The sequence below is a fragment of the Falco peregrinus genome, chromosome 19 (assembly GCF_023634155.1).
Source record: "Falco peregrinus isolate bFalPer1 chromosome 19, bFalPer1.pri, whole genome shotgun sequence".
NCBI lineage: Eukaryota > Metazoa > Chordata > Aves > Falconiformes > Falconidae > Falco > Falco peregrinus.
The window spans coordinates 584,203-708,958 of record NC_073740.1 but is presented as its reverse complement, the minus strand read 5'-3'; the positions used below and the strand labels follow the sequence as shown (position 1 = coordinate 708,958).

Below are 124,756 nucleotides of genomic sequence, written 5' to 3'. Positions count from 1 at the left end.
TCCTGCTTTCCTCACCCTGGAAGTCAACCAGTGACTTGAGACCTCTCCCAGGGTGTATTTCCACATGGGAAAGCATGGACAATTAGCCTAAGGGTGGGATGCTCCCCTGGCTCTTGGCTAATCAATCCCCTGCAAGGTGCTGTTCACCCTCTTCTGAAGCCCAACTGGGAAAGAGGGGTAACTGCGTGAAGTGATTTGCTGCATCCCGTAAGCTGTGGTTCACGGTAGAGAATTGCCCATGCCAAGGGAGATGCTCTTCAGGAGGGGTGAGCTGAGAAGCCCATCTTCACTAATGAACCTGTGTACAACTACGGTAAAGAGAGATGGATCCTGACTGAAACGCCAGGGGCCGGGTAGTAAATTACCTTCCATTGACAGAGAAGCACTTTCATTTGGACCAAAGTGCACTTTGCATGCATTTTGCATGCTCTTCAAATGCACTTTAAATTAATGCACTTTAAACTCAAACCCTTAGTTAATTCAGATTTGCCTACCTGAGTGTTTCCTTGCAGACACAATCCTGCTGCAGGACCCAATCCAATGCCCTTTGAAGCTGGGAAAAGGGCTTTCAGGTTGGCTTCATCTCATGCCCCATGATCAAAACCAAAGTCAGGTCTGATCTCCTTCTTCTATCCCTGGAGAGAGATGGGCACCCACACATTCATCCTCCAAAGGTGCGGGTAGGATGGGAGAGATGACCTGCAAGTAGTGGTCCACTTTTCTCCATTGACTGTGGAAGGAGCTGAGATAACCTATCCAGGTCAACATTTTCCTATTTAAATAAGCCGAAACCACAACTAGTGCTGGAAGATACTCTTCAGCCCTCTCTAGGCCTTTCCTTCACTTCAAGGAGCAAAGCTGAGCTGGCCCAACCTGCGTGAGGCTGTGCAGAAGACAAGGACATGGTGATGAAGAGGCTCCAGAAACCCCCTGACGGCACAGAGATTTGCTGAGCTAATTTTTATTTAAATTTTTCACCTGATCTGCTCACTGTGTAGCCATGTGCCAAGGCCATGGGATGCAAATGCATCCTAGGAGCATCCACCATCCAAAAAGTTGCTCTGGACCAGCCCCATCTGTGGGGTGGCAAGCTGCTCTGCTCTCTGTTGTCTCCAAATTGTCTCCCAAAGGGAAATAATTTATTTAGCTCCTGTCCTGCTACCTTTCCCCTGCATTGATCCATTGCCAATTGGCTGTTCTGCAAGAGAAATGAAGCCGACAGCCATGGGATTAGCTGTTAACACATCAGCAGAGTCTGAAAAGACAAAGTCAAGAGGATATGCTCTTCCTCTGTGACAGAGGGACTTTGCCAAGGTGTTTCTGGAGAGAGATGAAGATGTTTAGGGTCTGGTGCCTCCACAGCCTCAGGTGGGAGGTGGGATGTGTGGTGTGGGAGGTTTTGCAGGTTCCTCTCATTGCCTCCTGAGAGCACAAAGAGCTGTGGCAGTGCAAAGGTTGGGTCCTTGCTGTCCTGCTTTCATTTTGGATCAGGTGTGTGTGTGATTTTATGAGATCAATCAGTTGTGTAGACACACTTTTCATCTGCATAATGTTAGTCATTGAATAGATGTGCCTAAATGAGGTGCTTCATGCCCAAACTCCTCTATATGGTCAAAGCAGAGACCAGGACCCTCACGTCTTAAGGAAGGGCTAAATTCAGGTGCTCATTGCAAACCCACGAGGAATCTCCTCAAATATGCACAAAATAAATGTCTTGCCTCCTTCCATTGACCAGACAGGAACTGCAGACCCAGCTAAACCCAACGCCGGTAAGTTGAAAAAGTGGGACTAATCCTGTCCTTCAAGAAGGTCGTTGGACCCCAGTCTCAGCATCCCCGGGAAGGAGGAGAGAGCTCATGATCTTGGACCAGGGCCATCAGGGAGGTGCATGGGAGGGGGCTGGTATGCTGCAAATCCTTGCCATGCAGTGTTGGCAGAGCTGGCGAGCCCAGCAGCACTGAGACATATCTGTAAGGTGACATCCATCAACATTAATCCAAATCAACTACTAAAGTGGATTAGCTAGAGCACATGAAGCCCCGTTCTGGACACTTATTCAGAATTACCGTTGGTTTAATTCGGTTTAGCTTAATTCGCAAAGCTAAACCGAATTAAGGCTGGCTGCATTTTGAAAGAGAAGGTCCATGCACAGGTTTAATATAATTTAGCTGGCCCGCTTTAAATTCACACCCTTAGTTGATCTATATGCCCCCGGGGAAGCAGCTTGGCAGGTAACCTCAAGGTAAAAATTACAGCATCTTGTCTTCGTTAGAGCTTTGCTGTGCTTGCTCTCAGCGAATCGTCCTTCCCCTGTCAGAGCCATATGCTGGGCTGCCAGCCTGCCACCTGCCTGAGTTGTGGCCACTCTGAGAGGTCCTGCACGACACATTCAGCAGTGTGATGTGAGACCAAATAATATGTGAGGACAGGGACATGAGCGATGCAGTTACGCTCCTGGTTGGGGCAACCCAGAAAATTACTCTCAGAGCGTTTACATGTCTCTGATGGTAATAGAGATCATCACACACCCTGTGCATGGAGGGGAGAAGGTCCTGGTGATGGTAAATGGAATACTGAGGGACTTTCAGTCTGTCAGGCATAACAGGATGCAAATCCCTTGGGGTAGAATTTTCCAACCCTGATAATGGGGAGATGTTTGGAGAGGTTGGGGTTGCATGTGGGGTGGATGGGACAGCTGGCCGTGGTCACCATCACTTGGCAGGGGCAAGCAGAGGATGGGTCTCCAGGTATCTACACTCTGTCTGCAGGCAGTGACTATCGCTCAGGCCCCTCCCAGAGGTCAGACCTTGATTTCATCAGGCTTCTTCACCAGCCACAACATTTCTCTACCTCCATTTACAGCCCGATCCCCCAGACACCTTGCTAGGGTCACCAAACTTTGAATCAGGCTGGAGGGAGACGACATTCCCAGTCTGGGTGTCTCCAGCAACCACCGAGATGTGGCTGTCAGAGGGGGATTTGGATCACTCCAAGCACAGGAGACCATGAGCAGGATGGGACCCTCCAATCCTCTGAGGACATGTCTACAGTAGAGATTGCCCTGGAATTTGACTGAAAATGGCTCTGTCAGGCTGGACACTGGGAGGGGAAATGCCTCCACCAAGGCTTTGAGGAGGTTTCTTGTCTTCTCCTTATTAATCACAGCAAGAAAGCAGGTCCCTTCCCCTCCCATAAATCTTGCAGTGGCGTCAGCCCTGTTTGTCCGACCCTTGGCTCATGTCGTGTCCCAGCTCTGCTCCCACAACGGACAAAATGGAGAGGAAAACTGCCTGGCGGCACAGAGCTCCCGTGGGTGTTAAGCACATGCTTAAAGTTAAGCAAATGTTTCCGTGCTCGGCTGAGTCCAGACATTAAAATCCTGAGGTTTGCTTTAAATTCCTGAGATGAATTTCCTGCTGTCTCAGGAGAGTCTTTGCCTCTTCGATTTTAGAGGTAGGTTTTCTGTAGGTGAGAGGAGGAGAAACTTTATCTTTTCAGGGAAAACTGAGGCTTCTGTCCTGTGCCTAGGCATGACCTGGTGCCTTTATCACAAGGCTCCTGACCGCTTGTCATGAAGCCCCAAAGTCCTGAACCTGAGAGGAGTTATGAACATTGTGTTAACCTGATCTAACCCAGCATCTCTGTTAACTTTGAAGAAGCATCTTCAGGTGTGGTTGATGGAAACCCAGCGATCACCAGTCTATCTTCTCTCCTTTCTCTTGCCAGTGACAGAGAAGCAAAGCCCTTGCTGGACACAGAGGTCTGCTAAACATCTCTGATCAACTCTTTCCTATGGGGTAATTGGCTTTGCTTTCCAGCCACCCACCACCACTCCATCTCACCCACCCAGGAAAGAGGAAGGTCTGGGGTTTGGAAGAGGCATGGAGCTGGCACAGCTCTCTAAATAAGGCCAGAATTTCCCTGGTGTCTTCACATCTGAATGTCTTGTTTCCATTAGCTGATGGGCAGCTACTGAAGTGTCTCAGCAGAGGGATTTTAACATGAACCGCTCTCCAGGTAACCATTACTATATCTTAAAAACATTTTATTACAAAGGCAAATGTATGTTTTAGCAATGCTCAGATGGCTACTTAATGTCATGTTTATCCCAGGCCAGGCGCTTCTCAGAATGAATGAGACACTAAGATCCAGATTCCCCTTTTGTTTAATGGACTTTAAGTTGTTTAAGTCATCAGCTTCACTTAAACATGTCACTTAAATGGGACAATCTATTTTTCTCCATTAAAAGTTCATTCATCACAAGTGGGGGATGAGTCTTTCCATGAAATCCTGATGGAGAACAAAAACATCCATGCTAGGTCACAGCCATAGTCTGACTGTTTCCATGCAGTGATGGACCATTTCTTGGCAGAACGGACCCAAAAATCAGCCAAGAGGCAATGGTGCAACCTCCTTCCTCCCATGCAATGTGGCTGGGATGGATGCTCTTGGCTCTGGTGATATGATGCATACCCTGAGCCTTTTTCTTTCTCTCACACCCCTTTTTTTGAGCTGGAGACCCCCAAACCATTCCCCTGACAAGACACTCAGCCCCTGTGGTCCCCGCATGGTGAGATGGAGAATGACTGATGGGGACAAGCTGGTGGCAAAGACCACCGTTGGGCGTCCAATTCAGCATGGACCATGGAGAAAAAACACACTGATCTTGAAGAAGAGCTGGGCAGTGAGACGATGGGGTCAGTGTGGCAGAGCCCAAAACAGTGTCAGCTCCTGCTGCTGGGTTTTGCGTGGACTTAGGATACTGAGGTAGGACCAGAGAAAAGGTCTCCATCAACGTGTGCAACCAGCCCCTGTGATGGACTCTCCATCACAGCAACTGTTAAATCCCAACATTTTCCTCTTAACTATAAGAAAGGAGAATTCCTGCAGCATAAATACAGACCAGCCTCACAATCACCCCTTTTATTCCCTGTGCACCCACAAATTTACAGCTTCCCCACCCTGTAACTCACAAAGCCCCACCAAACCTACATGCCGAAAGCCTTCACCTCTGTGACTTTGTATTCTCCTTGCAATATTCATGTTCATAGGGTAGAAATGTAAATACATCTAGGCTGTCCCGCTGTGATTCATGCTTTGGTATCAAATCACATGTGCTTCCCCGTATGCAATAAATCTCTTTACGGTAACTCCACCTGAATTGTTCTTTGTGTGTTTCTTGGATCAGGATGAAGAACGGTGGCTCGGGGGGAGCTGTCGACTCCCCTATTGCCCACCGGTGAAATATTTCCCAGTGTGTGCACAGGCTGATGTCTTAGGTGGAGTGGATGGGATTGCCCTTGGGCTGGTCCAGCATCTCCAGTGCAGAGCTCAAAGAGAAAAAAGTGTGGTTTAGTGATTTGATGTGTTATAAACCATGGACTTTGTTGTCCCACCCTGGGGATGACAACCTGAGGGCCCAGGATCTAGGCTGGGAGCAGAAATGTGGTCAGGGCAGTGTTTGAGCCAGGCTGAAGTGGGGTCAGGTGTTTCCTTCACTTTGCTATTAGCCCAAACATCATCCTGATTCCTCCTGGCTGCCCAGAAGATGAGGTCCATCTACTCACAGACCCCAAAGTCCGCAGAGGGAGCTTGGCACATTCAGAACCTGATTCCTTCTACTGGAGAATGATGTCTGAGCCCGATGCTGAGCCTGATGCCCTTGGGAGCTGAACTCAGCTAGGATCTGTCTCACCTTGCTGTGACCATGTAGGAGCCAGGACTTGATCTCAACTGGTCCCACTTGGTGGCCATGGGAGAGTGATGGGAGCATCCCCTAGGCAGGTAGGTGCATCCTCGGGTGGGCATGGGGCAAAAGCAGGGTGTTTTCTCCCTGGCAGCAGCAACATCTTCCCAGGAGTGTCCAAGTCTCCCCAGCCAAAAAGAGTTGACCAAATTCCACCTAAAACCACCCCATTCTCCTCCAGAAAGGGCCAGTTATGGACTGGGGTAGCTCCATCCCAGCAAGGGCTTGAACCGACCCACTTCATGTCCCCCCAGAATGGGGCAGAGGCAGCAACGTGGGGCCAGTGACTGCCCCTTGGACGAGCATTTGCTTCTGGAGGAGGTTTGGAGCTCCCCACGCTCATCTTGGGGCTCCCATGAGGCTTGTCCACTCCCTGACACGGGACATGTTGCATACCAAAGCTCCCTTTAATTAAGACAACATGGAAAGCGAAGCCTCAGAAAACTGGGCTGAGCTCGCAGATCAGGACGGATTCCAGGAAAAAGGAGTTTAACATTTTTTTCCCCCTTGAATCCTGAGAAAACAAACAAACAAACAAACAAAACCCCAGAGAGTAACCCTCACATACTTCCAGGGAGAGCAAGAAAGATTGGAGACAATTACAGAGCCCGGTACAAAGCCCTCAACATCTTTCATAATATCGGCAAAATTAAAACGCAGGGAGTTGAGCATCGAAAATTCACCAGCTAATAACAGAAGTAAAAAGTTGTTAATCAGGCACGTGACCCTATAAAATAAAGGGAATAATTGAAAAGATATCTAATTTATCTATTGAATGCCTCCAACGCTCTCTTTATCACTTAGATGGACAGAATATAATTGGTACGGTGAAAGCCATCAATCTTAGGAAGTGGGCTTTCTGTACAAGATACAACTATTACTGTCATATTATGACACCATAATATCAAGATCAATGACATTTTAAATGCACTCCAGTTATGGGCAATTGGTGACAATAAAAACAGTGACAAATTGATGAAACAAGCGCCAAATGATCTGGTGTCTAAAATAAACCATAAATAATCTTCTTAAAAAAAAGAGAGAGATCCGATGAATTTGCAGTGTTTGGGGGACTTCTTCAACCAATCAATTTATCTGGGGACTGAATGGTCTGATTTTCATGAAGGGGAAACTTTCTGGGTTGATTTAGGGGTCATTCTCTTGCAGCTTAATAACGTTATTGTTAGCATAATTGTTGCTAGTGTAAAAAGAAAGGTTCTTGTTCGGCCATGGAAGTTACTGCCAGCTGAAGAGTCAACACAATTGCACTGTAAATACCGAGGCAGTTTTTTGCATATTATGGCACCGGGATGATGTTATTCCCTTGTGGTGTCCATGGCCCTTAAATAAAGGTAATAACAACAGCAACAGTCATGTGTGGATCTTTACGGAGCCTTCTGCCGGCGAACCTGGCTGTGCTCCTCAGATGGCGGGGGAAGTTGTGGGTAGGATTGTGCTGGTCTCCTGGGAAAACCACAGTGAAATCCTGTTTCCCCCTCTTCTGGGGGTCCCACCAGCTCCCAGACCTGTCCCCAACCGTTGTCACCTCCCCTGGGTGGGCAGGAATAAAAACCCCTGAGGATGAGGATGGGAAGGGAGGATAGATCCTATAGGAAAGCACCTGATAGGAATGGATCTTATAGAAATGGATCCTATATGAAGAAATCCCATAAGAAGAGGTCCCGTAAGAATAGTTCCCAAGGAAGTGCAACCTGGATCCTATAGGAACAGATCCTATTGCCATGGGTCCTATAGGAATAGATTCCACAGGAATAGATCCCATGGGAATGTGTTCCTGTAGGAACAGATTCTATGTAGAGAAATGAAGGCATTGGGTTGATTGACATTGATAATGTGCAGCTGTGGCCTTGCCTCAGAGGCAGTGGGTTGGTTGACATGGACGATGTGCAGGTGTAGCTGGTTCCTGCTAAGTGGTTACATAGCCCTGAGGAGGGTGGGAGAGGTGGCTGGGTGGAGGAGCAGGAGAAGGAAAAACCTGGGCCTAGCAGAGACAAGGAGCAGTCTGGCCCTGGCCCTGGCCCGTTGGAGAAAAAGAGCTTGGACAGTAGAATCTGACCCCCCCCTCCAGTAAAGTCTTGTTGCATCTTGCTAGTTTTGTTTGTGCTGTGACAATTGGTGCCCCATGTGAGAAAAACTGAATTGGACTCAAACTGCAACAATTCTATAGGAATTCATCCTAGAGAAATGGATCCTGTAGGAATAGATCCTATAGGAATGGATCTTGGATGTTTTGACATCCTCTGGGCACTGCCTCCCTGGGGCCAGGAGGCAGCTGAAAGCTGTTTGTTCTCAGAGGCAGATGCCACTTCCTCATTTCCCAAAATTCTCTGAATGAACAATATTTTATACCCTTCAAGGCTGTTTGAGCAGCACTTAGTGAATTTGGCTCCAAGGAGCTCCCTCTGACATGCTTTCCCTGTCTCCTCTTGCTCCATCTTTTTGATGAATATGAAACCTGGCCAAAAGCTGAGGAGCGTGAAACTCTGATGGATCCTTCACGGACACTGGAATCATTTTCCTGGAGGCATTAATGGATTTTCCTTGGCTGGAGGGAAGACTTTGGCAGAGAGCGGCAGAGCTGGCCTTTGGGAGAGAACAGGGTTGTGGAAGATGCTCTTCCCATAACTTCCCAGCTCCAGCCCCATACAGGTGGGTGGAGAAACCCTTGTAGCATCACTCTGATCCAGAGACAGGGACATGTGTGCACATGGACACCAGGACAAGTTGTCACCTCCATTTTTTCAGAAGTCCTATCCCCAGTTTAGGCACTTCAAACACCTAAAATCCAGCCTTTGGGTGGTGCTAAGCCCTTAAAGCCACTATTTTGGTAGCAGGTCAGAATCGTGACTCTCTGGGGATTAAAAATTGAGGTTTTTACTCAGATTTGAGTGCAGTGTTGGCTGGATCAGGTCCAGGGTGTGGGTGTCTGAGGGGGAGATGCTGCAGGAGTGCTTTGGGGACACGGAGGGGTGCCCCCTGCTGATTTGGGCACCTTGAGAAGAAAGCTGGTGCCTGCAGGGACGGTTCATCTACACCCCATGTATGCCTCCCCAGGGGGACAGCCCAGCCCCTGGAGCTGCTGATCTTCCCCTGGAGCCCTCAACCAGACCCTCAGACAGGAGCTAATTAATTATTTCTGTTGGTGAACTTTTTCCCCAGGGCTGGAGCAAGCGTGGGACCAGCAGCAGGAACCCCCAGCTCTCAGGAAGTTTTCCTGGGCTGAGAGCTTGAAGAAACCCCATGCAGCATGGGGGGCAGGGAGGCACCCCCTGAACGAGGGGTGCTGCCCAGCGTCAGCCCCTGTACAATCATGGGGCTGGGCGTCTGGTGGCTGGGCTGGACTTTGGGGGATGTCAAGATGCTGAACGCATCCAGGAGGTCCAAGGACTTGTCCATGGCTTGGCACCTTGACTTGGTCTCTGAGCTGGGCCAGGCCCCAGGGCTCTTCGGGATGATTCAACCCCATCCAGGCAATTTTGGGATATAAAATGGAACAACCCATCTGACTGAAAGGGAGGCTGCTCCCCATCGGTGACCCTGCTGGAACAGTGTCCGGCTGCGGCATCCCCCTCCTCGGGGAGAGCCAAGCCTGTGAGCCCCAGCCAGGAGAGACAAGCAAAGGAAAAACAAGGGAAAGGAAAGGGGCCAACCCGACATTCCCAGCCCATCATCGTCATGTTGGGTCCTGCCATATCAGAGAGTTGGCTGCCGGCCTGGAGCAGCCCCAGCGCTGGTGGGAGGAGGGTCCTGGCGTCCCATGTAGGAAGGAGCGCCCGGTCAGGGACCCAGCTGTGGGGCTGGGGTGAGGGACAGCGGGGGGCACGGAGGAGAGGGTGCTGGGAGGTGGGGTCATAGGGCCTGGAGGGAGAGAAGGTAGGGGGAGAGGAGGGCAGGGAAGGGAGAGGAAGAGAAGGGAAAAAGAAAGGGAAAGGAAAGGAAAAAGAGAAGGCAATGGCTTCAAACAGCACCTAGAAAAAAACCCCATGGCTCATTCAGTTAAATACATGGACCAGATGGGGACATCACAGGAAGGGAATTCAGCAGTTCAGCTCCACACCAGCCTGCCTTGGACAGCAATGTCCCCAGACACACTTGGTCCGTGCTGGTGTCACACAGGGTGCCCAGCACCATCCAAGATGCTGCTGGCACCCGCCTGGCTCTCCCAGCTGCTCCCCATCAGCACCTCACATCTGCCAGCCTTCTGCAGATGTTTGAAGCCCCAGGGCATCTCTAACAGTGCCAGGGTCTTCTGACCACTAGCAAAGTCAACAGCTTGGTTGAGTCCCTATAGGTTCTACGAGAAGCCTGGCACCTATGTAAGCATCTACATACAGGTATACAGGCATGAATGTGGAGACCTCCAGGAAGACTTGGCCAACAGATAAGTGTGGCAGAAGCACGGCAAGACTCAGCAGTCACTTGGCCAGGCAAGAAAGGGATGGGATGGCATGCTATGTCCTGGAGGAAACAACTCTTTTTTTTTTTTTTTTTCTTTTTTTTTTTTTTTTTCTCTCACTGCACCCAAAGAAAGGCGATTTTTTTTCCAGCTGGCTGAAAACAAGCATCGTGCAGCTCCCAGGCAATGCTCAGCCACCCCGCTGAGCCCCAGAATAAGCTTCTCCTGAAGGTCAGCTTAGGCATAATGGTTGGGTTCTACCAAGGGCAACCATTCCCCGCAGCTGTCAAGCAGCTCTTGACCTTGACATTTTGAGCCAGCTTCAAAAAATGAAGATGTGGAGCAAACCCAGAAAAAAACCCAAGTCACTGATTTGTGAACAAAACCCCAAAGAAGAGACCCAATGGGAAGTGGACACAGACAACAGCCTCCCATGGTTGGAAGCAGAAACCACTCCTTGCCCCATCCCAGATGTTTGCTCTTTCTCCAGAAACCTGCACCAGAACCATTTTGGGCTTTCAACACATCATTTCCCAATGGCTCTGCACGTTGCTGCCAGCCACATGTGGTCCTCAGCCCCTTTCTTTGGAGAATTGTCCAAAAAATGTCTGTGTGGCTGCCAGTGACTCAGCAGCAAGCCTTGGGTTAGGAGGGGACGGAAAATCCTTCCTTGGGACCTTCCCTCTGAGTGGGGAGAGGGTGGGAAGTGATGTGGGCCTGGGCTGGTCCCCAGCCCATGCTGCTGTTACTGGAATTGCTGGGTTTCAACTCAAAAATAGGAGTCTCTAGCTGGGGCAGGGGGGAAGCTCTCATGCAGGAGTTGCACCATGCACAAGGAGGTAATGGAAATTCATGGGTTTCAGGAGAAAACACAAGATTCATGCATTGGGATGATGTAAAAGGGCCCCAGGATTGTACAGGGGAGCGTCCTGGGCTGTCAGAGCAGTGGAAGTGTCTCTGGAGACTTGTAAGGACCTTTCCCTCCCACCCAGCACCTCTCCCATCACCCTGCCAGCAAGCCCTGAAGGGTGGCTGCTGCCCCACAGGATGTCGGGGTCAGGGTGTGAGCTCCTCCGTTTTGGGAAGAATTCAGCTTAGTTCAGCTCAAAGCAGAGAGGCTCCAGGGCACGTGTGGACTTCACCCAGGTGGGACTCGCTCCTGAAAAAGGTGTCTCATTGGCTCAGTTCCGCTTCCCAAGGGAAACTGAGGCAGGGAGCTGACTTCTGGGGGGGGGAAGGAGGCATCTCCCCTGCTCTGCTACCCATCCCTGCCTGCCAGCATCTTCCCAGTGAGGACAAGCAGGAAGAAGGGTCTGGCTCACCTGGAGCTGAATCCCACCTGGCTCTGGATAGGTCTACCCCTCGCTGGCATCTGCACTGACCAGCCATAATGTCTGACTCCAGGTGAAGACAAACACCCACTTAATTAAACTCCCGGAGAGGATGGAGGCGCAGCTGGCTCCAGCTCTGCTCCCTGGAGGCATTGCTCATGCCCACGATGATAGTAAGCGGCTTTAATATTGAAATATGTGCCATTTAGGAAACTGAAGCCATCCCCGTGCAAAAAATAAAACAACTTTTAGCTTGATAAAAGATACAGAGAGTAAATACATTAATAGGAGGTAATTGAAAACTCATGGGTAATCTTTAAGCAATCATGAACTTCATCTGTTGGGATGCTTGGGTGTATATACTGCTCCGTCCGACTTGCTATGGCTTTTACAAATCACAGCCCGGGTGTTTTATGGTGCTGGGTCTCAGAGTGTAACAGCGATGTCATATTTAGATTTCTAATTATATTTTGAGATGCTTCAGTGGCTTTTCCTGCACATGGAGCTGAACAAAGCGGGGAATTGCAGAGAGGAGCAAACCAGTCATGAGCCATAAAAGAGAGAGAGGACAAGGTATCATCTAATGGAAAAGATCAAGATGTTCCCTCTCCTCTTCCCAGGCTGGCTGATATTAATATGCCGGGAGTCAGTTTGCTCTGTAAATGGACATATGAGAAGACTGCAGTATATTTTTTTTTCTGCTGCTGCTTTGCAATTTGCTTTCTCTCCGCCGGGCAGACACCAGCCCTGAGCAATGGTCCGTGCAGCAGAACTTGCATTCAGCACCCTCCGCCCCTCCTGCCTTGCTTGGCAAAATACTGTTCCCGAATGCCTGTCCTTGGCATGTGCCCTCATGGGTGCTGGCGCAAGCCCCTGGCCAGGCTCCTGCCGTGAACTGCCCCTTGTGATGAAGGGGGGCCCGTGAGTCCTCACAGGTGGGAATGGGGTGCTTTGGGACAGTGGGATTGAGGATGGGGCAGCCCAAGAGCTGGAGGAAACCCTAAAACTCTCCGCCTGTGGGAACCCCTTGGGGCTCCTCACTGGAGGATGCTGCTCGTGGGTTGATGAGATGTTCTTCCTCCAGCACCCCATGGAGGAATGTGAATGGTGACTTCTCCCTCCCTCCCTCCTCCGCCCCTGCCTCCCTCCATCTCTCCATCACTGTCTCCTGCTGCCCAGACAAAATTCATGACGCTAAGGGACGTGTAAATCTCATCCATCCCCAAAGCCGGGAGGCCCCCCAGCCTGGCCAGGCTGGAGCTGTTGCGGAGGAGACCTGGGCAGCCAGGTCTGCCCCGGGCAGTGATTTCCAGCTGCCGCCGACGCCTGGCCCTGGCTCTCTGTGTCTCCCTGCCCTGGCTGGCAAAGGCTCGGCAATCCTGCGGGGAGCGGGACATAAATCTAGAGGTCAGAGCTAATACCCATTAACAAGCAACGCTGCTTGTAGGTGATTGCAAGGGATTCTTTATAAGGCTTTTGCAGATGAATGGACTGCCTGCAGCCATAAATACACTGATCCACGGCCTCCTGCCTCCGGCACCGGTGCTCTGACTATGCTCGACTAGTTTCCTTAAGGTTTCCTACCCAGCTGGAAGGATAATTACTGGTCAGAACCCCCTTTAATGCGGGATGCTCTGCAAATCCCTTGGTTGGGGGCAAAGTCCCCCAGAGTGACCCTATGAACCTGCAGGTACCAAATGTATCTCCACGGTGATGCTGCTGCATCGCAGGTACTGTTTTCTCAGCATCCCTTTAGGAGTGGGGGCGTGGGACAGGCTGGATCATCCAGGGCGATGCTGGATGTGGGAAAGCCTATGCGAAATATTTCAGCTTGGGCATTCCCTTTGGAAAATAGTATTAAACAAAAGGGACAGTGGAAACTGGGGAGGAGGGGGCACAGAGGGCCCTTCGCACACTTATCCTGGCAGTTCTTGCTTGCAGTGATCGGGCAGAAGTGCTGTATCCTTCATCCCAAATCTGAGACTCTTTCCCCAGGGAGATTTTTCATCTAGCACAAGCAACCCTGGCTGGAAATTTCACCCCCAATAAACGCATTCATAAATTTCAAGGCCGGGATGGGTGTTTTCAGGAGTTGCCATCTGTGCTGCTGAGCCCTGCTTCAGTTTGAGGATGTAACGGGGGGATATGGGAAAGCAGAGGAGGGAAACGTCACCCTGATGCTGATGGGTTTAACTTCCTCCAAGGAAATAAATGGGATAGGAGAGGAGCATCCCAACAGGAAAGTCCTCACCTCGTTTTTTTCCAGTAGACCATGAAAGCCCATATGTGGGTCTGAACACCGTGGACTTGCCCTTCTTGCTGAGGGGCTGCAGGCATCACCAGCTCCCAGAAGACCCAGCTCCATGGGTGCAGAGTGGCCACTGCCACCTGGTTCTCCCTTCTGATTTTTATTTATTTTGGGGGAGTTTGTTCATTTTTAAGCCCAGCATGAGCCTGTACCCACAATCCTTCTGCCCTAGCCAGCACCGTGGCAGGGTGTGCATGGAATTCTTCCACTTGGGTGTATTCCTAAACCTTGGAGGTAAGAAGGGAGGGATGCAAAACCAACCAAAGCTCACCCCAAACCCTCTCCAATGCCGTGAGATCTGGCTCCCCACAGAAGGGGTTGGGAGGCAGAAGGGGATGTGAGGAGCCACTGGATTCAGACAATTCCCAGTCCTGCCGGCTGCCCTTTCCGATGCCAAACAAATAAATAAGGTGAGGAGAGAAAGGCAGAGCTGACTAAGAGCCCCAGAGGGAGCAGAGCCCATGCAGTGCGGCCCCGGGAGCACAAAGGCGATCTCGCTCTGTGCAAGATGCGTCACAGCCATGTAGCCCTGGGTAAATACCAGGAATTTATGGCTCCTTCTCCCTGCCATCACCCTGCAACTGCCTCTTTGCATCCCCCTGAACTCTGGCAGGGGTTTAACCACATCTTTCCTGGGCGCTGCCAGGAGCAGGTTTGAATCGCTGCCGGCACGTGGCTCTTCCGCACGCCTCCAGTAAAGCAACAAAAATAAAGAAACGCAATAAAGAAGTGTAGGAAGTCAGGAAGGACCCTGGGTTTAACTGAGGGTTGGCAGCTAATGAAATGCGTTAAGCGAGGTGGTCAAAATCCTTAAGAAAGGGTAAATTTTGGCAGTGCAGTGTTAAGCTCCAGGGTAGTTTATTCCCAGAGCCCTGTGCTCGCCCCAACGCCTCCAGCCCCAAATTCTCCTTCCAGTGGCACCGTTTTATCATTTCTGTCACCAAAATTAAAGGTTGGAAGAAAAATTAGTGACACTTTCCCTTTCAAAGCTACCCAAGCTGGGTCTGGCAGAGTGGTGGCCCAACGCAACAGCAAAGTCAAGGTGAGAGGAGCTCCAAGGCCACCCAATGGCAGTGTCATGGTCCCACCTCCCTGTGGCCCAACCCAACCATTGAGTTGGGTCTCAACAGCAAAGTCAAGGCCAGAGGTGCCCCAAGGCCACTCAATGGCAGTGACTGTGTCCCACCTTGCCATGAGGTACTTGCTCATCACTCTCAAGGGTCTGCGCCTCAGGCCTCAAGGTCTTAAGAGCCTTTTATTTGGTGCCCAAATACAATGTTCAGCCCTGAAGGACAGTGAAGCAAAGCGAGCAAAAAGCCCCTGGTGCAAAGGGCCGTGGTCTTCCAGGTGGGCTTTGCTGGTGGTGATGTCCCTGGTCAATCCTCACCTTTCCTCCAGCTGCAGAGAGGAGAAAAACCAAAATGTGGGTGATCACAATATAACCATGGCTGGAACCTCACTAAAGCCCAATTTTGCTGGGAAAAGCAAGGATGCTCTGATTCGAGGGAAGCCAGCAGAGCAGAGCCCGCTAATATGGCAAAGGTTGTTACAATGAGGCCAGCAACTCGTTACACTCATTAGCAACTGGGAAGAGCGAGAGGAGCAGGGACTGATGCTGCAGCAGGGAAAAATTAAGCGAAACATTAGGCGTGACTTCGGCTCTGGAAGGGCTTTTGGGAGGGAGGAACAGGCGGCTGGAAGCTGTTCAGGGGGCGTGGGAGGGGAAGATGCTCCTGTCAGGGGACCCATTCGTCGAGGATGGTTTAGGGGTAATGGAACCACATTGGGGAGGTGGCTGGCTCTGGAGGGGGGGCTGTATTTTCCCCAACCACCCTCTAAACCATTCTCTCAGGGAGGGGGGGAAATACACTGGGGTGAGTCGGTGCAATTTTTGCATCCTAAAATTAATTAAGGGTGAAAATGTCTATTTGCAACAGATATTTTTTTTGTGAGTTGGGGAGTATCTTCATTTATTTTACACCCTCAGCCCCCCAGATGCTCTTGCTTTCCTCTCCAGCAGGTCCCAGGCCTGGAAAGCAAAAAGCCCAAGAGGTTTGCGTGGGGAAGGTGATATTTGCTGGGGGCTGCAGTGCCTGTCGAGCTGTCAGTGCCGAACAAGGATGCGAAATACTTCCAACACCTTCACCGGCGCAAAGCGAAGCTACAAATAAACCACTCAAACAGACGGCCCTTGTTCTAATCACCCCATAAAATGTATTTAAGCGGCCAGCCGGAGACTTTCCAGGGGTTTATTTATCTATTTATTATTGCAGCTGACCGAAGCATCCTTCTCCTAAAGAGCCCAGTGCCAAGCGCCATGAGTTATGCAAAGGCAGGAGGGGAGCAATCGGGGAAGCGATGCCGTAACTCATGCCAGGAGCCCGACCATAGGGATTTTGGGGGGAAGAGGGCACCCCAGACCTCTCTGCAGAAGGTGTGTGCCCTCCTGCAACGCCATGGGCCATTTGTAGGGAGGGGAACTGGCTCTGGTGAGGGTGCATCCTCCACTGTGGGGCAGAGGCTGGGAGTTCAGAGAGGTGTTGGAGCCTTGAATGGGGTATTTTGGTTTTTTTTTATTGGAAAAGATGTTTTTAGGTGTCCATTGCTGAGTTATATTTGAGCTGGTCCTCCCTAAACCCCTACTTTGTGGAGGGAGTGTGTGGCAGCTCCCCATCCCATCGCCTCCCTAGTTCTGGCATCTCCCACCCAGGTCCTCGGCTGGGATGCAGTGGAGGGATGCCCCAATGAGGCAGTGGGGTGATCCAAGGTACTGGGATGCTCCGACAAGGCAGAGGGATGCTCTGACCTGTCCTCCAGCAGACAAACCCCTGCCCTTGCTCCACGCCCAGCCCTTTCTGCCTCCGATCTCAGCCCCTGCAGCCTCCACCACCATCCCCTCCTCACTCCCCCCTCCCCCCCCCCAGCTCCTGCCAAAGAGGGACCACCTAGAGAGAGGCAAAGCCCCATCCCCTTCCCACCCTCGCAGCCAGACCTCGCAGGAGCAAAGGGGAATGAATGCATCAGCAGAGCCCACTGCAGGGCATTGCTGGGGGTTAGAGCTGCCTCAGACTGCAGGCGTGGGGATAAAACTGCAATTTAGGGGATGCAACTGCAGTTTGGGGATGCATTTGCAATCTGGGGATGCATTTGGAATGTGGGGGATGCAATTTGGAGGATGCATTTGCAATCTGGGGGATGTGACTGCACTTTGGGGGGTTGTAATTTGGGGGATGCAGCTGCAGTCTGAGGGGTGTAAGTGCACTTTGGAGATGCAGTTGCATTTTGGGAGTGCAGTGGGAAGCTTGGCAGCCCTCTACCCCATCACCCTTGGATGTCCCCAGAGGTGGGAGCAGCTGCTGTCACCCACAGAGCCCCCCTGGCACCCACTTGTCCCTGCATGCAGCACTCACCTTGCTCCCCTCACCGAGGCCAGTGCCTTGTTCCCGCTGGAGGCTGTGCACTGGGCTGAACTGGGTGACTGGCAGCGTCACCTCTTGGGGAAACTGACTATTTTGGGCTTTTTGGGGTCCTTTTCCCTTCACGGCCTGGCCTGTGGACTCATCGCCCCCTCCCCACCCAGCTGATACAGGAGCTGATCTGGATGAAAATGAGCTGAAAGAAACACGACATCCTGCTCCCCCCAGTCCCTGAGCCCCCCAAAAGATTGTGGGATCAGCACCACATCTTCCCTCCTTTTTTCATCGGAAAGGGGATGCTGAGGCTCAGGTGAAACCACTATCCCCCACCCCCCCACCCCATTAAAAATATTAATTCCCATGAAAAAGAAAAAAAAGGACCCTTTTCCCAATTTTCCCTCTCTTTTTCCCCACTGGCTCAGTCCCATCCACTCCCAGAGTGAGCTGCCACGCGGATGCAGGCACCAGAGCCCTGTAAATATTAATCAAATTGCTGTTTTTTTGCTCTGTTTAGCTCCGCGGGATGCAAACAGATGGGAGACGAGAGGGCTTTTTACCCAGCCGAGGAGCGGGGTAACTCAAACCTAATGAATTCCTGCAGTGGAGCGGTTTTCCATAAAATCAATAATGGGATACAAGGGTGTAAATATTTTATTAGGGACTGGAGCAGACAGTGAGGCTCTATCCAGGGGGGAATCACATGGGGTGGGAGCAGAGGCCTTGATGCTCAGTGGAGCGGGGGTGTTTTCCTGGGAAAGCTGGAAAAAAAGGGGAAAAAGGAGGGGGGAAATAGAAGGGGAGAAGCAGGATCCTGCACCCAGTGTTGCTCTGGCATTGGGAATTCCCACGAGTGTTTCGGAGGTCCCATGGCCAGGACCCCCACACCCCCTGGCATTACAAGTACGTCTGGAGCAAAGGCGCTATCTGCTCATTTAATATTAACAAATTGAAATGAATTATTTTAATGCCAATTAACTTGTAGCTGTCCCTTATTAATAGTAATTTAGATTAATATTTCTTGGAAGCAGGAATGCAGGGCTTGGGGCTACGTGATTCGAATACCAGAGTGTGGTGGAGCCCTTGTTATTTTTTAGCTGAATTCGCACTTTTTCAACCCAAAATGGGGGCAGAGGCTCTTTTCTTAGCAGAGGGGTGTGGCAAAAGGGGGTCCTGCTTGGGACACTTGCGGAGTGTCCCAGCTTGGCCCAAGCATCCCTTGCAGGACCCTCATTGTGTTGATGGGAAAAGCTGCCCCCCCCAATACCATCAACTGTGAGCCCCCCACCCTGCACCCCACCCTGGCATCTCGGGTGGGGATGGAGGAAGTACCCCCAAAATACCGACTTTCTCAGGCTGTTTTCTAGAGACAATGGGGGAGTGGGCAAAGTTTGCTGCTGCCCCTTTCCGGGGAGGTGGGGAGGAAGAGGGAAAGAGGAGGGGAATGGAGGTAAGAAAAGAGAGGACGGACAGAAAATAAAAGGAAGGAAGAGAGAAAGAGGAATAAAAAGGGAAAAAAACAGGAAAAAAAGGGGAAGGAAAAGGAGAGACAAGGGAAGAAATGGTGTGTGTGTGTGTTTGTGTGGGAAGGAAGTGAAGAAAAAGAAATGAGAAGAAAAGTGAGGAAAAAAAAGAGGAAATAGAATGGGGGAAAATGGGAAATAAAAATAACAAGAAGGGAAAGAAAGGAAGAATGCAGAAAGAAAAAAGAAGGGAAAAGGGAAAGAAAAGAAGAGAAAGGAAGAACAAGGAAGAGGAAGAAAGGGAATGGAAAGGGGCTGGGAAAGCTGGACCCCGCTTACCTGCCGCTCCAGGCGCAGCTCCCCGACGGGGCCGACGGAGCCGGGGGCCAGGGAGGGCTCGGGGGGTCCCGGGGGAGCTCCGGAGGGTCCCGTGCCGGGGATGCTGGGGTTCTTGTCCCGGCGTCCCGTCCCGGGGGGCGTCCCAGCGGCGCCGCAGCCCCGCCGCCCGCCTCGCCCGCCCGCAGCCCCGGTCCCGTCCCGTCGAGGCGGCCCCGGCCCGCACCGCCCCCGGCCCCGCCCCCAGCCCTTCCCCGAGGGCAGATTTGGCTTTTTTTCTGCCTTTTTTTTCCCCGCCCCGCCACCCCCCCTCCCCCGCGGTCCGAGGCTTCTCCTGGAACCACCCCCGCGACCCACGAGCAGGTCCCTCCGTGGGACCCCCCCGGACCTGCCTCCCAGGGGCACTCCCGGGACACCCCTGGGACTCCCACCACAGCAGCCCCAGCCTCCCCGGACTGAGTCTCCCGGGAAGGACCGAGCCGAGCCCCCGCGGGACCAGACTGAGCCCCCTCCAGCCCAGGCAGCACCTCTGACCCCTGTCAGTGCCTATAGATACGTATAGAGGGACACGCAGCAGTGTCCTCTATAGACACCTATAGGGCCCTACTGCTCCTACACACATGGAGCAGGATCCATGAAGTGCCTACAGAAGCACATACAGCCCTCTCCCCATAGATGTATACGGTCCTGCTGTTATAATGATACATGTAGGGCAGAGTCTATGAGGCACATATAGGCATATATACAGTCCTATTCCTATAATGATGTGTGTAGAGCTGGATACATGGGGTGCACATATGTCTCTATATGCCTATATATATGTATTCATACACTTCTATAGCTAGTGATACACAGAGCTGGGTGAGGGCCTTGCGTATAGACCTATATACCATCCCACTGCTCTGTGAGGCACAGAGATCAGTATATTGGGTGCTTATAGACAGATCTATATAGTCTTACCATCCACAATCCTACTGATGCACATAGGGACATCCCTGCAGATGTGCCCCCTATGTACATGTAGGTGCTAGAAGCCTTACATCACTGAGGATTTGGAGAAAACCCATCATTTTTAACCCCAAAGAGGAGTTTTCTTTATAGGGCTGGAAATGAGGCAAGAAAAATGGGTAACCCCCTGACCCCAGGAGCTGGCACTTGATGCTGGGGGATGCAGGAGGAGATGGGTTAGGGTTGGATATGATAATGTTAGAAATATAGGAATAGGAATAATAATAATGAGAATAAATTAATAATAACAATAATTTATTACTAAAAGAATAAATAATACTCTTTACAGGAGTTAAACATCTGAGTGCAAATTTTGAGGCCATTTTGGGGCTTTCTTCCTAGGGCTGGAAATGAGGTGAGAAACAGAAAATCCTATGACTCCAGGAGCTGGCGCTCAATGCTGTCTGGACAGCATCGCACCAGTGTGGGTACCAGACCATGCAGTAGCGGTTTGGTACCCACACCGACGTGATGCCACCCATCCCCTCCTGCGGGTTGGTAATTAAAAAAAATCTAAAATTATTATTATAAAATTCAAGGTATTTTATATAAAATCCATCCTGTGCCTTTCACCCCCTGCCCTTTTCACCCCCGGCTGGCCCGGGGCCAGGCGTGACCCGGTCATTGACTAACCCCGAGTCAATAAGTCTGCCGGCATTAGCATAAAGCATGAATCTGGTGGCAGGGTGATTAATGAGAGCATGGAGGTAAAGATCTGCCAACTGGCTCAGTCCTGGAATGACGATTTATCATTGGGGCTGGGAAATCATAGGAATCCAGATGACTTAATTATTCAGATATAGGGAAAAAATATATTCAGATATAGAAAAGTGTTCAGGTGGGGAAAAGTGCTCAGCTAGAAAAAAAAAATCAGTTATTAAAAATTTCAAAGAAAAAATATTCAAATACAAAAGAATTCAGATATAAAAATATTCAGATATAAAAACATTAAAAGGAAAATAGTAAGATAGAAATCTATTCAGACAGAAAAATCTTCAGATGTAAAAATGTGAAGAGAAAACCATGAAGATATAAAAAAATTAAGATGCAAAAATATTAAGATATAAAACCCTCAGATATTAAAAAAATTCAGATAAAAAAATTCAGATAAAAAAATATTCAGATATAAAAATATTTAGATATAAAATACCCAGACACAAAAAATTCAGATCTGAAAATGTTCAGATATTTAAAAATGCAGATATTAAAAATGCAGGTAAAAATAAATTATAAAATAATCAGATATAAAAATTATTTTGATATCAAAATATTCATATATAAAAATTCAGATATTAAAAAAATCAGATGTAAAAATTATGCAGATATTTTAAAATATGGTGATGGGGGAAAAAGGAAGCTAACATTCAGGGTAAGGGGGCTGGGGGTCGGCGGCTGCCAGGGGTGTTCCTGATGCTGCTCTGCCCCTTCCCGGGGGATTTGGCCCGGTGTGCGGAGACAGTTGAGGCTGAGGCCGAAGATGAGGCTGAAGATGAGCATGGTTGGAGCCTTCGTGCCCAGGCTCCTCCCGCCACTTCGTTTCTCTTTGTCTGGGCCTCGCTCCCTCTATCCCTCTTTGTTTCTCCATCACTGGCTCTTTGTCTCCTGCCAGCTGCTTCTTTCCTCCTCCTCCTCTCCTCCTCCCTGTGGGACAGGGTATGGAGGTCAGGATTGGGCCCTGGGGCTGGGAACCAGAGTGATGCCCCCCTCCATCTCCCCAACCCCAAATGGGGGCAACCCTCCCCCCACTAGACACACACAAACCTCAAATAAAAATGGACCTGATCTCCCCCAGCTGATTTTGGGGTTGGTTTTCCCTTTTTTTGGCACTTTCTAACCTTGGAGCACCAAAGCAGCATCTCACCCCAGGGGTCCCACATCGGGTGCTGGGCTGGGGGGGGAAACCCAGTGGGTACCACCCAGCTGCCCATCACTCCCAGTTCTCCCAGTGCGCCCAGTGACCCAGGGTCAGATCCTGCTCTGGGGGGGTCATGATGGGGGTGCAGATTGGAGCTGAATCCGACCCCATTTACAGAGCCGCGTGTGGCCAAGCCCAGCAGTGGGGGTGTCCCAGCCTGACTTCTTTTCGGAAAAAATAAAAGATGACACAGAAATGGGGCAAAAAAGGGGGAATTTCACACCAAAACTCCCTCCCTGGGTCTCCTTTCCAGCCACGGGGAGATTTACGGGCATGATCACTCCTATAAATCACCGCCGCCTTTTTTCCTCTGGCCCAGGCAGAAATGCAAACACCTGCACCTGATTATTTCTCCTTTAAACAGAAAAACAGGTGCTGACAGCCCCCGTCCCCCCAAAAAAATATAAATCCTGGTGGAAACCCTGGTGGCAGGATCCATGCCTCTCCCAATGGCCTTAAAGGACGATTGAACAGTGACTCCATTGGTGGGGTGTAAATCCAGGGGTGATGGATACAGGATTTGCTCCCATGTCACTTCTGCATCCCTGCAAGGGGGATTTGGGGAGAAAAGTGGGGTTTTAGGGTGTTCTTGGCTGCAGACAGGCAGAATAATGTCTTTTTTCTGGGCTATTTTGGGTGGTGGGTGTGAATCCCTGATCCTAGTGAGCTCAGGTTTGGGGGTTTTGTTTTTCCCCAAAGGCCCCTGTGGTCAGGCCCCAGTGATGGGGGTGCACAGCTGGGGCACGCCAGCATTGGGCCACCAAACCCTATCCCTGTCCCACAGCGACTGTGGCCATTGCACGGGCAACCAGAGCATCCACCTCCGGCCCCACGTTCCCTTCTCCTGTGCCAAAATCCCTTCCCAAACCCCAGATTCCCTTCTCTAACCCCAAAATTCCTTTCCCCAGCCCCACATTCCCTCCTCCGGTCCCAAACTCCCACCAACAGGTGCCACATCCCCTTCACATGGAGGACCCCTCTCAGCTCCCATGTCCACCCTCCCCCTTCCCAGAGACACCCACCGCCCAAAGGGGCCTCATCTTGCCCAGCCCCACCAGAGCATCACCCCTCCAGGGGAGAATCAGCCTTTTGGGGTGACACTGCCTGTCCCCCAGCCCCTTTCCCCCCATGCTGGGGATGGGATGGGGTGGGATTCACCCCCCAAACACCCCGGCCATATCCAGACCCGTGGGAGAAGTGGCACCAGCTGCTCCCCTGGGACCAGCTGTGACCTCACCAGCCCCAAACTGGGAGGGTTTTTCGCCTAAAAGGGTTTTTTCCCTCTAAAAGGGCTGAGTTTGCTCTAAAATGGCTTTTTCCCCCGCTCCTAAAGGGCATTTTCCTCTTAAAAAGGTTTTTCTCTCTTCTAAAATGGCTTTTTTCCCCTCCAAGAGTTCTTTTTTTCACTCTGTAGGGTCTTTCTCCTCTTTAAAATGCCTTTTCCTCCTTTAAAACAGCTATTTTCCCTTCTGAAAGGGCTTTTTCCTCTCTAAAAGGGCTTTAACCCCTCCAAAAGGGCTTTCCCCCCCGCAAAAGGGCTGGGTTTCCCTCTAAAAGGGCTTTTCCCCCCTTTCCTTCCTCCTTCCCCCCTTCTGCCTTGCTCCTGCTCCCCAACAGTCGCTCACTTGCTCCTTCTCCCCCGTGTCACGAGCAGGGTACCAAACCCCATCTCATGCAAAGCAGTCAGCCAGGGGAAAAAAAAAAGAGATGTTTTTTATTGGAAAAGATGACATTTTTATTGTCTCTTGTATTGTGCTATTTTCTTTTTTTTATTACCCAGTTCCAGCTTTATTTTAGCCGGTAACAGAAGTGAAATTATTTTTCCAAGAGGTTTTTTTTGTTTTTTTTTTTTTATCCCCCCCCTCCCCTTTTTCATATCCACATTTCCTTTTTAAACACTCTATTAGAAAAATATTGCCTGGCAGCTGGGATGCAGCCACCGGGAGAGGCGTGAATACAGCACAGGGAAGGCAGGGGGAGGGGGGGGGGAGCAATAAAAAATAAAAGAAGCCAATAAAGATTAATTATCTAATTAACAGATACATAAAATATAGGGAAGAATAAATACGCCTCTTGCCAAAATTTGGGGAGGGGTTTCCGAGTGGTAGGGAAGGGCAGGAAGGGGATTCTACCTGCGGGTGGGGATCGTGGCCTGATCCTGCGGGTCCCCAGCCCTCTGCTGGGCATGGACCCCGGGCTGTGACAGCCCGGCCCCGCACATCCCAATCCCGCACATCCCGGCTCCGCACAGGCTCCGCACATCCCAGTCCCGCACACCCCGGCTCCGCACGGCTCCGCACATCCCAGTCCCGCACATCCCAGCTCCGCACATCCCGACTCCGCAGCAAAGCCCCACCTCCGGGGACCCCCTTGGTGCGGGTGCGGATCGCTGTGCGGATCGCCGTGCGGGCCGGGGCCGCGCCCGCAGCTCTCTGCCTCTCTCTAGCGGCTTCTCCCCGCAGAGTTCGCCCGGGCCCGCGGCTCCGCACAACCGGCTGCGGCGGCCGCCGGCAGCCCAGTGCTCCTCCCAGTGCCTCCCAGTGCCCTGGCGCCGGAAGGAAGGAAGGAAGAGGGGAAGGACGGAAGGAAGCAAGGACGGAGGGATGAAGGAGGGATGGAGGGATGGAGAGATAAGGGAGGGAGGTAGGCGGGAGGGATGATGGGGAGGAAGGAGGGAGGGAGGGCAGGCAGGGGCGCAGGCGAGGGGCTGGCGGGACAGGGGATGATGGAGGAAAGGAAAAGGGAAGAGGGGGGGAAGGAGGCTTCATTCCCGGGATCCACCAGCGATCCCAATCCAGGAGCGGGTGGCAGCACAGGAGGAGGGCAAGGCCGAGCCAAGGGGAAGATGGAATTGAAGCCGTGGGGCCATTAACCCGCTGCCCCTGGCCCAACTCCAGCTGCAGTAATTACATTCGCCCTGATTAAAAATTTCCCCTTCGTTTTCAATTAGCTTTGCCATTCCTCTTTGCCCCCCCCCCCCCCCCCCCCCCAAACGCCGGTGCTGCACTGTGCAGCCCCTCTTCTGCAGGGGGAAACTGAGGCAGGAGCTGGGGGCATTACCAGGGTCATTGGGGGGGGCTCACCGGGAATCACCGCACACACCAGGGTGTCCCTGGGGGGGCGCATGGCACTGGCAGGGTAGAAGGGGTGGTCCTCAGGGTGGCCGTGGGACGCGCAGAGCACTGCTGTGTCTCCGCTGCACCCCAGCCCCCCCAGTGCCCGTACCTGAGCTACCAGCCCTGGGCTAGCACCAGAGCAGCCACATCCTGCCGGGATTCAGGATGCCAAGGCATCGCCCTGATGCCAAGGTTGCACTGCACAAGGGGGAACAGAGCCACCCCTCTGAGCTGAGGGGAGCCACCACCTCAGGCCCCATAGACAAGCCCCCTCGCCTAGCCTCCGGGCCCCCACCTCCCTATAAACATCAATGGAGAGAAGAGCTGCCTCCAAAGGATGGAGCTCTTCCAGTGGTCGCTGCAACTGCTGAGGGAAAGGAGGAAGAGGAGGAGGAAGGCTGAGTTGGAGATGCTTGTTTATTCCCAGTGATGGATCCGAAGCCTTTCACTTCCCTTAATTCCTCTCTTCTTTTTTTTTGTCTTTTATTTAAAGTAATTAAATAAAACCCACAACCTGCCATGTGCTGCCTCTGGCACTGCCAAATCCATGCCCCTCTGTCCAAAGGGATCCCAGGAATGAGGGGGAAAAAGGGAATTAACTGGCTGTTTCCCACTGGGAATGTCCAGTAGGTATTAAAAAAAGTTTTTTTTTTTTTACCCAGGTAAGCATGCTGTGCTGGCAGAGCCCACGGTGGGACCCGCACCGTCCTTCCAGCCATATGTCCATCTGTCCATCCCTCCATCTGGCCGACTGCTTCCCAGTCTCGCTCGGTGTTTGCCTTTCCATCTCTCCACCTCTGGGATTATCCCTGTGCCCCACGGAGCACATTTTATCTCCCTGCCTGTCTCACGGAGGTGGATTTGTCTGTCTGTCCTTCCATCCTACCTTACGGGTCCCAGCTGATGGCCAAGGAGGATGAACCCGCTCTGGAGCGGCCCCAGATGCGCTGAGCCAGCCCCTCTTGTCGCCAGTGAACTCCAACCTCCATAATTAAAATTAAAAACTCCTTTAGCCCCTTTTCTCCCCAAATCCGAGATGGAAAGACCAGGATGTGCCCCTTCCCAATCCGAGAAAGGTGAAGCTCATCTCTTGCGGGAACACAGGCTGCTGCTACCACACGCAGATGGATTGACGCAGGACCCTGGCCCCTGCTCTGGGGCGGCCGCCACTGAGACACCCTGTCCCAGTCCCCGACCCCACCACTGTCCCCATCCCCATTCCCATCTCCACCACAGCTGCCCCCGCCACGTGGTACAATCCACCCACACATCCGTCCATCTGCCTGTGTGTCCCTCTGCCCACCCGTCCCTGCATCCCTGTGCCCACCTGCCGGTGTTGCTTTGCAGCTCCGGGTATCCGTAAGTGCCAAAACTTGCCCCTCTGCTACACCCGTGCTTTGTACCAGGGGAGAACCCAGCAGGAGCTGCAAACACCCTCTTTGCAATCCCATCCCTCTCTCCATTCCCATCTCTCCTTCCCTGCATCCCTCCATCCCATCCCTTATTCCTCCATCCCATCCCTCTCTCCATTCCCATCCCTCCTCTCCCTTATCCCTCCACTCTTGCATCACATCCCTCCATGCCTGCCTCATCCCTCTCCCCCTCATTTCTCCATCCCTTCCTCATACCATCCCATCCCTCCTTCCCACTTTTATCGCTCCCTCTCTCCTTCCCTGCTCCATCCCATCCCTCCATCCCATCCTTCCTTCCCTCATCCCCCCATTCCTGCATCCCATCTCTCCATCCCTACCTCATCCCTCCTTGCCTGCATCCCCATCCCTCTTTCCCTGCCTCCTCCTCTCTCCCATCCCTTTATCCCTCCATCCTTCTCCTCATCCCGCCATCTCCGGGGCTGACACCCGACCTCCCCACATGCCCATGGAGCGGCTCCTGGGCTGGACCGGGATGCTGGGTGCCAGTCAAGAGGCCCTTCCCCGCTCCCCTCCGCCTGGAAAGCCCCCCATTCCCAACTCCCAAACAGCTCTGATACCCGAGCGCTCACTTGGCATCGGAGCGCAGAAACCGAATGTGACAATTGCCTTGAAATACGGCAGCACCCAGCCCTCCGGAATGGCGGGACTGCATTCCCTGTAAAAAATTATTTATTAGGAACTTTTAGTTCTTAAGTGGCAGCGTGATTTAATGTAGCAGCTGCTCCCAGCCCCGGGAATGCCGGCTCTGGCTGCATGGCTCAGGTCGCAGGGAAAAGCTGCTGGGGCGGCAGGGGGATGTCAAACTGTCACTGGGGGCTTAAATCAGGGATGGGGGTGTCCCTGGGATGGGTGTTCCTGTGGATCTGGGAGGAGAAATGGAGGGAAATGAGGGGGAAATAGCGGGGAAATAGGGGGGTAAAATGGAGGGAAATGGTGGAAGGGAATAGGGGGGAATGAGGCCCATCCTGGGCAGGGGGCAGGGGAGGCAGGGGCGGGCACAGGCTGCGCTGGGGCAGGAGCTGCCATGCTGTGGGGTTGGGGGGGCTGGGCAACTCATTAGGGCAGCAGGTGCTGGTTGTGGGGGTTCAGACCTAACCCGTATGGGGGACCATAGGAGGGGGTCCCCCAGTCCCCCTCTATCCCCCCCCAAAGCCCCTGTGTCATCGTGTCCCCATCAAGGTGCTGGGTCCCTGGACAGCCTCTTACCGTAAAGATGCTGATTCATTAACAGCCACATAAATTATGCATTGTCATTAGGCAGGCTGAGCTGAGTACAGGCCTCTTGCTGGGGTGGGGGGCGGGAAGAGGGGGACCAGAAATTCAGCCCCCCCATTCCCGCTGAAAGCTGGGGGACAGGGATGTCCCTTGGGTATGCCAGAGCCTCCCCAGACCCTTGGAGGGAAGAGGGGGCCTGGGCTGGGGGGGGGGGGGGGGCACTGGGGTGTGTGGGATGGGCTGGGGGTGTCTCCCTGCAGACCTCTGGATGCAGCCCTCTCCCTGCCAAGCTCTCCCCAGGCACCTGGCTCCGCTGCTGGCCCTGGGGGGGACATCGGAACTATGGGGGGCTTTGGGTAAGACCAGACACCCCACCCCACCCCCAAAACGCCCCATGAGGGTTAAATCAGTCTTTGAGGTTATTGCCCCAACCTTGCACCCCCAAACCAGGGTGCACCCCCCTCAACCCTTAAACTCCAGTTAAATCCCCCCACCTGCACCCCCAAATCCATGGGTGCCTTGGGGCCAGCATCAAGGCCCACCCAGGGGACCTCCCAGCCCCAGGGGACGGCGCCTAAAGGACACAGAGGCCACAGCCCTGCAGGATGTAGTGTTTATTGCCAGCAGGGGAAACTGAGGCACGGGGACAGCCACAGATCGCCCGGGGGACCCCGCCGTGCCCCATCACCAGCTGCCAGGGTATGTGCCCGTGCCTCAGTTTCCCCTGCCAAAAGCGAGCAGGGCCACTGACCCCTTGGGTTAAATAGCTTAAAAAAACCCCCAAAACGGGCGATTTTAAGGGAAATAAAAGGGCAAGGAGCCCCAAAATCCAGTGGGGACCAAGCCCAGGGCTCACAGGCACCTCAACGGGGAAGCCGAGGCACAGGGAGTGATCACAGCAGCAACCACCATGGGATGTGGCAACTAACCCTGCCCCCAGAGCCCATTTAGTGTTCAACTGGCTAACTGGGAGAACTGGAGGCTGCTGGCTGGGCCCCCTGGCAGAAATAGCCCTGGGGTGGGGTCTGCCATGCAGCAAGGGGAAACTGAGGCACGGGGGAGTGGCTCACTGCCCCATCTCTGCACGATGGAACCCCACTTTGCTCTCAGTGTGGGAAACTGAGGCACAGACCCACCCTCTCCCTCAAAATGAGACCCTGGGCTTGATCTTGTGGGGGAAACAGGCACAGATCTTCCCCCCCCTCCCCACCCCCCCTGAAGTGTCCCAACACAGCTCCCAGCTGGGGAAACTGAGGCACAGACCCACTAACCCCCTCCCTTGTTCCCAGCAGCGAAAACTGAGGCACAGATCCATCCTTTCCCTCCAAGCTTCCCTCATCTCCTCCTCACCCCCTCCTCCAACAGCTCCAGCACTCCCAGTTCTCCCAGTCGTGCCTTGGCCAGCTCCTCCCAGCCCCGGTTAGCGCGGGGATTTCGGGGCGAGGGATGGGGTAACCCCTCGACGCGGACAGCCAGGCCGGAGGCCGCGAGGGCACGCCGTGCCCGCCGCTCAGCGTAGCGCCCGATGCCCACCACCAGCCCCACACCCAGCAGCCCCACAGCTCGCGCCAGCATCCGGTCACACAGCACCATCAACCGGTCACGCTGGGCTGGGGGCAGCTCAGTGGGGGGCAGGTTCCGGCCACTGGAGGCGAGGAAGAGGAGGGGGCAGTGGTTGTGGACGAAGCAGTGACGGAAAAAAAGATGGGGGTCTGGGCAGAGGGTCCGCACCAGCCCCCAAAAGCGGGCGCCGCTCACCTCCGCCCGTTGACAGGCCAGGCCCAGCACCGGGCGCTTGGGGTGCTCTGAGGGCGGCTTCTTCACCCCGCCAGCGACCTGCAGCCACTCCCGCACGTGCCAGGCTTCTCCGAATGGGACCTGCAAGATGGGAAGGGAGCTCAGGGGGGGCTTGCAATCACCCATCCTGGGCAGGGTTTCCCCTCCCTGGGAGATGAAGAACGGTTTTGGGTGGCACACCCTGAGGAATGGTCGCCCCAGAACAGCCCTGCAGTTGACTCTGCTGCCTCCATGGCTTAGTTTCCCTTACCAGATGCCCCACTGGGATGGGGACTGGGAACCCTGGGCACTCCTGTGCCTCAGTTTCTCCCACCTGAGGCCCCATGGGAAAGGACTGGGACCCCTGTGCTTTGGTTTCCCTCCCCACCAGGGTCCCTCCAGTGCCACACCCCGGTCTGGGCCATGCCGAAGGGGCCCGGGTTCATGCCAAGGAACAGGACGCGCTTGGGGGTGCAGCAGTAGCGGCGCACAAAGTCGCAGTGGGGCTCCCAGGCATAGTCGAGGGGGTGGTAGACGTGGCTGACAGGCTCCCCAAAGGGTGGCAGCGCCTGCAGCAGCACACTCTGCTCCCGCTCCAGCCGCAGGAACCGCCCTGCCAGGCCGCCTTCATCCTCCCCAGCCTTGGCCACTGCTGCTGGCTCCGTCACCGTCCCTGCTGCCTCAGCCTCTCTCTCCTCCATGCTGCCATCACCTCGTGCCTGTGGAGGGGAGACGAGTGACAGGGTAGCCCCAGGGAGAACAGGGTGGCCCCCCAGCGCCACCCCAGGGCTGGGGTGGAGGGGGCAGCCTGTGCCTCCCGGGCTCTGCAACGGGGAAGGAAGAGCCCCAGCACCACTCTGCTCCGTTGCCTGCACCCCCAGGGCCTCCTGCTACCCCGAAGTGCAGCCCTGCACCCCCCAACTGCCCTCTCAGGGCCCCCCAACTGCCCTCTTGCCCCAGCCCTGTGCCCCCCAGGCCCTCAACTGCCCCCCAGAACAGCCCTGTGCCCCCAGAGCCCCCCTGTGCCCCCAGAGCCACCCAACTACCCCACTAGGCCCCCCTACTCAAGCCCTGCACCCCCAAGGCCCGCAACTGCCCCCCAAAGCAGCCCTGCACCCCCAGATCCCCCCTAGGGCCTCCTAACTGCCCCCTACTGCTGCCCTGTACCCCCAGGGTTCCCCAGCTGCCCCCACCGGGCACCTCTACTGCTGCCCTGTGCCCCCAGGGCACCCTAACTGCCCCCAACCACGTCCTCACCCCCCCGCGCCCCTGGCTGCCCCACAGGCCCCCCAGCCACCCCGGCCCTGCTCCCCCGCGGGCCCCTCTGGCCCGGCCCAGCACCCCCTCGCCATCGCTTCCCAACTCCCGCGGGCCCCCACATCCCCTAACGACGTCACACGGCGCCACAAGACGCCACGACGCCCCCGACGGCTCACCTGTGCACCGAGCCCCGCCGGCCCCGCGGCCGCCCGCCCCACCCCTTCACCCCTGACCCGCCCCGCGCCTGCCGGGAGCTGGAAACCAGGGGGCCCCGCCCCTTCCGCCCCCTTCCCGACGTGCCCCACGCGGGGGCCGGGGCCGGGCCCTTTGTCTGCGCGGGGCCGCGCGACATCACGGGGCGGCGCGCGGAGTTTCCCATGGTACTTCGCGGGGGGTGGTGGTGTCCCCCCCGTCCCGCCCCGCCCCCCATTCGCCGTGGGTGGCCCCGGGGCGCGAGCACGCGGGGAGAGGGGGCGGTACACGGGTGAGTCGTGATCCCCGAACACCAAGGCGGGGCCCGTGGGCACACCGAGCCCCGCCCGCGGGCCCCGCCCCTTCCGGTGGGCGGTGACACGCGGGCTCCGGCGGCACAAGGGCGAACCCTGGCGGCGGCGGGCGGCACCGCGGCGGGGCGGAGTCCGCGGGCGGGGGGCTGGGCTGCGGCCCCCCAGCTCCTCTCGCGGGGCACCCCCGTGTCCCTCCACCCACCTCACGGCTCCCCCCGGTCACCCGCCCATGGGGTGTGCCCCCCCTCTCGGTGTGTGTGCCCCCTCTCCCGGTGCCCCCCGCCTCCCGGTGTGTGTGCTCTCCCTCCCGGTGCACCTCTCCCCCTGGTGTGTGTGCCCTCCCTCCCGGTGACCCCCCTCCCCGGGCTGCAGCGCCGCGACGCGCCCACCAGGTGGCGCCAGAGACGCGGCCGCGGGTACGCAGGCGTCCGGGCGCGGGGGGGCGGCAGAGCAGGGTCTCTCGTGAAATAGAGCGGTGTCTGCGTCTCGGGTTGGGGTGAACTGGGCCGTACTGGGTGCGCGCTGGGGAGGAGATAGGCTGTGAATGGGCCATGCTGGGGCTACTTGTGGCCCCCATTATCCCCCCCAACCCCAGACAAAGCGGAAGCTCCTGAAAAGTGACCGTTTATTGGAAGCAGACACAGGGGAGCTGCAGGACAAGCTGGGGACACCCCGGGGGGGGGCCGCAGAATGGGTCGGGGACACCCCAGGGGGGCCACAGGGCAGTCCAGGAGCACCCGGGAGGGGGGAGCGCGGTCCAGGGACACGCAGGGGGACCACAGGACGGGACGGGGACACCTGCGGGCGCCCCAACTAAAAACACCCACCTTAGAAAAAACAGCAAAAAACTCGGGCTGAGCCCCCCAAAGCCACTCCACACCCTTGTTGGGTGCGGGGGGGGGGGGGGGGGGGCATGCAGGGGGACATATCCCTCCCCCCCCCAACATCCCCAAAGAAGAGGGGTGTGGGGGGTGAGCATCGCACCCCTTAGGGCATGACTGCCCCCAACCCTGTCCCCAGGGGGGCTGTAGGGGGGTGTGAGGTGATCCCTGGGGACAGGGGACACACACACGAGATGATGGGGGGGGCTATGTACAGGTAGGGGGGGGCGCCTTAGCTCCTGGGGGTCTCGCGCTCTTTGCTGTCCGTGTCCTCGGGGTAGGCGTGCCAGGTCAGCCGCTCCTCATAGAAAGCGATGACAATTTGGGGACACTTGAGGTTCGCCTCCTTCGCCAGCACCAGGTCAGCCTCGTCCGTGTCCTTCCTGGGGGGGAAGGCACATGAACAGGGGGGTCAGGGGGGCCTGGAGGGGACACAGAAGGTGTGACACACACACCCCCCCTCCACGGGGACAGGCTGGGTGGCCTCACCACTTCATCAGAAACATGAGGTCCCCGCAGGAGTCGGTGGCACCAATGATCTTCTCGGGCTCCAGCCCCCGCTCGAAGCCCCGGGCAATGTCATTGCTCTGCAGATTTGGGGGGAAAAAAGGATTTTGGGGGGATAAGGTGGTGTGGGTACACTTGTGGGGGTACAGCCCCAGTCTGTAGTGGCTGGAGGTCACAGGGTTGGGGCCACCCTACCCAGGCTGGTGCCAGTGGGGGGTGGTGGCCCTTTTTGGTGGCACTGGGTGCCTGTCCCCATGGCTGGGTGTCCGTCCCAACCATGGTGGCACTGGGCACCCACCCCCACTGCAGTGGCACTGGGGGTCTGTCCCCATGGCTGGGGTCCTGTTCTCATCCCCATGTGCCCATTCCCGTTATGGGGGTGTTAGGTGCCCGTCTCCATCCCTGAGTGGCCGTCTCCATCCCTGGGTGGCCATCCCCATCATAGGGATGCTGGTTGCCTGTCCCCATCCCTGGGTGCCCGTCCCCACCCCTCGGTGCCCGTCCCTGTGGCGGGACCCTCCCTCACCTCCCTCTTCTTCTTGGCCTTGACGTCCTCCCCGCTGGCAGGCAGCCCTCCTTTCCTCTTGGCGCCCTCCGCCTTCTCCCGTGGCTTGTTCCCGTCACCCTCCTTCATCTTCTTATACTTCCTCATAAACTCCGAGATCAGCTCTGGGCAATCCAGGTTCTTCTCCGGCTCCCAAGTGTTGTGTTCCCTGTCACCCGATGACCACCACCACCACCATCATCATCATCATCATCATCATCCCCATCCCCGTCCCTGGCAATACTCACTCGGAGAAGCCCTTCCACTTGAGCAGGTACTCGGCCTGGCCCTTCACCACACGCCGGTCCAGCACCTTCTCCACCACATACTCTTCCTCATCTCCCGAGGATGAGCTGTCGGCTGGCCGCTTGCTCCTCTTGCCCATAGCGCAGTGCCCACAGGTCCTGGGGGACACACAGGGGTGTTAAGGGGACCCCGCCACCCGCTGTCCCCCAACACCCTTAAAAACAAGAGATGGCGGTGAAGGAACCAGCACCTCCCAACGCAATTTCGGCTACAACCCCTAAAAGCAGCAGGGATGTAGTCACAGGGCAATGAGATTTGGGTTAAAATCCCAAAAAACTGGTGATTTAGGCATGGGGAAATTAAATTTGGTTTAACACCCCTAGAACTAGCAGGGATTTAGGCACCGTGAAATGAAATTTGGGTTAAAACCCCTAAAAAGTGGGTATTTAAGCATGGCAAAATGAAATTTGGGTTAAAATCCCTAAAAGCAGTGGCCATTTAGGCACAAGGAAATGAAATTTGGGTTAAAAGCCCTAAAACCAGCAGAGATTTAGGCACAGAGAAACATAATTTGGATTAAAACCCTAAAACCAGTGGGGATTTGTGCACTGGGAGATGAATTTGGGTTTAAACCCTTAAAAATTGGCTATTGAGGCACAGGGAACTGAAATTTGGAATAAAGCCCCTACAAAATGTGGGGATTTGGGCACAGGGAGACATGTTGTTGGAGAAGCCCCCGTTCCCACCAATGTACAACACAGCGATGTAAACCTCAGCCCTATTTCAGGGGTCCACAGCCAGTTCCGAGGGGGTGCGGGGGGGGCACGCAACCCTACACTCCCCCTGCCGTTTTGGGGTGAGTTTGCTGTGGAACAACAAAGCCCCAGTGCCAGAAGCTCCCCAAAACCGCTTTTAGGGCAGGCAGCCAAAATACGGGTTTTTGAAACCCTGGGATTAGTGGTTTGGTTTTGTTTTTTTTTTTTTCAATTCAGCTCTAAAAAGCCCCAGCAGACCCAGAACCCCACTGTGTCCTGCCCCGGACCTCTCCCTGCTCCCCCCGACGTCTGCTGCCGAGACCGGTCACATGCACCGGCGAGGGTTTGGGCGTAAAAGGGGGATTTTAGGGGTAAAAGGGATGGATTTGGGAGTACGAGGAGCAGTTCTGGGTGTGAAATGGGCGGGGCAGGAGCCCCAGGCCACCGCATCCCTAAAATCGCGTGCGGGACGAGGAACAAAAGAAAAGCGCCGTTTTGAGGCGAAAAGTGCTGGTTTAGGGCAAAAAGCTCGGACTCGAGGCGGAAAAGAGCCGGCTGGAAGAAGGGAAGAGCCGGCACGGCCCCCCCTCCCCCAAGCACTGCGCGGACCCGGCCCGGTGCCGGTGTTCGGCGCTGCGTAAGGGCCCGGGCCGCGGGGGCGTGGCGAGCAGCGCGCCACCTCTCCCCATTGGCCGGCGACGCCGCCAAGTCCGCTCGCCAATTGGCCGAGAGCGCCGCCGCTCCCCATCGCCCCGCCCCGCCTCCCCCTCCCCCGCTGTTGGCCTGGCCGGCCGTCACTCCCGGCGCTGGCCCGCCCCTCCGCCGTCACCATTGGCCAAGCGTGATGCCGCCATTGGCCGGTGCGCCTGTCCATCCTGCCGGCGGGGCCCGCCCCCACCGTGCCCCCCATTCATCCGCCGACCGCCGCCGCTACCTGGGGCGGGGAGCGGCTCTGGCGCGGGCCCGTCCGCCGCGGTCTAGCCGCCCCTCCGAGCCGCCGCCGCTCCACGCTCCGCCCGCCAAAACCGCCCGCAGCGCGCAGGCGCCGATGGCCCCACTTTGCGCATGCCGTCCGCCCGCCTCCCTCCCGGCACCCCGCCGCCCCCCCTTCTCCCCGCTCCCCTTCCCCCCGCGTTGCGCATGCACCGAACCGGGTCCACCTCGGGCGCCGGCGGGCGACCGGCCCTTCCTCGCCGCCGCCGGGACTCGCCGCCGCGGCCTGCTGCTGCCGCCCGCCGCGCCGCGCCCGCCCGCCGCCTGGCCCGCCGCCGGGCAGCGCTGAGGGACGGCCACGCCCGCCAATCGGAACGGCAGCGCCGCGGTGCTAGCCAATAATAGGCAGGCACAAGGCGGGACCCCTAGAGAGGGAACCAATCGGAGGAGCGCCGAGGAGTCTCCGGGACGGAGCGGGAAAAGCTGCACGGGGCGGAGCCGTGGCGGCCTCACCCAATCCGTGAGGCGCGGGGGCGGGACCTTTCCCATTTTGGCCAACCGGCGGCGGCAACGCGGGCGGAGCGGCCAAGCGCTGCCAATGAGGCCGCACCGCTCGGGGCCCGCCGCCCAATGGGAGGCGTCGCGGGGGCGCGTCGCGGGCGGTGCCGCCCAATGGGAGCAGCCGGGGGGCGGGCGGACGACGGGGGGCGGCGGAGTGAGGCAGCGGCGCTCGCGTCGCTCGGCCCCTTTCTGTGTCGGCGCCTCGCAGAGGGAGCATCGCGCGCTGAGCCGCCCGCCGCCCAGCCCGCCCAGCCCCGCGCCGCCGCCATGGCCAAGTCCGAGGTAAGCGCCGCTCCGCCACCTCGCCGGGCCCCGCCGTCGGCCCCCAGCGCCCGCCGCGGCCTTCCCGCCCCCGCCGCCCCGCTCGCCGCCGCCCGGCCCGAGCGCACTGCGCCTGCGCGGGCCTCCCGCCCGCTGCCCTCTGCGCAGGCGCGCTGGGTTCCAGCGACACCGGGGTGGCCCCCGCGGCGCATGCGCAGCCCGGCGCGCCCGCTTCCCCCCCCCCCCTTTCCCCTCCCGCCAAGCCTCCCCGCGCGCGCCGGGCCACGTGCACGCCTTTGTGCTCGGGTGGGCGATGGCGGCCGCGTTGCTTTCGCGCATGCGCAGGGCGGCCCCGGCGGGGGGGTGTGGGGTGGGGGGTGCGCGCACACACCGCCACCGCGAGACCCCATGGGTGGATGGGGGCTCGTGGGCCTCAGGGGGCTTGCGGCGCCAGGTCGGCCCCACAGATGGGGGGCTGGGGGAGGGGAGACAAAAATGGGGCTAAGGGGCTGTCCAGGACTCAAAGGACCCCCGAGCCTCCTGAGGTGGAGCTGAGGAGGACTCGGGAGCCCGAGTGGCTCCACAGACGCGGCTGGGGTGGAGGGGGGGCAAAAACGTGGGCTGCGGGGTGCTCCTGGGTCTTTTAAATCCTGCAGAGCCCCACAGGTGGAGCTGGGAGACAAAGCAGCTCCACAGATGGGGGCTGGGAGGAGCGAAAATGGGGGCTGGAGGGGCTGGGGACCTCAGGAGCCGAGGTGGCACCACAGATGGGGCTCAGGGGGTGGGGGGAAAAATGGGGGCTCAGGATCTTCTTAGGTCCTCAGTGACACTACAGATGGGGGATGGGGGCTCAGGGGTCCTACATGGCCCCACAGTTGGGGCCTGGGAGATTTAGGGCCTCCTTGAGTCCTGGGCAGCCCCATAGATGAGGGCTGGCATGGGGTCTGGGCAGCCCACAGGGTGGCACTGAGGGTCTCAAGCCCTTGAAGGAAATAGCAGCCCCACAAATTGGGGCTGGGGGCTCACAGGGCCTGGTCAGCCCCATAAATGTAGGCTGGGGTCCCTAGGGTCTCCCTGGGGCTGGTGCAGTCCCACAGGTTAGTACTGGAGGTCTCAGGAGGGCTGGGTAAGCTCCATAGGTGGGGGCTGGGGGTATAGGGGTCTTTCTAGGGTGGGAGGGGGGCAGGGGGTAGTTGAGGGGAGGGGGCAGGGATGGGACAGCCCCCTGGGGCTCTAGGAATGCGAGGAGGCCCCACAGAGGGGGTTTTGGGCTCAGGACAGATGTGATGGAGTGCAGTGGGTCCAGTGAGGTGGGGCTGGGGGTGATGGGGTCTCCGTAGAGCTGCAGGGGTGCAAGGCAGTCCCAGGGGGGTGGAATTTTGGAGTGTCGGCATCTCCCTGGAGCTGGGAGGAATGCAAATGGATCCCGTGTAGGAGGTTTGGGGGTGGCAGATTGTCTCTAGCTGGGGGGCATTTTGGGGTGTCAAGCCCCCCTCACTGCCTCTGTCACCCCCTTCCTGCAGTCTCCAAAGGAGCCTGAGCAGCTCCGCAAGCTCTTCATCGGCGGCCTCAGCTTTGAAACCACAGACGAGAGCCTCCGCAGCCACTTTGAGCAATGGGGCACCCTGACCGACTGCGTGGTAAGGCCCCCACCTCTCTGCCCCAGCATTTCTGTTGAGGGGGTGACAGGCACCAGCTGTTGGTGACCTGCACTGGTGGGGTTTGAGGTGTATCTGCGTACCAAGGAGAGTGGCTGCAGGGATCAAGACGTGGAGGAGCTGAGGGAGAAAAGAGCAGCACCCCCCACAGAGAGGGAGCTGCTGCCGCCTGTGGGGGCTCCGTGCTGCAGCCTGACGTGTCTCTGTCCTCCCAGGTGATGAGGGACCCAAACACCAAACGTTCACGAGGCTTTGGCTTCGTCACATACTCCTCCGTGGAAGAAGTGGACGCTGCCATGAATGCCCGGCCACACAAAGTGGACGGCAGAGTTGTTGAACCAAAGAGGGCCGTATCCAGAGAGGTAGGGGGAGCCCTGAGGGGCAGCGGGCTCAGACCTCACCGGATGGGGCTGGCAGAGTCCAGGACCCGTTTGGGGGGCGGATGGGGGGCTCCTGTGACCCCCAAGCCCATGCTGCCGTATTCCTGCAGGATTCCCAGCGGCCCGGGGCCCACCTCACAGTCAAGAGATCTTTGTGGGCGGCATCAAGGAGGACACGGAGGAGCATCACTTGAGAGACTATTTTGGCCAATATGGCAAAATTGAAGTCATAGAGATCATGACGGATCGCGGGCAGCGGCAAGAAGAGGGGCTTCGCCTTCGTCACCTTTGATGACCATGACTCCGTCGACAAGATAGTCAGTAAGTCCAGTGTATGCAGAAAAGAGGGGGGCATCTGGCTTTGTGCCCTCATCCCCTGAATCTCGCCCCACTCCCTCCCTGCAGTTCAGAAATACCACACTGTGAACGGGCACAACTGCGAGGTGAGGAAAGCCCTCTCGAAGCAGGAGATGGCCAGCGCCTCAGCCAGCCAGAGAGGTGAGCAGGCGGCTCAGCCCCCAGCTCCCACCTGCCCCAAGCTGCCGCTAGACCTCGCTGCCTGTGCTGTTCCTAAAGGCTGTCCCCCCCCTCCGCCCCCTCTCCTAGGCCGCAGCGGTTCTGGGAATTTCGGCGGCGGCCGCGGAGGTGGATTCGGCGGTAACGACAACTTCAGTCGCGGTGGCAACTTCGGCGGCCGTGGTAAGTGGTTCAGCGGGACCCGTCCGGCTGCCAGCCCCAAGGGACGCCGCCGGCTCGAGACGCAGCTCAAAACCTAGCCCAAACGCCGCCGCCGCTCCGGCTGCCACCGCTCCGGCTCCCGGCCCCCCTCGGCCCAGCCAGAGCACCGCTCCTCCTCCCTCCACGCCGGGATTTCGGCACCCCGAACTTTTCTCTCCGGCAGCTCTAAACCGCCCGGCCCCGCGTGGACGGATTGAACCACAACGGTTTGTTCTTTTCAGGTGGGTTTGGTGGCAGCCGCGGTGGCGGTTATGGCGGCGGCGGAGACGGCTACGGCGGCGGAGACGGCTATAATGGATTTGGCAATGACGGTAAGGCCAGAGCGGGATTTCTCCGACGGGCAGCGGCCAACGCGCCCAGCCGCTCGCCGAGGACGCCAGCCGGCCCCGTGGCCCGGCCCAGACAGCGGACGCAGCCCACCGCCCTGCCGAACCCGGAGCCTGGCCCCCACGCGCCCGCCGGGGCGGCCCTTGGAGCTCAGCGCCCTCCTTCCTCTCCCCCAGGTTACGGCGGCAGCGGCCCCGGCTATTCCGGCGGCAACCGGGGCTACGGCGGTAGCAGCACCTATGATGGCTATAATAACGGCGGGGGGGGCTTTGGCGGCGGCAGCGGAGGACGGCGTCCTGCCCGGGGACCCGCGCTTGCCGTGCGGAATGGCCTTTCTGAAGCAGGCACAGGTGAGATCCCTGGCCCCCTGAAATCCCCTCTTGGCCGTGGGGTGCCTCTGGGCTCCCAGTTAACCCCCGCTCCTCAGCCTCTGGGCTCCCAGTGCCTTTGGGCTCCCTGCTAAACCCCACTCTTGACAGTGGGGTGCATACAGACTCCCAATTAAACCCCCCCTGCACCCTTGGGTGCCTCTGGGCTCCCAGTTAGCCCCTCCCCGGCCTCCAGGCTCCTTGTTAAATCCTTTCTCTGGCTGTGGGGTGCCCCCTGCCTCCCCATTAAATACCCCACAACTTGGGGACCCCCAGGTTCCCTCTTGAATCACCCCAAGGCTCCTGGGTGCTTCTGGGCTCCCTGCTAAACCCCTATAACCATGGGTTACCTCTAGGCTGTCCACTAAAACCCCCAAGCTCCTAAATGCTTCCAGGCTGCCTTTTAAACCCCCTCTTGCTTCTGGGCTCCCCATTAAAGCGCCCCCCAGCCATGGGATGCCTCTGGGCTCCCCATTAACCCCTTCAGACACTCACCGCCTGCACCCCCCCCTGCTGCTGCCACCTTCCCTGCACTGACCCTGCCTCTCTCTCTCCCCCCCACCAGGCAGCAATTTCGGCGGTGGGGGGAACTACAACGATTTTGGCAGTTACAACAACCAGTCATCCAATTTTGGCCCCATGAAGGGGGGCAACTTCGGGGGCAGGAGCTCGGGGCCATATGGTGGCGGTAAGTCCCCGAGGGGGGTTGTGTGCAGCCCCCGAAGGTGCTTAGTGCCCTGCTGGAATGTTCTCTAACCCTCCCCTCTCGCAGGCGGCTACGGCAGCTCGAGCGGCGGCGGCAGCTATGGTGGCGGCAGGAGGTTTTAACACCCAGGTAAGGGCGTCCACCATGAAGCAGGCAAGCTGTTCTGGCAGCAGCTGATGAAGTTTAGCAGAGAAATTTCAAAAAAAAAAAAAAAGGGCAAGACCTTTTGAGAGAGGGGGGACCTTTTGAGAGAGGGAGGAGATTTTAGAGAAACCATGAGAGGGAGGGATAAAATTTTAGAGAAATCTTGAGAGGGAGGAAATCTTAGAGAAATTTTTGAGAGGGAGAGAATTTAGAGACGTTTTGAGAGGGAGAGAATTTAGAGATGTTTTGAGAGAGGGAGAGAATTGAAGCGAGGGAGCAAATTTGACAGAACAAGTTTTGGGAGAGGGAGAGAACAAATCTGGGGAGGAGAAATTTTGGGAGAGGAGAAATTTAAAAAGAAAAAGTGTCCAGGAGGGAATCAAGAGAAATTTGTAGAAGAGAAACTTTAGAGAAATTTTTAAGAAAGATTAAGATAAAAAAAAAAAAGCTGCCCAACACCCTCGAAGTGGCAGCTGGAGCGGGGCTGTTTAGATTAACTTTATTCCATATTATTCAACAGGAAACAAAGCTTAGCGGGAGAGGCGAGCCAGAGAAGGGACAGGGAAGCTGCAGGTTACACCAGTTGTGAACTCGCCCACTCACAGCTGTGGCGGGGGGTGGCTGCTCCATGAAGACGTGTGTTAGACAGAAGTCTCCTTTGCGAAACAGGACTGTGTTTGTGACTAATTGTACAACAGGTTATTTTAGTTTTCTGTGCCGTGGAAGCATTCCGACGAGGCCTCCCGGGAGCCTCGGTTTTATTTGCGCGCCCGTGCTGTCGATCGCTAACTGTAACACAACATGACGCTAAATAAATGTGTCTTTTTTTTTTTTAATTATTTTTTTTATATACATATATTTACATTTCTCACCTCTTCGCCACTCTGGTGTCAGCTGCTGTGGGGCACAGCCTGTCCCTGCCCACTCCACGCCCAGCACAGTCTAGCTCAGGCTCTTCCCTCCCACCACCACCTCCCCACACACGTACCCCCAGCCCCATTTTGCCCTTCATGGGCCCCGTAACCCCCCATTTCAGGCTCGGCTGCCCCCTCCTTGTCCCTGGGGTGTCCCCTTGGCGTTGGCTCCCCCAAGCTCTCCCCCCTCGCAGCACCGCAGAGCGCAGGGCAGGGACGCTGTAGGTAAGAGCAGCTTCTGTGTGTGTGTGTGTCCCCATGTCCCTGTCCCCTCCCAGGCCCCCTGCCAGGTCACTAATGCCTGCCTTCACTTTTGTAGGAGCTGCCGGCAAAGGGAGAGGAGCCTGCGGGCCACTGGCAGAGGTGAGCAGGATACACACACGCAACGGGGGGTGTGAGGGGACACATATGACAGTTCTGGGGTCAGGGCTGCCCCCCCTCATGGCTTTCCCCTTCCTTGCAGCACCTGTGGAAGCCTGTTACCACCTGGGAGGTGTCACTGCCACAGGTCAGGGACCTTGTAAATAAAAAAAGGGTATTTTTGTAAGTGTGTCCTGTCTGTGGGGTGGGATAGGGTTGGAGGACAGTATGGAACTGGGACAGGACAGGGATGGGGATAGAGGGGACAGGGATGGGGATAGAGGGGACAGCGATGGGGAAGAGATGGAGACAGAGGCGACAGGTGGGAAGGGGATGGAGGTGGAGCGGACGAGTGGGGAAGAGATGGAGGGGACAGGATGGTGTCAGGGGACAGTGATAGGGAAGGGATGACGAAGGCGACAGGATAGGGATAGGGAATAGTAATAGGGACAAGCATGGGGAAGTAAGTGATGGAGACTGAGGGGACAAAGGTGGAGGGGATGGAGTGTTTGGGGAGAGGGTGGCACTGGGGAGGTGACTGCTGGGGGACCTTGGGTCTGGGGGAATATGGTCTTGGGGACACCAGGACTGGGGCACCACAGGGAAGGTGAGAGCCACATGTCACCCTGCAGTGACAGGAGGTGGCATGGGGCTGATGGGTACATGGCACCCCAGGGCAGAATGGAGTAATGGGGATGCCTCATTTGGGTCAAGGGAGGTGATGCGGGGGACACCTCCTTGCCTTGGGCGGATGGACAAGGAGGGGAGGTGGCAGTAAGGTGTCACCCCAGGGCGCTGGGGCAGGAGGTAATAAGTGACACAGGCAACACAGTGGCTGGCCCCTCCTCAAACGGTTTATTGCCTCTACAGGGGTGTCACCTGCAGCTGGGGAGGCCGAGTGCCCTGGGAGGCAATAGGGATGCCCCCTGGGACTGGGGGGGTGGGGTGGGGGTGGGGTGTAGGACCCTGGGTGCATCCTTGGGCTCGGTGGGGCTGTGGGAGAACCGAAGGGTCCCCCTGGGCTCGTGGAGGCGGGGGGGGAGGGTGTGTGCAGGATGGCACCCAAGCCCCCCTCGCTCCCTGTTGGATACAGGACCCCGCCTCACTCCCCCAGCCCGGGGCTCTCCAGGCTGAGCTCCCCGTCGGGCGCCAGGCGCAGCCCAAAGCACTCGGGGGGCAGCGGGTTGCCGGCGCCATCCCTCAGCGCCCCCAGCACCTGGGCTGAGACGTGGGCCAGGTCGCGGCGCAGGGCCCCCAGCGCCCGCTCCGCCTGCCCCCGCACCCGCAGTAGCCGCTCCCGCTCCTGGCCCAGGCTGCCCAGCTCAGCCTGCAGCTGTGCGATGGCCTCCAGCTTCCGCCGGCGGCACTTCTGCGCCGCCACCTTGTTCTTGCCGCGGCGGCGGATGTCCCGCGCCAGCGCCAGCTCCGGCCCCGACAGCCGTGCCCGCCCCAGCAGCGCGTTGAAGTCCTCCACGGGCAGGTTGACAATGGCCTCGGGGCCGATGGGCAGTGCCAGGGCTGAGGCCCGCCGGGCATCCCGGCGAGCGGCTGGGTGGGCAGGCGGCTCGGCCGGGAACGATGTCGGTAGGGGTGGGGTGGGGAAAGGCGGGGGGGAATGGGGGGTGCGAAGGGGGGGCGGGGGGGAGGGCGTGGGGAGGTGGGGGGGTGGGAGGGGGGTGTAAGGGGACGGGGGTGGGACCGAGCAGAAGGGGGAGGGGTCGATGGGGGTGTCTGCCACCATGTCCAGGCCCTGTGGGGGGAGAGGGAGGGCGTGATGGGGGGCGGTGGGTGGAGGGATGGGGGGTGGGGCGTACAATGGGGGGTCTCCCAGGAGGAGGTGGGTGCCATGGAGGGAGGGTCTCCCAGGGAAGTGGGTGCAGTAGGGGGGCTTGCAGCAGGGGTCTCCCAGGGGAAGGTGGGTGCCATGGGGGGGGGTACAATGGGGGTCTCCTGAGGAAGGGGGCTGCAGTGGGATGGGGTCTGGGGGAGCTGGGTGCTATGGGGGGGGGGGTCTCCCAGGGGAAGGTGGGTACCATGGGGGGTTTCTCCGTGGGCGCGGTGGGAGCGGCCTTCGGGCTGGACAGGGGTCCCGGGGAGGGGGCGGGGGCGGCGCGCGCACCTGGAGCTCGCTGAGGGAGAGGATCTCCTGCCACGTGAGCTCCACCTCGGCCGGGCCGGGCGGGGGCGGGGCCAGGGACAGGCCCCGCCCACCCGCTTCCCCCGAGCGCCGCCAGCGCCTACGGGACACGGGCCCTTGCTGGCGCTGATTGGCTGCGGGCGGGCGCTGGCCCCGCCCCGTCCCCACCCCCCACCCCCCACCCCCCCATCCCCGGGATCCTGGAGCCCCATCACCCCCCCTTCGAGTCCCGGTAGCCGCCGCGACCATCCCCAGACACCCCCATCCCCCGAGACGCCCTCAGGCTCCCCATGGACCCCCAGACACCTCCAGCCCCCTGTGACCACCCCCCTCCCTGTGACCACCAAGGCACACACCACCCCCCCCGCCCAGAACGCCAGGTCCCTTCCCCTGCCCCAGCTCCCCACCCCCCGCCCCCCCCCCCCCCCCGGCTCACCTCGGGGTCCCCCATGCCGGAGCCGCAGCAGTCGCCGCTGCCTCCTGCCACCCCCAGATAACGGGTTATCACCAGGGAGGGGGGGGGGACCCACTGCCCCATCATCCCTGCCGCAGGGCACCCGGGTCCCTTCCGGCTCCCAGTTCTGCTTTCGGGGTGCAGCGGTGGACAGGGTGGGGCGTGGGGAGTCCCCCCACATTGGGGGGGAATGTCCCCAACCCATGGGCCCCCCCTCCCGGGCACCACCCACCTTGCGCCACCCCCGTTGCCCAACGCTGGGACGTTGCACAAGGACCAACGGATGTGTGTGTCCCCCCTGTGGGCAGCTGGCTGTCGCCCACCCCATGTCACCCCCCCATCACCCTTAACACAGCGCCCAGGGCTCCCCGCAATGACATTGCAGGGCCCTGGAGGCAGGGGTTGGGTGAGGGTGCCCCCCTCACCCCCTACCCCCCCTCCTTGCCGCAGCCGTTGGGGCTGTTTCCGGCTGGGGCTGGGTGCCAGCACCCCACAGGAGCTTGGCACCCTGCCCACATCTGCCTGCACCCTGCCTGCATCTGCCTGTCTCCTGCCTGCCCTGCTCCCTGCCTGCCCCGCACCATGCCTGTGCCCTGCCTACCCTGCTCTCTGCCTCCATCTGCCTGCGCCCTGCCTGCACCCTGCCTGCCCTGCACCCTGCTTGCACCTGCACACACACCTGGGCACATGTGAGCACCAGCACCCCGACCCCTGAGCACACTCCTGCCCAAGCGCAGGTGAGCTCCCTCCCAGGACACACGCACCGATCCTGTGGTCCTCAGGCACATGGCACTGGCACACCAACACACGGGCATCTGTGTGCTCTGGTGCCCTGGCTCCCTCTGTGGGCATGTGTGTGCTGATACCCCAATCCCTGGGCACACGTGCACAAGCACCAACACACAGCACCTACATGCAGTGGCACATGCCTGCTCTCTCCTTGAACACATATGCAGCAGTTCCTGGCATGCACTAATACCGCTCAGTGCACGTGTGTGCACCAACACCCCAGGCCCTGGGAACATATGTGTGCTGATAGCCAAGCACACACAGGCACCAGCACCCCCGACCCCTGGGCACGCACGGCTACCAACACAAGCATGAACACACTGACACATGGCCCATCCCATGCAACACACATGCACCGATACCCCAGTTCCTGCGCACACACATGCATCAGCACATGCACAAACATACCAACATGTGGGCACAAGCTTTCTCTGGTGCCCTGGCACGTGTGTGCACCCCCCCCAAACACACTTGTGCACTGATACCATGACCCTTGGGCACATGTGTGCACCAACACCCCTGGGCTCATGTGTAACACACACACCCCCCAACACACAGGCACACATGTACTCCCTCCCTGTACAACATGTGTGCACCAATACCCCAATCCCTGGGCACATGCCAACACGTGCCTCATCCCTGCCTCCCACCCCATTGCACGCGCATGTGCCCCCGTGGCAGGACCCACCTGGTGCCCTGTGCTCAGGGCAGGGCCGTGGGACACGGAAATGCGACGTGGGGACGCAGGGACACAGGCCAGGCCGTGGCAGTGCCAGCCCCCAGCGCAGCCGCACGTGGGTGCCCGCCCTAGGGACACTGGGGACAAAGAGGGGGGGGGGACAGGAACCCGGGAGGGAAGTAGAGGGGGGGGGAGAAGGACAGGGGACTTGGGGGCAGGATGAGAGGCACGGGGTTGGAGACTTGGGGACACAAAAGGAGGGACATGTATGGCTTGACAAGTACAAGGGGACACAGGGACAGGGATGGGGACACAACTGGGTCCAGGGGAGCAGGGAGTGGGGGCAGTGACAGGAACCCGCCTGCGGTGTCCCGGGGTGGGGCACGGGGTGTGTGTGGCGGGGGGACACAGGGGGACACACTGGAGACACGGAGGGGCTGTGGGGGATAAAGGGGAGGCCACACTGGGGACGAGGTGGGGAGGCAGGGCACACACCCCCCCCGGCATCGCTATCGACGGGATCCAGTGCATCCGGGTGGCCCCCGTGCCCTCCCCCCCACAGCCCCTGCCCCTCGCCTGGCCTCCCTGCGATCCCATGGCCCCCAGCCCCTCTGTCCCCTGTGCCCCTCGCGCGTGTTCCCAGTGTCCTACTCACATCCCCCATGTCCCCCCTCGGTCCTTCTGTGTCCCCCCCGTGTCGTCCCCCCCGTCCACTCATGTCCCCCCCGTGTCCCTTCCCGACCCCAGAGAGGCCAAAGGTCACAAGTCATCCCGCCCATTAGGGGCTCGTGACCCTATTAGGGGTGTGGCCATGGACTGAAAGGGAACTGCTTCCGGCCACGTGTCTGGCAAACCGACCAATCACGGGATGAGCCCGGCAAAGGGGTGACGTCAGCGCTTCCCTTGTCACCATGGGAACTGCCCCGCCCCCTCGGCTTCCGGGAGTGCGGCGTGGCAGTGACGGACGGTATGTGTCTCTAATCAGCGACCGCCTCGGGAAGGGCGGGAAAGACCAGTCCGCCCTCCGCCCGCAGCCGCTCAACGATTGGTCTGATCCGGCCCAGGCTCGTCCAGTCAGGCCGGAGAGGCGGTGCCCGGCAGCGTGATTGGCAGCCAAGCAGCCAATGAACGGCGGCCCCTCTTCCGGCTCCACGTCGGCAGCGGCGAGCGCAAAATGGAGGCGCTGATCCTGGTACGGGGCGCCGGGGCCGGGGCCGGGGCCGGGGCCGGGGCCGGGGCCGGGGCCGGGGCCGGGGGCGGGGGCGGGGGGCGGGGGGCCAGAGCCGCGGCCAGGGGGCGGGGCGGGGCGGGGCCGTGGCCGGGGGCGGGCAATGATGGGTAAGGGGGGGGGCCGGGGAGCACCGGGTAAGTGTGGGTGCCAGTGGGGGGGGGGCAGTGGGTGAATCGGAGGGGCCAGTGCGGTACGTGGGGGGGTGAAGGGGGGGGGACACAGGGGTAAATGGGGGGGGGTGAATGGGGGGGGCAGTCAGAGGGTCAGTGCGGGGCGCCATGCAGTAACTGGGGACTAAGTGGGGGGCTCCTCCCCGCCCGTGGGCGTGGCAGTGCACACACACCCCCCCGCCCCCGTGGTGGCCTTGTCCTGCCTCGGGGGTGACAACTCGCAGGGTGGCACCGGGGTAACGAACCCCACGGGGACCTGCTGGGGCTGGCCGTGGCCACTGGGGGTGGCTGTCAGTGGTCATCGGTGGTGGCTGGTGGCGACCATTGGTGGTGGCTTTGGTGGCCATCGGTGGTGGCCGGTTGTGGCCTAGCAGCGCCCGGGGCGAGGTTCTGTCCTACACTCCGGCTGTGGCTACAGGCAGTCAGTGCATCACAGAACTTGGTCCCGGGAGCTTGGGGAGCACCCGGATCGACAGGGACACAGGGACAGGGATGGGGACAGAGGTGGGGGCAGGGACTCCCCAGCCTGGCCTTGCAGCAGCCACCGCCCAGGACCCCCTGACCGGGACAGGGGTGCTGGGCACACTTTTTCCCAATGTCCTTAGTGCCATCGAGGCAGTGTTTGGACAAGGGGGGGGGTGTTGTGGTGCCACAGGGTGTTCCCCCTGCTGGGCTGTGGGTGTCCATGTCCCTGGGAACGGGGTGGCAGCGAGATGATGGAGGCTGTGTCCCCGCAGGAGCCGTCCCTCTACACCGTCAAAGCCGTCATCATCCTGGACAATGATGGTGACCGGCTCTTCGCCAAGGTGAGGGGCCCGAGGGGGGTGATGGTGACATGTGGACTGTGGGGATGGGGGCAGTGTGGGGATGCCACCCCAGGGAGACATGGGGACGGGGGGCACCAGTGTGGGGACACTTGGTGGCACTGGGAGGGCTGGGATGCAATACAGGGCAGGGACATGGAGGCTGTTGGGGTGTCACATGGCATGGACGGGGGGGACGTTTGGTGGCACAGGGCAGGGACAGGGGCATGGGGACAGGGTTGGTGGCCTACAGCAGGTTGTGGGGGCTCCTTGGGGCTGGGGTGGGTGGCCCAGGTCCCCATGCACTGCTGTCCTTGCAGTACTACGATGACACATACCCCAGTGCCAAGGAGCAGAAAGCCTTTGAAAAGAACATCTTCAACAAGACCCACCGCACCGACAGTGCGTGTTTTCGGGATGGAGATGTGTGTCCCCTGCGTCCCCCTGCGGGGGGCTGCCAGCCCCATGTGGACAGCAGGGCTGTGCAGCGGGGCCTGCAGGGGGTGACGCCAGGCTGTGCCCACAGGTGAGATCGCGCTGCTCGAGGGGCTCACTGTGGTCTACAAGAGCAGCATCGACCTCTACTTCTACGTCATCGGCAGCTCCCATGAGAAACGAGGTGGATGGGGGCACCCAGGGATGCTGGGGGGGGGCACCCAGGGATGCTGGGGGGGGGGCACCCAGGGGTGGCAGAGGACACACACCCAGAGGTGGTGGGTCAGGGACACTGGGGTGGCAGGGGGGTGTGTGTGACATGGAGGAGTAACAGGATGGGAGGGTGGGGGCTGTACCAGGTACCAGGGCAGGGGACACAGAGGACACACCCAGAAAGGTCCTGGGGCAGGGAGGGGGACACAGAAGGTGGCATCAGGTGTGAGGGGCCACCTCAAGGTGCCCGTCAGGCAGTGCCACCATGTGACCCCACTGTCCCCCAGCTGATGCCTCACGGCTGTCCTCAACTGCCTCTTCGACTCACTCAGCCAGATGCTGCGGTACGATGGGTACGGGGTGGGGGGGCACCCGGGGGGTTCCTGAGGGGCACCCATGGTCCTAGGGGCTGGTATACGGTGTCCTGGGGGGGGACCCATATTTCTGGGGGGGACCCATATTTCTGGAGAGGCACCCATGGCCCCAGGGAGCTCTAGTGGGCTCCGGTATGGGTCGGGGGGACGCAGCAGGGACATCCTGGGGAGGCCCAGCAGGCACTTCAGGGGGTCCTGGGTGCCTGGGGGGGGGTGGGGGGTGGCTCTGGGTGCTGAGCAGGCAGAGCCCCCCCCAGGAAGAACGTGGAGAAGCGAGCACTGCTGGAGAACATGGAGGGGCTCTTCCTGGCCGTGGACGAGATCGTGGATGGCGGGTGAGTGTCTGTGTGCTCCCTGCTAGGGTCTGTTGTCCCCTCCAGGGACCCTGGGGAAGGGGTGCTGGGTGCTAACAGGTCTCTGTTTCCCCCACCAGCGTTGTCCTGGAGAGTGACCCCCAGCAAGTGGTACATCGCGTGGCTGTGCGGGTACGGGGGGCACACGGAGGCTGGGGGGGGTGCACAGTGAGGAACGGGGAGATGATGAGGGGGCAGTAGGTGCCCCACTCCTGCCCTGGTCACCCACCTCTATGTGTTGCAGGGTGAGGACGTGCCCCTCACGGAGCAGACGGTGTCACAGGTAGGACCTGACCCCTCCAGGGCTGGCAGTGCCCCCCCTCCCACCTCTAAGCCCCCCAACCAGGGCAGCTGCCTAGTCCTCAAGAGCCACCTGGATGCCCCTGGCCCCTCCCCAACATCCCAGTGACTCCCCCCTTCCCAGGACAGCTCCCCCACATCCCCTCTCCCTACCCTGGTACCTATGGGTGCTGCTGGGCCCCGCCAGCACCCATGGGTGCCCCACACTCGATGCTGCCACCCTCCTCCACAGGTGCTGCAGTCAGCAAAGGAGCAGATCAAGTGGTCGCTGCTGCGCTAGCGTGGCCCCCCGTGGTCCCCCAACATGCCATTTCCCCCCAGTAACTCCTGTCTGCCGCCTCGTCTCTCCCTGCGCCACCCCAGTCTGTGTTGGGGGTGGGGGCTCCAGGTCCTGGTGGAATGGGGGGGTCTGGTGTCCCCCCTCAGTGAGGGGGTGTCTCTTGCCTGCCTGAGGAGGGGTAGGGGCACGGGCACACACATGTCCTTGGAGGGCACAGCAGGGCTGTGAGGATACACAAAGAGGAGACCTGGGGCGGGGGGAGGCACATGTGTGGGGGAGGGGAGGCATGCGTGTGGGGGACTCCCTCAACCCCACTGGACACCCCCCAGACACGAGACTGAGAGCTCAAACCTTGTAATTTACTGGGGCAAAGCCAGGGCAGGGGGGCAACATGGGGACAGGGAGATACAGGGGAGGGTAACAGGGCCCTGTGCCCCGCCCTCAATACCCACCCCACCCCCCCACCCCCCGGCTTGCTATTGCTTTGCTTAAATCACAGTATTGACTTGGGGGGGGCACTAATAAAATGGGGGGCCAGTACCAAGTGGGTGAGAGGGGCAATAAGGGTGTGTGGGTGTGTGTACAGTGAGTGGGGGGCAGTGCAAGGTTTGGGGGGGTGGGGGTGGGCACAGTGCCAGTTGTGGCGATAAAGATGGAGGGGCAGTGCCGAGTCAGGGGCAGGGGGGCTGTAGTGATTACAAGGAGGGGCACAGTGATAGCAGCGCGCACAGTGATGGGCGGTAAGGCTGGGGATGGGGGCACAGTGGATAGTGGGGGGGGCACTAAGGATGGCAGGGTCACAGTGATGGGGGTGCTGAGCTGGGGGGGAGCACTAAGGACGGGGGGGGGGGGGGTCACAGTGATGGGGCAGTGCCAGGGGGCCTGGGGCAGTACTAGGGTTGGGGGGGGGGGGGGAGAGCACAGTGCTTGAGGGGCAGTACCTGGGGGTGGGGTGGGTGCTATTTACAGGGTGGGGGGTGCCCCAGCCTCCCCGCATTATTGCAATGGGCTGGGCCCGGAGGGGGGCCCCGGGGTGGGGGGTGATGGGTGCCCCCCCCCGGGGCGTGTGCGGGGCTCACTGCCCTCAGTGCAAGAGGTCATGGCTTAGGGTTGGGGGGGGGGGCACCCTTGGGGTGGGGGGGGCACCCCGGGGCTGTGGGGCTCCCTGCCCTGCGAGCCATCACTGATTGCTTAGCAGATCCCTGAGGTGCCAGGAGGGGGCACTGGGGACCCCCCCTGGACCCCCCACCCCACCCCGGGGCGCTGGGGGGTCCCCCGTCCCCATGGGAGTTGTGCAGTGGGGGCCGGGGTGTGTGTGGGGGGGGGCTCATAATTTTCCTGCCAAATATCCCAATTCCAGTTAAAAAATCATCGCTGAGCCCAAAGAGCAGCTGGGGTGGTGGTGGGGCAAATCCGGGGGCTGTTGCCAGGGGACAGTTGATGGGCGCAGCCTGTTGCTGGGGTCAGTTGGTAGGTACCATCACCGGGGGCGTTGCTGGGGGGTGTTGCCAGGGCGGTTGCTGGGTACCATCACCAGGCAGGGTAGCCAGGGGTGGTTGCTGGGGCGGTGGCTGGGTACCATCGCCAGGGGGTGGTTGTCAGGAGTGGTTGCTGGGCTCAGTTGCCGGGTGCAGCTGCCAAGGCCCGTTGCCGGGCACGGTTGCCAGGTCCCTTTGTCAGGTGCGGATGCCAGGCATAGTTGCTATGCAACCGTTGCCAAGTACCATTGCTAGATAACTGTTGCCACGTACCGTTGCCGTGTGTGGTTGCTGGGTCCCGTTGCCGGGTAACCATTGTCAGGTCATCATTGCTATGTCCCGTTGCCAGGTACCACTGATGAGCACGGTTGCTAGGTAACCATTGCTGGGTGCAGTTGCAGCTCATTGCCAAATGACCGTTGCTGGGCACTGGGCCCAGTCCCATTGCCGGGCAACTGCTGCTGGGTCCCGTTGCTGGGTAAACATCTCTTGGTTGCCAGGCAACCACTGCTCAGAGAGTTGCTAGGAGCCATTGCTAGGTGCCCGTTGCCAGGCAGGATGCCAGTCCCGTTGCCAGGTAACCATTGTCAGGCGGGTTGCTAACTAACCATTGCTTGGGGGGTTTGCTGGGCGGTTGCCAGGCAGGTTGCTGGGTAGGTTGCCAGGTAACTGTTGCCAGGCAGGTTGCTGGGTGGGTAGATCCTGTTGCCAGGGGGTGTTGCCACGCAGAATTCCAGGTTCTGTTGCTGAGTAACCATTGGTGGCTGGTTCCTAGGATACTGTTGCCGGTAGTCATTCTGGGATGGTTGCTGTGTGCTGTTGCCAAGCAACCACCACTGCCCAGTTGTCTGACAACGGTCACCGTGTTGTGCTGTGGGGTTGCCAGGTGACCGTTGCCAGGTGGATGCTGGTTGCAGTTGCTGGGTGATGGTTGCCAGGTAACAGCCGCTGGGCCCCGGGGGATGATTGGGCACCAGTTGCTGGGTACTGGTTGCCAGGGGGTTATGGTTAGATACCGGTTGCCAGGGGGTGATGGTTGGGTACCGGTTTCTGGGTGGTTGCCATGGGGTGGCGGTTGGGTACCGGTTGCTGGTGTCAGTACGGGGAGAAGAGGAGGGGGGCGTGGGCGGGGCGCAGGGGCCCGGGGGCGGGGCGCAGCAGGGCGGGTGCCAGGGGAGGCCCGGGCAGGAGGGGGGGCCCCGGGGGGGCGCAGTGCCAGCGGTGGGGCAGCCATGGCAGCGGCGGCAGCTGCCAGGGCCAGGGGGGGTGGCAGCAGCCCCCCCCCAGCCAGTGCCTTCGGCAGCTCCTTATGGAAGGGCAGCGGTGCCTGCAGGGGTGAGGGGGGTGTGTGTCAGAGATGGGGGGCACCCCCTGGCACCCTATAGTGCCTCCTCTGCCCCACAACGTTCCCTACAGCTACCCCCAGTGCCCCCACCCCCCTATAGTCACCTAGAGATAGCTCTAAGCACCCTATACCCAAGCACACCCTTGCCCCCTAGGTGACCCCCAGGACACCCTATAGATACCCCGGCCCACCCACCACCCCACAGCACCCCCAGGACACCCTACAGATACCCCGGCCCACCCACCACCCCCACTACCACCCCCAGGACACCCTACAGATACCTCCACACACACCCCTGCCCCACAGGACGCCCCCAGGACACACTATAGATAACCTGAGGCCCCCCACTCCCCCATGGGGACCCCAGGAGACCCTGTGGACACCCTATGGCCACTGTGCCCCCCAGCCTCCCACTCACCAGCTCCGTGGGGGTCCGGGGCTTCTTGTGGCGACTCAGCAGCGGGTTGGGTTTTCCAGCCACGCCATCCCGGTGCCGCCGGCTCGAGATGTGCTGGGTGCAGAGGGGGCTCAGCAGGGGGCCAGGAGTCTCCTCCAAGGGGGGCAGTTAGGGGAGCCAAGTGGGGCTAGGGGGTGCCAAAAGCATTTGGAGGGGGGTGTGTCTGGGGTCCGACAATGGTTTGGGGGGTCCCATGAGCGTCTGTGGGGGTTCTAGGGGTCTCATGGGGGTTTGGAAGGTCCTGGAGAGATCTCAGAAGGGTTTGGGAGGTGGGGTGGTCCTAGGGGGCTCAGCTGGGTTGGAGGGGGCTTGGGGGGAGGTCCCAGGGGGCTCAGAAGGGTTTTAGATGTCCCATGAGGTTCTTGGGGGGGGTCCCAATGGGATGGGGGAGGTTTGGGAAGGTCCTCACAGGGGCCTGAGGAGGGGGTATGGGGGGCCCAGGGGGAGGGGTTCGGGTGTCCCAGGGTACCTGCTTGAGCTGGAGCTCAGAGTTGAGGCGGACGTTGCAGATCTGGCAGTGGAAGGAGCGCTCGGGGGCCTCAGCTGGGGGGGTCCCCCGCAGCCCCCCCCCAGGCGCGGGAAGGCGCGGATGGGCCCCAGGCCGCTGCGTGCCTCCACCAGCGTCTTGTGCTTTGTCCCTGTGCATGGCAGGGGGGGGGTGTCACCCTGTGCCCCGGACCCCCCTTGGGACGCCCTGGACCCCAGGAACCCGCTGGGACCTCCCCAGGAACCCCTGCACCCCAGAACCACACCACCTCCCCCCCAGACCCCCCCTGCACCCAGAGACTCTCCTGGACGCCCCCACAGGAGCCTCTGCACCCAAATACCCCCACTGGCACCTTCCAGGACCATGTGTCCGCCAGAGCCCCCTGTGCCCCCCACTTTGCTCTGGACACCCAGGACCCACCTGCACCCCCAGCATCCCCCAGTGCCACCTGACAATCATCCCTGTGCCCCCACCCCACATCCCACAGACCCCCCCTGTGCCCCCTGTGTCCCCCAGACCCCCTGTGCTCCCCCAACCCCCGCGTCCCCCCCACCTTTGTTGTGGGCCTCCAGCTGCGAAAGGGAGTTGACGGCCACCTTGCACAGGGCGCAGTACAGCAGCCGCTTCGCCTTTGCCTTCTCCTCCTCCTCCTCAGACCCCCCCCGCCCCCCCCCCGCGCCCCCCTGTTGCTTCTGCAGCTGCAGCCGGGGGGGGAACAGGAGGCGAGGGTGGCCTGGGGGCACCGGGGGCTGCAGGTGCTGGGGGCTGGTCACCTGCTGGCACGGAGAGAATTAACAGGGTACCCTGGGGACCCCCAGGTGGGAGGGCAAGGGGCGGAGGTACCCACCTGTGCTGTCAGGCATCTCCCCAGCTGCGGTGGGCATGGGGCTGGGGGTCCCTGTGGTGTCCCCCCCACGGCGGGCACGGGTGGCCTCCAGCCCCTTCAGGCGTCGCGCGTGCCGGTTGCCCTGGTAGTGTGCTGCCGCCTGGCTCTGGGGACACCAGGGGCGCCGGGGGTCACTGCAGAGACCCCCACTCTGGGGACCTCCAACCTGGGCACCCTCCGCCCTGGGGTCCCCCAAGTCTGGGCACATGGCACCCACATGTCCCCCAACTCTGGGAACCCCTGCCCTAGGGACTCGGGACATTGCACCCAAGGGTCCCCCAGCTCTAGAGACCCTCACTCTGGGGACATAGGACACCCTGGAGACACAGCACCCCAGGACCACCAACCTGCGGACCCCCCACCCTGGGGACACAGGACACGGGAGGGGTCTGGTTGTGGGTGCCCAAGGGGGTCCCAGGCACCTGGGATGGGGGGTCCTGGGTGCCTGGGAGGGTTCCCAGGTTCTGGGGGGGGGGGGCGTCCCAGGTGCTGAAGGGGCTCCCGGGGGGGATTGAGGGGGTTCCCGGTATCTGGGGAGGGGCCCTGAGGAGTTTGCGGGGGGTCCCAGGGGTCTCACCTCAGAGTTGAAACGGATCTGGCAGACGCTGCAGGCGATGACGGGGCGCCGGGGTTTGCCCAGCGCCGCCCCCAGCACTGCCTTCGGCACCGGCTCCATCTGCCACACGGGGGGGTCACGTCCTGCGGGGGGGCACACCCGCACCCCCAACCCCCCCAAAGCCCCAGTACCCCGCACCCCCCAAAGCTCCTAGAGCCTCCCCAAAGCCCTCCCACACCCGCAAACCTCCCCGGCAGCCACACTCCCAAATTCCCCAAAAGCCCTCAGCCCCCCCAAGTGCCCAGCAGCCCCCAGCCACCCCTGGGGCACATGGGGCGATGGGGGGCTCAGGGGGTGCTGGGGTCACCGTGGGGCAGAGGGCTGGTGTGGGGGGGGGCTGTGGGCCGGGAGGGTGGCTGTAAGACATGGGGGGTGCTGCCGGGGGGTGCTGTGGGGGGCTGCGGGTGCCAGCTGGGGGGCTGTAAGGCATGGGGGCGGGCTGTGGGTGCTGGGACAGGGTGGTGGGGCATGGTGGGTGCTGGGGGGGGCGTGAGGCATAGAGGGTGCTGTGGGGGGCTGCGGGTGCTGGGCAGGGCTGTAAGGCACGGTGGGTGCCGTCGGGGGAGGCTGTGGGGCGCGGGGGGGGCTGTGTCTGCCGGGTCGGGCAGCCCCCCCCCGCCCTGTTCCGTAGCGACTCAGGAATCTCTCCCTGCCCAACCCCGGGGGACCGGCCTCGCCCGCCCGCCCGGCCCCGCCATGCTCCCCCCGGTGCCCCCCCCGCCAGCCCGGGGGGTCCCGGCGCTGCTCCCCCCCCCCGCTCCCCCTTACCCCCGGCGCGGCGGCGGGCCCGGTGCGACGGGGGGGGGGGGGGGGGGGGGATGGGGGGGGATGGGGGGTGGTACGGCGGCCGGGAGGGGGCGGGCCCGCGCGGTGACCCCTCCCGGCCGCCGTAGGACCCCCGGCCCCGCCGGACTCTCCCGCGGGCAGCGGCGGCAGCAGCCGCAGGGCGGCAGCGGCGTCGGGCAGCAGGAGGCGGCCGGGGGGGGCCCCCAGCGGCCCCGGGGCCCGCAGCATCGCCCGGCCGGCCTGGGGGGGGGGCACAGGGTGAGGGGTGGCCGCTCCCGCCCCCCGCGGCTCCTGGCGCCCCCGCCCGGCCCGGCCAATGGCGCCGCGCAGAAGTGGGGCAGCGGCGGGGGGGGCAGCTGGAGGCGCGTGGTACACGCGTGTCGCCGGTCACGCGTGTCGCCGGTCACGCATGGCACCCGCAGCTTCCTCCTCCTCGCCACCCGCCGCCCCCCCCACCCCCCCCGCAGCGTTCCCGCGGTCACTCACGTGTCCCGGCGCGTCCTCCCGCCACGCGTGTCCCCCCGGCCCGCCGCGCACGCGCACAGGCGCGCGGGCGCGCGCACATGTCGGGACACGCGTGGGCGGGCCGCGCGTGGGCGGTCGGTTGCCATGGGGACGGGCCCCCACCCTGCCCCACCCCTGCCCCGCGGGGAGCCCCGGCGGCGGGGAACAGCCCCGTGCCCCCCCCCGCAGCCCCCCGTGCCTCTCCCCGCCCCCCCAGCTCACATTCCCGCTTCCCCGCCTGACCTCAGCCTGCGGGGCCGGGACACGCGTGGGGCTACGGTGGGCACGTGCCCCCCCCCGACTCGGACCCCCCCGCACATGCGCCTTGCGACGACACCAACACCCGCCCCCCCCCGCCGCCGCGCGCCGGCCAGCTGCTGCGTCACCGGGGGGAGGGGGGGCGTGTCTAGGGGGGGCTGGGGGCGTCTGGCGGGGCTGGGGGTGCAGGCGGGGTTTTGGGGTGCTTGCTGGGTGTTGGGGGGGGGGCTGGGGTGTGCAGGGAGAGGGCACAGGCCTGGGGGGGGCTCGTGGCGCCGGGGCCCCCCCGCCGTGCCGCGGGGGGATGAATTATTGATGCCGACGCGTCCCGGCTGCTAATGAGGGCAGTAATGGTGTCACCCGACACGCAGCACACGCGTGGGCGCTCAGCCGTGCCCTGCCTGGCACAGCGTGTGCTCCCCCATGTCCAGCCTGGCACACGCATGTGCTCCCCCATGTCTGACCTGGCACACGTGTGTGCTCCCCCCATTGCTGATCTGACACACACACACGGCCCCCCCCATGACATGCATGTGCTCCCCCACCCTGACACACGCATGTGCCCCCCCCCATGCCACAGCTCTGGGTTGGACACATTTATTGGGGGGGCCTGAGGTTACCCCCCCTCCAAATTAAATACAAACTGAAGCCACACACACACACCCCGGCGCCTGCCTGTGCCCCCTGGCCCCCCAGCGCTAGTGCAACCCCCATCCCTCCCCCCCGCCCCCCCCCCCCCCCCCCCCCCCCCCCCCCCCCCCCCCCCGCCAGGGGACGGGGACGCCCCGGGGACATGGGGGGGTGGCTTTGCATGTGTCGTCCCCCCCCCCTGCCTCCGGGTGCAGGGTCAGTGCAAAGTGAGGTGCCCATGGTGGGGGGCACGGGCAGTGCAGCACGTGCTGGGTGCCACCGTGGCCAGGCACCACTGCCGGAGGGTGACACTGCCACATGGTGTGTGTCCCCCACTCCTGTGCCAGGCACAGTGATGATGCTGGCACCAGTGCCCGGCGCGGTGACGGTGCCTGGCCATGTGTTGTCCATCCCACCGGTGGTCCTGGCTGCGGTGCTGGTGCCCAGGGTGGCAATGCCAGTAACAGCAGTGATGTCACTGGCATGGCACCGGTGCCCGGGGGTGGCAATGCCAGTCACAGCAGTGATGCCACTGGCACGGCGGCGGTGCACACCATGGCGGTGGTGTGCCGGTGTCCGGTGTGGTGGCTGTGCCCAGCATGCAGGTTGTGCCAGCTGATGGCAGCTGCGCCCAGCGTGGTGGCTGTGCCTGGGCTGCTGCCGCTCAGCACAGTGGTGTCCAGCGTGTCGGTGACCGTCTTGGCATGACCCCACGTGCCGGTGGTGGCAGCACCCAGCCGGCTGGTGACGCCTGTGCTGGTGGTACCCAGTCCAGTGGTGACGCCTGTCCTGGTGGGACCCAATCCAGCAGTGCTGGGACTGTTGCCAGCCGGCACGATGGTGGCCAGCGTGTTGGTGGTGCCCAGTACGGGGGTACCCGGTGCGTCGGTGCCCAGCCCAGCAGTGCTTGTCCTGGCGCAGTGCCCGGCGGTGCGTGGCCCACAGTGCGGTGGGGTGACACCGGTGGTGCGGGGCCCCGTCAGGCCTCCGAGGCCGCCTGGGGCTTCAGCTGCGCCTTCTCCATGCCGTGCCATAGGGCCCCGAGCGCTTGAAGAAACCCAGCTGGGGGGGGTGTCAGGGTGGACCCCTGCCCCCCATGTCCCCTGGGACCTCTATGGACCGGCGCCCCCCCCCCCCCCCTCCCCATGTCCCTGTGCCACCCCCAAGTCCCTTGTGCACCCACCATGTCCCTTGTGCCCCCCCCCCCCCATGTTGCTGCACCCCTCCATGTCCCTGGACCCACCCCCCCACGTCCCCCCCCCCCCAATGTCCCTTGTGCCCTCTCGTGAAGACCATGTCCCTTGTGTCCCCCATGGCCCTGGCACCCCCATGGCCCCTGTGCCCCCCCCGTGCCCCCCCCTAGACCCACCTTGTAGAGGCCGTAGCAGAGCAGGGCGAGCAGCAGCAGTCCCAGCAGCACTGCCAGCACCACCACCCACACTGGCACCCCATGGCCGCCCTCGGCGCGTGCCCACTGCAGCCCTGTCAACACCTGCCACCAACAGCGCCACCCATGAGGTCACCTGTGGGGTCACCCCACTCCCACTGCAGCCCCATCACCACCTGCCACCCCCAGCATCACCCACAGGGTCACACTCACCCACCACCCACTGCAGCCCTGTCACTACCTGCCACCCACAGTGTCATCCATGGTGTCACCCCATGGCCACACCAGTCCTGTCCTCACCTGCCACCCCCAGCATCATGCACAGTGCCACCCATGGGGTCACCCACCACCCACAGTATCACCCCACACCCATGGTAGCTCCATCCCCCACCCCACCCCCCAGGTGCCCCCTGCGTGTCCGTCCCCCCCATCCCCCCCCCCATCACCTGTAGGCGCTGGCTGGGGTAGTGCTGGGGCCAGATGCGGTACGGCAGCCGCAGCACCCGGTACTCAGCCTCACAATGTAGCGCCTGCACCCGCGTCTCCCGCTGCAGCACCCGTTGATCAGCACTCTTGGGCACTCACGGGCACCCACATGGCACTCGTGGGCACCTGAGGGCCCCCATGTGGCACCCACGGGCACCCACGGGGCACCCACTGACATCCAAAGGCACCCACGGGCACCCGAGGGCACTCACAGGCTCCTGCGTCCAGCACCATATGGGCACTGTGGTGCCAGGGCAGCCGCTAACCCTCCCCCCCACTGGTGACAAGGGCACCCACCCTGGGGGGCTGCGGCGCAAGGTGGGTCCCAGGATGGGTTCAGGATGCGGGAGGCACCAGGGGCTGGTGTGGGTGCTGGGAGGCAGATGCATATGTTGGGGTCCTGGAGGGTCCCAGGGGGGTCCCCAGGGGTTCCAGGGAGGCCTGGGGGGGGTGTCCCAGGAGGTCTCATGTCAGGGGATCCAGGGGGGGGGCTGGGGGGGTCCCAGGGGGCCTCATGTCAGGGAGTCCCAGGGAGGGCCCCAGGAGGTCTCGGGAGGGTCCCGGGGTCTCACCTGCCGCAGGGAGGGGGCCCAGAGACGGAAGGCCAGGCGCAGGCTCACCCGCTGCTGCTTCTCCAGCCCCCCCCATGGGGCAGCTCAGGCGGAAGCACTCGGCCTCGGGGCACCCCTGTGACCCCCACGTGTCACCCACAGCATGGACACCCATGTCACCCACAGCCAGGTCACGCCCCCCACATCATCCACAGCAGGGACAGCTGCCCCCCCAGGTGTCACCTGCCTTGGGGACACCCGGCCCCCCAGACATCCTCTGCCTTGGGGACACCCAGCACAGCAGTGCCACACTGTGGGGACAGCACACCTCGGGGGGCACATGCCAGGCTGGGGGTGCCACAGGGCTGGGACACACACACATGGACGGGGACATGCAGGCAGAGGGGACGTGGGCACAGGGACATGCGGGCACTCACCAGGGTGTAGGGGGGTGCAGGGGGGCTGCTGCCCCGCGTGTCCCTGGTGACCACGTCCCCTGTGTCCCGGCGCTGCAGGCCCGTGTGCCTCAGGGCTCTGCTCCTGCTCCTGTGGGAGGGCACAGCTCTGGGGACAGCCCTGTCCTGCGGCCACCCCTGCGGGCACCCAGGGCCAGGCCCTGCCACCCTCAACCTCCCCCTGCCACTGGTGTCCCAGTGCAACCCCATGTCCCCAGTGTCACCCCATGTCCCCAGCACCCTCCAGTGCCTTCCAGTCTTCTATCTCCCAGTGCCACTCAGTGTCACCCAATGTCTCCAGCACCCTCTAGTGCCCCCCAGTTCTCCATCTCCCGGTGTCACCCAATGTCCCAGTGCCACCCAATGCCCCCACCACGTCCCAATGCCCCCAGTGCCCCCCAGTTCTCCATCTCCAGTGTCACCAGTGTCACTTAACATCCCCACCACCTCCCAGTGCCCTCCATTCCTCCATCTCCCAGTGCCACCCAGTGTCCCCAGTACTCTCCAGTCCTCCATCTCCCAGTGCCACCCCATGTCCCCAGCACCCTAGTCCCCCTCCCTGCGGGCGCACCGCCAGGCGCAGGTTGTCCAGAGGGTGACTGGTGGAGCAGTTGCGGGGTCCCGAGTGGCCAGTGACATAGAGGAGGGGGTGGCCCCGGTAGCTCAGGGACAGCTCAGCTCCAGGGTGCCGTGGCTGATGGCGCTGGGACCCTCGTTCACTACCTGATGGCACCGAGGGGGGGGGAACACATGGCAGCGTGGGGTAACACCCACAGCATGGGGACGTGGCGCCCACAGGGGCACCCATGGGCACGGGGACATGGACACACGTGGGGTCAGGGACACAGGGGACCCCTGGGGTTGGGGACACAGGGACCCCCGGGGTCGGGGACACAGGGACCCCCCGGGGGTCAGGACAGGGACCTTCAGGGTTGGAGACCCAGGGAACCCCCCACCTCATAGATGTGCTCCACGGGCGGCCCCCAGGTCCTGCAGCTGCCGGGGTGGCTGCTCAGGTGTCCAGCCCCCCTCAGGGACAATGACAACATCAGGCCGTGACACCCTGGGGACACAGAGAGGCATGGGGGGGTTGGACAGGGCTCAGCACCCCGTGCTCCCCTCGGACCCCCCAGCGTGGGTGGCACTCACCCAAAGGCAGAGAGGCGGGTGGCTGCCCGCACCTCCAGTGGCACTGTCACCACCTCGCTCTGCGAGTTGTTGGCGTTCTTGCTGCCGGCACACAGGGAGGGGTCACGGCATGCCCCCCCCCGGCTGCTGGCACTGGGGGCACACCCCTCCCCAGAAACCCCCGCAAGCCTGAGCCCTGGTGTGACCCTCTCCCCAAGTCTGAATGGGACCCCCACACACCTTTGGGACTCCCCTCAAAGGTCCCAGATGGGATGTGGCAGGTTGGACCTCCACACACCCCAGGGTGCCCAAGGTGGCCCCCCCCACTCCAGAGTGCCCCCCCCGGTAGGATCTCCCCTGACCCCCCCCAACCAGGATGCCCCACTGCGATCCCTTAGCTAGGACTGCCCCCTCCCAGGACCCTCACCCCAGGATGCGCCAGGGGGGACCCCCCACCCCAGGATGCCCCAGAAAGGACCCCCCCACCCCAGGGTGCCCCAGCTGGGTCCCCTCACCTGCGGATCTGCAGCTCAAAGCGGATGCTTTTGCTGCTGTCACTGAGGTGGGGGACAGTGAAGCGCAGCCCCCCCCAGATCTGCGGGCAGAAGGGAAGGGGTCACGCTGGGCCTCCCAACACCCCCACATGCCCCCACCCCCCGTGCCCCCCACTCACGCTGGCACCCGCCTTCATGGGGTTGCCCAGGTCGCAGATGAGGGGGCTCGAGTTGTTGCCCACCCCAAGCTCACAGCTCAGTGCAGAGAAGTTCTGAGGGGGGAGGGATGTGTCAGAAGCCATGGCACTGGGGGGGCCCACGGGGCACCCACAGATGCCCACCCCTGTGCACCCACCCCACACCTGCGGACACCCCCATGCACCCACTCCATGTCTGAGGGCGCCCCCATGTACCTGGGGACACCCCCATGCACCCACCCCATGTGTGGGGGCACTCACAGGCACCTGCCCTCTATCCAAGGGACACCCCCAGGTACCCACCTCATACCCAGGGGCACCCACCCCATACCCAGGGGGCACCCCCTGACCCCCCATGCACCCACCCCACACTCTGGAGCACCCCTGCACACGCACCCCATGTGGGCGCAGCACCCCGGTGTACTGGGCATGGGGAGGGGGGCGCACGTGCAGCTCGGCCTCGTAAGCCCCCCCCTCGCCCTGGTTGCGGGCATTGAAGGTCAAGTTCAGGCTGTTGCGGTCTCCCAGGTAGACGGCGTGGCGGTCCCTGTGGGGGACCCTGTGTCACAGCCACCCTGTGCCATGGCCCCATGGGGTCCCTTGGGACCCCCCAGCCCCCCTCTTACGCAGATGCCTCCAGCTGCAGGTCAGGCACGCAGATGTTGTCCTCCCCACAGTCCAGCTGGATGTGAGCCTGCATGGGGGACACAGGGACAAAGGGGGACATGAGTGTGATGGAGGCCATAGGGGACATGGGGACAAAAAGGCACACAGGGACAGTGGGGGGCACGAGGGTGATGGGAGACATGGGGGACACAGGGACGATGGGGACACAGTGACAGAGGGATGCGGGGGACAGTGGGTGACACAGGGACAGCAGGTGACATGGGCAGCGGGTGATGTGGGACAACAGCTGATGCAGGAGACAATGGCTGGCAAAGGCGTGACACTGGGTGCCACAGGGTAAAACTGGGTGCCATGGATGGCAGAAGGTGCCATGCGGTGACAGTAGGTACCACGAGGTAGGACAGGGTGTGGGGGTTCGCACAGGGTGCCACGGGGTGACGCTAGGTGCCAGGGGGTGCTGGGGGGTGCCAGGGGGTGCTGGGTGTACCTTGGTCTCCAGTCGGGTGTGGGTATGAGCAGCCAGGACTGGATGCAGCCCATGGGTATCAGGGGGCGCGTGGGGGTCCAGAGCGAAGCTCAACCCCACAGCGATGGGTGACAGCTTATCCCGAAACTCTGACTCGTTCTGCCAGGGGGGGTGACACAGGGATGAGCAAGGTGGGGGGGGGGGGTCCCACTAGGTGCCCCCCTTCCACTCCTGGCATACCCGCAGGAAGACAGCCATGGTGTGGCAGCGGGTGCCGGCGCCATTGGGGACAGGCAGGGTGAGGGTGCGGGTGGGCTGCCCCCCTGGGAGGAACAGCGCCCGCCGCCCCCCACCAGCCTTCGCCCCATCCATGCTCAGCTCCACCGTGAACCCTGGGTTGGAGGAGGGACACCCATGTCAGGGCCACTGGCATCCAGGGCCCCCGGTGGCCAAGGGTCCCTGACATGTGTCCCCCCCCATGTCCCCTGTCCCCCCCCCCCACTTACCGATGGGGCCGGGCAGGTGACGTCCCGAGGCGTTGAGGCAGAAGCTGACATTGATGCTGGGGGGGTGGGAAGGGGGGACACCCATGGGACCCCCCTGCCTGCCCCATGGGTGCCCTAGCATACATGTGTGTGTCCCATCTCCCTGTGCCCCCCTCAGTGCCCCCCATCCCTCACTGTCCCCAAGAGCTCTGGATGGACCCCACTCTGCACCCCCCACGGTGTCCCCTGTACCCCCTTGCTGCTCCCAGACTGCTTGCGACCCCACCCAAGTACCCTCTACCTCCTTATCCCTGGGATATCCCCAAGGCCACCATACCTCTACTTGTCCCCATGTCCCCAGGAACCCCCTCGGTGCAACCTCCCCAGGGAGAAACCCCCCTCAGTGCCCTCAGCCACTGGGTTGCCCCAGTAAGTCCCTCCTCACCAAGGTTCCCGATGTCCCCAAGCCCCCCACATGACCCCTCAGTGCCTGTCCCCGTGCCCAGTGCCCCCCAGTGTCACGCACCAGGGGACGTGAAGGCCGGTGCCCTCCAGGACACAGCTGCGCTCCTCCGGGTTGAACATGGTGGGGAAGACGCTGAGCATGGCGCTGGCGTGGACGATGGGACGGCCCCTGGGGACAGGGCATCAGGGACAGCCCAGGGACACCCGGGGACACCCCCCCAGGCTGGTGGCACCCACCTGTACACCACGGCTGTATCCACCCCAAAGGCACCCACGAGGAGGTCTGCGGGGAGAGGGGGACAATGGTGTCACCAGAGATGGGGTGACACAGCCAGAAGGGGTGGCAGTGGTGGTGGGACACCCGTGGGGGGAGGATCTGGGGATGGGTGTCCCCTTCATGGGGTGGCATGGCCATGGATGAGGGTCCCCAACCACGGGACACCCACCATGGGGACATCTGGGGCTGAGTGTCCCCTCCATGTGGTGGCACGACCAGGCTGGGGGTGTGTGTCCCCCCCCAGCTGCTGGGCACCGATGGAGTGGCAGAGACAGAGCTGGGTGTCCCCAACTGCTGGACACCCACAGGGCAGGACAGATGGGTCGGGGTGTCCCCCACCGCGGGATGGCATGGACAGGCTGGGCACCCCCAGCCGCTGAGCACCCTGGGGTGGGACCCGGGGGGGGTGCCCACGCGGGGGTGCCGGCGGGTGCCTAACTTACCTGGGTAGCCGTTGCCGTCGAGGTCCGTGGCCCCACGCAGGGCGGCTCCGAAGAAGTCGGGGTGCCGGCCAGGCGCCCAGTGCCCCCGCAGCACCTGGGCTGGCTGGGGGTGCAGCCCAGCCCCCCGCCCGCTGTAGATGTACACCAGCCCCTGCCGGCCCTCGGTGCCCAGTGGGGCCCCCACCGCCACGTCTGCACCATGCCGCTCAGAGGGGGCACGGGGGGCCACGCTCCCTCTGGGCACCCCTGTGGCCCCCTAGAGCCCCGGCAACCCCCCCGTGCCACCCTACGGTGCAGGGACCCCCCATGCCCCGTATGGCCCCTGTGCCACCCTATAACTTGGGCACCCCATGCACCTTGTGTGCCCCCCCTCTGCGCTGGGCACCCCATGCACTCCCTGTGCCCCCTCCCCAGGCACCCCCACCCTGGGCACCCCATACACTCCCCGTGTCGCCCTATACCCTGACTCCCCCATGCCCCCCACCCCCGGGGCACCCCCTTCCCCACCCCCAGGCACCCCTTTACCCCCTGTGCCACCTCCCACCCTGACCTCCCCCGCCCCCAACCCGTGCCCCGCCCCCCCCCAGGTACCCACCGTTGAAGCCGTCCAGGTCAAGGTCCCCCAGGGGGGCGATGGCACTGCCGAAGCGCCCGAACTCCTGGGGCCCGGTGAGGGCCATGGCGGGGGTGGGCAGGGCCCCCCCGGGCAGCTGCAGGTACAGGTACACCCTGCCCACCTCCTGCACGCGCCCCTCCCCTGTCCGCGCCATGAAGAGGGGAGCCCCCACCAGCAGGTCGGCCAGCCTGCGGGCAGCGGCTGTCAGCCCCCAGCCTGCGGACCACGGCATGGGTGGGGGGGCACCCATGGGTGCCCGGCGGGAGCACCCATGTGGGTGGGGGCTGGGGGCATGCACTCACCCGTCGTTGTTCACGTCCGTGGCTGCCACTGCGTAGCCGAAATATGCTGCCATCTGATGGGTGGGGAGCGGGGTAATGGGGGGTGCTGGGGGGACCCCCCGCACTCTCCATTTTCCCCTGCACCCAGCACCCCACGGGGGCATCCAGCAAGCTGCCTGGACGCCCCCTGGGCCCCCCCGGACACCCCCAGCCCCACCTGCTCCCCTGAGAAGTTGTAGAGGGACTTCATGTTGGTGCCGTTGAGGATGGTGACCTGGGGACACAGGGGACAGGACACACTGTGGCAGTGGCCAGGGAGCCTCATCAGCTGGGGCCCCCTGTGCCCCTCCATGTCCCCTGTCCCCCCAATGGCCCCTGTGTACCTGTGTCCCTTGTCCCCTCCATGTCCCTTACGACCCCCATCCCCCCCATCCCCTGTCCCCCCCACATCCCCCGCCCCTGCAGCCTTACGTAGCCATAGGTGAGGTTGCCCTTAGGGACACCAGCCACAAAATCTGCAAGGGACAAAGTGATCCTGTCAGGGGGGTGTCCGGGTGGGGGGGCTGTGGCACTCCCATGTCACTCTCCCACTGGCACCCCAGTGGCACCCACCTTGTGTTGTGTCCCCGCTGAACTCGCCAACTGCCACGGAGTAGCCTGTGGGGTGGAGAGGTGTCAACTGTGTTGTCACCTGTGCCACTGATGCCACCCTGTGCCCAGTCCCTGTCCCCTTGTGCCCCCCGTGTCCCCATGTCCCTTGTGTCCCTGTGTCTCCCTGTGCCCCTGTCCTGTATCCCTAAGCCCCTGTGTCCCCATATCCCCACGTCCATCCCTCTCTCCCCTGTCCCCATACCCTGTGTTCCTGTCCCCTATGTCCTCACACCTCATGTCCCTGTCCCACCATGACTCCCACACCCCCATGCCCCAAGTGTCCCTGTGCCACTGTGTCCTCATGCCTGTTTCCTCTGTCCCTTCTGTCCCCATGCCCCTGTGTCCCCATGCCCCTGTGTCCCCACATTTCCCATGTCCCCATGCCCCTGTCCCTGCCCCCCACAATCTCCCCTGTCCCCATGCCCCTGTCCCTGTCCCCCTCCCATCTCCCACGTCCCCACGCCCGTGTCCCCCACACTCCCTGTCCCCAGGCAGACCCATGTAGCTGTCATCGTGTGTGGGGGCTGCCTGGCGCGTCTGGAGCTGCCCAGCCACCTCCTGGATGAAGTACTCTGGGTAGCTGGAGGCTGTGATCTGCTCCTGCGTCGCCGACATCACCTGCCCTGGGGGCACGGGCGGCCCCTCAGCACCCAGGGGTACTGCCCACCGTGCCGGGCTGGCAGGCAGGGTGGGCAGAGGCAGACAGGGGGGTACTTAGGGGCAGGCAGGGGGGGGTGTAGGGACAACCAGAGGGTTCAAGGACAGGCAAGGACAGGCAGGGAGGTGCAGGGACAGGCAGGGGTCTCTCAGGGGAAGGCAGGGTGAGGCAGGGTCTGGGGTCTCACCTTGCCAGAAGTAGCTGCCAGGCCCCCCCAAGAGCACCCGTCCTGTCTGCAGGGAGACCCGGGGGTGGGAGCCTTCAGCCTGGGGCACCCGTCAGCACCCCCTATATGCTTCCAGACCCCTATATACACCCCCCACCCCCACATACCCTATGTGACCCCCATAATGCCCCAATGTACCCCTGCCTCTTCATGCCCCCCATCCCTCACCCCCCCATCCCCATGATAGCCTCTATCCCTTACCCCCCCACCGCCATGATACCCCCCATGTCACCCAATATCCCCTGTGCCCCACCGGTGCCCCCCATGTCCCCACCTGGGTGAACTCCGCGCTGAAGCCCCCCTGGCAGTAGCCCTGCCCCGCTGCAGAGTTCAGGTCTGTGGGGAGAGGGGGGCAATGGTTGGGGGACCTGGGGGGGGGGGGGGGGCGGGGCTGAGGTCCCATGGGTGCTATTTGGGGGGCTATGGGGATGTCACTCATTGGGGTGCCAGGCTGGGGGTGCCCAGGGTCCCATGGGTGCCAGCCTGGGGGCCATGGGGATGACCCCGCAGAGGCGCCAGGTAGGGAGGATGCTGGGGGGCGTCCCTGGGTGCCAGGTAAGATCCAGGGGGGTCATCCTGGCAGTATCAGGCACAGGAGGTGATGTCCAGGGACCCAGGGGCACCAGGCAGGGGGGTCTGGAGATGTCATCCATGGGTCCTGGGCAACCAAGATGCCCAGTGGTGCCACCTATGGATGCCGGGCTAGGGGGTGCTGGGGGGTCTGGGGGCAGGGGGCGGGGTCCCACCTGAGCGGCAGGGTGCATACTCCACAAACTTAGAGAAGTTGCCGATGGAGAGGAAGCAGGTGCCCACTGGCTCCCGTCCCCCCCCTTCCTCCTTGGGGGGGCTCCAGCTGTACAGTGGGGCACAGGCCTGGGGCAAGGGGGAAAGAGGGGTCTGTGAGTGGTGGGGGGCACAGGGGGTCCGCACACAGACAGAACCCTGCCCCCTGCTTCCCCCCCAACCCCCTGTGCCCCCCATACCAGGATGGAGGCGTTGTGTGCCCGCACAGTGGCCCCAAACCACTGCAAGGACTTGAACTCGACGGGGGTCGGGGGTCTCTGTGCTGTTGCCCCCGAAGTCATGGGTGCGGGCTCCTGTGAGGAGGGGGGAAGCAGGGGGTCAGGCCAGCACTCACTGCCCCAGCACCCATGAGACCCCTGCCCCAGCACCCACTGCTCCCCCCCAGGTTTATCATTAACCAGGCAGGACAGGAGCCCAGAGGCAGTGCCAAGGCCACGGGGCCAAGAGGGGTGGCATTGAGGATGATGACGTGGGGCTGGGGGGGCTGTTCGAAGGGCCCACGGGGGGCTACTGCGTCCTATGGGTGCTGGGGGCCATGCCCCTGTCGCCATGCAGTGCATGTCCCCAGGCCTGGCTGTGCCCTGTCCCCATGCCCAGGGGGTCCCGTCCCCACCTATGTCCCCATGCCCCTATCCCCACCCTGTCCCCATACCGGAGGGGTCCTGACCCCACCCGTGTGCCCACCCCTGTCCCCATGCCCAGGGGGCGTGCCCCCACCCGTGTCCCTGTCCCCATCGGTGTCCCCCTCCCCTTACCGATGTGGTCAAAGTCGATGGGGGTGCAGTCATCACCGGGGGGCCAGGGGCAGTGGTAGACTGCCCCCCCCTGGGTGACATTGGGCTGGCTCGTGTTGGCTTTGGGGGCACCCACCAGGATGCTGACGCTGGGGGGGGTGTGCGTGAGTGGGATGCTCGGCGGGGTGGCTGTCCCCATGGGGACACGGTGGCTGTCACCCGTGGGGCACTGGGGGGGCTCGCAGAGGAGGGAGGGGGCCCAGGAACCCTGGTGGGGCGTGTCCTGGGGGGAGGGAAACCCCTGCCCCCCCCGGGGTCCCACGGGACCCTGACTCAGCCTGGGTGACCCCTTCCGGCTCTGTGGGAGAGGAAGCGCTGAAAGCACCCACGGCCGGAGGGGGGGGGCGGGGAGGGGGGGTCCGGGGAGGGGGCCCACCCGCCATGGGGCACCCAGGCCCCGCAGCTGGGGGACACCAGTTTGCCCTGCCCCCCCCCCCCCGGGTGTGGGTCACGCGTGGGGGGCAGGGCCATTCTCGGACGACCGGGTCCCCCCGAGCCCCCACCGCCCCCGGGGGCAGCTCCTGACTCCGGTTACAGGAAACGCTCCGGCCGGGGCAACGGGGCCCCGGGACCCCCGGCAGGGGCCGGCGGGGGGGAACGGGGACGGAGCCGGGGCTCAGCCCCCGCCCAGCGCCCTGAGCCCCGCCGGACACCCCCGGGGCTGGACCGGTCCCGGTCCCCGTTACCCCGGCCCAGCCCCCGGTCCCACCCCGTTTTCGGTACCCGCCCCGATGTCCCGTTCCCGCTACCCCGTCCCGGTCCCGCCCCGATGTCCCATTCCCGTTACCCCGTCCTGGTCCCCGGTCCCGTTTCCCACTGCCGGTTCCCGCTCCCCGGTGTCCCGTTACCGGTCCACCGCCCACTCCCGGTTCCCATTACCCGCTCCCGGTCTCACTGCTGCCCACTTGCCGCCCCCGCCCTGCTCCCGGGGCCGCTCCCCGTCCCGCTGGGCCGCTCCCGCTCCCCGTCCCCGCCCGGTGCCCGGTGCCCGGTGCCCGTCCCCGTCCCGGCTGACGGGGCCGCTTCGGGTGCCCGGACCCGTCCCGGTGCCGCTCCCAGTCCCGTCCCGTCGCGGGGCCCGGGGCCGCCGCCGATACCTGCGGGGCCGGGGCAGGTAAAAGTCCAAGGCGAAGCCGAAGAGGGACCCGGGGGCCCCGCGGAAGGCGACGGGCCGCGCCGCCTCCAGGTTGAAGGCAGCGGCGGGCGGCGGCAGCAGCAGCGGCAGCAGCAGCGGTAGCAGCGCCCGGGGCCGGGACCGGGGGCGGCGCGGGGGGGCCGGGGCCGGGGCCATGGCGGAGCGGGGCTGGCCGAGCTCGGCGCTGCCTCCCGCTCCCGAGTCCCCTCGGAAAATGCCCGGGGGGGCCCGGCCCGCCCCGCCCCGCCGTGACTCACCGGGGAGGAGCCAGAGCCCCGTCGGACACCGGCACCGACACCACACCGGGGGCACGGGGCGCCGGGAGAGGCCGGGGAGGAGCGGGACATCAGGGACAGGAATAATCCTGGGGCACCGGGACGCTCCGAAGGGGCCGGAACGTCGGGGATGAAGACACCCGAGGGGCACCGGGACAACCCGGGGGCACCGGGGCACCTGAAGGGCACCGGGACACCCTGGGATACCGGGACATCAGGAATGGGGACACCCTGGGGCATTAGGACACCCAAGGGACACCGGGACATCAGGGACAGGGAATAACAGGATACCCTGAGGGCACAAGGACACCGGGGACAGGGACATCGGGACACTGGATACTGGGGACCAGAGCACTTGAGGGGCACCAGGACGGACACTGGGAACAGGGACACCAGAGACTGGGATCCCCAGGGGGGGCAGGACACCAGGAACATGGACACTGGGGGGATACTGGAGAGACCGGGACACCAGAAATTGGGACACCTGAGGGGATGGGGACACTGGTAATAGGGACACTGGGGACCACAACACACTTAGGGGTACTGGGACACTGGAGAGGACTGAGACACCAGGAACTGGGATACTGGGGCCTCACCAGGGGGAATGGGACACTGTGGGGACAGCGAGAGACCAGGGGAGATGGGTGCCGAGGTGGCAACAGGACACTGGGGACGGGGACACTGGGGAGGGATGAGGGGACACAGGACACTGAGGACAGGACACCAGTGAAGGGACTGGGACAGGGGACAAGACCCCAGGTGACATGACGGGCAGTACACTGGGACAATGGGGGGGATGAGAGGACCTGGGGGTGATGGGGGTAGGGACAGGACAGCAGGGCATGCTGGGACACTGGGACACAGGACACTGGGAGTACTGGGACACTGAGAGGACAAAGGGACACAGGACACCATGGGGCACCCGGGTGGGACAGGCACAAGGGGACACGGGGATACACGTGGGGACACAGGGCACTGCGGAACACAGGACACCAGTGGGACACTGGATGACACGGGGGGGACACACAACAGGACACTGGGGATGTGACCTGGAGACAGGAGAGGGACAGGGCTGGGCGGTCGCAGGGCTGGGGACCGCAGCGGGGAGGAAGGGGACGGGGACGGGGGCGGGGGGGGCCGGATCCGGCTGCTGCTTCCTGGAAGGAACCAGCGGAAACAGCCGGAGCTGGAGCCATTCCCACGCGGCTGCACAGAGGGGCCGGGACCCCCCACGAGGGGACACGGGGGGGGGGGGGTCATGGGGTGGCCACCAGCACCCCGGGCCCCTGCCCCACAGTGGGGTCTGCGTGCAACGGGGGGTGGTGCCCCCCCGGCAGCACCTTTGCTGTCTCCACACGACTGCACTCACAGGGTCCTGTTCCCCACAAGTGTGCAAATGGTGCACACCAGCCTCTCGCTCCCCATGAGTGTGCAAACCGTGCACGCCCACCACCTCTGAGTGTGCAAGTGGTGCACCCCCGGCCTCTCCACCCACACATGCAGATGCTACAAGCTCACTGGCCCCTTCACATGTGCGCACAGCTGCCCACCCCTCCACATGCTCGTGCAAAGGGTGGGATGGGGGGGACGGGACCCGCCCCCCGCCCCAAGTGGCCCCCATGCGAGGCGGGTGCCCGGGTGTGTGAGGGGCCGGGGGGCGTGCGCAGGGGGCTGGGGGCCTCGCACGCCTGCCACGGGGCCAGCTGCATTCCTGCACCGCTGATGCAATGGCGCCCGCCACAGCTGGGCTGGGGGCTCGGGGGGCTCAGGGTCCTCCCTCTGTGACCCCACCCCTGTCTAGAAGCCTGGGTCCCCTGCCCAGCAGCCTGCCATGGGTGCTCCACCACCACTGCCCCGCCCCGGGTGGGTGGGTAGATGCATGGGAGGTTGCACATGCGCGGGGGTGCAGGGGGTGCGTGTGCCCCCCGTGGGCACAGTGCCCGTGGGGACAATGGGGACATTTCCGTGGCCGTGTGGGGGGAAGTGACGGGTGGACGGCGAACAATGCGCCGGCGCCGGGGCCCTTCCTGCCCTCACATGCCTGGCCCTGCACTGGCACCACCCTTGTGCACACATGTGTGTCCCAGCTCCGTCCCCTTGTGCATGCATGTGTCCTGACACTGTCCCCTTGTGCACACGTGTCCTGACATTGCCCTCTGTGTATATGCTTATGTCTTGACACTGTCCCCTTATGCATGCACATCCTGACACCGTCCCCTTGTACACGTGTGTCCTGACAACACCTCCTCATGTACATACGCGTGTCCTGTCCCTGTCCCCTTGTTCACACTTTCCCCATGTCCCCCTGTGGGTGCCTGTGGTCACAGACTGCCCCACTTGTGCCTCAGTTTCCCCCATGTTCTGTGCCCCCCCCAGGCCTGGAAGAGTCTGACCCAGGGCCACTCAGCCCCTTAGGTGGTGTGTGTCCCCACAGATTCCACCCCCAGGACACCCCATGGGCACCACCCCTACTGTCCCCATCCCCAGGACACCCTGTGGATGCTGTCCCCATGGTCCCCCAGCCCCTCTGGGGACACCCCATCGGGTGCCAGCCCCATAGTCCCACCCCCAGGACAACCCACACCCCCCCCTGCCAACACCCCATGGCTGCCACCCCCACGGCTCCACCTCGGGTGGGGGGTCAGGGCTCGGATGCTCCCGGCTAAGTATGGCCAGTGCTGGGGAGCGTCCCTGAGTCACTGCGGGGGCTGTGGGGGGGGCATTGGGCCTGACTCACTGCCGCCACCAGCCCCTATATAGCCTGGGCCGACAGCAGGGCCACGTCACCCACCCCCACCCCCCCCGGCACCCTCCCCCCCAGGCTGGGGCAGCGGGGGGGGGGGAAGAGCCTGGGGGCAGCCATAGGGTGGCACCCCCAGGGGCTGGGGGGCTGTAGGGCAACACCGTGGCACCCTGATGAGTTTGGGGGGCACAGGACAATGATGCCCCATGGGAAGGGGCACAGGTGGGATCTGCTGGGTGTCCTGCCTCAGTTTCCCCCGGTGGGGGGTGCGAGGGCTGGCACAGCGCCCCGGGGCTGGCGGGGAGCCCGGGGACGGGCGCGAACACGGCCCTGCGTGCCGGCTGCTTCCCAAAAAGGCACTGGTGGCTGCAGGCATTGGGGAGCTGGGCACTCAGCCAGCCCTGGGGGGCCCCGGCGCTGGGGGGGCAATGGACGACACAGGCAGGGTAGAGGTGGCACTGTGGTGGCTGACACACACGTGTGCTCGTGGCACTGCTGGCCCTGGCGCTGCCCTTTCTTGGGTGAAACGCCCCCATAACACGGCTGTGATAACCTGGAATCGGGTGCGGGGCACTGAGGCCAGTTTCAGTGCTTGAGCAGCAAGGCGGGGGCCAGACGCTGCCCAGCCCTTCTCACCCGGCCCTGCGATTTCTCAGCATTTGTTGTTTTTCCACCTAATTTCCTGCCTTAATGAGTCCCGCTCGGGCTGCGGAGCCTGGCTGCTGGCGGAGCTGAGGCCAAGCCCTGGAGGTGCCCGTGCCCGGGCAGAATCTGTCACCAAGTGGGTACAAGCTGAACCTCAATGGGAAGGAGGAGTACTGAGGAGCTGTGGAGATAAAAAAGCAAAAAAAGTGTTAAAAACACCCCGAAAGAGCTTCACGGGGAGGGCTTCCTGCTAGGGCTTCCCCCCTCCCTGCTGGGGCCAGGGTGCTACTGGGGGTCGTGGCGGGGGGGTGGATGCTGAGGGGACAGGGCTTCTCCAAGCCCCCCGGCTGCACCTCCCACACCGGTGACTTCAAAGCCCCTGGTGAGCCTTGCCTGTGGCTGCCAGACGCTTGCCAGTTCCTGCCCAGTTCCTTTTCCTGCCACTTTCAGATGCAGTTTGACGATAAACAGTTTTTTTGGTGTTTTTGGGGTTTTTTTGTGTGTGTGTGTCGTCCTCCTCAGCAGAAACCAGCCAGAGCATGATGCTGGGCGCTGAATCACAGCAGGGGAATGACACGGGTTAAGACAAGGGGAATTTTGTCCTGGGAATCGTGATGGGAACCCTGGCTGCTCAGGCAGAGCTGGTACTCATGACCCTGCATCTCCACGTGGCACTGGTCACCCCTGCCCGGACAGGGGGTCTCGGCAGGCATCCCCTGCTGCAGCAGCTGTGCAAGGGTGGGTGCACATGGGATGTTTCATCGCTGCATGGGAACAGAAGAGGGAGAAGTGGTTAAAGTACATGGGGCAAGGCCAAAAAGGCATAAAATCTCCCCAAATGCGTAGCGCAGAGAGGCCATGTGATGTGGTGGGACCCTCCTGGAAAGGGGGAGCAGGAGCTGCCATCAACAAGTGTGGCTGTGTCATGGCATGGCTTGCTTGCTCCATGGTGGCAGCTGGACACCGCAGGGGACAATGAAGGTGACGCGTATCTTGCGCTGCCACCAAAAAAAGCCTGACTCTCCCTTCCCACCTCCTCATCGAGGGGAAAACCCGGCAGCTCCCACTGAGGAGCAGCATGAGGGGGGCTGTGCTCTCTGGTATCTGCAACTGCTCTTGACAAGAGAAAAATAACAGCAAAATAGGTGGAAAAGAGGAGGAAAACGCCTGTTGTTTCCCATCCGGCTCATGGATGAAAATAAGCCAGCCCTCCAACCTACCCGGCTGGATCCACCCTCTGAGCAAAAACTCCCGGCAAGTGTTGCAAGGCCGTTATTGGCACGGTTCGAAGCACACATGAAACTGCTCTGGAAACCACAGGGGAGAGATGTCAGGCAAAGCTGAAGCAGTCAGACGCTTTTAAACAAGCGAGGCAACAAAACTGGAGAAATTCCTCCTTAACCCTTACGAAGAAGGGAGGGATTGGGATGGCTTTCTACCTGCGGGCAGCATGTGCAAATGTTTCCACTGTCTGGCCAGGGGAAGCAGGCACTGCCACAGAAGCACCGGTTCTGTGTGGGGATGGGATTTGTGGCTGAGAAGGACGCGTGGGGAAAGAGTTTTGCTGAGATAAATCCAGGCAGGCGCACGCCCCAAATCTCTGCGCCGAGCTGTGTGGAGATAACTGCCCCCCATAACCAAATAAATGGGTTTAAAACATGTCTGGGGGTGGTGCTGGGGGAAAGGCAGCCTCGGATGAAGGTTAGTGCTTGGCAGGTTAAAGCCTGAGGAAGGAGTAGCCGCCGCTAGATTCATGTTCAACCTCTGGATCGGAGATGGAGGGAGGAAAAGCGTCTCCCACATGGGCTGAGCCCAGGATGTACGGCTCCTGCCAGATGTACGTTAACGGGAGTTATTAGTTGCATAAAAACCGCTCTGCAGCTGCATTTCTGGCATTGGTGAGGGAGGAATTAATTACAACACCAGATCACTCCTCCTCTGCCTGGCCAGGAGGGACCGGTACGACCCCGCCTGCATGCTCCCCCGCCGCCCCCCCCCCCTCCAGACTGGGAAAGATATGTATCTGACCTCCCCGTGAACTGCTGGAAAGAAGGAAAAACCCCCAAGTTTTCCCCCCAAACTCAGCCCTGCGGGGTCCCCACGGCCTGCCTTGGATGATGGGGTGTTGCAGGCAGCTGGGGAGAGAGCAGTGGTGGGCAGGGAGCCTGACTGGGGAAGGCGGCATGACACACATGTTCCCATTTCCACATGTACTGTTCCAAATCCGTTGGCTTCTCCAAGCTCTTCTCACCTCCTGGCGCAGCAGGGGCTCTGTGGGGTCACCCATGCCCAGAGACATCCCACTGGAAGGAGAAGGGGAGAAGGAACTGGGGTGTGCGTGAAGGACTGGGGGATCCTGGCACTATGCTGGGGTTGAGCATGGCCTGGGTGTGACGGGTGTGCGTTACCACCAGGCTGGCAGGGGGACAACGACGACAACAGTGACATTTTTTTGGAGGAATGCCAAGGGTGGGGGGGTTAATGATGCTTCCCCAGCTGCTCCCCCCCCCCCCCCCCCCTCCTGGGCGGGGAACCCACAGCCTGATGCCCTGGGGACACAGCCTGCGCATGAGGTACCCACATTACGCAAGAAGCACTAAAATAGCTCCCCTCCAGCCCAAAAATCTGGACAGCACCCGCCTGGAAACGCCCCTTTTGGTGGGAGAGAGACGGGGGGACACCTGGTGCTCTGCAGGAGCTGGGGGCAGCAGCCCCCCAGGCACCAGGACCAGGGGGGATTGGGTTCACCTTCAACTGGCTTGGTCATGCCAGATGGTCCCAGTCATCATCTTTGGTGCTGTCCCCTCCAGAGCCTGAGTTTAGGAGTGGCTGGGGACAGGATGAGGGGGACAGTGGGACACAGGGGTGACAGGGACACACTGTGGGGGAGGACAGAGCACAAGCAGGGCAGGTGGGCTTACAGGGGCACGGTGGAGGGATAAAGGGACACACTGGGGCGTTACAAGGGTGTAGGTGAGCTGAGGGGGGTTGGGGACTGACTGGGGAGGTATGGGGGCACACTTGGGGGGGTGACAGGGACATGGGCTGGCCTGGGTGAGGTACAGGGACACACTGTGGGAGTTATGGGAAAACAATGGGGAAGGCAACAGGGACATGATCTGGCCCAGGTAGTTAGAGGGACACACTGAGGAGGTTATGGGGACACAGACAGGCCTGGGGGCTGATAGCCTGCTGTGCACTGGAGCTGTTGCCCCTCCTCCCCTGCCATGGTGCTAGAGCTCCCTTGGAGCAGGGGCAACATGCTCTGCACCCCACTCGTCTGTGCCACAAGGGACAGGGCCAGCATGGAGCACGCTGGGAGCACAGCCAAGGGAGCATGTGGGAAGTGGGGTGGGCTAGAAACTCACGTTGGGTGTCCCCTGGGTCCCCATCCTCGGGGTGCCCCTGTGCCCAGGTCACATGGTCCCCTGGGTCCCCATCCCATGGGTACCCCCAGCATCTGCCTGTGTGGGTGGCCCGGTCCCCACCCCAACGTTCCTTCTGTCCCCCTCAGGTGACGGGGCACCATGCACACTTGCAAGCAGCTTATTTGCAACACGCATTTAAAACCTGTGGGTAGAATCACCCTCGCAACCTCAGCTGAGGGGGCACTGCCCCCCTGGCACCGTGGTCCCCCTGGTTCTGGGGGACAGATGGGCACTACCCTGGTCCTGCTGCTACCGTTGGTGGTCACTCCTGTGCCTGCCACTTTGCACCTGCCGCAGGGACTCCTGCAGCTCCTCTGTCTCGGTTCTGGCTTGTGGGTGCTGCCGGGGCCGAGCTGGGGGGCAAGAGAGGAACAGGGGTGTCAGGGTGGGCAGCACCCTCGGGGGGGCACACCCAAATACGGGCACCCAGGGAGGGGATGTCCCCAGCCGTGCGGGCTCCTACCTGTCACACGGGAGGCACAGGTCATTCGTCCTGACATTGAGGATGAATGGTGAGGGGTCCTCCAGGTCCTCCAGCTCTGCAAAAGGTGATGAGATGGGGAAATGCCAGCCTTAAGGTGACATGGCAAGGGTGGGGAGCACTGCTTGGCATCACGGGGACACTCACCAGCCTCCCAGTCCTCCTGGGACAGGGGGTCCTGCCAGGCTGCGAGGACCTCTGGTTGCTTCATCCTGTAGCTGAGGTGTGTTTCCATCCCTGAGGGGACAGAGAAGACAGTTGTTGGGGAGGGCAGAGCTGAGCGTAGCCACCGGGGTGGTGAGGGGGGAGCCATGCTGTACCGTGAGGGAGGTCGGGCTGGCGTTGGTCGGGGCAGGAGGCGATGTGTCTCTGCAGCTTGCCATGGGGCACCCTGTGGCTGGCGTTGAAGGGGCAGGTGGCCAGCTTGCGGGCCACCTGCGGGTTGTTCTGGGGGGCAAAGAGAGGCGAGAGGCACCGGGTTGGCGGGGGGCTTTTGCCTCAGAGCTGGCTGAGCCCCGGGCCCCGGCAGGGCCCCGGGAGGCCCCAACCCGGCCCCCGCTCACCCGCTGGCACTTGACGAGGTGGTAGGGCAGGCGGGAAACCCGGACTTGGTGGCTCCTGTCGTAGGGACACTGAACGAGTGCCTGGGGCTCCATGGCGGGCCCGACCCCAGCCCAGCGCGGCCGCTCAGCACCACGCGCTCCCAACGGGCCTCGCGCGCCGCCGCGTCGCCACGGCAACGGGGCCCGGCTTCCGGCGCGGCCTGCGCGGCGCTATCGCCATGGCAACAGGGCCGGCCGGCCGCCGCGGGGCGCCCGCAGCGCGCCTGGGTGGGCCCGGCGGTGCTATAGGGGCCCTGAGCAGTGCTATAGGGGCCCTGAGCAGTGCTACAGGGGCCCGGCGGTGCTATAGGGGCCCGGCAGTGCTACAGGGGCCCGGCAGTGCTACAGGGGACCTGAGCAGTGCTACAGGGGCCCGGCAGTGCTATAGGGGCCCGGCAGTGCTATAGGGGCCCTGAGCAGTGCTATAGGGGCCCGGCGGTGCTATAGGGGCCCTGAGCAGTGCTATAGGGGCCCTGAGCAGTGCTATAGGGGCCCTGAGCAGTGCTATAGGGGCCCGGCAGTGCTATAGGGGCCCTGAGCAGTGCTATAGGGGCCCTGAGCAGTGCTATAGGGGCCCGGCGGTGCTATAGGGGCCCTGAGCAGTGCTATAGGGACCCTGAGCAGTGCTATAGGGGCCCTGAGCAGTGCTACAGGGGCCCGGCAGTGCTACAGGGGCCCGGCGGTGCTATAGGGGCCCGGCGGTGCTATAGGGGCCCGGCAGTGCTACAGGGGCCCGGCGGTGCTATAGGGGCCCGGCGGTGCTATAGGGGCCCTGAGCAGTGCTATAGGGGCCCGGCGGTGCTATAGGGGCCCTGAGCAGTGCTATAGGGGCCCTGAGCAGTGCTATAGGGGCCCGGCAGTGCTATAGGGGCCCTGAACAGTGCTATAGGGGCCTGGCGGAGCTATATGGGTCCGGCAGTGCTATAGGGGCCCTGAGCAGTGCTATAGGGGTCCTGAGCAGTGCTATAGGAGCCCAGCAGTGCTATAGGGGCCTGGCGGAGCTATATGGGTCCGGCAGTGCTATAGGAGCCCTGAGCAATGCTATAGGAGCCCTGAGCAGTGCTATAGGGACCCTGAGCAGTGCTATAGGGGCCTGGCAGTGCTACAGGGGCCCTGAGCAGTGCTATAGGAGCCCGGAAGTGCTATAGGGGCCTGGCGGAGCTATATGGGTCCGGCAGTGCTATAGGGACCCTGAGCAATGCTATAGGAGCCCTGAGCAGTGCTATAGGGGCCCTGAGCAGTGCTATAGGGGCCCGGCAGTGCTATAGGGGCCCTGAGCAGTGCTATAGGGGCCCTGAGCAGTGCTATAGGGGCCCGGCGGTGCTATAGGGGCCCTGAGCAGTGCTATAGGGACCCTGAGCAGTGCTATAGGGGCCCTGAGCAGTGCTACAGGGGCCCGGCAGTGCTACAGGGGCCCGGCGGTGCTATAGGGGCCCGGCGGTGCTATAGGGGCCCTGAGCAGTGCTATAGGGGCCCGGCGGTGCTATAGGGGCCCTGAGCAGTGCTATAGGGGCCCTGAGCAGTGCTATAGGGGCCCGGCAGTGCTATAGGGGCCCTGAACAGTGCTATAGGGGCCTGGCGGAGCTATATGGGTCCGGCAGTGCTATAGGGGCCCTGAGCAGTGCTATAGGGGTCCTGAGCAGTGCTATAGGAGCCCAGCAGTGCTATAGGGGCCTGGCGGAGCTATATGGGTCCGGCAGTGCTATAGGAGCCCTGAGCAATGCTATAGGAGCCCTGAGCAGTGCTATAGGGACCCTGAGCAGTGCTATAGGGGCCTGGCAGTGCTACAGGGGCCCTGAGCAGTGCTATAGGAGCCCGGAAGTGCTATAGGGGCCTGGCGGAGCTATATGGGTCCGGCAGTGCTATAGGGACCCTGAGCAATGCTATAGGAGCCCTGAGCAGTGCTATAGGGGCCCTGAGCAGTGCTATAGGGGCCCGGCAGTGCTATAGGGGCCCTGAGCAGTGCTATAGGGGCCCTGAACAGTGCTATAGGAGCGCGGCAGTGCTATAGGGGCCTGGCGGAGCTATATGGGTCCGGCAGTGCTATAGGGACCCTGAGCAATGCTATAGGAGCCCTGAGCAGTGCTATAGGGGCCCTGAGCAGTGCTACAGGGGCCCGGCAGTGCTACAGGGGCCCTGAGCAGTGCTATAGGGGCCCTGAACAGTGCTATAGGGGCCCTGAGCCGTGCTATAGGGGCCCTGAGCAGTGCTATAGGGGCCCGGCAGTGCTATAGGGGCCCTGAGCAGTGCTATAGGGGCCCGGCAGTGCTACAGGGGCCCTGAGCAGTGCTACAGGGGCCCGGCAGTGCTATAGGGGCCCTGAGCAGTGCTATAGGGGCCCGGCAGTGCTACAGGGGCCCTGAGCAGTGCTATAGGGGCCCTGCAGTGCTATAGGGGCCCTGAGCAGTGCTATAGGGGCCCGGCAGTGCTATAGGGGCCCTAAGCAGTGCTATAGGGGCCCTGAACAGTGCTATAGGGGCCCGGCAGTGCTATAGGGGCCTGGCGGAGCTATATGGGTCCGGCAGTGCTATAGGGACCCTGAGCAATGCTATAGGAGCCCTGAGCAGTGCTATAGGGGCCCTGAGCAGTGCTATAGGGGTCCGGCGGTGCTATAGGGCCCTGAGCAGTGCTATAGGGACCCTGAGCAGTGCTATAGGAGCCCGGCAGTGCTATAGGGGCCTGGCGGAGCTATATGGGTCCGGCAGTGCTATAGGGACCCTGAGCAGTGCTATAGGGACCCTGAGCAGTGCTATAGGAGCCCGGCAGTGCTATAGGGGCCTGGCAGAGCTATATGGGTCCGGTGGTGCTATAGGGGCCCTGAGCAGTGCTACAGGGGCCTGGCGGTGCTATAGGGGCCCGGCAGTGCTATAGGGGCCTGGCGGAGCTATATGGGTCCGGCAGTGCTATAGGGACCCTGAGCAATGCTATAGGAGCCCTGAGCAGTGCTATAGGGGCCCTGAGCAGTGCTATAGGGGTCCGGCGGTGCTATAGGGGCCCTGAGCAGTGCTATAGGGACCCTGAGCAGTGCTATAGGAGCCCGGCAGTGCTATAGGGGCCTGGCAGAGCTATATGGGTCCGGTGGTGCTATAGGGGCCATGAGCAGTGCTACAGGGGCCTGGCGGTGCTATAGGGGCCCAGGCAATGTTATATGGGCCATGGGTAGCATTATGTGAGCCTGGGTAGTGCTATAGGGGCTCTGAGGAGTGTTATATCGGCCTGGGTGGTCTTATATGGACCCTGCCTGCTGTAATAGAGCCTTGCATGGTATTGTATGGGCTTGGCTGTTGTTACACGGTCATGGTTGGTGTTGTAGAGCCCTGGGTGCTGTTCTAGGGTTGTGTACATGGCTGTGGCTGGTGTCATGTAGTTGGTGGCTGGTGCTATATGGTCCTGGTTGGCATAGCACGGCTGGGGGCTGGGACTGGTGCTATATGGCTGTAGCCAGCGCTGACCGACTGTCAGTGGTGTCACCTGCCACAGCCAGTGTCATACGGCTGTGGATGGTGTCTCCGGTCTGCGGCCAGCGTGGCACAGCCATGGCTGCACCTACATGGCGGTGGTGTCACACAGCCATGGCGTCAGGCACTGGTGGTGTCATGGGGTGGTGTCGGTGTCACGTGGAGGTGGCCCCTTCCTGGGGCCCAGCCCAGGAAGCCCAGGAAGGGGAAGTTGGGTGTTGGGCCTGGGAGGCCGATCGGGGGGCGGTGGGGGACATCGAGTGGCCCCCCAGCACATTGCTGCCATGTCGCTGCCCTCCATCTACCAGAACAAGTTTGCTGAGAAGCTGACGATCCTCAATGACCGGGGACAGGGTGTCCTTGTCCGCATCTACAACATCAAGAAGGTGGTTGCAGGGTGGGGCCTGGGTGCCTGGGTCCCCTGGAGGGGCGGGTTGGGGCACACAATGCCGGGGTGTCCCCCTGCGGCACTGGGGGGGTGGTGGGGTTGATGGGTCTTATGTGGGGGGTGTGTCTGAGCCCAGGAGGGGTTTTTTTGGGTGGTCTGACACGGGGGTGGTCCCCACAGACCTGCTCCGACCCCAAGACACGGCCGCCTTTCTTCAGTGACAAGGCCATGGAGTCCTCCATCAAGTTCATCAGCAAGAAGTTTCCTCACCTGGATGTGCGGAGCAGCACAGTGAGGGACCAGGATGTCCCCTCTGTCCCTAACCCCCTGTCCCTTTCCCCTGCCCCCCAGACCTACGTGGGTATCCCTGCTGCCCCGCACCCCATGTCACTCCATCCCTACTGTCCTTACCATCCCCACCCTGTGTCGTCCCACCATCCAGTGTCCACCCTGTCCCCCATGTGTCAGCCCAGTCTGTGTCACCCCACCTTGTGTCACCACCACCTGGCTTCCCCTCGGTCCCCCTTTCAGGGTAATCCTGCCATCCCTGCCCCATGACGCCCCACTCCAGGTGTCCCCCCTGTGTCACTTCACCCTGGGTGTCCCCCCTGTCCCTTTGCAGCAACACCTAGGGCCAGTGCACAAGGACAAGGGGGACATTACCCGGGCGTTGGGACCCTTTTACCACTCCTTCCTGGATGTCCTGGAGTTCAGGGTGAGATGGGGTGTGTGGTGGGGGGCAGAGGGGGGTTTTGAGTGGCAGCGCCAGAATTTCAGGCCTGGGGGGCACAGCAGTGACACAGCCCCTTGTCCCCTCCTTGTCAGGACCACGTCTATGAGCTACTGAACACAATCGATGCCAACCAGTGCTTCTTTGATATCGTGAGTGGGGCACTGGGGGTCCTGGGTGGGTACTTTGGGTGTGCCACAGCTGTGCCCCTGTGCTCATGGCTGTTCCCTCCCCAGCATGTCAACTATGATTTCACCAAGAGCTACCTGGACCTGGTTGTCACCTATGTGTCCCTTGTCCTGCTGCTGGCCCGCACTGAGGACCGCCGGCTGCTCATCGGCCTGTACCACTGTGCCCACGAGATGAGCCATGGCTCAAGGTGGGTTGGATGTCCTCACCAGGGCTGTCCTCACAGACCATTCCCACTGAGACTGTCCCTGAGGACTATTCCTGACCCCTGGGCCGCCATCCTCACAGTGACCCCAGCTTCACCCGCCTGGGACAGATGGTGCTGGAGTACGACCACCCCCTCAAGAAGCTGATGGAGGAATTTGGGCCACACACTAAGGTGGGATGGGGCTCCCCCCAGCCAGCAGGGCCACTTCTTCCCCAGTCCATCCCACAACCCCCCTGTGATGTCCCCCTGTTCCTCAGGCTGTCACCAGTGCCCTCCTGTCCCTCCATTTCCTCTTTGCCCGGAGGAACCAGGGTGCTGAGCAGTGGCGCAGCGACCAGCTCCTCAGTCTGCTCAGCACCACCGGCACCATGCTTAGCCCTGCCAGCTCTGACACCGTGAGTGCCACCATGTGAGGGGAACCAAGGGCAGGTCCTGGGGGAGGCTGTGGGAGGCCTGAGGATGGTAACATGGTCATGCCTGTGTCCCCAGATGGCCTGTGAGTACCTGTCCCTGGAGGTGATGGAGCGCTGGATCCTCAGTGAGTCCCTGCAGTGTACGCAGGTCCCCAGCCCCATGTGGGCAGCCTGGCTCCTGGTTTCGGGCTGTCACCCTGCCCACTGTGGGGCCAGCAGTGCAGGCAGCCCCTGCCCACCTGATACCTGTGCCCGCAGTGGGGTTCCTGGTGTGCCCAGGGGCGCTGAGCTCGTCCCCACAGTGCCTGGAGCTGTGGCGGCTGGCGCTGCAGGGCTCACTTTACATCACCCTCCTCCGTGATGAAGCTCTCCAGATCCACAAGGTCACCGAGGAGTTGCTCAGCAGCCTCAAAGGGTAATGACCATGCCAGCACTGGGGCCGTGCACGGTGCCAGGGGGGTGTTACAATGGGTGCCAGGGGCTAGAGGGGCTCTGTCAGTAGCTCTGCTGGGTGCCAGGAGAGTTTGTAGGGTGCCAGGGAGTTGTGTTGGGGGCTGGGGGCTGTGCCAGGGTCTCTGTGGGATGCCTGGGGCTCTCCTAGGTGCAGTGCTTGGTGCTTCCTGGCTGTGACTCTCTTGCAGGTATGGGAAGCGGGTGGCTGATCTCAAGGAGTGCAAGGAACATGCTGTGGTTCACAGGTTGGAGACTCAATGCGGGGACAGTGGGTCTGGGGGTGCTGGGGAGGGTCCCAGGGGTTCTGGGGAGTTGGGAGATCCCAGGATGCCCCAAAGGATTGCAGGATCCTGGAGGTCCCATGAATCCCAGAGAGTGCGGGGTGTCTCAGGAGCTCCTGAGGGTGTCAGCACCTTGGGTGGCAGGGCTGGAGTACCTCATTGGGTCCATACTAGCTCTGTGACATAGCCCCTACCTTTGCGACATGGTGCCTGTGATGTCCCCACTGGGTGAGAGGGGTGGCTGGGGGGTCAGTTGGGTGGCCATGGCCCTGACCCTCATCCTGACGCCTCCTGCAGTGGCTCCCTGCACCGGGGCCGGCGGGTGTACCTGCGTGGGGCCGTGCGGGAGCTAGAGGCACTGCTGGAGGACCAGCCTGGGCTGCTGGGACCCAAGGTGAGCATGGGGGCCGGGGTGCCAGGGCGTGGGTGCTGGGGGTGCAGGAGGCTGGATGCTGGGCTCTGCATGCTCCTGGGGGTGTGCAGTGGGTGTGGGTGGGGTCTGCATGGGGGTACAGCTGGTGCCAGCCTGGTGCCGTGCAGTGACAGTGCCCAGAGCCATTGGTGCCAATCCTGTGGTAGTGCCTGGTGGCAGCACCCTGTGCCGGCTGCCCTCTAACCTCCGCTCTGCCCAGGCCCTCTTTGTCTTCATGGCACTCTCCTTCTGCCGGGACGAGGTGAGGTGGCTGGTGCGGCACGCTGAGCATGTCACCAAGACCAAGACACCTGAGGACTTCGCTGACAGGTTGGTGTAGTGTGTGGGCACTAGCACTGCACAAGGGGATCCATGCCCATGGGGGGCACTCCAGAAATTGGCAGGCTGGCCTCATGGTGGGGATTGCTCTGGGGCAACTCTGGGATGCCATGGACAGAGCTGGCATGGGGGGGATTTGGGGGTGCAGCCAGCCCTGACTCTGACTGGTGGCTATGGGTGGCAGCCACGTCGCAGAGCTGCTTTTTCTCATGGAGCAGCTGCGGAGCCTGGTGCGGCGGCGGGTTGGGGTGCTGCAGCGCTACCACGTCCAGTACCTAGCCCGCTTCGATGCCTTGGTGCTCAGCGAAGTCATCCAGGTACCGCAGGGCACTGGCAGGGGCTGATCTGTGTCCCCTGTTTAGACTGTCCCTGTCCCCTGTGCCCTATCCTGGCTGTCCCTTATCCTGACCCCATCCCTGGCCCCACAGAACCTTTCCGTGTGCCCCGAGGAGGAGTCCATCATTCTGTCGTCCTTCGTCAGCTCTCTCTCGGCTCTCTCTGTCAAGGAAGGTACAGACTATGTCCCCCCTGGCATGTCTGTGGCACTGCCTGGGGACTGATGTCCCCCCTGCCTGGGGAGCCTTGCAGCCATCCTGGACCATACTGGGCACCCAGGCATGGCCCTGTGGGGCAATGGAGATGGCAGCTCCTGGGGGTCCTGTGGGGTGAGCACTGCCACCCCAGACTAGCTCCCTGACAACTGGCACCCCCAGACTGGCACCCCCAGGACGAGTAGTTCCAGATTATCAGCCCCAGACTGATATTCCCCACAACCATGTCTCCCCATGTTTCTATTTCACTGCAGTTGATGACAAGGAGCAGTTTGATTTCACACCGCTCCGCCTGGACTGGTTCCGCCTGCAGGTGCTGACCCTGTCCCTGTTCTTGTCTCTGTCCCCATCCCAGTCTCCATCCTTGTTCCCATCCCTATGCCAGTCTCCTTCCCTCTTACTGTCCCCATCCCTGTTCTTGTCCTTGTCCTCTTCCCTGCCCTGCCGTACCCCTGAGCCCACTGTCCCCCTAGGCCTACACCAGCGTGGCGAAGGCCTCGCTGCCACTGGGCTCCAACCCTGATGTGGGTCGCATCATGAACCTCATTGTTTTCCACACCAAACTGCTTGACTCCCTGGAGGAGCTACTGGCTGAGTCCTCTGACCTCTCCGACCTGTGGTGAGCACAGCCAACTGCTCTGCCTCAGTTTCCCCACAGTCACAGGGGGTCACCCTGGCTGGGGGTCTTCAAGCCATGTCCTGCACCCCACCACACGTGGAAAGGTGCCTGTGTGTGCTGGGTCATGGGTGTGGGAAGGGACAGAGATGGCCATGGGGGATGTGTAACCCATGGGAGAGGCTGGGCGAGATTAAGTGATGTACACATGGATATGGGGACAGGGACAATGCACACATGGCACAGGATCAGTGTGTCCTGAAAGACAAATCCCCTCTCCTGCCCACTCTGCCCTATTCTTCTGCCCCTATGCCCTCACTCCTGCAGTTTCTACCCTCGCCCTGTGGAGAAGATGTTTGTGGCGACGATGGAGGAGTCCTCGATGCTGCGCTACAGCATTGCCTTCCCTCTGCTCTGCAGCCACTTCTCCCACTGTGTCCATCCCATGTGCCCAGAGGAGGTGGGTCCTGCTGCCTGGGGGGGCATGGGTGACCCAGGGGCACTGTGGCTGGCTGCTGCCCTGCCACCTGTGGAGGGGCTGGGGCAGGCACATGTGGGTGGGGGACAATGACAGTGCCATGGCCTTGGGACAGCTGGTGGCATGCCACAGATGTGGTCGTGGCCTGCATGCCATGTGCTGTGACAGTGCCGTGGCTTTCCCCCCTCAGTATCCCCACCTGAAGGCCATAGCACTGGGGCTGTGCAACAAGTTCCTGGAGGAGATGGCCTGGCAGGCCAGCACCTGCATCATGGATGTCTGTGCTGAGCAGCACAAGCTCAGTGAGCAGGTGAGGTGTCTCCAGGGCCTCTGAGGTCTCTGTGGCCTTTGGGGTCTCTGTGGCCTCTAGGGTCTCTGTGGCCTCTTTGTTCTCTTGGACCTCTGTGACCTCCTTGGCCTCCATGTTCTCCAAAGCCTTGAGACAGCAGAGGCCACGGTGGGGAAGACCTGCCAGGGTCAATTCAACCTTGGGGATGGTCTCTTCTGGTCCTGGAGGCCCCATTTGGGCTGTCGTCAGTGCCATGGCCGGTGGTAACCCACTGCTTGTGTTTGGCAGCTGCTGCCCAAGCACTGTGCCTCTACCGTCAGCAAAGCCCGCAACAAGAAGACTCTGAAGCAGTCAGCCAAGAAGGGGGAGCCTGAGCGGGACAAGCCAGGGGCTGAAAGCCAGAGGAAGGACCGGACCCTGACCACCAAGTGAGAGCCACCTGGGGCTAGCAGTGGTGGGCAGGGGGCTGGTGGGGAGCAGTGGTCACCAGATGTTGGGTGTGGGCAATGGTGTGATGTGGGGGCACAGTGTGATCATGGGGTTGTCCCCATGGGGCTCTGGTGTGGCTGACGGTGCCCATCACACCCACACCAGCATGGACAAGCTGCACCTGATACTGGCCGAGCTGTCCCTGAGCCTCAACCACGTGCCCAACTTCACCATCTTTGAGCACATGGTGACGCCAGCCGAGTACCTCAGCAGCCACCTGGAGACACGCTTCACCAAGTAGGGATCATGCTAGGGATGTGGGACACAGCAAGGGTGGGCTGTGGGTGCTGCTGGGTATGGGACACTTGGCAGCGGCTCTCCAGACAGCCCCTTTCTGTCCCTGCAGGGCCATCGTGGCCATGGCAGGCTACAGCCAGGCCACGCAGGAGGTGGTGCGGCCCTCGGAGGTGCTGGCGGGGCTGAGCGCCTACATGACCTTCATCCAGTCACTGGGGCAGTTTGTGGGCTTGGACACAGGGCGCATCATCCGCAGTGTCCTCCTGCAGCAGACACAGCCCCGTGATGCAGCCGGTGAGCAGACGCTCACCACCATCTACACCAACTGGTAGGTGCCACACTGGGACCAGCACCCTCCCTCTCTTGTGGGAGGTGGCCCTGCAGTGCCATGGGTGGCAGTGCCGTGGGTGGTGGTGCCAGGTGGTGGCAGCAGGTCGGTGTCTGCAGGTACCTGGAGGCCCTGCTGCGGCAGGCCAGCACAGGGGCAATCGTCCTGGCCCCCGCCCTGCAGGCTTTCACCACAGTGCCGCGGGAGGGCGAGCCCCCCTTCAGTGCTGCCGAATTCTCCGATGTCTCAGGTGAGGGATGCAGGGATGCTGTGGGGGAGGATCATCACCCCCTGACCCTGCTGATATCCCCTTCTTTGTGTATCTCCCCACAAGAGATGCGGGCGCTGGCTGAGCTCATTGGGCCGTACGGCATGAAGTTCCTGAGTGACAACCTCATGTGGCACGTGGGCTCCCAGGTCACTGAGCTGAAGGTAGAGCTGGGCACTGGGACCAGGGCTGGGGGATCAAGACCGGGACCAGGGTCAGGCTTCTGGGACCAGGTTCTGGAGCACAGTGTGACAGGGCAGGCAGGGCCACCCTGGGGACCGTCCCAGCACCCTGCCTGTCCCTCGGGCTTGCCATCCAGTGTGGAGGTGGGGGCAGAGGGGCCAGGGTGCCCCTCTCCTTCCCCAGCTGGCTGTGGGCTTGCTGTGTCACCAGCGCCACAAGCCCCATGTCCCCTGCAGAAGCTGGTCAATGAGAACATGGACACACTGGTGCAGCTGCGCTCCAGCTCCTGCAAGCCTGAGCAGATGGCGGCTCTGCTGCCTCGACTGACCTGTGAGTCACAGGGGGACACCGGGGACACGGGGGGAAGCCTGGGTCTGGCATACGTGGGTGTACATGCACACATACGTGCACACACACACACACATGTCCCCGCTGACCCTTCTCCTCCCACAGCAGCCGAAAATGTTCTGAAGCGCATGACCATCATCGGGGAGATCCTGAGCTTCCGTGCCATGGCCCAGCAGGGCCTGCGGGAGGTGGGTGCCCCCCACCTTATGGGTCCTCCATCCTTTGGGACCCCCACCCACTAGCCCCACAGCCTGGAGGGGTTAGCAGGAGCCCCATGAGCATCCACCTTCTCTCTGCAGGTCTTCTCCCACCACTGCCCCTTCCTGATGGGCCCCATTGAGTGTCTGACGGATGTTGTTACCCCTGAGACTGACATCCAGGTGGGCCCTGAGGGGGGCGGGGATGGGGTGGCACCCCCAGTGCTTGAGACAGCTGTCCTGCCATGTTGTGTGGCACCGCTTGGTGCTATGGGACACTGTGTGGCATCACATAGCACTCTGTGGCACTGCACAGTTCCCTGTGCCTGGCTGCACCCTGTGTCCCCAGCCCTGAGCCTGTGTGTCCCTGTCCACCCAGGTCACCCTGAGCATCTTTGAGCTGGCCTCGGCCACGGGGATCCCCTGCGAGGTCGACCCCGCACTGGTGAACGTCCTGGCTTCCAGCAAGACAGGTACTGTGGGGGTCTGCTGGGGTCACAGAAAGCTGTCCCTGAGAGCCAGCACCCTGCCACAGACCCCCAGCCCTGCTCACCTTCCCCCACCCTGTGTCACCTCCCTGGGTCCCCCAGGGCCCCCTCTTGGACCTCTGTCTAGTGCCACTTCCCTCCCTGGCAGATGGCTCATCGCCGGAGGAGGACTACAAAGTGGCCTGCCTGCTCCTGGTCTTCCTGGCCGTGTCCCTGCCCCTGCTTGCTTCTGACCCGGCATCCATCTACAACACTGACATGGATGGTGAGGCTTGGCCACAACCCCAGCAGCTTTGTCCCCATGTCCCCAGTCGTGACTATGTCCCCATGACCCTGAGCCCATTGGTGTCACACCTTGTGTGTGCTGGCACCCCCCGAGGCCATCGGTCCCCACAGCTGAGGGTTGGTGGGACAGCAGGACCCCAGGCCTGGCAAGGCTGGTGCCCCATAACTGCAGCCAAGGGAGGTGGGCACAGCGGAGACCTTGTGCTGTCCCCAACCTTCCTGTGTCCCCAGGCTACAACAACAACATCCACTGCCTGGCCAAGGCCATCATCCATGTGTCAGCCGCCCTCTTCACTGTCCACAACAAGAACATTGAGACTCACCTCAAGGAGTTCCTGCTGGTGAGAGTGACCAGGGGCCAGGGCTGTGCCGGGCTGGGGGTGGCACCCTCTCAGGGTGGACACTGTCCCCTGTGCTGATCAGGATCTGTCCCCAGCTGGCCTCTGTCAGCCTCCTGCATTTGGGCCAGGAGATGGACAAGGTGCGTGCCAGGAACCGTGACTCCATCTCCCTGCTCATGCAGCTGGTGAGTGATGGCAGGGCCCTGGGGTGCCCCTGGGTGGACCCTTGGGTGCTGCTTAGGTGGGCCCTCGTGTACCCCTGGGTTGGCTGTGGGGTGCTTCTGAGTGTGCACATCCCAGTTCTGTGTCTCTGCTGGGCTTCAGCTCTGCTGTCCAGGCTGCTCCAGCCCTCACACTGCAGCCAGCTCTGGGGGTTCAGCCCTTACCCAGCTCCAGTTGGGCCTGTGGGGGCTGGGTCCAGCTCTGACACCCCCAGGGAGAGGCTGGGATGACAGGGTGGGGGCCATGCACCCACCACCCAGGATTGATATTCAGGGAACGCTTGTTCTCGCTGCAAAGCAATTTAAATGCAAATATTTCAGTCTGGAGCTGGGGTACAGGAGCCATTGGGGAGGGAGCACCCAGCTCTGCCAGGGAGGGGCTGGGGACTGACTCCCCTCTCAGGCAACAGGGGGAAACTGAGGCAGGGGCGGTCACTGATGGTGTGTGCATCTCTCAGATCGTGGCAGAGTCGTCCTTCTTGACGGTGGACATGTTGGAGGCTTGCTTCCCCTATGTCCTGCTCCGCAACGCCTACCGCGAGGTGTGCCGCGAGAACATGCTCAGCAGGGTCCACTTGCACTGAGCCCAGTGCCCATGTTGCCCCCTGCCCTCACACCTCTCAAACTGCCCTGCCGGGACCCCTGGGCCTCCCTCAGCTGCTGGATGCCACCACTTGTGTCCCTATCTGTTCCCATCCTGTCCCCCAGCCCTAGCCACCTTCACTAAACCACTTTTTCCCCCAGTGTCTGCGTCCAACTTGTGGCTGGGAGGGGGGCAGGGAATATTTTGGGCTGGCTCTGCTCCAGCACCCCAGAGTGGGTGCCTGGCCCCGTGTCTCCAGCAGAAATAACCTCCGTGGGTCCCCCATGGGCGTTGGGGGTGCCGGAGGCCTTGGGGTGCTGGGACGTGAAGGGACTGAAGCTGCTGGCAGGATTTACCAGCTTTAATTAAAGCTGCTTCTTCTCATGGCATTGATCCTGGCCAGGCACATGGCTCAGTTTCCCTTTGCCTGCCTGGCCGGGGACATTCCAAATCACATTTCCCGCACACCCCTACACCCCCCCACCCCCGGCACTCTCAGGGTGTTTATTTTTCTCCCATGCAGCATCTTAGGGGAAAATTAATGGGGCGAGGGAAGGAGATGGCGGGGCGGCCGTTGCCATTCCGCTCACGGCCAGCTGCTCCAGGATGAGTCACCAGCCATGCTGGTGTGGGGTGGGGGGGACGGTGGCTGCCACGGCCATGAGCCCCCCTCGGCAAAGCCCCCCTCGGCAGAGCCCCCCCTCAGCAGAGCCGCCTTGGCAGGGCCTGGTGGTGCCACAGTTGGGGGAGGCTGAGCATGCAGTCCTGGCAGCCACACCGAACTGCAGCCACAATGGCATGGCCAAGCCTGAAGTGTGTGGGTCTGGCACTAATTGCTTCATTATTTTATTCCGGGGGGGGTGGTGGTGAAAAAACTGCTCTGAAGCAGGCTGGACTCCCCCGCTGCCCCCCACCGGCTGTGCTCCCAGTGGGGCTGAACTCCCTCGAATTAACGCCCAGAACCTGCTGATTATTCCAGATTGCTGCAAAAGTCTATTTTCGCGCTCATCAATCATGATATTAAGCGGTAACAAGATGCTGAGGCTCCCTGCTGGCAGTGCGGCTTTGTCTCGCGCACATCCCAGCCCACAGCCTCTCCCGCACCCACTGCCCCCTGGCCCCCTGCCTTGGGCTGCTCCGTACCATGGGGTCCCCCCCTTGGTTCAACTCGCTGCCCCCAGCCGGGTTCTGAGCCCCCCAAAAGTTTGAGGACCCAAAGATGTTCCCAGTGGGGTATGGGAACTCCTTAGCTGTGTGCGGGGGCTTATAGCCCACACTGTTGACCCCAGTATTCGGGCAGAAGTCCCATGGGTGCCCCCTACACCCTGCATCAAAGCAAAGGACCCCTGTGGGAGGGAGCACAGACCCCCTTTTGGAGGCTAAGTGGATGCATCCCCAGGCAGCACCCATGGGTGCTAGGTGGTAAAGGGTGGGAGGTGACATGGCCTAGCAGGCAGGGACCTGGCTGAGCTGTTGGGGGCAGCTGGGCCAAGGTGGGGGCTCAGGGATGGTGCCCAGAGTGGGGGGCCCCACCTGGCTCCCCGGTGCCGGTGCTGCGGTAGTGGGTGCTGCACACACCTACGGCGTTACATAAGGGCTTATTAATATTTCCTGGGGGCTGCGGCTTAGCGCGTGCCACGGGAGGCAGCACGGGTGCTGCTGTGCCCCCCCGGCTGTCTGGGACCCACTCGGGGCTCTGGCACCCCGCTCCCTGTGTGTGCCTGGAGCCCCTGGGGCCCTCAGCACCGGCCTTTGCACCCCGAGGTTTCCTGGTGGGATGCAGGGGGCCGCAGGGTGGGGAACAAGCTGTGTGTGGGGTAGGGGTGCAGGGGGCCGCGGGGCAGGGATGGGATGTCTGTGAGCCCACGGGACAGGGTCCCCTCGAGCTCAGGCTGCTCCTAACCCCCCCTGCACCACCAGCCCAGGGGCATGAGGGACCCAGCAGCCCCCCCAGGTTTGGGAAGGTCCTACAATAATCTGGGCAGGAGGGGACAGTGTGCGTGTGTCACCGGCCTCGTGGGGAGCAGGGCTGGCGGTGGGGCTGGGGGAGGTGGGGGTCGTGGTGCCCCTCGCCCTGGGCAGGCTCCGACCCACTGCTTGGAGCAGACCCCCCGTGTGGCGTGTGAGAGGTTATGGCCCCTCTGTGGGGCCTGCCAAACCCCGTGACATTCCCATAACCCCATGGCAGTCCTGGGGCACCTGCCCCCCATAACCCCAAAGGACCTGGGGAACCTGACTCCCCCATAGCCCCATAGGGGTCCTGGGGTACCCCCCATAGGGGTCTTGGGGTACGAAGTCTATAGCCCCATTGAGTCCTGGGGTACCACCCCCACAAAGGTCCTAGGCTGGAACTCCTATAGCCCCAGAGGGGTCCTGGGGCACCCCTGCATAGGGGTCCTGGGGTACAACCCCTATAGACCCATAGGGGTCTTGGGGTACCCCCCCCCCGGGTTCTGGGGTGCCACGCCTTCAGCCCCATAGGGGTCCTGGGGGCCCTTCCTCTTCCACAGCCCTTACGGGGGCCATGACACCGCCCTCCCTGTGGGGGTCCCGGGGCCAGGGCTGAGCGGGGCGGCAGGGCTGGGCGGCCCCGGTTCCCGGCCCCCGCCCCCGGCTCCCCCCGCCCCTCCCCGCCCTCTCGCCGGTGCCGGCTCGGGGAAAGTTGCGGCGAGCCCCGGTCGGCGGAGACAGAGCCGGCAACAGCGGGCGGACCGGGCACGGCGGCACCGGCAGCACCGGAGCACGGCAGCACCGGCGCTTCCCGGCCGAGCATCCCCGGGTAGGAGCGCGCAGCATCCTCGATCGTGTCCCCGTTCCCCCGTCCCCCCGTCCCCCCCGTCCCCCGGTCCCCCCCGCCCCCCGCACGACGGTTCTCCCCATCCCCGGTTCTCCCAATCCCCGGTGCTCCCTGCCGGTTCCCCCCATCCCCGCTGCTCCCCATCCCGCTGCTCCCACCCCCGGTGCCCGGGATGCCATCTTAGCTCCGCCGCCCGGGCCGGTGCTGCCTGCGCAGCTGCCGGGTACCGGGCCGGGGGGAGGCCGCTGCCGGGGCGGCGGGGCGGTACCGGCGGCTGCTCCGCCGCGGCCCGCCGGGCCCCGGGACCGGCGCGGGGCTGAGGGCGCGTCCCCGCCACCGCAGGGGCCATGGAGCCGCCGCGGAGCCTCCCGGGGCTGGATCCCGACCGCGAGGGGCTGGACCCGGCCGGCGGCTGCCCGTCCCCGCTGGAGATCAAGTCCGTCCCCAGCAAGAAGATCTGGGTCAAGCTCCGTGCGCTGTGAGTGAGCCCCCCATAACCGGGACCCCCCCCCCGGACACCCCTAAACCAGGACCCCTGAGCCCACCTGAGCATTGCACTCTGCTGAACCCTCCAACACCCCCTTTTGAAGACCCCCTCATCTTCCCCTAAGAGCCCCCTGGTGCCCCCCACCCAGCATGCACCCACTTCAGCTGCCACCGAGGTACCCCTGGATCCTTCCGCCCCCAGACCCCCCCCAGGTGTCCCTCACCCATGCACTGCTTCCCACACCCTCATGTAGGACCCCCAGTCACCCTTGGGATCTCCCTGCACATATTGCACCCCCTCGGGCTGGGGGCACTAGGACCCCCTCGGGCTGGGGGCACCCATAAGCCTGGGGTGGGTCTGATGGGGCAGCTCTGGGGGTGCTGGAGCACCCCTCACCCAGGTGGCACTGTGGGGCAAGCAGAGGGCTGGGGTGCCCCCAACTCGGGTTGGGGGGATGGACAGAGTGGATGCCAGGGTACCAACCAGCCCTGGGGAGCGGTGACAACCCCCTGACACCCCAGGGTGCCACCCTGCACTCCCCTCCCCACCCTGGGGAGCTCTTGGTGGCCTCGGGGGTGCCACCCCCTCTCCTGTGTGCAGTTGTGCTCACGCATGGGCTCACGTGTGCATGTGCCCCCTTGCGAACCTGCGGCACGTGCACTCATGCAGGTCCTCGTGCAGCGGGTGCAGGCGTGGGCGTGCAAAGCACGTGTGTGGCTGTGTGTGCACATGTGTGCAGGGCTGACACGCGTGTGGCGGCCGGCGAAGGCACGCTTGTGCAGGGGTGCATGCTGGCAGGGGTGTGTGCGGTACTGGCATGCCAGGGGGGACACGGAGATGAGGACAGGAGCCAGGTGCCCGTGTTGCACACTCACTGGTGAGCATGTTTTACGTGAACCCAAGGGCAGGGCAGGACTCCACCAGGGTGTGAAACGTTGGTGCCAGAGCTCTCAGGGTGTGGTGCAAGCCTGAGCATGCAACCAGCTGTGCATGTTGCAGTGGGTGTGCAAGCATCAGGTGGGAGTGTGCACATGTGTGTGCAGAGGTGCGTGCGAGCAGCGTGTGTGTGGATGGGGGCAGGGGTCCCTGCATGCGGCACACGCGGGAGCTGGTGAGCATGCATGGGAGTGTGTGTGCACACCCGTGTGCCAAAGCACACCTGAGTGAGCACTAGGGAGCGTGTGCACCTGCAGGTGTGCAAGCGCGTGGGCTGTGTTCCTGCTTCCCGCCCCCACACACCTCCCCCTCCCAGAAATCGCTGGTGGCTGCCCCTGCTGCGGGGCATGGTGGGGCTGGGCATCCCGGCCCGCATCCCCCCATGTCCCCTTCTCCCTGCCAGCCTTGAGGGGGCAGTGGGGACCCTAGCCTGGGGATGGTCCCCAGCTCCCAGTTGGGATGACAGGAGGGAGCAGCGAGTTGTCCCTTGGCTGCAGGGTCCCGGCCCCCCGAGCACTGGGGACTGGTGGCAGGTCCCCAGCGTGGGGATCAGCTGGGATGGGGGACCCTGTGGGAGGGAGCAGGAGAGGCAATGGAGGAATGGAGACACCTGTGGGTGCATGTGGGGCGGTGGTGTCTGTGCTGGGGAGCTCCCCAGCACTGGCTGCACCCTGAGGCCAACTTGCAGCCCGCCCTGGGCATGGGGTGGCCCTGGGGACATTGGTGTCACCCCAGGGATCTACGGGGTGGCAGTGGCTCTACAAGCACCATCATCCCCACAGCAGGCCTGGGTCATGGCAGGGGGTGGCAGGAGGGGGCTGGCAGCAGCAGGGGGATGTGGGTGGTGACAGGCAGCCCGTGGGGACCGTGGGCGTGGGTGGCACCCACCTGGCAGCGTGACGAAACCCAACTCCTGCTCCCGCTGCTGGGTGGTGGCAGTCCCTCGTCCCAGGGCACCACTTGGGGGTCTGTGATGGGCAAGTGGCACAAAGGTCGTCCGTGGCTGTGTCACCGAGGGTGGGTGTCCGCAGGCATGGGTGTCCCTGAGGGGGTGGGTGTCCCCAGGGATAGGTGGCAGGGCGCGGGAAGGTGACAGCCACCTTCCCCAAGGTCACATTCCCCCGCAGCCCGCCGGGCTTGGGAGCTTCATGCTGACTTTGAACGTGATGTCTGGCCACCCCCCCCGGCCCCCCTTACTCTCTCGTTCGCTGGCAGCTGTCACTGTCACCGTCACCTTGGCTGCGGGATGTGGTGGCCCCCACCTGCGAAGCTGCACCAGGGCGAGGTGTGGGTGTGCACCAGCCACACATGTGCTCTTGCACAGTCCACACTTGCTTGCGTACACTCTGGTTTGCAGCCATGTGCGGGCACCTGCGAGCAGCTGCACATGCTTGCACACACACACACACACACATGCAGATGTGCATACATGGGTGGGCTTGTGCATCCATTTACACACTTACCCACACGTGGGGGTCTCCAGCCCCTGCCGTGTGCACACACATGTGCACAGGTTGCTGCCCGCTGTGTGGCCAGGCTGGGATGGCACTAACAAGGTTTGGGAGGTTGTTAGGTGCTGGGAGGGGCAGGGGGGAGCATGGAGGCTGTGGGACACAGGGTGGGACACAGAGGGGGACCCTGGGGGAGACCTGGGTATGCTTTCAGGGTGTGAGCCTGGCTGCAGTGTGGGTCCCCTGGTGAGGGGTGGCAGCCGCTAATTAAAACTAATTGCCATCAGTAGGCAGGAAATCTTGCTGGAGCTAGGGTGGATGCTGGCCCTTGCCAGCCTTCCTCATCCTCCCCACAGCCAGTGCCCTGTGACCCCCAGCCATGGGGACCCAGTGGCTTTGCCCCTTACCAGAGTGGTGGCGGGACCCTTGTCCCCTCCCTGTGACCAGGATCCCTGTTCCCACGGGGTCCCATGGCCCTGCTGGCCCCCGTGCTGGTGCCGGTCCCTCCTGGGCTGTCTGGGGTCACAGCAGTGCCCCCGCCTGGGGACTGTCCCCTGGGTCAGGGACAAGTGCTAGCACCTGCAGGGTCACCACTGGTTGTGTCCTTCCCGTGGGGCTTTGAGCTGGCAGTGGCTGTCCCCAGTGCTGGGTGACAGGGGAAATGGTGTCTCCTCTCAGCTGGTGACCTGTGGGTTTGGGGCTGGTCCCTGAGGAGCCGGTGTGGCAGGGACCCTGTGACCCCAGTTGGGACCGTGCCTATGACCCTTGGCCCCTTCTGTGCCTCAGTTTCCCCAGGGGACCAGGCTGGTGGGGACAGGGTGGCTGGGGGCCCGCTGGCAGAGACACGCATGGCTACATGCCCCCTGCATGGCCATGCACAGACCCGCATGGTGTTGCACGGGCGTGCGTGACCTTGCGCAGCCTTGCACAAGCGTGCACAGGCCTGCGGGGTCTCACTGCCCCCGCACACCCGCCTGGCAGGTCCCTCACTCCTGCTGCCAGCTCTTGTTAGTGCTAACGAGGCACAGGACCACTGGGAGCCACCGGCTGGAGCAGCCATCCAGAAGCTGCTGCTGCATAGATCTTCCGGGGTTTTCACTTGGGGCTGTGGCCACGGTGACAGTGACGTCCCCACCGCGGGGACACAGGGTGATGGTGCCAGGGACGCCGCATCCTGCCACAGAGGTTGGCTTGGGGCGGCCATGGGAGCGGCACAGGCGGTGGCTGACCTCTGCCCCAGCGCTGTGTCCCCCCATCCCACGGGGCTGTCACTGTGTGCTGTCCCCTTCCCGTGGCTGGGTGTCAGGGTCACCCTGAGGTGTCCCCCAAGCCAGGGGCCAGACTGGCAGCGTCACGGGAAACTGCTGGCAGTGGGGACATGTGCCACCAGCCTTGGGGACCGTGTGGCCAGGTGGCGGGGACCCAGTGAAGGTAAGGTGGGCAGTGATGGGGACCAGCGGGGACCCATGGGGACCCATTAAGTGCTGGTGGCAGCGATAGGGACCAGCAGGTGCCCATCGGGACCCATTGGGTGCTGGTGGTGGTGATGAGGACCAGTGGGTGCCAGGTAGGCAGTGATGGGGACCAGTGGGTACCAATAGGGACCTGCTGGGCGCTGATGACAGTGACAGTGAGGTCTTTGGGAGGGGACAGGGTGGCCACAGGGCTGAGCTGGACCAGGACAGGGACCAGTGTCCCACCAAGGGCTGGCATTTGCCCTGTTCCCCTGCTCCCAGGGGGAGCTGGTGGAGCCGTGGGGGCCTATGGGGACCTGTGGCAGCCGGTGTGCGAGCAAGGCGGCTATAGTGGGAGACATGGCTGCGGGGGAGGTGCTTCCCCAGGCGGCCAGACGGGATTTCCCCCCTCTGCCACCGCCTCCATGCATCCCCCCACCCTCCCCCCGACAGACACACGGACACACAGACAGATGGCTGGCGGCCGGCTGGCACATGCGTGCTCCAACAGGGAGGGCTTGCCCAGGGTGGGGGCTGGGGAGAGAGTGTTCCTCTGTGCACATGCATGTGCGGCGTGCGTGTGTGTAGTGGAAAGGTGTGCACATGTGTGCATATGTGCATGCGTGTGTGTGTGTGTGTGCACTGTGGGTGGGTATTTGCAGGTGTTGGGACATGTGATGTGTGTAGCTGTGTTGAGTGTGCATATGTGTGCTTGTGTGCACTGTATGTGTGCATGTGTTGTGTACACGTGTGTGTGCATGTATGTGTGCATGTGTGCATGCTGGTGTGCATGCATCTTGCACGTGTGTTTGGGCATGTGTGTATACATATGTGTGCATGCCTGTGTGCACACACCTGCATTCAGGCACGTATGTGTGCACACTTGGTGTGTGCACAGATCTGGGTGCTCTCCCTTCTCTCCGTGCCACCCAGGGCCCTCCTGCTGGGACACTGCCGTGTCCTTATGGCTCTGTGTCCTTGTGTCCTGTGTGGGTGTCATAAGCCAGCAGGGGAGCGTGGCCACACTGGGCTCCTGTCCTCATGTCCCCATGCTGCTCGGGCACCCGTGGGTGTCACTGCCACCCCTCTGCCATGGCAGAGCTGGGTGCAGGGACAACCTGTGGGGCCCCATCCTCTGGTGAGTCCCCAGGGACCCCTGGCCCTTTGGCACCCAGCACGAGGGAGGCTTCTAGGGGGGAACTGAGGCATGGCAGTGTGTTGGGTGGGGGCTGAGCACCCTGACCCCACTGTGGGTCCCCAGGGTGTGAAGCCACCCCGCTGTGGAGCCCCCTGTACCCCAGGCTGCACCCTCCCACCTTTCTGGGTTTGTCCCTGTCCCCAGGGACATCCCAGTTGCCGCTGTGGCCCCACTGACCCCATGGGCTGGCAGGGACTTTGTCCCTGGTGTCACCCAGGGCCCTGTGCAGCGCCAGCACTCCCACAAGAGTGACGTGGTGGGGACAGCCACCCTCTGGGTGGGGGATGGGGTGACCCCCAAGCTTGGGGTGCTGGGGGGAGCCCTGTGGCCTTTTGGGTTCCTCAAGTGCTGAGCTGCAGGTGCTGGGTGCAGGATGAGCTCTGGGTGCTGTGTGGGTGCAGGCTGAAGGGTTTCAGGTGCAGGATGGGCTCTGGGTGCAGGGTGCTGCAGGGTCAGCTTTGGCTGCTGGCAGTCCCCCACACTCCTCCGGCCATGCTGTGGCTGCCACCATTGCTGTGGGGGGTCCCCTGGGTGGATGCTCACCACTCCGCACCAGCGTGGGACACACGCACACACATGCACACACACCTATAGGTGTTGCCCATGTGTGTTAGGGCGTGTGCATCCATCCGCAGGGCAGCCGGGGCCCTGCTGCTGTGGACCCCCACCCACTGCCCCAGTCCTGGGGGGGCTGGTGACGCGGTGCCCGGCTGCCCGCAGGCTGCGTTACATGGTGAAGCAGCTGGAGACAGGAGAGGTGAATGTGGAGGAGCTGAAGAGGAACCTGGAATATGCCGCCTCGCTGCTGGAAGCCGTCTACATCGATGAGACGAGGTATGGGTGAGAGCTGGAGGGCGGCAGGGGGACGTGGGGGATGATGCCCATCCTGATGCCACCCATCCTGTTCCCGGCCTGCAGGCAGATGCTGGACACAGAGGATGAGCTGCGAGAGATGGGCTCGGACGCAGCGGTGCCCTCGGAGGTGCGGGACTGGCTGGCAGCTACCTTCACCCAGCAGGCACGGGCCAAGGGGCGCCGCGCAGAGGAGAAGCCCAAGTTCCGCAGCATCGTTCACGCTGTCCAGGCTGGCATCTTTGTGGAGAGGTGGGTGCTGGGGGACACCCACCCTGGGTAATGCAGGGGTCTAGGGGGTATGGCTGGGATGGAGAGAGGGGGTGGGAGGGCAGTCCCCTGCTGTCCTGTGGCAGCCAGGGACTGTGCCTAGCACCCAGGTGGGTCCCTGAGCACTCAGGGGATATCCTCAGGCACCCAGATGGGTCCCCAAGCACCCAGGTGGGTCTCCCAGCACCCAAGGGCTGTCCTCAGCACCCAGGTCTGTCCCCAAGCAGCTGAGCTGTCCCCCACATCCAGGTGGGTCCTCAGGCACCCAGTTTGTCTCCTGCACCCAGGTGCATCCTTGAGCACCCGGACTGTCCCTGTGACCCACATGGGTCCCCACGTGCCAGGGTCTGTCCCCTGGCACCCAGGTCTGTCCCCTGGCACCCTGGTGGGTCCCCAAGCACCTGGACTGTCCTCAGCAGCCAGGTTTGTCCGTAGCACCCAGCTGAGTCCCTGACCACCCAGGTCTATCTCCTGCCCCCAGGGTTTGTCCCCTAGCACCTGAGGTCTGTCCCTGAACAGTCAGGTGGGTCTCCAAGCACCCAGGTGGGTCCCCCAGCACCCAGCTCTGTTCCCCAGCACCTACATCAGCCCAGACTCCCCCCCTGCCTTCTACAGGATGTTTCGCCGGACATACACGGCCGTGGGGCCCAGCTACTCCACCTCCGTCCTGAACTGCCTGAAGGTACTGGGGGTGGGGGGGCACCCAAATACCCCACGGGGTGCTGGCGTGCTGCCCCAGCCTGGCAACACTTGGGCATGGCTGCTCCATCCATACCATGGGCTCCATAGGATATGGCCCAGGTTGCCTGGGGGAGACAGCACTCAGCGCTGCTGGGCATCGATGGGCATCCCTGGGCATGGCTGGGCCTTGCCTGGAATTGCTGGCCATCCCTGGGCTTCACTGGGCATCCCTTGGCATCACCTGGAATTGCTGGCCTTTGGTGGGCATTCCTGCACATCCCTGGGCACGGCTGGGTGTTTCTGGGCATCACCTGGAATTATTTGGCTTCAGTGGGCATCACCTGGAATCGCTGGGTGTGACTAGGTGTCGCTGGGAGTTGCTGGGCATCGCTGGGCTTGACTGGGCATTGCTGGGGGATGGCTAGCCATGGCTGGGTGTCACCAGGCATTGGGCTTGCCCCTGTGCTGGTGTAACACCCCCATCTCCCCCCAGAGCCTCGACCTGTGGTGCTTCGATGTCTTTGCACTGAACCGGGTGACAGATGATCACTCCCTGAGGACCATTGTCTTCGAGCTCTTCACCCGACACAACCTCAACAGCCGCTTCAAGGTGTGCCCATGCCCACCCATGGGTGCCCCCAGGGCTGGGTGCCTGGCACGTGCCAGTGGCTTTGCACACGTGACTGCATCTGTGAGCGTGTGTGCCCGTGCGTTAGATCCCCACCGTCTTCCTGACGACACTGCTGGACGCGCTGGAGGCTGGCTATGGGAAGTACCGGAACCCCTACCACAACCAAGTCCATGCCGCTGATGTCACCCAGACCGTCCACTGCTTCCTGCTCCGCACCGGCATGCTGGTACGGGGGCGCGGGGTGGGGCACGGGGGTCCCGGGCTGTTGGCTGGGTGCCGAGTTGGTGCCCGGTGCCCGTCTGGCTGGTCCAGATGATGCTTGTTGCCACGGAGATGTCGCCACCTAGCGACTGCGCTGTTGCCATAGAAACTTTACCAGGATGATGGGGGGACAGGGTGCCCTCAGCCTGGGGGATGTGTGGGCACACGTGGGGTGACGCCTGCAGCACACGTGTGCCCTGCTGTCCCCACACAGCTGTCATACTTGTCAGACACGCATGCGCACACTCACGGCATGTTCACATGCGTGTCTGTGACAGGCATGTGTGGCTGTGCATGTGTGTACGCACATGCAGTTGTGCAAACACAAACACACAGAGGACCTCACAACCGTTCGGCCTCGTGTCCCTCACGGGGTGGCACCGCAGCACCCAGTGCTGGTCCCCACCCCCCTGATGCCTGTGTCCCCCCAGCACTACCTGACGGAGATCGAGGTCCTGGCCATCATCTTCGCTGCTGCCATCCACGACTATGAGCACACAGGCACCACCAACAGCTTCCACATCCAGACCAAGTGAGGGCGGATGGCACGGCATGGCACGGGTGGCATGGCAGGGCATGGTATGGGTGATGTCATGGTGCAGGTGACGTGGCATGGCGTGGCACAGGTGGCATGGCATGGTGCAGATGGCGCGGCATTGGTGGCATGGCACAGCATGGGCAGAGCAGGCAGGGCTGGGGACCTGTTATGGGGACATGTGGGGCACGGAAAGGACTGAGTGGCACCCTGGGGACACCCAGGACACACCCAGGGCCACCAATATGGTTGGGATATAGATGTGCTGGCACCCTGGGGACACCCAGGGCTGCTGATACAACCGGGATATAGTCGTGCTGGCACCCTGGGGACATCCTGCTCCCCTGCCTGCCACCGTGCTGGTGTCCCACCCTCCCCTGCATCCGCAGGTCAGACTGTGCCATCCTCTACAACGACCGCTCGGTGCTGGAGAACCACCACATCAGCGCTGTCTTCCGCATGATGCAGGATGATGAGATGAACATCTTTGTTAATCTCACCAAGGATGAGTTTGCGTAAGGTCCCTGTCCCTTTCCCCATGGCTGTCCACAGCGGGGACACGGGACCCTGATGGCATTTCCCCACAACCCTCTCCGGGGCACAGGGAGCTGCGGGCGCTGGTGATTGAGATGGTCCTGGCCACTGATATGTCCTGCCACTTCCAGCAAGTGAAGTCCATGAAGACGTCCCTGCAGCAGCTGGAGAGGTGAGTGTGGATGCCCACCTGGCCCAGGGGATGTGGTTTTGGGGACAAACCTCAGCACCGGGGTCTCCTCCCCAGGATTGATAAGTCCAAGGTGCTGTCGCTGCTGCTGCACGCGGCCGACATCAGCCACCCCACCAAGCAGTGGTCGGTGCACAGCCGCTGGACCAAAGCCCTGATGGAGGAGTTCTTCAGGCAGGTAGGGTGCCTGTGTCCCAGGGGACAGGTGGTGGGACATGGGGACCACCCCTTGGGGACATGTCTCCCTTGCCTTGCCAGGGGGACAAGGAGGCTGAGCTGGGGCTGCCCTTCTCACCCCTCTGCGACCGTACCTCCACACTGGTGGCCCAGTCCCAGATTGGTGAGTGGTGGTGGGTCCGTTCCCGTCCCCACCTTATCCCCAGCCACCAGCCCTGCCACAGGCAGGGGGTGTCCCCATTGACACTGTGTCCCTTCCCCACCACAGGCTTCATTGACTTCATCGTGGAGCCCACCTTCTCGGTGCTGACTGATGTGGCTGAGAAGATGGTGCTGCCTGTCACTGAGGATGGCACCAAAGCCAAGGGCAACCCAGTGGCCAGCCAGCAGGCCAGGTCAGCCACGGCGTCCTGCCTCAGATTCCCCTTCGCCAGGGGGAGGTGGTGGGGGCACCCACTTATTTTGGGTCCTGGGAGGTGGCAGTGGTGGCTCTGCCCTGTTTCCATCTGTCCCTGTACCTGCAGCTCGCAGTGGCGGCAGCCATCCCTGGATGAGCACCTGGAGCTGGGGGACATGAAAGCTGACCTGGCTGGCTTCCGCTCCACCTGGGCCAAGTATATCCAGGAGAACAAGCAGAAGTGGAAGGAGCGGGCAGCTAGTGGTAGGTGGTAGCCACTGTGGCCACCAGGGAGGGGATGGGGACTGTCACGGGATGCATGGGGCCATGTCTGTGCCAAGCATCCCTGGGTGGGGAGGTGGCCCAAGCACAGGATGGTGGCCCCCAGACTTGTGGGGCAGAGGGACACGAGCTGGGGGGTCTCAGCCCCTGTGGGTGGCAGGAGTGACCCCCCCCAGCCCCGTGTCCTGCCACAGGCATCACCAACCAGGTGTCCATCGAGGAGCTGTCACCCTGTGAGGAGCCACCGCCTGTGGTCCCCAGCCAGCACAGGCAGAACGGGGATGTGGAATAGCACTGGGAGGAGTGAGGTGGGCCCAGGGGGCAAACTGGGGCTGGGGGGGGAAATGGTGGCATTGTCATGACTGTCCCCCCACCCCAACGGCAGGTCCCTGTCTGGCCGAGTGACACTGTCTCGCCCAAAGTCTTCAATGCCATCGAGTTCAGCACCATTTGCAGGGAAGGAGCCGCCTGGGGCCGCACAAGGATCCATGCCAGCCTTCGTGCCAGGAGCATCACTGGGGCTGGCACCCCCGGCAGCCCCCCAGCCCAGCCAGCTCCAGCTGCCTGTGCCAAGCTGGCTGCCGAGCCACATGGCCTCGGGCCATGGGTGACGGTGATGTTGACCCTCTCACTGCCATGCCAGCCGCTGCCCGGCCTCCTCCTGCCAGGTTTTGTCCTGGTGGCTTTTTAAAAAAGCTTCTTCTCACCCCACTGGGGAGCCTGGTGCTCGAGACACTGACAGTGACACTGACGCTGGGGATAGCAGGGGACCAAGGGATGGAGGAGCCATGTGGGATACACCATCACCCTGAGGGCCACCGCAATCCCCTCTGTGCCTGCTGGGTCTGTCCAGTGACACCGTGATGGGTGGCCCCTACTGTTCCCCTGTGTCATCCCCATCCTGCCCCACCTGCCCATCCCTGTCCCCAGGTCTGCTGGCCCCAAGGGCACCTCAGAGGTACCCCGGGGGGTCCTGCCTTACATGTGCAAGGCTGGGAGCTGGGGGGCAGCAAGGTGGTGATGGGGGCTGGGGCTGGGACGTGGTGGGAGGGCAGGATCGGGCCCTGAAGTGGTGGTGCCAGCCCCTGGCTCCAGCATTCCCTGGTGGCAGCATCCCCCAGCTCTAGGGGGCCTCCAGCACCTTCTGGCTCTGGTGTGCTTCCAGCATCGCTGGCTCCAGCGTGACTCCAGTGTGCCTCCAGCATCCTCTGGCTCCAGCATGCCTGTCAGTATTCCCCCTGCTTCCTCTTGGCCCTGCTGTGCCTCGAGCATCCTCTGGCATCCTGGTGTGCCTCGAGCATCCTCCGGCATCCCAGTGTGCCTTGAGCATCTTCTGGCATCCTGGTGTGCCTCAAGTGTCCTCTGGCATCCTGGCTCCAGCATGCCTCAAGCATCTTCCAGCCCCAGCATCCTCCTGCTCTGGCATCCCGGCTAGGGCCGCCTTGCCCTGCTGCGTCCATTGCCCAGCGCCTGGCCGCCACGGCACAGCCCCTCTGTGTTTGTACTTTTCTACCCTGCAGTAATGTGTCCGTTGTGTCCCCACCTGGTCACTGCTGGCAGAGCTCCACGTCGCACCCACCCACCCACGCATGTGAAACAAAGCGCTGCCACTAATAAGCAATTAATAAACCGTACACCACCACCAGCCTGGACATCCCACCCTTGTTCCTGGGCACCACACCTGACCCCGGGGGGGTGGCAGGGGGCTGGGATGCCCGGGTGGCACAGGTGGATCAGGCCCCCGGGGTAGGGAGTGAAGCCTGGAGGTGGGTGCTGCACCCCAGCACCCAAGGAGGGGTCCTGCCCCCTCTCCCCGGCGCGAAGGCAAGTAGGAGGCAGCGGGGCGAAGGGATCCCTTTAATACCGGCTGTGGTGGGGGGTCCCCGTGCCCACCCAGGTGTGCACGCGTGCTCTACGTGTATGCACATGGGCGTGCATGCGAATCACATGTGCAAAGTGCACAGGCATGCCCCCCCATGTCCATGTGTGCACACACATGTGTGCACAAGGAAGGGGGTGTGTGCAAATGCCTGGGTCTCCCCCACAGGTGCATGCATGTGCACACCCCTATCACACATGTGCAAGCATGCACACCAACCTGCGTGTGCATGCACACATGTGTGTGTCACATGGGGTGCAGCTTCCCGAGTGCCTGGGAGCAACAGGGCTGCATGTCCCCCAGCCTGGGGGGATTGGTGACAGTGGGACGCCTGGGGATGTGACCCTGGGGACAGCTCGGGGGGGGGGGGGAGAGGGGCGGCCATGAGCCATGCTGGGGAGGGTGCTGCTTGGTGTCCCCAGTGTCACCTGTCCTGGGGACTTGTTTGTAGGGGGGTGAGGGGACAGGGCAGGCAGCCTGGCTCGCCATTCTCCTCAGAGCCCCTGCCCGGGGCGGGGACCTGCCCACAGCAGTAAAAAAAAAAAAAAAAATCCTCTGGAAGCCCCAAAACAGCCAAAATCTTAGAAAACGATTGGATAAAAAAAAACAACGTGGTGTTTGGCTCCTTCGACCTGGCCGCGGCCACGCTCCTGCTGCCACTGGCACCTGGGGACAGAGGACAGTCACGCTGGGGATGGCATCTGTGGTGGGGGTCCCTACTGAGGAAGGCCCCAGCAATACCAGAGCCACCCTCGCCCCGTGCCACCTTCCCCTTCCCTGGCCCAGGGCCCAGGATACCTCCATGGTGCCCCAGTAACCCCTCAGTGTCCTAGGACAGTGCTCCAGTGCCCCCCCAGTGTCCCAATACAGTGCCCCAGTACCACCTTCTGTCTCAGTGCCCCCCACACTGCCCCAGTACAGTGCCCCAGTGCCTCCCAGTGCCCCCACACTGCCCCAGTGCCCCCGCACTGCCCCAGTACGTACCTACTGGCTGCTGGCAGTGCCCTTGCTGGCGCCTTCCTTTGGTGCTATATGGGTGCCCTCCTCAGCCAGGCTTTGCCGCCCATCCCCATGGGTCCCTGCGGGCACTGTGGGGCAGAGGCTGAGTTCCAGCCCCTCACCGCACCCCCCAGCCCCCCCAAACCCCCTGGCTCCGGGTGTGTGGAGGCTCCCAGGGTAGTGCTGGTACTCACGCTTGCCACCGGGGCCAGGGCCACCCTCGTGCATCGCCAGCGGGCAGGTGCCGCCAGGGCTGTGGCTGTGCTCGGTGTCACCGTGGTGGCAGTGGCCAGGACCACGCTCCTGGCTGGTGGCAGCTACCTCCTCCTCCTCCTCACCCTGCGCCTGCTTGCACAGGTGATGCTCCACCATCATCTGCAGTTCTGCCAGGCAGGGAGCGGTGCTGTGGGGGATGCGGGGGGCAGTGGTGACCGTCCCCATGCTCCCGGTGACAATGAGGAGATGCAGCCTGGTGGCCTCCTGTCCCCTCTGGTGGCACTTGCCATGCCCACAGGCACGGCCATGCTCTGCCCTGGGCAGGTCCAAGGCCAGCGCAAAGGTGGTGGCATCCCAGCTGCACGTCCCCTGCGGTTCTGGGGGGAACGTCACCTTGTGTCCCCCCCCAAATACCTTTCATGGTCGGGGTGGTGCGGGAAACCTTCTTCCTCTGCCGGGGCGACATGGCCAGACCCGACTGCAAGGCAAGGGGAGGTGCGTGAGTGGGGGCCAGGGGTACACTGGGGTACACCGAGGGGCTGGGGGCTCCCCCACAGCCCCTTGTGACAGCAGCACCTACCTTCAGCAGTGGGTTGGGCAGCCGGTCTTCATCGATCTCTGGGGGAGCAACAGAGGGGGTGGCAGTAGGACCCACGGTTCAGCAGAGGGTGTGGGGTGCTGTGCTCCATCCTGCACCCCCGATGCGAATTCGGCCCCACTGGGTCTGTTTGTCACCTGTAGGTGCTCAGCATGGCTGTGGGTGCTGTCAGGACAGTCCTGCTCCCTGCCCCAGCATTGTCATCACCCCCCTGCATTGCCACAGGAACCTGCATCCCATCCCCTGCCGTGCTAGGGTGGCTGGCAGTGTCCCCGCACCAGGGCCAGGGCCAGGCTGGCAGCCCCTAGACCACATCCTGACCCACCCTGGGATGATGCTTAGTCACATGGAGCTGGTTTATTCACAGCCAGAGCTGCTGCCCCGAGTGGGTGCAGGGTCTGGAGGTGGCACTTGGGGACAATGTCCCATCCACTGGGGTGTCCCCAAAGCAGGGGACAGATGACACCACCCAGCTGGGTGGGGCAGGGAGGCTGTGACACAGCCACATGTAGGAGCCCATCCCCAAAGGCCACATGCCAGGTTGGGCTGATGACCAAGGAGCACTTAAATGTCACAGCTGGTGTCCCCTGCTCCCTGTGCCAGCAGGGTGGCCCTGTGCTGGCGACCCCAGTGTTCCTGGCACAGTGTCACAGCCAGTTGCTTCCCCCAGAGATGGATGGGCTGAGTGATACTGGGGCCCGATCCTGGGAGTGCAGCCCTGGAGTGGGTGGGGGTCGAGTGGGGCTGGGTGGGACATGGGGACAGTTCCAGGGTGGGGGACATGGGGTGCTGCTGTGCCAGGGTGAAGGATGAGTCCCACTGCAACAGTGTGCTGTGGTCCTGAGCACCCTGCTGGGGGGCTCCCTGGCTGGGCTGGAGCCTGGGGTGGCGGGGTGATACCTGCGAAGACCCACCTGGGGATGACTGGTCGCTGCTCAGGACCAGGTTGGCAGGAGTCGGTCGGCGCCTCCGGATCTGGGAGGGTACAACAGGAGAGAGTTGGAACCTGCAGCTGCACTCCCAGCCCCACCACACCCACCTAGAGCCCCACCAGCACCAAGACCCCCCGCAACGTCCTCGTCTCTGGGGCAGTGGCAGCCCCATGGGGACGGAGGCTGCTGGCTGGGGCCCTGAACCCAGCGGCTCCTGTGCCTGGACACACGTGTCTTTTAAATCAACATCTCCTGGCCAGCCCTAATGACAGCTGGGAGCTAATTATACCCCAGCCCCAGGAAGCGCGCGGGGACATCGGTACGGCAACATTGCCGGGGACCTGCCCTTCCTCTGTGGGCACTGTGTCCTTGCCCAAGGTCACCTCGAGCATCCTGCACTGCTCCTACCCCATGTTCCCCCTCTCGGTGCCATCAGGGGGGTTTGGTGGCCCATTTGGAGGGTTCAGTAGCTTTGTCCAGTGTCAGGGCTGGCAGTGGTGACAGCAGTGACATCACATCCCACAGGCGCTCCCTCGCCCCCTTTCCCCACTGACCCACTAACTGAGTTGCTCAAAAAAAAAAAAAAAGAATTTCCCAGCGAGGATTCCCTAACAAGGCGGGATGCCTAATGAGATGCTAATGAGGCAGGCGAGCAGCTGGGCGGGCGAAAGGGAGCCCCCTCCCCACCTCCCCCAGCCTCGGCCCCCCCAGCGCATCTTCTCTGTGTCGGCCCCGTTGCCATAGAAACCTGCGATCTGGATTTTAAACGGAGATTACAGGGAGCTGGGAATTGTCGGGAATCGCCCTGGCCCTGCCAGGGACCCACCGATCAGCCTGCACTGTGAGGCTGGGGTTCAACCGCGCCCCACCCCCCCAGCCCAGCGATGGGGCTGGGCTGCACTGGGCTCCCCCCGGGGCTGAATGCGGCCCCGCAGCCCCTGGTGAGGGACTGGGGGAAGCCAGAGCCACCCCCGGGCTGCTCTAGCACCTCGGAAGCCTCCCCCAGGTGTGGGGCAGGGTTGTGCCCCATGGTGCAGCCACCCAGCACTGGGATGGGGTGGGGGACACTGGTGCCACCTGCTCAAGGTCACCCAGGTGGAGCTGAGCCCCCTGAGCTGTGCTCCCCTTCCTGCTCCAGACCAGGCAGGGGATGCAGGCGTCGACACAGCTCCCACCCCAACATCCTGGGAAGGGATGCTCTGGTCTGTCCATCCTTCATCCCTCTGTTCCTCCCTCCCTCCCTCCCCAGTTCGGCTGGGGCGCTGCACTCTCCTGCCGCTGCTATTTTTAGATCGATCTCCACCATCGATTAAGAACCACCATGACTGAGAGTGGCAGAGGTCCCAGCCCTGGCAGCCTGCAGCAGGCATGGCATCGCTGGGGGGCTGCTCCCTCTGGATCCAGGGGTGAGCTGGGATGGGAACATCATCGGGGATGGGAATGGGATGGGTCCAGCTCATCTCTCAACATGATGGGAGCAAACACCCCCAGATGGTCCTCCTCCAGCCTTGGGGACACGCAGTGCGCAGGGTGGAGCTGGGGTCCTGGGCAGAGGTGCAGGACAAACCCCTGGACCAGGCTTGGCACCCGTGGGTGGCACCCAGGAGTGCCAGGGCAGGTGGATGCTCTTGCCAGAGGTGGGGGTCAAGGGGCTGCGGGACCAGTGGAGACCCAAGAAAGTCCATGGGGACAAGGTTCTTTTGGAGGGTGGGGCTGGACAGGCTTGGGGACAACTCTGCAGGACACAGGGACATTGTGCTGCAGCCTGGCAAGGGACTGACACATCTGAGCTCCCCATCAGCGCAAGCCCCCAACGAGGGGAACCCACATCAGGCCTTCCTCTGCAGGGACACCCCAAAAAAGGGGAGCTGTAAATGCAGGGAGGGGACATCAGCATTGTCACCTACTGCCACCACATGGGGCTGGCTGTTGGGGCCCTGCCACACCACCAAGCACTGCCAAACCAGGGCTCTGACAGACGCCGAAACGTGGCTGAATTCCCCTGGGAGGGGAAACTGAGGCAGGGACAAGCAGGGGACTCCCCAGGGCAGGGTCATGCCTGGGCCTCCCGTAGCCTGGCTGTGATGGGAGGTGGGCGTGAGCACCCCTGCTCCTCACTGCAGCCGGGGCGGGTGCTGGGGGTCTTGCACTCACCCCCTCCTTGGCTCTTGCCCTCCCCTCCTGGGGGGGCCGTGCTGCAAATGAGCTGTGAGCAGCCCCAGATGGTGCGTGGCCGTATTTAGCGACAGTGAGATGCTTGCCAGGGAGGTGGCCCACACGCGCCTCGGCGCCGCTGGCACACGGATGTAACTCGGCCAGGAGCCACCTGGCTACTAGGGACCCCCAGTCTGGGTGGGGGAACTCAGCTGGGACCACTGGCTAGAGTCCCCCCCACCCCATCAGCATCCTCAAGCGCCTGCAGAGCTTCCCATGCCTGGCGATGATGGGGACTGCGGTGTGGCTAGGTGGTCCCCCCAGGACTCCTCTTGTCCCCTGCAGCCCCCAGGGTGCAGGGGCATTGCCAGAGTGGGGCGAGGCGGGCAGGGAGGGGGGTCAGGCTGCCCAAAGGGGCTCCTGGTCCCCTGCGGGCAGCCCTCAGCCCTGCCGTGCCCCCCAGCTGCGCTGCCCCGGCCCCGAGGTTATTCTGGGATCCCCTCCAGTGGAGCAGGGGTTGAGCAAGGGCCGGAGGGCCCGGGGGAGGGCCCGGGGGGGGCGGTAACCTTATACCCGGCCCGGGATGGCTCCCGCGGTGTCGCTGAGCCAGCACATGGCCCTGGCACGGCCACCCGGTCCCTACGGGCACAGCCAGCCCCGAGCCCACGGGGGTGGCCGCGGTACAGCGGGGGCTGCTCTGCGGGGTGTGTGTGGAACTCGGGAAGGTGTCCCCCAGTGTCCCCAGTGCCGGGGCGGTTGCACCCACCTGGCAGCGCCCGGGCGCGTCCCCGTTATCACCCACCGCCCCGGCACCACGGCAGTTGCACAGGGGCCGCTCGGTGACCCCCCCACCCCCGGGCCTGCCCTTGCCGTGCCCGCAATCCCCCGCACCGCCCGCTGTCCCCCCCGCTCCCGGCAGGACCCCCCGGCTCCCCCCGCGCCCCCCAGCCCCGGTGTCCACCCGGTGTCCCCGCCCCCCCGCCGGTGCCTGCCCCCCCCCACCTGCTCGGCCGCCTCCGGGTCGAGGTGCGGCTCCAGCAGCGGCACCGTGAACTGGATCTTGCGGGGGCTGTTGGGCTCCATGGCGGGCGGCGGCTCCGGCGGCTCCCGGCGGCTCCCGGCGGCTCCCGGCGGCTCCCGGCCCTGCCCGGGCTGCCCCGCCCCGCCCCGCCCCGCCCCGCCCCCGCCCGCGGCGCGCACGGGTGGGCGGTGGGACCCGCCAGGACAGACGCAGGGACGGAGAGGGGGGCACTGGGACCACGCGCCGGGACACTGGGATGGACACATGGACAGGGCTGGGACACAGGGACAGACACACGGACACGGACCCTGGGACACAGGGACGGACGCAATGAACACAGGGATGGGCTCCATGACACACGGACACAGGGATGGACCCCGGGGACACAGGGACTGACCCCGGGACACAGGGACGGACACAGGGACAGACACATGGACACAGGCACGGACCCTGGGACACAGGGACAGGCACACAGACACAGGGATGGACCCCGGGACACAGTGGCAGCATGGATGGACCCTGGGACACAGGGACAGAAACACATGGAGGCAAGGACAGACACATAGACAGGCCCCAGGACACATAGACAGACGTGGACACGAGGACAGATACATGGGCAAACCCTGGGACAAAGGGACAGACACACAGGCACAAGGACAGACTCCAGGACACAAGGACAGAGATTTGGACACAAGGATGGACACGTGGATGGACCCTGGGACAACAGGACAGAGACACGGACACAAAAAGAAGCTCCAGGACACTGGGACAGACACGCAGAAACAAGGACAGACAGACAGGCCTTGGAATGGACAGACAGCAGGACAGGCGCTGGGGCGCAGAGGCACGTGGGCAAAGGGATGCAGGGACAGACATGTGGGTGACAACGCAGGGATGGACACACAGACAGGCACGTGAACACAGAGGCACACACCTGGACTGATGGACACCTGGACACGGGCACCGGCACACAGTGACATGCGGAGACAGCCACACAAGCAGTGGGACAGCCAGGCACAGGTAGATGGACAACAGGACAGGCGGGCACACAGATGGACACTGATCGGCACATGCTCTTGCATGCTCGGACATGCTCACACACACATACGCTGACACGCGTGTGCATGCACATGCACACTCCATGACACGCAGGCGGGTGTGTGCGCGTGCACCTGCAGATGTGTGCATACACATGCAGTCCCCACACACGTGTGCACAGCCAGGTCAGGGCCTGTCAGGGGGAGTGACAAGGACAGGGACGGGTGCTCCCCCGGGGGGGCTTCCCAGGAGGTCCCGTCGGGTGCCAGCAGGGATGGCCAAAGTCCGGCAGCACCTGTTTTGACACGGGGTGGCCTTGCCATCGTTCACCTGCACTTGGCCTCGCGGGGCCAGGGACACAGCCAGCAGCTCTCGGGGACTGTGCCCCCTTCTGCAGTGACCAGCCCTGCGCCCCTTGTCTGTCCTAATGAGGCTGTTAATTGCAGGGCAATGGAAGGGGCTTGGTGTGGTGTCAGCGCCCCGCTGGATGCATCGGAGGGGGGGTCCCAGCGGGGTGAGAGTGGGTCCTGGAGGGGACGTGGGTCAGCCTGGTGCCAGTGGACAGGACAGATGGATGGACGGGGTGGCCACAGGGGCCTGGGCATCCCGGGGACACGGATGCTGTGGGCAGCAAGCTTGTGGGGACACCCTAAAAAAAAAAAAAAAAAAAAGAGGATGAAAAATTTAGTTGTAGGATTGAGGTGGGCAACATCCTGGGGGGAGGGGGCACAGGGTGGGGGTCTGCAGGGTGCCCCCACCCATGTCGGGGGCTGCCCCCCCACCCCCCACCCCACCCCTTGTCTCCTGCAACAGGGCTGCGCCCCTCCGGTGCAATGCACCCCCGTACCCCATGCACCCCCACCCAGCAAAGCCCCCAGGACTTGGGGCAGGGAGGGGGGAGCTCTGGGGGGCTGGGGGCGCCCTGCCACAGCCGCCATGAATGTGTGTCCCATCACTTATTCATGCAGGCAGGAGGCTGCTGGGATCTGGCAGGAGGAACTCACTAACTAGGTCAGGCAGGAGGGGAGGCAGCGGCAGGGGCTGCCTGATCCCCCGGGTGCCCGGGCTGTGCCCTCCGCCGGGCAGGGAGCAGGCACTGGGGGGTCCCCATGGTGGGGCCAGGGCAGTGTGGGAAGGGGATGCTGCTGCCGGCGGTGTGTGGCCACAGGGCGCTGGGCATCTGGGCAAGGGTGCTGCCAGAAAAGCGGGGTGCTCTGCAGGGGGTGAAATGGGAGCAGGATCACCCAAACCCCTGCATGAACGGCCCCTCATCCCCAAACCCAGTGGCTCCCCAGGGCCGTGTCCTGGTGTCCTGCTCCGATGTGATGCAGCCACCATTAATTACTGATGCAAAAAGCACTTGGTAAAATGCCACTTTGTGCTGCTGTGCCCCTCTCCAGCCCCCTGCACTCATGTCCCCAGCCCCTCACTCCTGTGGTTGCATTTGGTGACACCCCCATGGGGTGTACCTGCTCCTGGGGTTTAATCCTTCCTGGTACTGGGTTTCTCTCCGCAGGGCTGCTTTGCCTTTGCAGTCCCCACTCCCCTAGATAGGGGTCCTCCTCCTCCCCAGGGACCCCTGTGGCTGCTGAGTGATGGGGGGGGGGGGGCATCCCTGCGCATCCCTCTGCCCACCCGTGCTCTGCCCACAGCCATTTCCTTTCGCTCCTCAATGGGCTTTTACAGGAAAACCCTTCCCAGCTTCTATCCAGCCTGAGCATCCTGGCTCCCTGCAGCGGGGGCTGCTTCTGTCAGGGAAAAAAAGTCTTGGGGGCCAGCGGGGAAATAAAAATATCTTTGGAGCTGTGTAGGCACCTAGCAGAGGAGTTTGTGGGGGAGGATGAAGTGGAGAGATGGAGCCTGGGCCACAGGCTGGCTCCTGCTTGGCGTCCAGATGCCGGCATGGTGATGGTGGGTGTGTACGGCTGAGAGCAGAGTGTGATGAGAGTGGGCTTGAGGATGGCAATCCATATGAAATTGGGGGGTGTGTGGGGGGGCAATGTTCTGCCCCAGGATTGAGGTTAAGCTGTCTGTTGTCAGGGCCAAAAATGCCAATATTTGGACCTTAGTGGCAACCTGGGTCCCTTTGCTGCTAAATACGATGTCACCCGACCCTTGGGCTCTGTGCCCGCCCTCCCCCCCCCCCCGAGGCCCTGGCATCTCGGGTGCTGGATGTGATCAGGGAGAACAAGGCCGTTTTCCCGCTCCCACCCTGGAGTGGAGCCAGACAAGGGGTGATGTGAGCAGGGACATGCCTACATGCCTGCCCTTTGCAGGGGATGTGCCAGGTGAAGCCACTCCTGAGTCATCTGCCCCCCCCCGAAGCCCCGGGCAGGAGGAACGGTTAATTCAGGGCTTCACCCGCACTCACAGGCTAAAAATATCCTTCCCGCGGGCAGCACCATTCCTGGCCAGCTCTGTGCTGGGAGCTTCCTTGCCTTTTTTGACGGGATCGTGGCTCACGATGGGGCAGTGCCCAGGCTCCTCGCTGCCATATTGCCGAAACCCAACTCCTGGTGGAGTTGAGGGCATGGATGAGGGACCAGGGATCTTACCTCGGTAGCTGTGATGTCCCCACTGGAGGTGAGTGCTGTCTGCATGTTGGAGATGTCCTCTGTGTGCTTTCATTCCATTGCTGGAGGAGACGCTGGAGGGTGGGATTGGAGATGCCAGCCCAGCTTGGCAAATAACCTGCAGGGAAAACTGTCTCCATCACACCCTTGTCACCCTTCAAACCGGGGGCGGCTTCATCTGTCACCCCATGGGTTCCCCCCAGCCTGGCTCATCCACCCTGGGCAGAGCCCCTTATTGGGGCCGTGCTGGGCTCACATGGCCAGCAGGCAATAAGCCACCTGTGCCACACACCCATTCCGCACTCCCTGACTGGCATGTTGGCATTGGCAGCTTGGCAGTGTGCTAGACCCTGGGATGCTCAGCCGGGAGGGAGCCAGGTGCTGTGGGGTGTGAAGCAAACCTCCTGCTCCTCCTCACATCCCCTGTGGAAAGCCGACCCAGCACCTCGTGCTCTGTGGGGAACTCAGGGCCTTGGGACCCCCACTGGGGTACCACAGCTGACCTCAGGGCAGGCTGGGTGCAGGACACCCCGCCAGAAGGTGAGTGCCCTGTTGCCCATGGCAAGGGTGACCTGTGTGGCTCAGTTGGTGCCTGGGCTATTATTAGCCACCCTCACCCACGCTGGCAGCTCATTAAGTTTTTCCTGTTGTGGTAGCGGATGTGGGTCAACGTTTGAGGTTTGGCTGTTGATTTTTTTAATTTCCTCTTCAAAACAGATGAGTTTCCTCCCTCCTTGCTGACGACAGATGCCGCCGGGGGCCGGGTGTGGTGGTGGTGCAGCAGGATGCCACGGCTGATGGTCCCTCACTAGAGATAGGCAGCGCTTGGTGGGGCTGCCCAGCTGCCCCCTGCCCCGGTGAGTGCCAGAGCCACGCAGGGGAACTTGGGGGTGGTTTTGCCCATGAGGGGTTGTAGGGGGGACCTGGGGGTTGCAGAGATGGAGGGCAGAAGAATGGGAGATGGATGGACCTGGGTTTTGGGCAAGGAAGAAAAAGGGCCATGAGTGTGATGGGGATTCTGGGCACTTGGGAGAGATGATTCCCTTACTCTGAGCAAATAGAAAACTCTTTTATGGCAGCAAAGGGATGGGGAGCAGAGTAGGGACCAGAGGGGCTGAGGGAGACAGGGCTGGGGGTGGCAGGGCATGGGGCTGGGATGATCTGGGATGCAGCAGGACAAAGGAGCCCTGGCTTGGTCCCCCAACCACAGTCCCGTGTGCCGCAGCCCCTCGCTGGGCTCTGCAAAGCCCCTTTGCCCCCGCGGCATTATCAGCCCAGGGGGTCTGTAGGCTGTTAATGGTTACACAGGGTGGTCACAGCATCTCCTGGCTCTGCAGCTCCTGAGGGGCTGGGATGGGGAGACTGCCCAGCCACGTGCCACAGGCAGGCTGGATGTGGCCTCGATGAAGAGCCCAGCTGCAAGGCCGCTGCTCCCTGACTACCCCCAGCCGGGTGCCTGGGGGTGATGTCCTTGCCCTGAGCATCATGGGGGTCTGGGGTGGCCCAGGTGGGAGCTGCCGGGTCCTGCCCAGGGCCTCACCCTGTCCTGCACCCTGCCTGGCAAGAGGGGAAATGGGGAAATGGTGACAGGGTGCCCTCCCTCTGCTGGGGACTGTTGGCAGGGTTGTGGCAAGGTGCTGTTGGGTGGGGGATGAACTGTGCAGTGGGCCACGGCTGGATTAGGATGCTGGTGCTGCAGGAGACGGCTCAACGGATGCTCCTGTTCCAGCAATGCTTGGGTGATTGCTGAACTGGGGTGCTCCTGCTCTGGCTGTGCTCAGCTACGGGGATGCGTGGCTGGAGCAGGCATACAGCTTGAGAACCCCATCCCCTGTGGCTGCAGGGGTGCTGTGGGGTTCTGCCTGTGCTGGGGGGGTGTCCCTGTCCCCAGCCAGGACCTGTGCTGGGGAGGGTAGAGGACAAAGGACCAGGTGTCCTCAGTGGGTGCCATGGAGGAGCTGGATGCTGGGAGCCTGTAATCTTTCAGGTCCTTCAGGAACAGGGAACTCCTTGGGGACATGGTACCCTGCTTTGCTCAGGGGCTGTAGGACAGGTTGGGGATGGATGTAGAGCCACCTCCCTACGGGAGCTGGGGGGAGAGGCACTCGTTTGCCAGCGAGGAAGGTCCACACTCTGGAGCTCTGCATCATCTGTACTGGAGCATGCCTAGCTGTGGTGCAGCTCTGTATGCCTTATCTCAGCCCCACCAGATCTTCCATTCCCTCCGGCAGCTCCATCCCCGTCCCCCTCCAGCCCCTTGGTGCAGTGTTGGCACCCAGGGAAATGTCTGGCCAGGGGCTGAGCAGCCCTGGGCTTCCCAGAGCCACCCAGCACCTGCCTGTAGAGCACCCGATAGTCCCACACCATGGACAGGAGCTGGAGGAGACCCTTCATCTTCACGGCTCTCCTGTCCCTGCAGGTACCATCCTGGCCTGTCTGGTGCTGCAGCCATGGAGGGAGCATCGCTGCTGAGCCCCTCCTCATGGGAGAAGCGTCGTGCATGGGTCAGACAAAGCCGGTGCTGGCGGACCACCACGGTGGAGGAAGAGGCGGCCGCTGCCATGCAGGATGTCCCTGAGCTACAGCCACCCCACCTGGACGATGTCTTCCTCGAAGGTTGGGGAGGCCCTGGGCTGCAGATGGGATGGGGGTCCCTGTGCGCTGGCTCATCTCATTGGTGTTTCTGTCCTTCACCCAGGAAACCCCTCCAGCAAGATAGAGATGTGGCTGCAGGAGTGTGGGTGAGCTGGGCGGCAGGCGGGGGCAGCCCTGGGGGTGCCTGTGCCGTAACGCCATTCCCACAACAATGTTGGTGTCACTGCGGGGACAGGGAGGGTGGTGGGACCATGGTCACACTTGGCCCTTCCTGGAAGTTGCACCTGAGCAGGCACATGGGTGTCAGTGGGATGGCGGTGTCACTCCCTCCCCACTGCCTGCATGCCCCCATGCAGGAAGCGCAGGTGGCACCTGGCTGTGGCTCTGCTACATGCCAGGGCCACCAGCGTGGGGTGTCAGTCCTGTGCCTGGCATCACATGGATGCATCCAGAAAATCCCTGGCTGGGTTGAGAGAACAGGCTGGTAGCATCGCCCCCCTGCACCATGCTGGGAGGTCTCCAGTGTCTCACAGGGGTCTGGGATTGGGGGTCTGTTGAGGGGACCCCCCTCTCCTGAGCATTCCACCATGGAGCACCTGCCTGCAAGCCCAGCCACTGTCTCCTTGCTCTCACCCTGTCCCCCAACGTCTGTGTCCCTGTCCCCACCTCTGCTCAGGTCTCCCATTCCACCTCCAGCCCCCCAGCACAGGGGCATGGGGATGTGACTGGGGTCTTGCTCTCTTGCAGGTCATCGGGGGAAGTCCTGCCAGAGGAGATGGGCTTGCCGGGCCCCTGTGGTATGTCAGCTTTGCCACCATGGTTCTCCTGGGGGGCTGAGGCTGGTGGTCCCTGCATGTCCCCAAAGCCCACCCAGCCCATAGGCTGCATGCAAGATGCAGAGTGATGAGCAGGGGGTCTTTGAGGACCTTGAGACCTGTCCCCAGCTCTCTGTGCCTGCACCTTGCAAGGCTTTTCTCTCTTGCAGTGTGTGGGAGCAATGGGACCAGCTTCGAGGATGACCTGACCCTGGGAGCTGAAGGTACGAGCCACCCCTGGGTGTGCTGGGGTGTCCCCAGGCTGCCCGGGCAGAGGCAGGGGGTCTTGGGACAGGCAGGAGCAGACCTGGGGGGTCAGCCACCATTGGTAGCTTTTCCTCCAGGAGGGTTTTGGTGGAGCTGGGCTGTCCCCAAGCTCTGTGTCCCCACAGGCTCCAGGCTGTAGCTGTCAGGAAGGACATCTCCCAGGGTGGTGAGTGTGGGACCTTTCCCAAAATACCCCGTCTCATTTCCTGCTGCCTCTCTGCTCCCTTTTTCCAGCTCTTCTGCTCCCAGGGAGCGACAAGGTCACAGGCAGGTGAGGTCTGGGGTCCCAGGGGAGGCTGGCAGTGAGGCTGGGGGCACTGTCCCTGTGCATCCTGCTGGCATTATCCCCTTTGCTCATCTCCTTGCTGCAGAGCTCCACAGGACAAGCACCTCAACCTGGGGCACAGCATGGCATCCAGTGCCCTCTCCAGCCTCACCACCAAGACCAGCTCCAGGTAGGAGTGAGGTGGGGGTTCTCTGGTGGGGGGTGTCAGGTCACTCTGTCATGAGACTGGTCCCTGTGGGGCTGAGCTGGGGCTGCCCCCTACCCTGCAGCATCTCCGAGGTCCTGGAGTGGTGGCAGGCGGATGCTGAGGAGATCCTCTACAACCTGGGCTTTGTGCAGAGTGAGCCGGGGGCTGTGGCCCGCATCCCTGCACGCTTCTTCTCAGCTCCTTCCCATGCCAAAGGCATCAACTTCCAGCTCTTCCTCAAGGCCCAAGTGCAGCGCATGGAGATGGAGGACCCCTGCCTGATGCTGGCTAGTGAGTCCCCAAGCCCCCTGCCTGGGGAGACGCCAACAGCCACAGTGGGATCCACCATGCTGGCTGGGCTTTTCCCCTTCGGGGTGGTGGGAAAGATGCTCCTGTGCCTCAGTTTCCCTATGTGTGAGCTAGGAGAACATAGCCAGCCCACCCCACCCCTGCTGCAGCCCCTTGCCCCATCTCCCAGCCTCACCGGGCATCCCTCAGCCCACAGCCACCCCCAATCCCCCCATTTCCTCCCATCCCCCCCAGGTCGCTTCCAGCAGGTCCAGGCTCTGGCTGCCACAGCAGATGCTTTCTTCTGCCTCTACTCCTATGTCTCACGGACCCCTGTGCAGCGCATCTCCCCCTCCCACCTCTCCTGGGCTTATCCAGATGTCCCCGACATCTGCATCACCCCTAACAAGCCCAGCACCCTTTCGCCCGTGGAGCGTCTGAAGAAGGCTGTGTCCACCATGTGCCTCTACATGTCCCCGCGGGATGAGGACAGCCCGCGTGGGACTGGCCGGGTGCCCACCGTGCCCACTAGCCAGCCCAGTGCCATGGGGAAGGTGGTGCAGGAGGTGCTGGAGCGGGTGCGGGAGGAGAGGTTTTGGTTCGACCCAGCCCATGTCCTCAAGGGCTGGGGAAGGGCTGGGCGCACAGGGATGGTGCAGCACGAGTGGGGAGCAAAGGGTGGTCCCCCAATGCTGCCACCACCATGGCTGGTGCAGGGTGGCCCTGTGTGTTCCCATCAAGGTGGTGTGGATGCCCCAGCATGCTGTGGAGCAGAGCAGGAGCCATTCCCACAGCCAGCCCCAACAGGGGCGCTGGTGGGTGCTGTGTGGGGACACCTGGAGCGGTCCTGTCCCCATGGCCAGGGGAGTGTTGGCAGCCCTGCAGCAGTGGTTCAGGGGGCTGGGGATGCTCTGTGCCTGGCGGGAGCAGCACAGGTCACCATGGAGGACCACAGGCTGGATGCTGCTGCCCCATGGGTGAATGCCACCTTGTCCATGACGCTGGGTCCCCTGACTCCCCCTGCCAGCCAGATGTGGGTGACCCCCGAGTGCTCAGAGGGGCTGAGATCTGAGGGGGACTCCAGCTTTGGTTTTGGCTCCTGGAGGACCTCCTCCATGAGGATGGCAGGGTCCCATGGGTGCCACCCAGACCCCCTGGACCCCACTGGGGTACATTCCCCTGGCTCAGGCACACCAAGAGCTGGAGGCCACTGGACTCAGTGGAGCAGGGGCCGATTCCAGGGGGGTACTCCGAGGGATCCTGGGCGGCAGCAGGGTGATTCACTGGGGCTGCAGCCCACTGGGAAGGGCCCCTTGCTCCACTGTCGCAGCTGGCAGGAGCTGGTGGACTCCTTTGAGATGGAGGAGGTGAGGGGTGATGCCCAGGTGATGGGTGCAGAAGGGTTGGGGGCTGGAGAGGGCTGGGAGCAGAGGGCAGCAGTACAGGGAGTCCCTTCAGCTGGCGGGTGATGCTGGGTGAGCTGGCGCGGGGTGGGAAGGAGTTGGAGCAGGAAATGTCTCCAGAGCATTCTCAGGCTTTTAAGGTTTGAATGATTTAGAGCATCAAATGGAGCCTCTTGCAAGGGGGAGCTGGGGTCATGGGCATGATGGCCAGCTCCTGCACGCACATGCTTGCCTGTGTGGGCTTGCACATATGCACAAGCATCATTGCACATATGTACAAGCATCCTTGCACACACACAGGAGGATGCATGGGTGCACACATGCACTGACGCACTTTTGCACATGCACATGTGTGCACTGACACACTCACCTGGTGCAGCTCCTCATGCATGTGTGCACTGACACACTCGCCCAGTACAGCTCCTCATGCACACGTGTGCACCGACACATTCACCTGGTGCAGCTCCTCACCCCGCCCTGCCGTTTCCTGCCTGCAGGTGCTGAGCGCCAGTGAGGAAGATAATGATGACGACTGTGATGCTTGCAATGAAGCTGTCCAGTCCCTCCATCCCTCCATCAGGATCCAAAAAGGTAAGTTGTGGGGGTTCCCCACCCTCCTGAGGGGCACTGGGGACAGTGGGGCTGCCAGCCCAGTGGGTGCCTGGTGCCAGCGCGTGTCCCCATGTCCTGTGTCCCCCTGCTCCAGGCTTCATGCTGCATGCCAGCAGTGGCCAGTCCGACAGCAGTGGCTTTGTGGAGGAGCCAGTGCCTGGCCAGACGCCCATCGCTCAGCTCCACAGCACTGACCAGACGGCCTGAGGCCACCGCAGAGGGACCTGGGCTTGCCCCAGCATCGGCAGGATGGACTGTACCATGCTGCCACGTTCTGGACACAGAGACCACGCTCAGCCAAGGGCTGAGCACTGTGTGTACACGTGTGTGTGTGTGCGCGCGCGCACATGTAAGTGCATGTGTGTGTATGGGTGCACGTGTGGGTGCACGTGTGGGTATTTGGCACAGAAAAACTTGTAACTCAGGACTTTTGCCCCAGGGCCACACGTGTTCCCCTGCTTCTCTCCAGCCCGCTGGCTCTGGGGCCATGGCTGCAGTGGGACAACACTGGGGATGTCACCCCTGGCCCTGGCTCCTGGGGACATCACTTGCACTTTGGCCACTGTCGGTCACCTGTGCTGCAGCACCTGTAACACTAGGAGAGGGGTTTGCTGGGCAGAGCAAGCAGCACGCTGGAAATAAAGTTCCCAAAGGGATGATGGTGTCTGTGTCTCTGCCTGGAGCTGCTGGAGGAAGGCATAGAGCCCTGCCCACCCCCTCTGAGCTGAGTGGCCTCCTGGTGCCTCAAAGGTGTCTGAGCTGGGGGGCTCCGCTCAGCCCACAGTCTTCCTTGGGGGCAGAGGAGCCACCATCAAGGTTGGGGTGTTCCTGCCCTGCAGACCCCACATGGGTACCCTCCCATCCCTATTCAAGGGCTCATGGCAGGGCTGGGGACCTGTAGGGACCCCCACAGACACTTGTGCCAGCTGGGGTGCAAGCCCAGGGGTAGGACTGGGGCAGCGGGTGCTGCTTGGGGTGCTTTGGCCCCGCTGTCTTCTCCCGCCCTGGCTGAGCCTCCCTTTTGTTTCTGTGTTGGGGTATTTCATAGCTCCAAGCCTGTTCTTCATCTTCCTGCCACCTTATCTTTCTGGCTTGCTGTTCTCCCCCTCTTAGAGATCTGGGCATCTGAAGGAAACCGCACTGAGATGGTGCTGGGTCAGTGCTGCCTGTTCCTTAACCCCTCCTGTGCTGCTGCTGGTGGTGGTGCTGCTGCTGCTATCTTGGGCTGGGCACAGGCAGCTTTGCTGGTGGCTTTTGCCCCAGGTGACATGAGCACCAAGCATGGGCATGGCCCTGAGCTGGACAGCGGAGGATGGTGGGTGCTGGCTGGGCACCCCAGCAGCTTCCCATGGGGCTCACCCCACAGTCTCCCTGAGCCACAAATTCAGGGTCCAGCTCCGCTTCTGCCTTTCCAGATCTACCAAGGGGATGGGGACAGGTCACAAGGTACACCAGGTCAGAGCCCCATGACCTCAGGAAGGAGCCACCACAATCCTGCTCCTCCCCAGGCTTTCACGCTCCCCACCCCAGCTGCCCACCACAGCAAGGGTCCACGAGCCTCTTCTGTCTGGTGCAAGGATGGCACCAACCCCAGGGCATCTGCACTGGAGTTACTGGAAAAGAGAAGTCCTGGTGGACAAACAAACCCCAGGGCTTCCCTGTGGAGAGCAGCCAAAGATGGGATTATCCTGGATTAGCCCCACAGCCCCTCTGGCAGGAAGGCTGGCTCCCACAGCCCATGCCAGCTGTGCTGTGGGTCTCATGGGGTAGGATGGTCCCAACCTGCTGAGGTGGCTCCATGCTGGCTCAGGCTGCCCAGGACTGCGCTTTACTCACCCCCTCAGTTCCTGCAGTGGGGTCTGTGTGGGACCCCCAAACCTGGATACTCCTGCAAGATGTGGCAGTGACCTGCAGATGCCATCCCAGTGTCCTGGCTCATCCAAGAAAAAAAATCTCCTCTGTCCCGGGATTTGCCAGGCAGGTCCTGGATCGGGCTGTCAGAAGCCTCCTGAGAAAGCCTTGGTGGATTGGAGCACGGCAGGAGCTCAGGGGCAGGTTACCCATCCCTGGAGACACCCAAGGCCAGCCCCATCCCGACCAGGAACGAGACTGGGACCTGGCTGAAAACCAGTGCACTGAATGGAGGAATCACTGGGAACAAGTAGCCCAGGATGTGGCTGGGGATGCAGTGTGACATCTTCATTCAGCTTCACTGCTGAACCTGGGGAAACAAGAGCAACAGTTTCCTCACATTTCATGCACATGTTGAAGCCTCAGTGCATCTGAGACTGGAGCCGGGGGCTTTGAGGGCTGTGAGGAATTAATCTGGTGGGATCGAGTACCTTCAAAATGGCACAGCAGCAAAATGAAGTTTTGTGAGTACATGGGCTCCCTGGCCTCCCCACCCCGGGTATCTGGGTATTACTTCCCCCAGCCAGGATCCCAGCTGTGACTCATGCTTGCCCTGCACCCCCGCGGGGGGATTGGCCCTGCATCCTGCATCCAGGTACCTGAAATCCCACCCCAGGGCAGAGCTGGGTGCTCTGAGGTTCTCCTCTCCCCTCTCTTCCCACCAGGAGTGAACGAACAAACAGGGTGCTTAGAGATACAAGAAACAAGCAGGGTACATGGCACAAACCCTCCCTTGGGCACTGGGCAGGAGAAGTGCTTGGAAAATACTGAGGATTTATTCCCTGTGTCTGCAGCCAAGAGGCAGCAAAGGCTCTGCTTGGGACCAGGGATGGTGATTTATGGGTACAAATGGATAAGCACCCTCTTCTCTGAGCTCTGGGCTGTTGCAAAGAGGCTGTGCAATTCCCGAGACCCCACATGAGCAGGGACAATGTGATTTTGCAGGTTTTAGATCAAAAATAAAGACCTGAGACTGTGCAGAGCATTTAAATGCGGGGATGAACAACCCACAGCCTGGTGCAAAAAGAGCTGGGCACATTTACTTGCCCAAAGGCTGGAGGAATGATGCGGTCAAGCCGTGGGAG

General features: G+C 62.1%; 12 protein-coding genes and 1 long non-coding RNA gene across 26 annotated transcripts; 5 read left to right on the top strand and 8 right to left on the bottom strand.

Annotated features, from left to right (window-relative positions):
• Positions 1-28,300: 28,300 nt before the first annotated feature.
• Positions 28,301-31,460, bottom strand: SMUG1 (single-strand-selective monofunctional uracil-DNA glycosylase 1). 2 transcript variants are annotated; one of them, XM_055791965.1, is made up of 3 exons: positions 30,914-31,460; positions 29,888-30,196; positions 28,301-29,579 (listed from the first exon to the last, which is right to left on the bottom strand). In XM_055791965.1, the coding sequence occupies exons 2-3, from the start codon at positions 30,176-30,178 to the stop codon at positions 29,037-29,039; spliced, it is 834 nt and encodes a 277-aa protein (XP_055647940.1). In that variant the 5' UTR covers positions 30,179-30,196; positions 30,914-31,460; the 3' UTR covers positions 28,301-29,036. The 2 variants fall into 2 exon arrangements, with proteins under 2 accessions (XP_055647940.1, XP_027636370.1); XM_027780569.2 differs by lacking the exon at positions 30,914-31,460 and having other exon boundaries at positions 29,749-30,031.
• A 394-nt stretch (positions 31,461-31,854) lies between these two features.
• On the bottom strand, positions 31,855-35,538 carry CBX5 (chromobox 5). 4 transcript variants are annotated; one of them, XM_055791970.1, is made up of 5 exons: positions 35,323-35,538; positions 33,424-33,579; positions 33,158-33,344; positions 32,614-32,711; positions 31,855-32,507 (listed from the first exon to the last, which is right to left on the bottom strand). In XM_055791970.1, exons 2-5 carry the CDS (start codon positions 33,558-33,560, stop codon positions 32,357-32,359), a joined length of 573 nt encoding a protein of 190 aa, XP_055647945.1. In that variant the 5' UTR covers positions 33,561-33,579; positions 35,323-35,538; the 3' UTR covers positions 31,855-32,356. The 4 variants fall into 4 exon arrangements, with proteins under 4 accessions (XP_055647945.1, XP_055647943.1, XP_055647942.1 ...); XM_055791968.1 differs by having other exon boundaries at positions 35,328-35,537; XM_055791967.1 differs by having other exon boundaries at positions 35,337-35,534.
• A 255-nt stretch (positions 35,539-35,793) lies between these two features.
• Positions 35,794-41,091, top strand: HNRNPA1 (heterogeneous nuclear ribonucleoprotein A1). Its single transcript, XM_055791964.1, is given in 13 exon segments — positions 35,794-35,952; positions 37,455-37,571; positions 37,805-37,951; positions 38,080-38,113; positions 38,116-38,219; positions 38,221-38,290; positions 38,375-38,467; positions 38,576-38,668; positions 38,929-39,018; positions 39,211-39,384; positions 39,968-40,090; positions 40,175-40,237; positions 40,773-41,091. Coding segments are annotated over 12 exon segments (1,116 nt in total). The 5' UTR covers positions 35,794-35,937; the 3' UTR covers positions 40,231-40,237; positions 40,773-41,091.
• Positions 41,092-42,358: 1,267 nt separating this feature from the next.
• On the bottom strand, positions 42,359-46,186 carry NFE2 (nuclear factor, erythroid 2). Its single transcript, XM_055791973.1, has 4 exons — positions 45,595-46,186; positions 44,100-44,143; positions 43,646-43,763; positions 42,359-43,276 (listed from the first exon to the last, which is right to left on the bottom strand). The coding sequence occupies exons 1-4, from the start codon at positions 46,090-46,092 to the stop codon at positions 42,629-42,631; spliced, it is 1,308 nt and encodes a 435-aa protein (XP_055647948.1). The 5' UTR covers positions 46,093-46,186; the 3' UTR covers positions 42,359-42,628.
• A 380-nt stretch (positions 46,187-46,566) lies between these two features.
• Positions 46,567-49,788, top strand: COPZ1 (COPI coat complex subunit zeta 1). Its single transcript, XM_055791971.1, is given in 9 exon segments — positions 46,567-46,777; positions 47,724-47,792; positions 48,110-48,191; positions 48,316-48,403; positions 48,722-48,781; positions 49,069-49,146; positions 49,245-49,296; positions 49,409-49,447; positions 49,697-49,788. Coding segments are annotated over 9 exon segments (534 nt in total). The 5' UTR covers positions 46,567-46,759; the 3' UTR covers positions 49,745-49,788.
• A 2,395-nt stretch (positions 49,789-52,183) lies between these two features.
• Positions 52,184-56,394, bottom strand: ZNF385A (zinc finger protein 385A). The gene is given in 10 exon segments (XM_055792404.1): positions 52,184-52,426; positions 52,428-52,549; positions 52,986-53,078; positions 53,494-53,591; positions 53,594-53,662; positions 54,065-54,193; positions 54,195-54,287; positions 54,359-54,503; positions 54,975-55,074; positions 55,933-56,394. Coding segments are annotated over 10 exon segments (1,053 nt in total). The 5' UTR covers positions 56,028-56,394; the 3' UTR covers positions 52,184-52,317.
• Positions 56,395-59,024: 2,630 nt separating this feature from the next.
• On the bottom strand, positions 59,025-69,745 carry ITGA5 (integrin subunit alpha 5). The gene is given in 30 exon segments (XM_055792329.1): positions 59,025-59,126; positions 59,637-59,751; positions 60,053-60,161; positions 60,642-60,736; positions 60,739-60,793; positions 61,027-61,053; positions 61,055-61,133; positions 61,220-61,300; positions 61,714-61,793; positions 61,872-61,964; positions 62,286-62,436; positions 62,516-62,583; positions 63,004-63,141; positions 63,223-63,374; positions 63,489-63,544; positions 63,994-64,101; positions 64,170-64,215; positions 64,653-64,844; positions 65,248-65,456; positions 65,571-65,623; positions 65,767-65,823; positions 66,021-66,064; positions 66,162-66,206; positions 66,698-66,823; positions 67,046-67,091; positions 67,359-67,420; positions 67,831-67,957; positions 68,068-68,181; positions 68,644-68,771; positions 69,657-69,745. Coding segments are annotated over 28 exon segments (2,565 nt in total). The 5' UTR covers positions 68,725-68,771; positions 69,657-69,745; the 3' UTR covers positions 59,025-59,126; positions 59,637-59,680.
• Positions 69,746-72,959: 3,214 nt separating this feature from the next.
• On the bottom strand, positions 72,960-75,444 carry LOC129782907 (uncharacterized). Its single transcript, XR_008745023.1, has 3 exons — positions 74,920-75,444; positions 74,701-74,787; positions 72,960-74,244 (listed from the first exon to the last, which is right to left on the bottom strand). It is a non-coding gene; the product is annotated as an uncharacterized LOC129782907 (long non-coding RNA).
• Positions 75,445-77,010: 1,566 nt separating this feature from the next.
• On the bottom strand, positions 77,011-78,110 carry GTSF1 (gametocyte specific factor 1). The gene is made up of 5 exons (XM_027780583.2): positions 77,953-78,110; positions 77,710-77,836; positions 77,537-77,626; positions 77,372-77,447; positions 77,011-77,261 (listed from the first exon to the last, which is right to left on the bottom strand). The coding sequence occupies exons 1-5, from the start codon at positions 78,043-78,045 to the stop codon at positions 77,171-77,173; spliced, it is 477 nt and encodes a 158-aa protein (XP_027636384.1). The 5' UTR covers positions 78,046-78,110; the 3' UTR covers positions 77,011-77,170.
• A 3,536-nt stretch (positions 78,111-81,646) lies between these two features.
• On the top strand, positions 81,647-90,924 carry NCKAP1L (NCK associated protein 1 like). Of its 7 annotated transcripts, none has more exons than XM_027780564.2 (31): positions 81,647-81,835; positions 82,018-82,113; positions 82,460-82,552; positions 82,663-82,719; positions 82,804-82,946; positions 83,045-83,135; positions 83,222-83,359; positions 83,454-83,502; positions 83,636-83,792; positions 84,019-84,075; positions 84,409-84,505; positions 84,744-84,853; positions 85,047-85,179; positions 85,291-85,372; positions 85,668-85,726; positions 85,887-86,032; positions 86,357-86,489; positions 86,698-86,817; positions 87,085-87,224; positions 87,391-87,522; positions 87,632-87,850; positions 87,970-88,100; positions 88,185-88,282; positions 88,538-88,631; positions 88,755-88,837; positions 88,949-89,029; positions 89,226-89,319; positions 89,483-89,599; positions 89,851-89,960; positions 90,056-90,145; positions 90,640-90,924. In XM_027780564.2, the coding sequence occupies exons 1-31, from the start codon at positions 81,734-81,736 to the stop codon at positions 90,763-90,765; spliced, it is 3,378 nt and encodes a 1,125-aa protein (XP_027636365.2). In that variant the 5' UTR covers positions 81,647-81,733; the 3' UTR covers positions 90,766-90,924. The 7 variants fall into 7 exon arrangements, with proteins under 7 accessions (XP_027636365.2, XP_005233129.2, XP_027636367.2 ...); XM_005233072.4 differs by having other exon boundaries at positions 82,018-82,128; XM_027780566.2 differs by having other exon boundaries at positions 82,018-82,128; positions 90,043-90,145; positions 90,640-90,779.
• Positions 90,925-93,419: 2,495 nt separating this feature from the next.
• Positions 93,420-105,554, top strand: PDE1B (phosphodiesterase 1B). The gene is made up of 16 exons (XM_055792325.1): positions 93,420-93,543; positions 93,904-94,039; positions 99,808-99,921; positions 100,006-100,191; positions 100,825-100,891; positions 101,384-101,500; positions 101,607-101,747; positions 102,214-102,314; positions 102,707-102,832; positions 102,922-103,023; positions 103,099-103,219; positions 103,300-103,381; positions 103,487-103,613; positions 103,743-103,879; positions 104,092-104,205; positions 104,283-105,554. The coding sequence occupies exons 2-15, from the start codon at positions 93,909-93,911 to the stop codon at positions 104,187-104,189; spliced, it is 1,650 nt and encodes a 549-aa protein (XP_055648300.1). The 5' UTR covers positions 93,420-93,543; positions 93,904-93,908; the 3' UTR covers positions 104,190-104,205; positions 104,283-105,554.
• Positions 105,555-106,140: 586 nt separating this feature from the next.
• Positions 106,141-111,810, bottom strand: PPP1R1A (protein phosphatase 1 regulatory inhibitor subunit 1A). Its single transcript, XM_055792324.1, has 7 exons — positions 111,678-111,810; positions 108,504-108,564; positions 107,572-107,609; positions 107,406-107,469; positions 106,970-107,158; positions 106,761-106,855; positions 106,141-106,442 (listed from the first exon to the last, which is right to left on the bottom strand). Exons 1-6 carry the CDS (start codon positions 111,756-111,758, stop codon positions 106,761-106,763), a joined length of 528 nt encoding a protein of 175 aa, XP_055648299.1. The 5' UTR covers positions 111,759-111,810; the 3' UTR covers positions 106,141-106,442.
• A 3,398-nt stretch (positions 111,811-115,208) lies between these two features.
• On the top strand, positions 115,209-122,416 carry TESPA1 (thymocyte expressed, positive selection associated 1). 4 transcript variants are annotated; one of them, XM_027780571.2, is made up of 12 exons: positions 115,209-115,317; positions 116,025-116,164; positions 117,727-117,923; positions 118,006-118,048; positions 118,650-118,699; positions 118,888-118,941; positions 119,219-119,255; positions 119,356-119,439; positions 119,540-119,748; positions 120,001-121,112; positions 121,646-121,739; positions 121,855-122,416. In XM_027780571.2, exons 3-12 carry the CDS (start codon positions 117,758-117,760, stop codon positions 121,965-121,967), a joined length of 1,962 nt encoding a protein of 653 aa, XP_027636372.2. In that variant the 5' UTR covers positions 115,209-115,317; positions 116,025-116,164; positions 117,727-117,757; the 3' UTR covers positions 121,968-122,416. The 4 variants fall into 4 exon arrangements, with proteins under 4 accessions (XP_027636372.2, XP_013151120.1, XP_027636374.2 ...); XM_013295666.3 differs by having other exon boundaries at positions 115,216-115,317; positions 120,001-120,311; XM_027780573.2 differs by lacking the exons at positions 115,209-115,317; positions 116,025-116,164; positions 117,727-117,923; positions 119,219-119,255 and adding an exon at positions 119,110-119,150 and having other exon boundaries at positions 118,030-118,048.
• Positions 122,417-124,756: the final 2,340 nt, after the last annotated feature.

Bases quoted from the DNA above. Each gene is read 5' to 3' on its own strand.
- SMUG1 (XM_055791965.1), bottom strand. From the start codon at position 30,178: ATGGAGGAGAGAGAGGCTGAGGCAGCAGGGACGGTGACGGAGCCAGCA. The intron at 29,580-29,887 runs GTGTGGCACTGG...CCCATCTTGCAG, and splicing joins TCGGCATGGCCCAGACCGGG to GTCCCATTCGGAGAAGCCTG.
- CBX5 (XM_055791970.1), bottom strand. From the start codon at position 33,560: ATGGGCAAGAGGAGCAAGCGGCCAGCCGACAGCTCATCCTCGGGAGAT. The intron at 33,345-33,423 runs GTGAGTATTGCC...ATCGGGTGACAG, and splicing joins AAGTGGAAGGGCTTCTCCGA to GGAACACAACACTTGGGAGC. The intron at 32,508-32,613 runs GTGAGGCCACCC...CTTCCCCCCCAG, and splicing joins CTCATGTTTCTGATGAAGTG to GAAGGACACGGACGAGGCTG.
- NFE2 (XM_055791973.1), bottom strand. From the start codon at position 46,092: ATGCCGGGGGGGGTGTGTGCCCTGCCTCCCCACCTCGTCCCCAGTGTG. The intron at 44,144-45,594 runs GTGGGTCCTGCC...TGGGGGTGGCAG, and splicing joins CCCTGAGCACAGGGCACCAG to GAGGCAGCGGCGACTGCTGC. The intron at 43,277-43,645 runs GTGCGCGCGCCG...CTCCCCCCACAG, and splicing joins TCTCCCTCAGCGAGCTCCAG to GGCCTGGACATGGTGGCAGA.
- GTSF1 (XM_027780583.2), bottom strand. From the start codon at position 78,045: ATGGAGCCCCAGGCACTCGTTCAGTGTCCCTACGACAGGAGCCACCAA. The intron at 77,837-77,952 runs GTGAGCGGGGGC...TTTGCCCCCCAG, and splicing joins ACCTCGTCAAGTGCCAGCGG to AACAACCCGCAGGTGGCCCG. The intron at 77,448-77,536 runs GTGAGTGTCCCC...CACCTTTTGCAG, and splicing joins CCAGGAGGACTGGGAGGCTG to AGCTGGAGGACCTGGAGGAC.
- NCKAP1L (XM_005233072.4), top strand. From the start codon at position 81,734: ATGTCGCTGCCCTCCATCTACCAGAACAAGTTTGCTGAGAAGCTGACG. The intron at 83,503-83,635 runs GTGAGTCCCTGC...CTGTGCCCGCAG, and splicing joins GATGGAGCGCTGGATCCTCA to TGGGGTTCCTGGTGTGCCCA. The intron at 88,101-88,184 runs GTGAGGGATGCA...TCTCCCCACAAG, and splicing joins CGAATTCTCCGATGTCTCAG to AGATGCGGGCGCTGGCTGAG.
- PDE1B (XM_055792325.1), top strand. From the start codon at position 93,909: ATGGAGCCGCCGCGGAGCCTCCCGGGGCTGGATCCCGACCGCGAGGGG. The intron at 103,220-103,299 runs GTAGGGTGCCTG...TTGCCTTGCCAG, and splicing joins TGGAGGAGTTCTTCAGGCAG to GGGGACAAGGAGGCTGAGCT. The intron at 103,880-104,091 runs GTAGGTGGTAGC...GTCCTGCCACAG, and splicing joins GAAGGAGCGGGCAGCTAGTG to GCATCACCAACCAGGTGTCC.
- PPP1R1A (XM_055792324.1), bottom strand. From the start codon at position 111,758: ATGGAGCCCAACAGCCCCCGCAAGATCCAGTTCACGGTGCCGCTGCTG. The intron at 107,610-108,503 runs GTGGGTCTTCGC...TTGCTCCCCCAG, and splicing joins CAGCGACCAGTCATCCCCAG to AGATCGATGAAGACCGGCTG. The intron at 107,470-107,571 runs GTAGGTGCTGCT...CTTGCCTTGCAG, and splicing joins TGCCCAACCCACTGCTGAAG to TCGGGTCTGGCCATGTCGCC.
- TESPA1 (XM_027780571.2), top strand. From the start codon at position 117,758: ATGGAGGGAGCATCGCTGCTGAGCCCCTCCTCATGGGAGAAGCGTCGT. The intron at 118,942-119,218 runs GTACGAGCCACC...CCCTTTTTCCAG, and splicing joins CCTGACCCTGGGAGCTGAAG to CTCTTCTGCTCCCAGGGAGC. The intron at 119,256-119,355 runs GTGAGGTCTGGG...TCCTTGCTGCAG, and splicing joins AGCGACAAGGTCACAGGCAG to AGCTCCACAGGACAAGCACC.